General features: G+C 40.7%; 7 protein-coding genes across 12 annotated transcripts; 1 reads left to right on the top strand and 6 right to left on the bottom strand.

The window, feature by feature from the left end:
• Nucleotides 1–1,803: 1,803 nt before the first annotated feature.
• Yip1d1 (Yip1 domain-containing 1) lies at nt 1,804–11,594 on the bottom strand. Its single transcript, XM_030386576.2, has 6 exons — nt 11,401–11,594; nt 11,109–11,323; nt 11,018–11,052; nt 7,817–7,927; nt 7,573–7,757; nt 1,804–2,314 (listed from the first exon to the last, which is right to left on the bottom strand). The coding sequence occupies exons 1-6, from the start codon at nt 11,493–11,495 to the stop codon at nt 2,152–2,154; spliced, it is 804 nt and encodes a 267-aa protein (XP_030242436.1). The 5' UTR covers nt 11,496–11,594; the 3' UTR covers nt 1,804–2,151.
• Nucleotides 11,595–12,195: 601 nt separating this feature from the next.
• Nucleotides 12,196–15,175, bottom strand: LOC115563504 (V-type proton ATPase catalytic subunit A). 2 transcript variants are annotated; one of them, XM_030386575.2, is made up of 5 exons: nt 15,055–15,175; nt 14,536–14,633; nt 13,755–14,452; nt 12,717–13,694; nt 12,196–12,647 (listed from the first exon to the last, which is right to left on the bottom strand). In XM_030386575.2, the coding sequence occupies exons 2-5, from the start codon at nt 14,609–14,611 to the stop codon at nt 12,555–12,557; spliced, it is 1,845 nt and encodes a 614-aa protein (XP_030242435.1). In that variant the 5' UTR covers nt 14,612–14,633; nt 15,055–15,175; the 3' UTR covers nt 12,196–12,554. The 2 variants fall into 2 exon arrangements, with proteins under 2 accessions (XP_030242435.1, XP_030242434.1); XM_030386574.2 differs by having other exon boundaries at nt 14,536–14,656; nt 15,055–15,174.
• A 411-nt stretch (nt 15,176–15,586) lies between these two features.
• Nucleotides 15,587–23,831, top strand: mTor (serine/threonine-protein kinase Tor). Its single transcript, XM_030386579.2, has 5 exons — nt 15,587–16,140; nt 16,213–16,430; nt 16,502–17,068; nt 17,208–17,944; nt 18,002–23,831. The coding sequence occupies exons 1-5, from the start codon at nt 15,915–15,917 to the stop codon at nt 23,643–23,645; spliced, it is 7,392 nt and encodes a 2,463-aa protein (XP_030242439.1). The 5' UTR covers nt 15,587–15,914; the 3' UTR covers nt 23,646–23,831.
• Nucleotides 23,782–30,203, bottom strand: Ube4B (Ubiquitination factor E4B). The gene is made up of 9 exons (XM_030386591.2): nt 29,774–30,203; nt 28,413–28,638; nt 26,867–28,342; nt 26,222–26,793; nt 25,739–26,135; nt 25,567–25,679; nt 25,179–25,503; nt 24,778–25,120; nt 23,782–24,701 (listed from the first exon to the last, which is right to left on the bottom strand). Exons 2-9 carry the CDS (start codon nt 28,566–28,568, stop codon nt 24,433–24,435), a joined length of 3,651 nt encoding a protein of 1,216 aa, XP_030242451.1. The 5' UTR covers nt 28,569–28,638; nt 29,774–30,203; the 3' UTR covers nt 23,782–24,432.
• Nucleotides 30,204–30,452: 249 nt separating this feature from the next.
• On the bottom strand, nt 30,453–31,867 carry LOC108658688 (uncharacterized). The gene is made up of 3 exons (XM_030386592.2): nt 30,862–31,867; nt 30,673–30,801; nt 30,453–30,607 (listed from the first exon to the last, which is right to left on the bottom strand). Exons 1-3 carry the CDS (start codon nt 31,717–31,719, stop codon nt 30,554–30,556), a joined length of 1,041 nt encoding a protein of 346 aa, XP_030242452.1. The 5' UTR covers nt 31,720–31,867; the 3' UTR covers nt 30,453–30,553.
• Nucleotides 31,868–32,105: 238 nt separating this feature from the next.
• Nucleotides 32,106–32,774, bottom strand: LOC115563508 (uncharacterized). Its single transcript, XM_030386593.2, has 2 exons — nt 32,623–32,774; nt 32,106–32,559 (listed from the first exon to the last, which is right to left on the bottom strand). Exon 2 carries the CDS (start codon nt 32,434–32,436, stop codon nt 32,263–32,265), a length of 174 nt encoding a protein of 57 aa, XP_030242453.1. The 5' UTR covers nt 32,437–32,559; nt 32,623–32,774; the 3' UTR covers nt 32,106–32,262.
• A 1,353-nt stretch (nt 32,775–34,127) lies between these two features.
• On the bottom strand, nt 34,128–82,918 carry LOC108658003 (uncharacterized). Of its 5 annotated transcripts, none has more exons than XM_030386585.2 (7): nt 81,274–82,918; nt 67,245–67,290; nt 41,640–43,429; nt 40,549–41,314; nt 39,642–40,405; nt 38,220–39,555; nt 34,128–36,656 (listed from the first exon to the last, which is right to left on the bottom strand). In XM_030386585.2, exons 3-7 carry the CDS (start codon nt 43,316–43,318, stop codon nt 34,563–34,565), a joined length of 6,639 nt encoding a protein of 2,212 aa, XP_030242445.2. In that variant the 5' UTR covers nt 43,319–43,429; nt 67,245–67,290; nt 81,274–82,918; the 3' UTR covers nt 34,128–34,562. The 5 variants fall into 5 exon arrangements, with proteins under 5 accessions (XP_030242445.2, XP_030242444.2, XP_089113652.1 ...); XM_030386584.2 differs by having other exon boundaries at nt 81,962–82,918; XM_089257526.1 differs by having other exon boundaries at nt 38,802–39,555; nt 81,962–82,918.
• Nucleotides 82,919–121,896: the final 38,978 nt, after the last annotated feature.

Here is a 121,896-nt window from a genome sequence, read left to right as displayed (position 1 = left end):
GGCGTGCCGTGGGTACGGAACGGAACGGAACGAACGGACGGAAATCAAAAAGCGCAAAGCACAAAGTGTGCTACGCATTTTGCAATTTATTCATGCAGAGACGGCCAAGGCGACTGCCATAAGGAGCAAAGCAAGTGCCGCAGCCGAAGATGAAGCAGAAGCAGAAGCAGAAGCAAAAGCAGAAGCAAAAGCAAAAGCGAAAGCAAAAGCGAAGCCAACCCAAATGCCGCTAATTATGTAATATGAAAATGTGACGACAACAGCAACAACAATGGCAGCAACAGCGTAGAAGGACATGAATCCGGGAAAGCGAATAAGGCCGATTTATTTGCATATGGTAAACAGGCAAAGCGGGCGCATAGCTAAATCGGACCCTTTTTTCCAAAAATATACCCTATGCCCGCACATCTAACGAGCTGAGGTGGATTACAGCTGTATATTACTATATATAACAAATATAAAAGAATATGTAAAACTGTTTGTAATCCAGTCTGACTTACCATTTGAGCCAATTGAATGCATTTTGATTCCATTTGTAAGTGAAGACAAACAACATTTTTTTGCCTATACTTATATTAACTCTTACATACCCAATTTTAAACATCTTGTCTTCGAGCAGGGTATTTACTAGTCGCGCATACATGGCTAATTCTTTTTCATCGCTTGCTACTTGCTGCGCCCATTAACAAATTCAATTAACACTTTGCATTATTCAAGCGCATTCACATCTGTCCAAAATTATACCGATTATAATCGGAAAATTCAACAATCCAAAAAAAAGAAGTGAAAAAATCCCCGTATCTTAATTAAGGCAATATGAAGTTTCTTCTACCCTTAGCAGTGAATATTTGTTTGATATAAAAAAGTGTTTCGAGTATTTGAAATATGAAGTGCGTATACGATAATTTTTCCATAAAAATTGAAGCATTCTAGCAAATAGAACTATTAAAATCCATCAGTATAAAATACTTTCCGAGTTATATATAATTCGTAAAAGTCCTGTGACATCTGACACAATTATAATTATAGCAAACATTTTCAGTAAACGTTAATTAGAATCTTAGGTTCCTCATTCACTGCCAATTATAATATAGTGAATATCTACAAGAATTCATAACCTCAATTCTAAATTCCCTTAAGCATGTTATCTGCCTTTATATATGTATATCTATCTGCCTTTCATAATAAACCTAGTTTTTCAACCCAAAACAAAGAAATCTTTTTTAAGTAGTAACAGAAATTTAATATAAATAAAATATATATAATTGCAATTAATCTTATAATAGGCAGGGCATTACTTTTGAAATTATTTCAGCTGCATTTGCAATTGAAACGCAGCTTAAAGTTGATTAAAATAAATAAAAAATGTTGAAAAGAATTCGGAAAAGTGAAAAGCGAATTATTAAAATCCATTTCGCATATTTATGGTAAGACTTTATTTAAAATAAATATACAGTGGCCATACACTGTGTATATATAAATATGTATATATGTATGTATGTTTATAATGTGTATATGCATATATAATATTCATACCCGAATTGTGAAACTGGATTTGTGATATAATTTTTTTATTGTTTCACATTTAATGTGGATTTATCAAAACCTTTACTTTTGTTTTATTTCATTTTTAATTATTTAATTTTTTTATTTTATCGTATTTTGCTGTACACTTTTGAAACTTCATTGACCAGTCCTTTTGAGTGTCCTTTTGCCAGGATGTCAGCAAATTAAAATTTTAATATGTATAAAAGATGCCCTGCCGATCCGATAGCCCCGTCAATAATAAAAGGAAAAAACCAATTACAATTTGTTAACAATTTTTCTTTTTTACTATATCTTTCTCTGTCTCTCCTTCTCTCTTCTTGCTCTTTCTCTTTCAATCAAATTTATTACCAGAGTCCATGCACATTGCAAAAAATTGAAACGAGATGAAAAGCATATGGAAAAACAAATCTGCAATCGGCGCTTATATTCTTAAAATATTATCATGTCTATAGGCTGAGTGTGAGTGTGAGTATGTGTGCGTATGGGTGTGTGTCTGTGTGGGACAATTAAAACCATGCCACAATATTGCAATACACACACACAGAGACAAGAGCTGGCACACAGACACACACACACAGCTATACACGGTTGCCTTGGGGCGGCCTAGTAAATGGTAATCAACGCAAATCCTCCATAGAGCATCGCACACGGATAGGCAATCAGCAGCTGTTGATGGTCCATGGAGAATGCCGTGGCGAATAGTTTCGAGGCCGATATGGCGCACCAGAATATGGCGATGCCGCTCACAATTAGGCCGAGTGTGCCCCTGCAAAGCGCAAAGAGATTTAGATAGAGTGAGTGAGCAAGTCAGCATGTGTGAGTGAGAGAGAGAGAGAGTGCATAAAACAGGGCAAGGCAAGAGGAGCTGGAAAATTGAGAGAAATGCAAAGAGAAACATTGGCGGTAAAATCAATAAACAATGCATATGCATGAGCAGCGGGATAGAGTATACGGCTGACTGAGTGTTTGCCATACAAAAAAGGAAGAAGAAAAAAAAAATTATTCACTGCCTACGAGCGAGTGTGTGTGTATTATGTGAATGAATGAGCAGGGCAAACAAAGACAGCAGGCGCTGTGCAAAGGATGTGCAAACACAGTCCAACTACAAAGTCCTCTACGTGAAGAAAGAGAGAATGCAAATTTATATACACTTTACATCCGAGTTAAGCCCACAAGAGCTTCGAGCAGGCGACTTAGAGCATTCAACTGGCCTAATCACAGTTAAAGGAGATCAGATTGAGGCATTGGTAAACATATTACGTGCATAATGTCCTCAAATTGAATACTATGATCATGTTGATTGAATGATTAGCGATAGATTATGGTAAATCTATCTAACGGAAGATGGTTTAAAGTTTTGAATACCTTTACTAAAGAAAATGTTGTTTGTGATCAAGAAAAAGTTGTTCAATGATTGTAATATTATGAAATAAAACAGTAGAATCCGGTTATAGCGACTCAGCTTAAAACGTTCGTGTACAGCGACGGTCTCTTGATTATTATTATTATTGTATAGATAATTTGAAAACCATTCCATAAAAATGAAATGATTACAAATCTACCTCCTAGCATCCCATTTTCAATGACTTCACTTTATAAAAACATATTATAGCAAGCTCAATAAATTTATAAATAAAAAAGTATATATATTTGTTTACTATTTCTAATCGTTAAATACAAAGTATTGACCTCCTGTTGCTTTCAATATTAGACCTCGCTGTTGATAACTAATTCCTAATCATTTTAATACCCTTATCAACTTGATACAGTTCTAATATTACATTTCAGAGATAGTAATTACTGAATCTAGAGATTAACAAAACTAAAAATCGTTTCAGGCTATTTAAGCTGCATCACAGTACGAAAAATTTAATATGGTATACGAGGTCTGTTCCACAAGTATATTATATAACGATTTTTTGCTTATTAACTTTTTTACAAGAGGCCAATTCTCGATTCTCGATACTCTTTTTAGCAGATCTAATGACGTCGGTTCCTGATAAAAGTTCGACTTTAAGTCTATAGACAGCCCACAGCCCAAGCTGAGCAATAAAAATCCTCAGCAGAGATGGCAGGAATGGGCTGCAGACTTTCTACAATGCTTGCACAAATCAGCAGTAAATACAATTCCATTCCATGAAGACGTCATTGAAAGCTTTCAATTGATTGCTTTTCATTAACAACATTTATTTATACATACATACATATATGTTTGAGCTGAATGCAATTTCTAGGAATAAACTGAATTAATTCATCACTTTGAATACTTTTCTGTTGGCTTGACATTTAACTAAGTTAAAATTGATTTAGCTTTCAACAGCAAAAAACTTTTTCTTTTTTTTTTTTTTTTTTTGTATTTCATTTTTTAGCATAATCTGGCCAACAAACTGTACAATCCGCATAACAATCTATAAATAATTGTCATGCGTTCAAAAGGCTGAGCCTGACTGTGTGTGTGTGTGTGTGGGTGTGGGCTAGTGTGTGTGGGAAAGGTCTGACTGTTCCATTTAATGGATTGCCTTTTTTTTCGCTTCATTTTCAGCTTTTTTTTTTTTTTTTTTTGTATACTCTTTTTATTTTTTGCGGTCGCCTTGTCGCCTGGGGTCACCTGGTCCCAAAAAAACTGTCGCAATTCGCTTTCATCTGACCATGTGTATATACATACATAACCTTAGTCACCTTAAACCCCGACCTATATATTGTTCTGTTTAAGTTTCTCTCTATATCTCTCCCCTTTGCTCTCTCTCTCTCTTTCTTTGTAGTTCTCTGGACAATTCTCGTTGTTGTCGATTGTGCCAAGTGATTTTTGGCTTAGCTTAAATGGATAGCACGCAGGGCCTGGCAACTAAAACCAATCAAACCAATGCGCGCTGTAAGAGCAGCTACACACACATACACCCTCACACACACACACACCCTCACCCTTGGCAAACACGCCCAACTGCTGTCTGTGTAATTTTTGTGCACTTTTGCATCACCAAACAAACTCAATTAAAAAGTCTGTCTAAAAAAATCGCAAAAATATTTACTGTAAACTTGCCGGACGTTGCGCGCGAGTAGAAGTATATGAACATCAACAAGCACGCACACACCCACGCACACACCCAAGCCCACTCACACACACACATGCACACAAAGTGCAGGCGTTTAAAACCAACAAATAAAAAATGCAAGCAAACGGCCAACCAAATGGCAATTGGGCAGCTACAGCAAAAAGCTCACAAAAAAAAAAAAAAAAACAAAACAAAAAAGAAGCCAAAAGAGAGAAAAAATTAAAGCCCACTTCGTAAGTGGGCGGGGGCGAGAGGAGCAGCTGGGACTGGAGCTGGCAGACAAAACGCTGCTGGTGTCGAGTAAGCTTGGGCAATAGTTGTTTTTCGTGCGAACGCCAATTGAAATTATGACGTGCCAGAGTTCTGGCCAAAGGCTCGATAGGATTGTTGGCTGCTGGTTTGGCTGGGGGCGTGGCAGAGGGGCTGGAGTTGGGTTGGGGCACCGAGGGTTGCGCTGCTGCATACGGGCTTTGGCACAGCACACGCAACATTTGCGTGATGCTCTTCACAGGGCCAAAAAAAGGGAGAAAAAAGAAAGCAGACTACTGGAGTTTGTCTGGAAAGTGACTAACTAGCAAATACCCTGTATATAGTAAGAGAATGCAATGAGAATCAGCGGAATTTTATTATCTTACTAATAAAAGTCTCAGCTCTCCTAGAAATATTGAGACAAAAAGAGTCTGCTAAGGTCTTATCCTACACAAATCAAATAATATTTATGCTAGAAGTTTGTTAATTTTTAATAGAATGATTGATTTGATTTTTTTACTGAAAAAAAAACTCACCATGCAAATTTCAAGGTTATAATTTAGAGGGTTATACAACAGGTTAAAGAGATATACAACAATGTGATAGATAACTCTTAAAAATGATATAGTGCTTAGGTTTATGCTAGCTAACTTATAGGACTAATCGGACAATCAAATAAACTGAGTTAAGAGGCGGCGATAACAAATAACAAAAGTGAGAAATATTTTTACGAAACTAATGACAGATCGTACTATAAAAATTGTGTAAAAAATTTTAAAATGCTGTTATAATCGACTTTGAAAATAACTAAAATTAGATAATCAAATAATATTTTATAAACCAAACTTTTTGTTCTATCTTAGCTTACAAACTTTCAAGTCCAAGTCATGTCTGAATTCTCATGCAGTTGATCAAAATCATAATAATATAACATCATATCTATTCTGCATCTTAATTTCGTTTACCTCCTTTTTGAAACGCACTTACCACCCATATTCTTCATTAAGTACAGGGTATCAAAAGGCAAACTAGCGACTACACACACACCAAGTGCTGAACACATATTTGAAAAGGAAAATACGTGGCCAGCTCTGGATATCCGGACACGGCACATCACCCGCTTACTGTGTCTTTCACGCACACACACACGCACGCACACACATACAGCTCTCTCAGCTCTCTTCGCTTCTCTTTCACGTTTTTTGTGGCCTTCTCCAGTTGCAAAAGTGGCGCGAAAATTAAACGGCGCATAGCTGGGCGCTTGGTAGCAATTTTTTCATTCCATTTTTTTTTTCGGCCCCCAAAGTGCACTAAAAGCGCAAATTAAGTTGCCTAGTTTTTTTTTTCATTTTTTCATGCAGCTACAGAATTAAAAACCTGTGTTCTACATACGCCACGACATGCGGATAATTAAGAAAAGTCAAGGAATGTAACAATGCATGTAACTGAAGGCCATAAAATTGTGAAGTTTATTAACATGTGTAATGCAAAATTATCCATTTGATAACTAAAATGGAGGGGGTAGGTGGACGACGGACTACGGACGGCGGCCGATAGCCGGTGGGTGAATGCATAAAAAACTATGATGTAATTACATGTACATATGTACATAAGTGTGAGTATGCATGTTGTACATGTACATATTTGCAGGTGTATGCATGGTGTGTGTGTGTGTGTGTGTGTGTGTATGCATGTGTTTGTAGGGATGTGCGTGTTTGCACGCAACTTTAGTTAACTATCTGCATGCACATGCATGCGTATACATGAGTAAATATGTGAGAGTGAGTGAGTCTTTGTGTCTGTGAGTATGTATTTGTGCATCAATTTATATACATATATGCATTTATTTAAGCATGTATAGATGTATGTATGTAAGTCTGAATGTACATACATGTCTAAATATATGCGTATGCATATACATATGTATATCAGTAACATATAAGCATACATAAGCATGTACGTATGCATGCATGTATGTAAGTCGATACCTATTTAAGCATGCATGCAATTATATATGTATTTATGTACACACATATGTAACTATCTAATGCTCGCTGACCTTAAATGTAAAGCAAACGGACGCTAGCTTGAATGCCCTACTCTGCGATTCTCATGCATTCAAGGTAAGGTCAACTTAAACTACTTTACTTATTCAAAAGTTGTGTGGCAATTAAATTAACTTTATCTCTGCTAAAAACTATTACACTAATTAACTTTTTTTCCCTCCCTTTCTGTCCCTCTCATTTTCAGTCCTGTGCAGTGGCTTTAACTAGCTTTATTTTCCATCTGCTTTCATATATGTGACTCTTGCTGGACCCATATATATATGCTAAAAGGAAAAGCTTGTCTCTAATCCTCAGTATTAAATGGCATGATGAAATCTGTTCGATTCAGTGGGCAAACAATCGTTAAAGTAATCGCAATCAAACTAGGAATATTTCAAGTTTCAATAATCAAACAAGGCTAAGTAGTTGAACGTGCTGCAGTCGCAGCTGGGCTGACTTAACCAAAGTTTGTAATTACGGCCGGGCACACAATGCATTGGCAACTTTTCAATTAAAAACATAAATACAAATCGAGAAGGACCAAATGGGGGCGGAGCTGCTCGATATGGCTGAATGGGCCGATGGATGGTTGGCTGATTGGTTGGGGTTGGAGTTGGGGTATGCGTGTGGATGGTCGTATGGCTGAAAGCCAGCCAGTTGTGTCAACAATTACTTACTGAATGGTGATTAAAATGTTGATGCCCGACAGCACGACCATGGGCAGCAGACAATAGCCCAGCACGGAGGCAACCGCCCCGAAGGTCACTTGCGACCGTGTGACCATCAGCGAGAGCAGACAGTAGAAGAATATGCAGCCCATGACGCCGATGCCATATATATAGGAGAAGGTAACCTTTCCGCTCTGAAACGAAAGGGAAACATTGCAGCTATGCAATTAGAGAACTTTTGCGCTTTACACACCAGCAGCAGAATGCCTCCGAGTGTCAAACAGAATACCAATGGCCCGGCCATGTCCGTGTCCTGGAGTATTTGTTGATCTGTGCCGCGCAGCGGATTCAAAACGGCGAGCGTCTGAAACGAAATAAGAAGAGCGGATTATTGTGTGATTCCGAAGCAATGTTATTGAAATTAAAGCAAGTGAAGGATTTCTCCACTGAACAGTGCCATCATCATTCACAAACTGCGGCAGGACACGACACAATTCATTTGTTCGCACACTCACACACACAACAGCCATAAAATGGAGCCTAAGTTCCGCTTTTTGAACAGTTGCGCTGTGTACATGGATGTATGTATGTATGTATGTATGTATTTGTATATGGGTGTGTGCACTCGCACAGTGAAATTTGAAAAATGGAAATTGATGATAAATGATATTGCTGACCAGTCACCGAACCAGAGCACCGAACGACCCTGTCAACATGTTTGACGCACGAGAATTTAGACCACGAGCCCAGAAATAAATGAAACAACAGCAAACCAAAAACAAGTAAGAACGTTGCAGTCGGGCGCTACCGACTGCGGGATACTCATTCACATCCCGCGGAAAACTCTTTTTTGTAAATTGCAAATTTTGTTATTTTAGCTTATTTTATATTTTTTAAATATTTAAATTTTATTTTTATATTTTATAAAAATCTTTCCTTCCGTGTTATCAATGCCTATTAAGCCTATTTGTATATACATATACATACATACATATGTATGTAGGTAGCTCAAGCATATAAATGTCGCAATTTGATAATACAAATGCCGATTGCCACGCCCCTAGTGGCCGTAGACACCTCATTTTTGGCCAGTTCTTAGAAAGAGCTAACGGTAACGTAAATGCGAAATTTGAATGCTTGCGCTCAAAAAATGTGAAAATTACAGGGTATTTTTCGATATGCCACGCCCCCAAAGAGGCGTGACAATTATTTTTGGGGCATCGATAGAGGACGTTACCAGTAACTCAACTATCCAAATTTGAAGCTTCTAGCTCTTAAACTGTCGGAGATATAAAGTTTTGCGGTTTGCCACGCCCCCTTCGGACGGACATATATCCACTATAGCTTGTTGGACTTGGGAGGTCAACTCGCGTATATATACCAAATTTCAAGTCTGTAGCATCAATAGTGCCTAGAATATAGCCAAATTTGAAAAATCACTATATCTTCAGGTTCGATTTGCCACGCCCCTAGTAGGCGTAGACATAAAAATTTTTCATCAGTCATTATAGAATTATAGCATTAGCTTACGTGCGAAATTTCAACGTTCTAGCTATAGAACTTTAGGAGATACAGTTTTATCTGATTTGCCACGCCCCCAATAGGCGTAGATATATCCATCATAGCTTTTTGGACTTGGGGGGTCAACGCGGACCTACATACCAAATTTCAACTTTCTAGCTCTTCAACTAACATGATTTCTGGTATATCGGAAAATGCATTTTCCGATTTGCCACGCCCCTAGTGGGCGTATCGGGAAAATTTTAACACTTTATAAATCGGAGTTATACACGAATATGTGTTCCAAATTTCAAGTCTCTAGCTTCAATAGCGGCGAAATGAACTGCGTTCATACGGACAGACGGACAGACGGACAGACGGACAGACGGACAGACGGACAGACGGACGGACGGACGGACAGCAAGACGGACATTGCACAAAACCAATATACTAATTCACTTCGTGAATGAGTATAACAATCGTTCGCGACTAGAGACAAAAAAGCACAGAGAGTGAAGAGAGAGAGAGAGAGAGAGACACACATGTGACCCTGTGGTAGGTCAGTTGACTTTAACATGAAATCCTTTAACCAATCCTTTTTCATAGCCTTTTTTTTTTAGCTAAAAGCTAATTTATAGACGATAATTTAGATTTTCCAATTTATATACATATAGTTCTATACACATATATATATTTTGTTTATATATCTATACAAACCAAAAGATTGTTGTTTTATATAATCTGATATTCTTTGCTGAAAATCTGTTTCCTTATTTATTGGACTACGTGATAAGGCCAACTGGATTTATTAACCAAGAATATGACGAACTTTGATTATAGTTTCCCATTGAGATATCTCACCTCACATATTTCAACGTTTTACTCTCACAAAAGGTTTTATTTATAAAAAAAAAAAGCTAGTAGAAGCATTCATAAAAAAAAAACTCGCATATTTAATTACATTGAAATTTAAACGCCGCTTCAACCATTAGAAATAAATCTAATTTAATATCAAAATGATTGCTTTAAATTCTGTTTTAATTTGTTGTTTGGCCTCCTTCTGTGCTTATTTGTTGTCGCTATTTAATGCTGCTTTTTTCATGCAATTTAATTAGTATTTCACTTAATTTTTATGATGGCAACGGACTCATTAACATTTTCATTTTTCAATTAACACAAACGTAATAAATTCCAAACAAAATTACAAAAAAACGAAAAAAAAAAACTACAGCAACGCAAATTTCCACAAAAGGCAAAATTGTGGAGAAAAGTTACATAGAGCAAAACGAAGGAAAAAGTTTAATTAAAAACACAAAAGTTGTTTTATTTATTTAAAACACACAACAAAACAAAACAGCAACAGAGCAATGAAAAAATATGTCTTCATTAACGACAAAACAAAAATAAAATCACAAAAAAAAAAATTGCCAACAAGTGCAGGGCAACAACAATGCAAACGACCAAAGCGCAAAAAACGGCATCATGCAAAAGCAGCGTGCAATAAATAAATACAAAAGCGAAATGCAAAAACATTTAAATTTCAATTAAAACTGAGCGCGGGACAGCGCGAAGTTGGCGGCGGCAGTAAAGCTGGGCCTAAAGTGGACACACACACACACACACACACCCACACTCTATCACTCTCTTGCTAACTCTCCTCCTTTCAGCCACTTACTCTCTTCAACTATCTCAAGCGCCGTTCCTCTGGGCGCTCTCACTCTCGCTCTGTCTGGCGCACACAATTTCAACTGCACAAATTAGAAAACTGAAAACAAAAGCGGAGTGCGTAAAAGCAAAAAGAAGAATAAAGCAGTAGGTGAAGTAATTGCGCATGCAAATAAAATGAGGCAATCTGCAGCAGCACCACCAAAGGAACGAAGCTCATTAAATATGCAATTTACCAAGATCTGAAATTATTCTCCAATAGCTCATAATTGTAAAAGCCCAAACCTACCTTTTGAAATATATGATTCGGATTGATGCCCAGTTCTGAAATATAGAATAACTTTAGATTACATGTAATACTATGTGTTGACGGAGCTTACCTTCTAGGAGTGGCGGCTCATCCTCGAATGCGTTGCCAGAAGCCGCACCGCTGGTTGCGCTGGTCTGCTTGAAGGATTTATCCTGCGCAAAGCTGGTGTCCGTGTAAGCAGTTGGATCATAAAAGCCGCCAAGACCTTGAGTAGGTGAATTGTTGTAGGTGGCATCATAGTTTGGCGGCACCGTCGGCTGTGTGTTGTCGAAAGTCTGAAAATTGCTGTAACAAACCGAAAGAGGCATCAGAAACACTTCTTGGGCAAATTTAAATGCGGTGGCGTGTCACATGAAACTTACAGTTCTTGGCCAAATTCTGGCATATCAAAATTGTAGCTGGCATCTGCTGATGGCCCGGAGGCGTAAAAATCATTCGGTCCACCAAACTGTGCCATGGTATAAACACTAAACAATATTTAAAGTTATAGTTAATTTGGAAATACAGTGCAACACGTCACTGGGAACGGCTGATTGCCATTCACCGGTAACGTTAACATATATGTTAACGATACGCCAATGCTGTTAATGTTAAACGTAGAGCAGTGCTGGAAATCGATCGAGTGGCGCGAAAATATTGAGATTTAAATGCAAGAATTGTAAATGGTTTATTTAAAGAAAACTCTGACTCTTAATAAAAAGACCTTGTATAATTTTAACATTCATAATACATTTTTATTTGCATAGCTCCATTTGTAACATGCACATAAGTTATTCCTCAATTGGGGCTACGTAATTATTGCATTTGTAAAGGTCTATAATTTAGATAGTATTATAATTTCGTATTGTATTTAACTTGTTGTAACACGCAATGGCAAAAACATTAAATAAATTGTTAGTAGTTTGTAGTTACAGTTACGTAGAGAACACAGTTAGATAACTTTACGAATTTGTTTTTACTAACAATAAATAGCAGTGAATTATAATTATGTAGGTATACATATATCAACATAGATAATTTAATAAATATATATATTATATTTTTAAATATATATATGTATATGTGTGTATATGTATATGTATGTTATTTATATGGCTGGTTTAAGTGGACAACATGCTTTCCGTTTTCCGTTTTCCTTTTTATAGTTTTATATATTATTTTGCGCTATCGGCTAATTATTGTTCGTCTTTCCTAACTCTTTCTTTCTTGTCATCTTCGTCGTCGTGTACATTGTTCATTGTTTCTTGGGTGTGCGAATCAAGTGAAACTCTACTCCTACCTGACGCAACCTTTTCTAAACTGTTTAACTTAATAATTAAATTGAATTCAAATATCTTATTACGCATTATGTATATATGACTAGCTTGATGGGGGAATTCGAATAATAAACCTAAACTTTGGTTGCTTATTTCGTTTGGTTTTTCTTTCGGCATTTTTCCTTTTTGGTATTTTGCTTTTCTTTTTGGTTTTGTTTGCCTTGTTTATGCTGCGCAAGTACACAGTCGCCTTAGAGCGATTAGTCCTCCAAATTCCTGAAGGCCTGCTGCAGATCCTCATACAGCTGATCGTAGTCTGCCTTAATCTTTTGCTCACCATCCTTCACAGGATCCTTGAGATAGTGAAAGAGAGAAATTTCTTAGTTTAGACTCCTATCTCTCAATCAATTTGAAATGCTCACCTTGAATTTCATTGAAGACAACTGATACATAATGCCACCCATTGACTCCCTGATCGTGTTCCATGTAATCTTATTGTCCGATTGGGCGGTCGACTCAACTGCATGACGCGCCGTCTCGTAAAATGCCAGAATATTTCTCAACATGCCGACAGTTTTATAGAAGGGACACACTCGATCGTACGGCGAGTAAGAGTTCTGTTGCAAGAAATCGTCCTTCAGCAGCTTGGCCACCTCCAGAGTAACCTTATCGGTCTCGGCCAGCGATGCTTTGCCCACCAACTGCACGATCTCAGACAGATCTTCCTCCTCCTGCAGAATCTCCTTGACCTTAGTACGCAACGGCACGAATTCGGGGAAGTTTTTGTCGTAGTACTCGTCCAGAGCTCGCATATATTTGGAATAGGAAATGAGCCAGTTGATGGAAGGGAAATGTTTGCGTTGAGCCAGCTTCTTGTCGAGACCCCAGAACACCTGTACAATACCCAAAGTAGCTGAAGTCACGGGATCGGAGAAATCACCACCAGGGGGTGAGACAGCGCCGACAATGGACACGGAGCCCTCACGTTCGGGATTACCCAAGCACTTGACGCGTCCAGCGCGTTCATAGAACGTGGCCAAGCGAGCGCCCAAATACGCCGGATAGCCCGAGTCGGCAGGCATCTCAGCTAGACGGCCAGATATTTCTCGCAAGGCCTCGGCCCAACGGGAGGTGGAGTCGGCCATCATGGCCACATTGTAGCCCATATCACGGAAATATTCGGAAAGCGTGATGCCAGTGTAGATGGAAGCCTCACGAGCAGCCACGGGCATGTTGGAGGTGTTGGCCACCAGAGCTGTGCGCTTCATGATGGACTCTGTGACGCCGTCAATTTCGCAAGTCAGTTCCGGGAAGTCGCGCAATACCTCAGACATCTCATTGCCTCGCTCGCCGCAGCCGACGTAGATGATGACATCGGAGTTGGAGTACTTGGACAAGGCCTGTGAATTCCATAAATGTGATTGGGGAATCTAAACTCTGGTCAATCTCTTTTAACATACCTGTGAGATGACAGTCTTGCCGCAGCCGAAGGCACCAGGGATGGCTGTGGTGCCGCCCTGGACGCAGGGGAACAGCGAATCGAGTACACGCTGGCCAGTGAATAGGGGATGATTGGCCGGCAGCTTCTCGGTGCAGGGGCGCGGCTGGCGCACAGGCCACACCTGCAACATTGTATGTTTTGTGATCTCACCATCGAATTCCGTCTCCAGCACAACGTCCTCCAGATTGTAGTTGCCCGCTGGTGCAATATAGCGTACTGTACCCTTGGCACGCGGCGCCACTATCATGCGCTGCTTGACCAATGTGTTCTCGTGCACGACGCCGTACAAGTCTCCGCCCGTGATGTGGGAGCCAACGCGTACATTCAAGGGATTGAACTCCCACATTTCGCTACGCGACAAGGCGGGCGTGTTCACACCCTTGGGTATATATATGGAGCTGGTCATGATTCCAATGTCCCGCAGCGGACGCTGAATACCATCAAAGATGCTGCCCATGATGCCAGGGCCCAGCTCCACGGACAAGGGCTTACCCGTTCGCAGCACCGGATCACCGACAGTGACACCTGAGGTTTCCTCGTACACCTGAATGGTGGCCATGTCGCCCTCCAGGCGAATGATTTCGCCAACCAGCTCATAGTAGCCTACACGTACCAACTCGTACATAGCAGAGCCCGACATACATTCTGCCGTAACGACTAAAGGAGTGGGTGGGGAGTAGAAAATAATATAGATGTAGATAGGGCGGGTCAGCAGGTGAAGGACAAAGGTGACGTCTTACCCGGACCAGAGACAGCGTACACGCGACCGTATTCGGACTCGCGGTCCTCGTCTTTGAATTTCCTCAGGTTAGACATGTTTGAGGTGAGTTCGGTTCAACTGCAACGGTCGAAATTCGTTCGCTAATCGTCCATACAAAAAAACAATAGCAAAAGTATTTTTTTATTTTATTTTCTTTTTTCATTATAAACAAACACACATTTTGCACGCTTGTTTTTGTGACAGAAATGATGAGAGGAAAAAAAAACTAGATGGCGCTGCTGTGGGCAGTTGCCAAGCAGCCCCCAGTGAAAGCTTCAAACCCCCGCAGCAGCAGCAGTAGCCAACGATCGATTTTTCCACACAAAATTTCACATTTGCCACCCACAGTTAACATGAGCAGTTTTCATTTTGTAATTTAACTGTAATTATTATCACTACGTAAAGCCTTGCATATTTCTAGGCTCTTTAAAGTATTCATTACTCCCTTTTTTAACGGCAGTTCATAAATTTAGTTAGTTGGAAAATCGCTTTTACTCACATTTGTTTTAGCTCTTATGAAAATTCTCAGCAGACTGAGTTTCTATTTTAATCTAGATTGGCAGCGCCTCAAGTTTTCCAATACATTAGGAAAATTCTGATCGACTATATCATATAAATGTTAATCGATAGTCGATACTTATGGTCAGCACTGGCACAGAATGCTAGAATAATTCAAAATCAAAATTTATGCATCTAAAATTGATTTATATTACCTTAATTTGTATATAATTAAATTAAGTACTTGAAGAGCAACACTATATGTATATTTTAGCTAATTGAATTATTTAGCTGTATTGAACAAATTGTTCAAATTCAATTGTAATTTTGAGGTAAATGAACCGTTTTTATATATACAATCAAGGACTTTATGAACTTTAAGCTATTATAGGCTAAATACGTTTATAATATAGTTTAATATTTTTATAAATGAATCGCGCGACGTAACGCATTTTTCATACGTGTAGAAACACCCTAAATATGAACTGCTATCGAAGCTGCGAACTATCGATATATAGATATATATCGGACATTTGGAGCTAGTTAAACAGTCATTCACATCTCTACTACCTTCTCGGCTGCAAAACAAACTTCTCGCGAAAACAGGGGGTCAAGTGGATTTCAGAACGAGATATATGTTTAAAAGTACATCCATAAAGATTGTCGCACTACAACGCATAACACAAACATGTGAAAGTGTCGAACGCAAACTATACAATATTGCGTGACGTGCCCAGACAGATTCAGACTCCGGGCAAACAAATTATAACCTCAAAGTCTCGACTGGACGTGGGTGCACCTGCTTGAGTATTGCAGGCGCTTGGGGAATTCCCCAGACCCTAGAAACTATTGAACGTAAACATGTCAACATCTTCGATTGTGCAGCAGTTCGTCAACGGGCTGAAGTCCCGCAACCGCAATGTTCAAAACAAGGCGGCGCAGGATCTATTCCTGTATGTCAAAACCGAACTGCGCGAAATGTCGCAGGAGGAGTTGGTGCAGTTCTTCGATGACTTCGACCATCATATTTTTAACATGGTCAATGCAGCGGATATCAATGAAAAAAAGGGTGGTGCCCTGGCCATGAGTGAGTAAATAAATCCTGTGAAATATTATGAGCTATGGCCTCAGTTCATGCTCTCTTCTTTTTTTTTTTCAGAGTGCCTCATAAGTGGTGATGCTTTGATAACTCGCAAAGGCATCTCACCTTACCTCAATCGTTTACGCGATCTGCTGCTTATCAACGATGTCTCAGTGATGGAAATTGCGGCTCGCTCGCTGGTGAAGCTGGCCAATATGCCAGGGTCAAAGGGCGCCGAATCATTCGATTTTGATATAAAGAAGGCATTTGAAATGCTTAGTGGCGATCGACAGGAGGTGCGTAGCGATTAACATATATATAATTATTGTAATAATAATTTAATTGAATATTCCTTTGTTTTTTACAGTATCGCCGTCACGCGGCTGTTTTCATTTTACGTGAGCTGGCTATTGCGTTGCCCACGTATTTTTATCAGCAAATTCTAACGTTTTTCGATCACATTTTCAATGCCATCTTTGACCCGAAGCCAGCGATACGTGAATCTGCAGGTGAGGCTCTGCGCGCCGCACTCATCGTAACTGTACAACGTGAGAGTACAAAGCAATCGAGTGAGCCGCAATGGTATAAGATCTGCTACGAAGAGGCCAGCAGCAGCTTTAACACCGATGTCCTGCCGGGCAAGGAGCAAAAGGGCATGACTCGCGACGATCGCATACACGGCGGTCTCATTGTCTTCAATGAGCTATTTCGCTGCGCTAATGCGAACTGGGAACGTCGATATACAACACTCAAGAAGCTGTTTCCCAAGACGCATCACAATAAGTTCCTGGACACGAGCAGCTCCTCATCAGTTGGCAGCCAACTGACCACCATTGTGCCACGCCTCAAGGTGCCTTTCGTCGACAAGCTGGGTAGCACCCAGATGCAAATGGATAGCGAGCAGCACAATGGTATTGGCAACAAATTGACCAGTGTAAGAAGAAGAATCCTTTCATATTAATCAAGTTGCAAGTAATCGATTGAAGAGGTGTTTTTTCGTTATAAATCAATTTTTATTTAAAGTTTAAACCCATTGTGCGCCAGATAGTTAATTATTAATTTTACGCTTGCAGCACAACGTCTTGGACTCGGCCTACGCCAGTGAGATTCTTAAGAAACACTTTAAAACCATCTGCGACAATGTGTTGGAGCAGCGTTCATCAAAGTCGCCATATGTGCAACAGGGACTGCTTCAGATCCTGCCTCGTTTGGCTGCTTTTAATCGTGAGGTGTTCGTGGCACAATACTTGGAGACCTGCGTTGCTCACTTGATGGCCATATTGCGCGGCAAGGAAAAGGACCGCAATGTGGCCTACATAACCATTGGGTACATCGCCGTCGCTGTCGAGAGCGACATTGAGAAGCATCTGAAGAGCATTATGGCTAGCATTAAACAGGCGCTGCCAGCAAAGGATTTGGCCAGCAAACGCAAGTCGCCTGTGGATGCGGCGGTGTTCGCTTGCATCACGCTGCTGGCCCATGCAGTGAAATCGCAGATCGCAGACGATGTACGCGAAATCCTCGAGCAAATGTTTCACACGGGTCTCTCGCCAGCGCTGACCGTTTGTCTGCGCGAGTTGGCCGAAAATGTGCCCCAGCTGAAGGCGGCCATCACGAATGGCCTGATCGTTGTGCTCTTCCAGGTGCTGATGAACAAGTCGGCGACCATACCATATGCCACAATGCCGCCGATTACAATTGATGCCTCGCTGATGCTGCAGACTGTCGATACAGCCACAATTGTGCTGGCGCTCCGTACACTGGGCACCTTCAATTTCGAGGAGCAGAATATGCTGGACTTTGTGCAACGGTGAGTGGCTCATTGAGTGCTTGATGGTGTGTATTAATTGAGATCATTCTGTTTTAGCTGCGCTGACTACTTCATAGTGCATGAGCAGCAGGAAATTCGCCTGGAAGCGGTGCAAACGTGCACGCGCCTGCTCAAGCTCGCCGTACAGTCATCGGAGAGTATGGAGAACTCGAAGACGTTAAGTGACACAGTTTCGCATGTGATTGAGCGGCTGCTGTCTGTGGCCATCACTGACATGGATTACAATGTACGCATACGCATTCTTCGCTCGCTGGATGAGACTTTCGATGCTAAGCTGGCCCAGCCGGAATCGTTGAATGCGCTGTTCATAACACTGCACGATGAAATCTTTGAGATACGTGAACTTGCCATGGTAACCATTGGGCGGCTGTCCTCCATGAATCCGGCTTATGTGATGCCCAAGCTGCGCACCACCATGATTGAGCTGCTCACGGACTTGAAGTACTCGGGCATGAGTCGCAATAAGGAGCAAAGCGCACGTATGCTGGATCATCTAGTCATTAGCACGCCGCGTCTTATATCAACCTATATGAATCCGATTCTGAAGGCGCTAGTGCCCAAGCTGCATGAGCCGGAATCGAATCCTGGTGTGGTGCTCAATGTACTGCGTACCATCGGAGATCTGGCCGAGGTCAATGGCGGCTCCAATGAAATGGAGCTGTGGGCAGATGATCTGCTTTCCATACTGCTCGAGATGCTGGGCGATGCGGGCAGTCCGGACAAGCGTGGCGTTGCGCTTTGGACGCTGGGGCAACTGATAAGCGCCACAGGCCGTGTGGTCACCCCCTATCACAAATATCCGGTGTTGATTGATATCCTGATCAACTTCCTGAAGACCGAGCAGCGTCGCTCCATACGCCGCGAAACGATACGTGTGCTGGGCTTGCTTGGAGCCATGGATCCGTACAAGCACAAGATGAACAAGGGCCTGATCGATAGCCAAAAGGATAACGTGCTGATTGCCTACTCGGACGGCAAGACGGACGAGAGCCAGGACATTTCCACGGCCGAGCTGCTTGTGAACATGGGCAATGCTCTTGATGAATATTATCCGGCGGTGGCTATTGCCGCACTAATGCGCATTCTGCGCGATCCCACGCTGAGCACACGCCACACCAGCGTCGTCCAGGCCGTCACCTTCATCTTCCACACGCTGGGCATCAAGTGTGTGCCGTATTTGGCACAGGTGCTGCCCAATCTGCTGGACAATGTGCGCACCGCGGACAACAATCTGCGCGAGTTCCTCTTCCAGCAGCTGGCGATTCTGGTGGCCTTTGTCAAGCTGCACATCATTAGCTACATGGACGACATCTTTAAGCTGATCAAGGAGTTCTGGACAATCAACACGCCGCTGCACTCCACGCTCATCAACCTAATCGAACAGATTGCCGTTGCGCTGGGCTGTGAGTTCCGTGACTACTTGGCGCAGCTCATACCGCAAATTTTGCGTGTGCTGCAGCACGACAACTCCAAGGATCGAATGGTGACGCGGCGACTGCTGCAGGCGCTGCAGAAATTCGGCAGCACGCTGGGCTACTACTTGCCGCTGATTGTGCCGCCGATTGTCAAATTCTTTGACTCGCCGTATGTGCCTCAGCAGGTGTCCGTGGTGGCGATGGAGACGATTAATAGTTTGGCCGGCCAGCTGGACTTCACGGACTTCTCCTCGCGCATCATACATCCGTTGGTGCGTGTGCTGGACACGGAGCCGGAGCTGCGCGATGCGGCAATGACAACGCTGCGGTCCCTGGTCAAGCAGCTGGGCAAGAAGTATCTGGTGTTTGTGCCCATGGTGCAGCGCACCATAGATAAGCATCGCATCGACGATCCCGAGTACAGAAAGCTGCTCGACCTCATTAAATCCAATAGCACCTTGGTGGACGCCTCGGGCATCGGCGGCGATTTCGGCCAGCGCCAGGCGAAGCCCAAATACAACGAGCCCTTTGTGCTGGACAGCAACAGCAGCAGCAAGAATCTGAAGGTCTCGACGAATGCGCTGCGCACCGCCTGGCAGGTGACGCGTCGCGTCTCCAAGGACGACTGGATGGAGTGGCTCAAGCGATTGTCCATAGGTCTGCTCAAGGAGTCGCCCTCGCATGCGTTGCGCGCCTGCTGTGTGCTGGCCCAGGATTATGATACGCTGCTGCGGGATTTGTTTAATGCGGCTTTCATTTCCTGCTGGACGGAACTGTCGTCCGAGCATCGGAACGAGCTCACCCAGTCGCTCATACAGGCGCTGCAGGTCACGGACATGCCAGAGATCACCCAGACCATACTCAACCTGGCCGAGTTTATGGAGCACTGTGATCGTGCTCCCATTCCCATAGAGACGCAATTGCTGGGCACGCATGCCATGGCCTGTCGGGCGTACGCGAAGGCCTTGCGCTACAAGGAGGAAGAGTTTGTGCCGCGGCAGGAGCCGCATGTGTTCGAGTCGCTCATCCATATCAACAACAAGCTGCAGCAGCGCGAGGCAGCCGAAGGCCTCCTGACCACCTATCGCAACTCGGGCAACGAGGCCAGCGTCCATGGTCGCTGGTATGAGAAGCTGCACAACTGGGAGCAGGCATTGCATCATTACCAACTCAATCTGCGAGCGGATACCAACGATCTGGAGGCACGTCTTGGTCACATGCGCTGCCTGGAGGCCCTGGGCGACTGGTCGCAGTTGAGCAATCGCTGCAAAGAGGAATGGCCCAACTTCAGTGCGGAGGCCAAGGCACGCGCGAGTCCCTTGGCCGCCGTTGCCGCCTGGGGCCTGAAGGACTGGGAAGGCATGCAGGAATATGTGCGCTGCATACCCGTGGACACGCAAGACGGCAGCTTCTATCGTGCTGTGCTTGCGGTGCATCATGATGACTTCGAGACGGCACAGCGTCTGATTGATGAGACGCGCGATCTGCTGGACACCGAGCTGACCTCCATGGCTGGGGAGTCCTATGAGCGGGCCTACGGTGCGATGGTCTGCGTGCAAATGCTGGCCGAGCTGGAGGAGGTGATACAATACAAACTGATACCGGAACGACGGGAACCGCTCAAGGCCATGTGGTGGAAACGTCTGCAGGGCGGGCAGCGTCTGGTCGAGGACTGGCGCCGCATCATCCAGGTGCACTCGCTGGTTGTGAAGCCCCACGAGGATATACACACCTGGCTCAAGTATGCCAGCCTGTGTCGCAAGAGCGGCTCCTTGAATTTGTCGCACAAAACGCTAGTGATGCTGCTGGGCACAGATCCAGAGCTCTCGCCCGATGACCCGCTGCCGTGCAACCAGCCGCAGGTTACCTATGCCTATACCAAATATCTGGCCGCCTCCTCCAAAGAGCTGGCGTACAAGAAGCTGCACGAATTCGTCAACACGTACAGCGCCCAGTTGAACTGTGTGCCGCCGGAGGCACAGAAGCCGCAGGATCAGCGTCTGATGGCGCGCTGCTATCTGCGCCTCGCCACCTGGCAGAACAAGCTGCACGAGAACCGACCCAATCCAGAGGCAGTGCAAGGTGCCTTGGAGTGCTTCGAGAAGGCGACAGACTACGATCCCAATTGGTACAAGGCCTGGCACCTGTGGGCCTACATGAACTTCAAGGTGGTGCAGTCCCAGAAGCAGGCGCTGGAAAATCCACGCCAGCAATCGTCGGCGACCATGGGCCTGGGCCTGGACAGCGAACGTCTGATCATTCAGCAGTATGCGGTGCCGGCGGTGCAGGGCTTCTTCCGCTCCATCAGCCTCATCCGCGGGAATTCGCTGCAGGACACGCTGCGTCTGCTGACGCTGTGGTTCGATTATGGCAATCATGCCGAGGTCTATGAGGCTCTCTTCTCCGGCATGAAACTGATCGAGATCAACACCTGGCTGCAGGTGATCCCACAGCTAATTGCACGCATCGACACGCATCGCAAGCTGGTGGGTCAGCTCATCCATCAGCTGCTCATGGACATTGGCAAGAACCATCCGCAGGCGCTTGTCTATCCACTGACCGTGGCCTCCAAGTCCGCCTCGCTGGCACGCAAGACGGCCGCCTTCAAGATACTCGACTCGATGCGGAAGCATTCGCCGACGCTCGTCGAGCAGGCGGTGATGTGCAGCGAGGAGCTGATACGGGTGGCCATCCTCTGGCACGAGCAGTGGCACGAAGGCTTGGAGGAAGCCAGTCGCCTCTACTTCGGGGACCGCAATGTGAAGGGCATGTTTGAGATTCTGGAGCCATTGCATGCGATGCTGGATCGCGGACCACAGACACTCAAGGAGACCTCCTTCTCGCAGGCCTACGGCCGTGAGCTGACCGAGGCGTACGAGTGGACGCAACGCTATAAGACCTCGGCCGTGCTCATGGATTTGGATCGTGCCTGGGATATCTATTATCATGTGTTCCAGAAGATTTCGCGCCAGCTGCCGCAGCTGACATCGCTAGAACTGCCTTACGTGTCGCCCAAGCTGATGACCTGCAAGAACCTGGAGCTGGCCGTGCCTGGGTCCTATAATCCCGGCCAGGAGCTGATACGCATCAATCACATCAAGACCAATCTGCAGGTGATCACGTCCAAGCAGCGGCCGCGCAAACTCTGCATACGTGGCTCCAACGGCAAGGACTACATGTATCTGCTGAAGGGCCACGAGGATCTGAGGCAGGACGAGCGTGTGATGCAGCTCTTTTCGCTAGTCAATACGCTCCTACTCGACGATCCCGACACTTTCCGTCGTAATCTGGCCATCCAGCGCTACGCCGTTATCCCGCTAAGCACAAACTCTGGATTGATCGGCTGGGTGCCGCACTGTGATACGCTACATACGCTGATCCGCGACTATCGCGACAAGAAGAAGGTGCCGCTCAACCAGGAGCATCGCACCATGCTGAACTACGCGCCCGACTACGACCATCTGACGCTCATGCAAAAGGTCGAGGTGTTCGAGTACGCCCTGAGTCAGACCCAGGGCGATGATCTCGCCAAGCTGCTGTGGCTGAAGTCGCCCTCGTCGGAGCTGTGGTTCGAGCGGCGCAACAATTACACACGCTCATTGGCCGTCATGTCCATGGTGGGCTATATACTGGGTCTGGGTGATCGCCATCCCTCCAATTTGATGTTGGATCGCATGAGTGGTAAAATACTGCATATTGATTTTGGTGATTGCTTCGAGGTGGCCATGACACGTGAGAAGTTCCCCGAGAAGATACCCTTCCGACTGACGCGCATGCTCATAAAGGCGATGGAAGTGACGGGCATCGAGGGCACCTATCGCCGCACCTGCGAGAGTGTCATGTTGGTGCTGCGCCGCAATAAGGACTCGCTGATGGCTGTGCTGGAGGCGTTCGTCTACGATCCGCTGCTCAATTGGCGTCTGCTCGATGTGGACAAGAAGGGCAACGATACCACAACCGCCGGCGGTGCCAGCGGCGGCAGTCCCAGTAACTCCATAGAGCAGGAGTCGCTGCTGCAGGGCAACCCAGTGGCCAAATCGAAGACGTACGAAGCACAGCAGCTGCACGGCGGATACACTAACGTGGCCGATGTGACCAACAGCAAGGCCAGCATGGTCATACAGCGAGTCCACCGCAAGCTGACCGGCACAGATTTCCAAATGTCCGAAATGACCGAGCAGCAACAGGTGGAGCTGCTCATACAGCAAGCGACGAACAATGAGAACCTCTGTCAGTGCTATATTGGCTGGTGTCCCTTCTGGTAATTGACCATGTGTCCCATCCAATCAATCTCCAGGCCATGCACCCATCTGAGACTGAGCGAATAAAACAAATACATGCAGTTACGAACACAAACACACACACACACACACACAAAATGAACATAAAACTATGTATATGTATAATTTATATTAGAAATACGCTTCATTAAAACTTTATTGTAAATTCCAGTTGCAATTAAATTCCAAATTCTGTTAAGCACGAGCCAAGCTGTGGCACCTAATCAACATTTGGAGTAGTCGCAGCTCGTACCGTAGGAAAAGATTAAGAAAACAAATAACAAGCCCAATTCGATGTTCGATTGTGAAGCATCCACCAATTTTGGATTGAAATTATAAGGTTTATATATATATATTTATTATTATAATAACTGAAGTATTTGTGAACGTGAATTTTTTACAGAAACAATATTCTTTCCTAAATGAAATTATACAAAAACAATCAATTAAGCAATATACAGTATGTACTTTAAAAAAATTAAAATTATTGAATTTTTCAACATTTAAATTAATTTTGAGAAATCTTAAAATCAACAAAATAATACACCGTTTTTTTTCTAACTTGGTGGACTTTGAGAATCTTTAGAAACGACTGCGACTACCCCAAATGGAAACTGAAAATAAGTGGAAATTCTAGCTGCTGATAAATCGCGTACACATATAATAATAATAATTATAAGATAATATAAATTTGTATAGAGTTATAGGTAGACACTAAAACTGAACATTATGCTACGTATGATTGTAGATTATCGTTTAAGATCTAGTTGCCTTAGCTATTGTTTCGCTTGCCCCGCTGTTCCTTGCGCCAGGCATCGATGCGCTGTTTCAGTTCAATATTCGGAACCAGCATATCCTCAGTGAGATGCTGCCTATTGAACGGATCCGTGCAACTGTTGAGCAGATGACGTGTGATAATTGCACGATCCATAACCGTGCCAGAGGGCAGCACAACTGGATCCGACATTAATGTGTCCATCAGTGGGTCCTTAAACTCATCGGGCGCATCGGCGCACTCATCTTCAGTCTGTTGGTTGGAAACTGTAAATGGACATGGACCCAGATAATTCAAAATTCATAAAATTTAGATAAGGCTAGCGCATTTCAAAGCACTTACCATATATTTCGTGAGCCCGCTGGGTGAGCGCTTTGAACCGTTCTATCTCCACGACGGAACGAATACCAAGGCGTTTGATGCGTGAGGCTGCCTCATTGCAAATTTGCAGATCGAATGAGCGTTCGTCGGCGGCCAATGCCTGCGCGAATCTATCACAGTCCAAGTGGAGATATATATCAAAGATTTGGGCCAGCATATTGCGCGGCTCCCAGCCATATTTGGTTGGGTTCTTCACTTTCAGATCGTTGCACTTTGGCCCAGCCAATTGTTTCAAGTTAAAGTTTAGCATGGAGCTCAGGCGATCAACAAGCTCTGCGCGCATGAACGGCTCCTTGATATCGCTCTATAATAACAAACAAAATTAATATCGATTTGCTATAGTAACATCCCAAGCAACTCACGGTCAAATAATGAAATAGATCAACAGTCTCGCGAGCTAACGTTAAATAGGAACGGCATTGGCGCTCATCCGATGACAGCTGAGTGAGGCGACTCTGCTGCTGCTCGGCACTCATTCCGCCCCAGTTCTTCGTATCAGACATTAGCTGCTGTGTTAGATGTATGCGTTTAAGATTCTCGAGGCATTCGTCCAGCAAGAATGTCGTATCGTTCATCAGCATGTTGACAAACTTCACAAACTGATTGCCCTGTCGCGACTCACAGATGACAGCCTGACGATGTATGGGATTCTCCCACATGGATTTAAATAGATGGCTAATGTGGTATCTGAAAGAATGAAAGGAGGGCGCATTTTCAGTAAAGTTCTGCTATAGATCTATTCCAGCTTACCTTATAGTAAACTTATCGTAAAACTCAGTGCTTTGGCCAGTGGTCTCCACATCCACATAAAATCGCATTAGCGAGCTGACTAGCGCATTCTGTGCCAGCTCGTGGTTCCACATCTGTGAGAAAATGACCTTATTATGCATCTACTTTGAACATCTCTCTCTCATTTACTTACCGCTGTATTAACTGAATTGGCTGGCTTTAAGGAGAACACAAACATCACCTCAACCAATTTGGCAGTTACATAGGGATTCTTGATGAGATGCGAGGCGCAGACGCAGGTCAACAGCCATGTGATGATCGAATGATCGATGCCCTGCCTGATGTCCACATTGGCATGCTGCATGGCAAACAATATGAACTCGGCGATGTCATCGATGTACCACTCGGGCAGTGCGGAAAATGCGTCAGTCGGTTTTAGTTGCTGCACCGGCAGCTTCGAGATGAACGGACCCTCAATGGGACGTCCCTCGAATTGGTAAAGCATAAACTCGCACACAGTCGAATAGAACTCAGTGCAGCGCTGCAGGAGTGCGGGATCAAGGAGCGTTATCTCACTGCATGTCTTGGAGCTGTAAAAGAAAATGTGATTCAAACATAACGTTCATTAGATGGATATGAAATGGGTTTTATATATTATAATATTTGCATTCCTTACCGGTTAAGTTTGCGCAGTTGCTTTTCCCATCGATCCTTGAACTGAATGTTGCGATTGGCATAACGTGTGTTCACCCAGTGGGGCTTGGTGCGATCCAACTCGTCAATTAGTTTCTGTAGTTCCTTGATGGCGCGCACCTTTTGGCGATATCGTTGAATTGCTGGCAGATAGCCAAGATGATGAGATTGCAGGGTAAGGAACCAGCATTGCGTCTGGAAGTTCACATTCTCCGCTGGGGTTGGGAAATTCTTCGACAAAAAGTTCTTATACTCCTCCTCGCTGTAACGGATTTTCGTATCCTGCTCGATGTTAACCAACGAATTGTTGTAGTAATGGAAATTCGGATCAATGCGATCCAATTTGATCTTGACCGACAGCTGCTGCAGCACGCTCATCAGATTGATGACGAAACCATCGCGAGCGAGCAACTTTTCATCGCTGGCGAATTGCACGCGACGATCGTTGTGACGTAGAATTTGAGAAATGTACTCCAGAGTCTTGGGACGGCTGCTGGCATTGACGCACAGCGAGTGGAAAACCGTATGCATTTGAGTGCGCGTTGAGTGCAGTTCCTGCACGGAGAGAAATTCAGATAGAGAAATGATTGAATATTGGGAGGGGGAAAGGTAACATTTCAAGACATACCCAGCGTAGGCGCGCTATGGTGGTTTCCTCAAGCTTGTTTTTGGTGGTGTATTCAGCAAATTTTACGTTCTCCTCGGCAAAGAGGGAGACGGACAGAAAAGGGCCCAGGTAGCTGCACTTGACAATTTCACGTCCCGGTATCTTTGTGCATATGGGCGGTATATAGTTTGGTTGGCGGGCAACCAAATCGGCAATGGGGCGAACATTGCCCACCTTAATGACCACCAACTTGGAAAGCCAATCGATCTGCTGCGTGCTGATCTTCGAGCTGCAAATGTTGCGTTGCATGCCACTAAACAGACCACGTAGCAATTGACCGAATATTTCGTCGAAAATCTCGCGTTGCTGATACGTTTCGGCCACCAGGTCAATGAGGAAGGACTCGCTGACACGATCCATGTACATGAGCTCCAGCAAGGTTGATTGGTCCAGCTGATAGTTGAGGTTCTGCTGGATGCGATCCGTTAGAACTAGCACTGATACTCGCATAATATGTGTAAATGCCATTGTCAAGGCCTTGTGCGTGCTATCGTCCACTGCTTGGCCTACATCGTTGGCTCGGAGCCGAGCTAGCTCGGTTTGATAGTTCTGATAGCAACGCAGCAGATGTAGCATGGCATTGTGCTTGGAGGTAGTCACTATATTAAGGGGAGGAGGCACCACGCAAGTGACGCCAGCATCACTGGACGTTATCTCAGATTGGCTGGACGTCGCAGTGGCACTTGCGCCCTGATCCTCTTCGGCGGCGCTGCTGGAAGCCACGGCATTGGCCAGTATTTCCTGGACTTCGGTGTCGTCGCTTTTGATCTTTTTGGCTGAGGAGAACTCCTTATCGTCGCCATTGGCGTCGTTCACACCGGAGGCAAGCGGTGTATCACTATCCATCTTCATGCTGTCATCCACCTCATCGTTGTAGAACTTAAATGCAGTCTCAAGCAGCACACCCGATATAATCGGCTCAAATTCGAAACGTAGCTCAGGATATAGCTCCAGAAAGCTGGCAGTTTGCACACAAATGATGGAGCCACTGCCATATTCATTCCATGTGGCATTCAACAGTCTCGACAGCATCTGTTCGTTGCGCTCATCGGCGCTCTTAAGTAGTGACGAATCATTTTTGGGCACTTTTTTCTGCGGCTTGGGCTCCGAGTTATGTAGCACGGCGTTGGGCGCGCAGATGGAGTTTGCACTTGTCATCTCAACGTCATGTATGGGTGTCGATGCAACCGATTTCATTTCCACATCCGTGTCCGGCTTGTTGCCCAGGTCGGACCATGTTATGGTATCTTTGTCGCCAAATGCATTTGTTGTATCCATGCTGCTCGAGCCGGCAGACACCTCGCGCACCAAACGCGATTCACTCGGAACGTTTGCTTGAATCCGAGATGGTTTCTCGGCTGCCAGCGGAGCGACAACATTAGCAGCGCTCAGGACGCTACTACGTGCCGCCAAAGTGCGCAGCCGTCGAGCACGCATCTGCAAAGGGAAAATAGGGCAAACGTTAAGCAAGACACAAACAAAATGATACGAGCTTAAATCGACTTGCCTCTTCGGCGGATAGCTCCGTTACAACGTAATCTGTGGACGATTCATTTTGAGTCATCGGCATCTGCTCCTCCACATTTCCATCGCTGGCGCCGGGTGGCTGTGGTTGATTTTGCTGCTCATCCATTGGTTTCTGTGGTGGCTCCTCTTCCGGCATGTTGCTTGTTCAGTTGAGCACTTTGGTTGTGTGACCTGGCAGTTCCCGTATGTTTGCTTGTTGCGTAGTTCTTTTGGGTTAACGAACCAAACAATGAAACGAGCCAGAAAGAGAGACAGATAGTGAATGTGTGAGAGAGAGAGAGAGAATTATGGTGAGAGAGTGACTGGCGATTGAGTGAACTGCCACGCGCATTTAACAAATAAACAAAAGTCCAGCGGTCAACGTCAAGTTCACGAAAAGACAATGATTCGTTGTCGTTCGTCTGCGCAGCATCCAATTGCCAACGAGCAGAATTCTTTGTGATATTAAGATTAACTACGCACTAGTCCAACTCTGACCTATGGCAAAAGCCCCAAAGGAAGACAACTATATTGAATATGCAGCGGCTATTTATAGAGTCACAGAGCTAAGTCGAACGTTATCTGATTGTCGGGCAGCGCAGCAACAACGGCTGCTGCTGGTACTGCAGGTGCAGTGCACGATATCAAAACAAGTGACAGGGGTATATCGATAACAGATTGTTGCAGCAGCATATAGATTTTTGCTATTTCTTTTTAATACCCGAACGTAATTGAAATTGGTTAAATATCGGGCATATTGCGCAATTATTATTTAAAAAGGCCAAGCAACTGAATATATATGTATGTATGTATGTGTTTAGATTTTTTGACAAGGGCTTTGTTGACAAAATGACATGACAAAAGTCTATAGTATATGCAATTATTAAAATGCCTAATTAAAAAATACCTTTAAACAAAATGGTTAGTTATTATTGTGATGAGCTTGCGGTCTCAATTTGAATACAAATATATAAGAGTAGAACCATTAAAAACAGCTAACGCATACCATAACCTAACATAGTGTTTATAAATGTCATCGAATGTCTATCAGAACTCCATAAACAGGATGACAAATAATTTTTGGTGTCAAAAATCAAATTGAAGCATAAACAGTTACTAGTTTCATCAGATATATTGTACCGTTATCGATAACTATGATGAATTGTATATATGAATGCGCACATATCCCACGAATCCCACGCAGCCCACAGATTTCTGGCAAATTGTTTGTTTTCAATTCCTGGTACGACTATTTTATTTTGGGCAATAAGTGCTATCTGCGCATTTTTGGCCAGCTCGCTGAGCAACACAAAAGATATATGTACATATGTACGCCGAATATACGTACTAGCTTATGCTTACCTGTAATGGCACTTTCACCTGCCGTCACAATGAGATATTCATGAAAATTGCAAAATGCGGGCAAAGTCTATTGCATTTCGTTGGGCCACTGGCAACGTTTACCGTTTGTGCCCGTTGCTGATCGCAACGCTGCTAGGCCTTTGAGAGGGGGTGGAGGATGACGGACAGTGACACGCACAAAAATTTCTCTTTTGTTCTCGCACAATACTTTTTTGGCCCCGCGATGCCAATTCTTACAGGTTTCTATCGAATTTATCCTATTTATGGCTTAACAATCACAATGCTGTATTAGATGCCCGTGTGCTGAGATTTGAACACGTTTGCACACGGTTTTTCTTTGATTAATTCTACTTTTAATTTTTAGACACTGCGTCCGTCAAACTAGAACTAGGATTGTTGATATTGTATCGCCAACCTTAATTATCGATGCCACACAGTAGCTATCGATAGTTAATCGATATTGCCTACGTTAACAGCCGAATGGCAACGGCCCAAGACGTGATATTATTTTTCCACAATTCAAAGCCATACATGACAAAACAATATAAAATTTTGATATTCACTGTCTCATCATCCAAGTGAATTAAAGGCTTAGAATCAGCTGTGCTTAAACGAACTCGATAGCTCATGCCAGCGTCTATCGATATTCACACAATCACGATGGCAATTAACTCGAAAGTTTCGTTCAACAAAAGAAAATCATTTACTCCATATTACAAAAATGTTACAGTTACTTGCGGAACCTAATTCGAATCCTAAAAGCTATATGAATTTATGTTACTAGAAATCCGTATATCGCTGACGCAGGCTTTGACGCTTGGCAACATGATGCATCTGAAATATTCAAATTATTATTTATTTAGCTTGCTAAATATACTTTAATTAGGCTAGACACTTACTAAACGTTGTTGCCTTCGTTCACGGTTCTTCTCATAGGCCTTTAATAGATTTGGACACATGCGTCGTATAAAGTCCTCTGATTCCCAAAACAGACCTCCATGATTCTCATATCGCAACAGATACTCAACCTATAAATGTATTTAACAATTAAAGACCGAAAATTTGTGCTGTTTACTAAGGGAACTTGCCTTGCCCGCCTTTGTCTCCTTGCCTAATACTCGCTCTATGCCGTTCTCCGGCTTGTATTTCTTATAGAAATCATCTTCGTTGCGCCTTTCCGCTCTGACCTCGCGTTCCACAAGCTGTGGCATATCCTCAATGTTCAGTAGGCCGTCGCGGAGTCGCTCGCCATTTTGTTCGACGCGCCGTACAAACGTCAGCGGATGCTGCTTTAAGTAGTCATCCGCCTCGGCAATTGTCTTGGCCAAATTAAATTCCTCCTCTTCTTCCGCGTCGTCGCCGCACTCCTTGCCATCGTCCTCCACATTTATGCCATCACAGCTCAGACTCGCCTTATTGGCCGAGCGTCTTTTCTTTTTGACACGATTGCCGCCATCGTTTTCCTTGACGTCTGGATGGAATCGGACTTTTTTGACGCGCTGCTCGCAGCTGTCTGTATTACTATGTTGGTCCCCCACTTCATCTATCAGCGAATCATCAGCGACGTCGTTCGACGTATTCGTTGTTGGGGCAGGGGCCTCTGATTCCGCCAGCGTTGTCTCTTTGAGGTTTTGAGAAATGAGTTTTACTTTCGTCTCAAATGCAGCACTTGCTGCCGTTGTATTAATATTGCTGCTGCTGCTGCTGCTGCTGCTGCTTTTAAAGGCCGTCGAATTTTCACCAATGGTCGATTCAGCGCTTGACACATCAGTCTTTGGTTCGCCAGGTGGCGACTCTCTTAGTGCAGCGGAATCCCTACTGCAGTTGTCTGTCTCCGCTGCGGGCTCCGTTGTTGTGGCGCTTGTCTCAACCATTACACACTTCCTTTGCATTGATTTGTCCAGGGAATCACTGCCACCAGAGTCATCGTTGGACTTCGTATCCATGTGTGGCAGGTGTAACGCGTCCTAACAAAATACTTTATTGCAAACAAATCTGTTGTGGAGCAAATCTGACATTACCATTCCGATATATATAAATATATCGATTAATTGTTTTATAAAGCAAATAAATATAAGGCTCTGCCAACTTACTCAAATTTTGTTGGGATATTATTTTAAAAAAAGCAGTTGGTAAACTTAAAGTTTGTTTAAATAATGTGAAATAGTATAGTATATGGGTTTATTTTATAAAAATGTAGTATTTTCTGATATTTATTTTGTACAGTTTTTATGCTTGTTTGTGTAACTTAAGATTTTGACGGCTTTTAACTTATATGCTCTGAATTATTTTTGGACTGCATACATATACTAAGTAAAAATCATATTGATCCGAATTTGTTCTTTGTATTATATATTCTTAAAATAAAGTTATAAACATCAAATTGTGGATATTTTTACTAGAGTAACAGACGACTTGATTTTGAAGAAATGTTTCTTGTTGATGTTTCTCCATGGCGCTCCAGACCTGATTTCCTTCTAAGCCTGTTGCTAACAAGAGCCGCAACGCGGACCACCGCAGCAACCACGATACGGCGGACAGGGAGGCACGCAGCTGGTGCGACAGCAGGGCGTCGTCGGGCAACCTGTCCAATAGTTAAAACAAAAGTTTGTGCACTGAATGCCAGCGGGTATGCCACAACAGCCGCCCGGATGCCAGCACATGTTAAAAGCTTACGGAAATAGGTGTGAAAATTGGCCGATGAGTTTCTTATTGATGTTTCCAACTTTGTGACCCGAAGTGTTGCACCAGCGCCAGAGTTGGTAACCAAAATTTTTTATTATTATCTGTTTCAAATTGAAAAAAAGAGAATTATATTATACATTTATAGACAAATATGTTATATTTACTTGAATCTCAACCCAACATTGAACGAGATCCAAAAAGGTGAAAAAATATTTTTGCTGTGCACACAACGGAGTACAAAACTGGAATGAAGAAATTTCCCATTGGTTCTGGCAGCAAGAATTTCAAAATTTCGTTGAGCTTTTCAGAGCCAACTGGGATTGGCATGATTTATATGTAATAATAATAATACTTTATTATTATATTTATACTAATTTCAACAGGCTGTTTCCATTAATAGCATACCAGTGCTGCCCATTTCTTTAAATTGCAAAATTGAGCTCAGTAAAAATCCTTTGATGTATTCGAAAACAAATACGTTTATTATTAAAATGAATATAAATCATTTAATTATTGTACTTAATTGAAAATATATTTGATCAATGCGCAAGTACAGTTACTTTGAATACAGTTCATTTTGTATGGAAATTGGTAACAGTTCAAAGTTTTTCTTGGAAATAAAACTAAATAAAAGCTGTAGAATTTGTTGTAAATGCAACTTGTGTATTTTTTTTATTTTTTTATTTTTTGATTTATTAACAATTGTTTTTCTTTTTTTTGTACATTTTCTTTGTTTAAATTTATGCCATAAATGTGTGTGTGTGTGTGTGTGTCTGTGCATAGTAAACAAAAACTAAGTTATTTACACTAAACTAATTAGAAGTATTTTATTGTTAAAGACTATTTCATATATATGTATATACACATACATACATACGTATGTATGTATGCATATCAAAGGCGGTTGCGTTTATTAATTCAATTAAGTTTCTGTATAATCTGCATATTCTGTTTTGCTTTTTCTTATATTTTCTTCTTTTCTTTATTTTGTTTTGTCTAAGTGTTTTGTTTTTGTTTTTTTTGTTTTGTTTTTTTTTTTTTTACCTATTTAAATATGGCCCCGCTATTCCACATGTGTACATTTCCTTAGATTTTATGATAACTGCTGCTGTTTTTTTTTAGTGTAGTTTTCTTTTTGTTTTTTTTTTTTTTTAACATTGTTTGTATATAGTTAAACAAAACCATTTGAAACTTTAAATTTTAACTATAAATTAATAACTATAGTACTTATCGAATATGTATATATATGTATGTGTGTGTGTGTGTTTGCTGCAAAAAAATAAATTGTAAATTGCAAATATTGCAAATTATTTAAAGTTTATCAATTTGAATATTTTCTTCTCATTTCCCTTAGCAGCTGTTGTAAATATTTTTATATGTATAAATTTTTATATATACTTTTTATATAGTACCATATTCATTGAATGATATTTTGTATTTTTTACAATTAAATTTCTCCTTTCTTTGTTGTTGTTGTTTTTAATTTACAATATTCAATAATCACAGTTCCCATTCAAAATCAAATTGTTTGCAAGACGAATTTTGAATTTGTTTTTAGTTTTTGTTTTAGTTCTAGATTTATGTTTTTCTTAATTTTTGATTTTGTCATGAACCAGTTTGGATTTCTTTGAAACGCTTTTGGATCTTGCCTTACAGCTAGGTTTATTTCTATACATAATTTTTGATCATATATGAAATGGAAATCTGAATAAAATTTTGGAAGAAAATACAATAAATAGCTAATATATTTAGCCACTGGTTAAATTAATTTTTCCCTTGAAATTAATTGTTTTCTCTTTAGCAACTTACAGTTAGACCTAAAAGTGCAGGAACATGTCCATCTGTGTGTGTGTGTGATTTTCCTTTGTTAGTAACAATTAAACAATAATTGGTGCTTAAAACAAAACTCGACAACTAATTACCCAGTTAAAAACAAACAAAAAACATTAACAAGCCCCAAAAAACTGAAATCAAATAATTAAAATAATAATAATAATCATAATAATAATAATAATGATAATGATAATAATAATAATAATAATAATAACATAAACATTTATGCAATACGTCAAATACAATAATAATAGTTTGGTCCCGGCCACGCCTACTTGCGGTACAGGACTTTGCCCGTCTTGGCATTGACCAGTATCATTTTATCCGCTCCCTCCGCGCACGGCTCTGACGCCGTTGTGGGCGTGGCATTTGCTGCATTGCCACGTAAGCTGCGTCGCCTCAGGCGATCGCTGATATTCTCCACGCGCTGCTTATCCTCCTCCAAATTGGGTGGCTTCACGCTCAGCTCGCCATCGTTCTTGTAGAGAATGAGCTTAGTGCTGGGCTTTGTCTCCGGCTCGAGCTGCTGCTGCTCAGGCTGCTCGGCATCTGTCTCCTGCTGCTGCACATTGGCATTGAGTACATTGTCCTGGTTGTTGTTATGCTCCGTCTGCTCTTTGTCTGCCTCCTGGGACTGGGCGTCCTGCTCCACACTGATCTCCAGCTTGTCGTAGCACGTGAAAAAGTCCACGGACTTCAGCTTCTCGCTGGCATTGAAGTGCACCGCCGTGTGCTCGTCCAGCTCCGCCTCCTCCACGGCATTGTAGTCACAGTGAGCGCACTGCATGGCCTCCGCGCTGGGCTCATTGATGCAGGCATGCTTCTGCAGATGCTGCTGCAGTTCCTCGTGCTGCAGCGTCTCGAAGGGACAGTGCTGGCAGCGCAGCGGCGTCGGCGCCGACTGCGGCATGTCCAGGGAGCCAGCATCGCTGCTGGCATCGGCGGCCAGGTCACTGGTGGCCACCGAGGCGCTCGTCGAGGGCGTCGAGCTGCTGTGCCGCTCCTCATCGGCATCCTCTTCGGCCTCCTTGATCTTGGGTGGCGGCGTCAGCTCACGCCCCACTGCACCGCCGCCACTGCCCGACTCCAGTTGCTTCTTCAGCAGCGAGTTTTGGCCGTCGAAGCTGCTGCTCACGGGGCTGGACGAGCCGAAGGCACTCTGACGCAACAGCTGGGCGCCCAGGTCGTTGTCCACCACCCAAATGGTCTCGGGTCCGCTGATTTGCAGCAGCTTGGGTGCCGGATAGGCGAAATCCTCCTTGCAATTCCTGTAGAGCTGCTGACACTTCTCCTGGTAGTGCGACATGTGCACCGCCCGATGCAGCTGCAGCAGAGTCTCGGCGCCAGCACGATACTCACAGTACGTGCAGACGAACAACTCATCCGCCTCCTGCTCGCTGGGCGCATGCGCAGCCAAATGCTGCTCCAGCTCCAGCTTGGCGTTGTGCTCGTCGTTGTGCTTCTGGGCGAAGCGAGCTGGACAGCGTGGACAGTAGCTGATGAGCTTGTATTGATATTCCGGCGGCAGCTGCTGCGCCTGCATCTCCCCGGCAGAGCTCTCCTCCAGCTGCATTTGGCTCAGATCGATGGCCAGCGGCGCTGTGGCCGGCAGCTGCTGCGCCTGCTTGGCGGCCGCCAGCTGCAGCGCCACACTGAAGTCCAGGCCAGCGCCGGTAGCGGCAGCGGCGGCAACTGCGGCGGCGCCCAGCTGCTGCTGGTGCACGCTGCGCATGTGGCTGCTGAGATGCTGCTTCTTGGCGCACACAAAGGTACACAGCTGGCACTCGTATTGCGTGGGCTTGTGCAGCGAGACGTGGTAGTTCATCTGGGACTTGCTCTCCGAGATGTACGGACAGACGGGACACTTTTGTTGCTTGCTCTTCGTGTTGTTGTTGTTGTTGCTGTTGTTGGGCAACAAATCCTGTGCACTGTTGATGGCAGCAGCTGAGGGCAGCCGAGTGATCTCGATTTGATCGTTCTGCTGCAACTGGACGAGCTCCTCGGCGCTGCCGGCGCTGGCCATGGCATTGGCCGCCTTATAGGCAGCGGCCCAGCAGGCGGCCGCCACCTCCAGATCCTGCTGTGTGTTGGCTGCATTCACCACGGCTGCGGTGCTGGCGGAGAGGGGCGAGTGGAGCAGCTGCTCCAGCTGTTTGCTGCTCAGCAGGCTGCTAATGTTGTTGTTATTGTTGTTGTTGTTCTGGCTAGGCTTGTTGTTGTTGTTGCTGTTGTAGTTGAGTGCTTGAGACTCGTTGCTGGCGCCGGCGCCCTGCGGACGGTAAATGGGCGCAGCGCCGCCGCCGTTGCTGCTGCGCTCAAGGGTCTCGATCCGAATATCCCCGGAATGCTTTAAGCGACAATGCCGCTGTAAATGAGAAGAAGCAGAATGCGCAAACATTGCACAAATTAGCAAATTGTTTATGTATTGAAATTAATTGTTGCCAGCGTATTTCTATGTATGTGTGTGAGAGTATGTGTATGTGTGTGTGTGTGAGAGTATTTAGCGGTTAAAGCAACAGGTATCACAGCTCAAGTTGGCAGCCCCTTACAGTTGTTATTCCATTTTACTGGCAATATTTTAAGGAATTTTTAAATTCCCGAAATTAATTAGGCTCCATTGAGGGAATTTAATTTGCAAGTCCTCTGTGTTCAACAGAGTTCTTAAAATACTGGGAATATTATATTTGCCTGTGATAAATTTCCAGCTTTATATTATTAGTGCTGCATAGCGGCAACTGGGGAAATTATTTTGAAGGCTTTGCATTGGAGCAGAATAATTCGAAATAATGGGATTTTTATTACATTTTTTACAAAAAGAATTGGAAATATTGGAAATATGCGGACGGTTTTGTGCAATTTTCAGTAAAAATATATATAAAAAAAAAAAATAAAAGTTGCTTCACTTCCAAATACTCTCTTTTAATATGTCTTTAAATATGTAATTTATGTAAATAAATATATATATAATTGTGTGTGTGTGTTTAATGTATGTATGTGTATTTTGGATGGGGAAACCCAAACGAAACACGCGCACCGTATGATTTCTTAACTAGGCCCCCTGCATTTTGGGGGGAGTTAGCTTGTTGCATGATATTGGTATTTTATTTTTTAGGAGATGGTTTGAATTGAATTGGTAAATGTAATTTACATTAGTTTCGAGAGCAAGCAAAACTATCACCAATGAGTTCTTATAAATAAACGTAAATGTATATATAAAAACATACAAAAAGTTAACCAAACAGAAATTATTGAAAAAAATATAATAGAAGCAAAACCCAGACACCACACATTTAACATTTAGCATTAAAGTTTTTTTTTTCGGTTTTAAATTTGTTTGTTCGTATAAAGGAAAATAAAAACAAAATGAAATTTTGTTTGCATATTTACCAGCGTTACTTAGGGACTACAGACAAAGATGATTTGCTGAGCAGGGGGCAGGGAACAGATGTACAGATGTTGCTAGCTAAATCTTAAATGCGGCTGCTTAAGTGACGGACAAGTTTTGACTGCTTTTCTTGAATTTCTTGTTATATTTGTACGACTTAAAAAAAAATAAATAAAATAAAATAAAAAACCGCCTAATATAAACTAGAATTTTTTCTTGTCATTTTTTTGATTGTCTGATAAATACATATTTTTTATTTTTCTTGAATATCAGTCAGACTAGTGCTGCCCATTTTTCTGAACGATAAAGTACCAAATAGTGGTTTTTAAATGGTCTGCTGTCTAGCGATTAAGAAAATCCGAAATAATTCGACTATTGGCGGAAAATTCTCTCCCTGTCTCTATCTCTGTTTTTATTTCTCTCTTTCTCTTTCTGTTGGCGAATAGCGTTTGTTTATTGGGTTTTTTTGTTCGATTCGGTTGGGAACTCGTTTCGTTTTGAATGGGACAAAACACAAACTGTAAAATGCATTTAAACAAATACCTGGATCACATGCTTCCAATTCGACACCTGATGGCAGTGGCCACAACGATATGGCGACGGATCGCGTCGATCCGTATCGTTCATCGTTAACAGACTGGGACTACCTGGACTATGGCTATGGAAACGTGTCCCCTGGCCGGATATGCTCTGCGGCAAGTACGCCGATGCTGAGGATGGCGGCGGCGACGAGTGCGGCGATGACGCAACAGACGCCGGCGATGCTGATGAGGACGATGCCGATGCCGATGCCGATGCCGATAGCGAGGACGAGGGCGACGACGACATTGACATGGCTGGGTTGGACTTGAGATTAGTAGCGTGTGTGTGATGGCCATGTTGGCCATGGGTTAGACCCGTTGCCTGTGTTGTGTAGTAACCGTCACCAGCGATGAGTGGTTGATTATGGGCATGAGGTTGATCAATGAGATTGGATGTGGTGCTATTATTGTGGTTAGTACTACTCAGCATATGAACCAGGGACTTGGCACCAGTTGGAAATGCAGTTGAAGTTGAGGTTGATGTAGAAGTAGCAGTAGAATTAGAAGTAGAAGAAGAAGACATAGGAGTAGGAGTGGTAGTTACTGGCATAGGCGATGCATTGTTCGTGGTGGTTGAGTTGGTTGTGGTGGTGGTGGGTGTATTGGATGATGCAACGTCGCTCGATGATTTCTTGTGGCCAGCCGCATCCAATCGGAATCCGATGCTGCCATTACCCATAACCAGAATTGAGTTACTGTTAGCTGAATTAGGATTAGTGGCCGTAGCAGCTGGCGAAGCACCCGCACCATAGTGTAGACCGTGTCGGGTGCGTGGTGATGTGAGCAGATCCTGCAGCGATCTCGCTGTGCTACTGCTACTGGTGATTGTGGGCGACGTCAGACTGTCGGCACTTGCCTCATTTTGACTCGCTTTCTGCTCACCGTGCTCTAATATGGAGGCGGCATTGGCTTTGGGTGTGCTTGTCTTGCCACTGGCTAGCGCCAGGGCCAGACCACTGAGCGCGTTCGCATTGGGCGTGGGCGAATGCTGTGCCTTCTGTATGGCACGCTGCAGCAGTCCAGCTGAAATGAGGGAATGTTGCTGCTGCTGTTGCTGCTGCTGCTGCTGCTGCTGCGACTGCGACTGCGGACCGCTGCCGGCTGAGCCGTTGCCCGTCGTGGGCGACGTCTGCGATAGGCACATGGCGGCAAATACTTTGTTCATGTAGAGCTGCTGATTGGAGCTGACGGACACCTGCAGCGGCGAGGTGCTGCTCACAGCGGCGTTGGACTTGGGGTAGCTGGACTCCTGATAGTGGATCTTCACATGGGCCAGCACAGCGTCCCGATTGTGATGTCTGCAATGGTAGCAACGAGGAAGGGAGGGAAGGAAGGAACTTGCATTAGCTTAGGCTCCATTTCAAACCAATTGAAGGGATCTCACCTAAAGTTGCACTTGCGACACCTGTAGAAGGTCTTCTTCTCGCTGCCCTCTTGATGCACCTCGGTGATGAGATCATCGGTGGGCTTGCCGGGCGGCGTTTGATGTGTGCGCTTCACTGGCGATATGGTCACCGAGGGCGTTATCATGGCCGAGTGATGTTGCTGCTCCTGCTGCTGCTGCTGCTGCTCGAGCTGCTGGTGCTGATGGTGCTGCTGCGTGGCCATCGCTGCATTCATCATGGTCGCCAGCAGGGGCAGGCGTATTAGATTGTCAGCCAGGGCTGCATCGTCCAGGGCATTCGATTTATTGGCCGTCACTGGCTCCAGGGTGATGTCATGGCCAGTGCCCACGCCCACCTTCTGGTAGTCCTTGAGGAAGGCCAGCGAGGCCACCTGGTTGGGCGTCATTTCGCCCGACTTCATCAGCTTGGGATCGCCATCCTCCTCGGTGACCTTCATCAGGGTGATGTACTTGTTGTACTTGGTGTAGTTGCGCCGGCCCGTCTCATCGTTCATCAGCACCTTGGCCGTCTTGTGCGAGGGATCGCGGATGGTCTTCAGCCGAATGTGCTTGGTGATGTCCCAGCGCCAGTTGGAGCGATACGAGCAGAGCGAGCACTCGAACGGCTTCTTATTCAAATGCCCAACGATGTGGACATGGAAGCGGGACGCTGTCGATGCCCAGAAGCTGCAGTGCGGACACTTGTAGACCTTCTTCAGTGACGAGTTGGCTGCCTCCTCCTCGGGCGTCATCTTTTTGGTTACCTGCAGTGCATGAGAGAGTCAAATTTCATTTTGACGCATTTGTCGTGCGTGGGTTTGCAAAGTCTCTCTCTCTGTATGTGTGTGGGTGTGGGTGTGGGTATTTGGCTGTGTGTGTGTGTGTGTGTGAGTAGGAGAATACTTACCTCGCCATAACCGGGCGCTGTTTCTACACCATAATAGCTGTTCTCCTCATTGCTGGCCACCTGGCTGCCCGGCGACTTGGTCAACAGATTCGCCTTGTCCTGCTGCACCACCGCGGCGGCTATTTCCTTGGCCGCCTTGTTCCAAATGCAGACGCGCTGCTGCTGCACAGCCGCCTGCTGCTGCAGGACGTGCGGATCGTTGCGACGCTCGCAGCTCTCGCCGGAATTCGAGTCGTACATCTCGTTCGCACAGCGTATGACCTCGGCGCATTGGGTCATGTGGTGCAGCAGATCGGTGGAGGACTTGCAGCGGTGCCGACAGTGCTGGCAGCGAGTCGAGCCCGAGACGCTCAAGTTGAGCGCCGAGTGCGACTGGCGATCATCATCATCTTCGTCGATCTCCAAGCGATCGTCGGCATCGTCCTCGTGCAGCGCCACATCGTCCTCGTCTATGACCACAGCCGAGGACTGGCAGCTTTTGCCGTGGATGATCGATTCGGACAGGCACTTGGCCACATGGCCACACTGGCAGATCAGATTGTCGTGCTGAGCACCCGTCTTCAGCTTGTCGAAGAAGGAGCCGCCGCCCTTCTTGGCCAGCAGACTGCGCGACGAGCCCATCGAGCCGATGGTCGTGGCGGGCGACAGCTGCGGCACATCCGACTTGTCCAGCATCTCGGAGATCTCCTTCTCGTTGAAGAACTTTGAGGCGATCTCGGTGAGCGAGCTGCGCGAGGCATTCGTATCCTTGGAAAGGTTAAGCACGCTGCAAGGTGGGAGTGTAGAGAGGGTTTCATGGGTTAGTTCAAGGCTATTGGGTAAAGTTTTTGTGCAATTCCAATCCTTCCTTAAGATCTAGAGTATTTTTATATCTATCTCAAGCTTAATTTTCCTGTATATCAAAAAGAAATGTGTATAGAATGGATAAAGTAAGATCTAAGGTCATCAGGTAAACTCTTCCACCAGAGAGTATATTCAAAATCCTAAACAAGTCCAAGATCTAAGGTCTAAACATCTACTCATCATTTGGGAATCCAACTCAAGCCATCTCTGAGATCAAATAGGTTTTAGATGTATGTATATGTACTTACTCCTTGGGACTCTTTGTGATGGGTATTAGATTGGGCACCGGCCGGAGGGCACGCGGCGTGGCTGTGCCGACGCTGGACGTGTCCGAGGAGCAGCCACCCTTCTGGGAGAGATCGGTGGGCTCCTCGTCGTCATCGTATTTGCTGCGCTTGCCGTAGTGCTCCTCGCCGCTCAGGGCGCCGCCGTCGACATCCTCCAGATCATCGTCCAGATTGTTGTTATTGTATTGATCCTCCAGCTCGGTGGAGTCGCTGAGAAAATAGTCGCACATCTCGCTGGCGCCCACCTTGTTCTGGCGTCGCGGCCAAATGGAGCCCGCATTGCCCACGGGCGGCACATGGTGATTCATCTCGTGGACGGTCAGCGACTGCTTGATGTCGGCCGTGAAATCGCAGGCGGCGCACTTGAAGGCGCCAGCGCCGCCATGGTTCTTCATGTGCCTGTCCAGGTTCCACTTGTACGGCGTGCGGAAGTCGCACGTGACGCACTTGATCATCGGCATCGAATGGTATTTGACGTGCTTGCTGAAGCGCGCCTTGATGTGCGTCACATAGCTGCACTTGTCGCAGCGGAAGAACTTGGTCTTGCCGTGCTCGGCCAGCTCGTGGGCGCGCAGCTGGGTGCGATAGAGCGTGGTGAATTCGCAGGCGCTGCACTTGAGCAGACGATTCTGTGGCTCCTCGCCGCCGGAGGATAGCGCCGGCGGTGGGGTGGCCGAGCCGCTGGGCGAGGGCGTTGGCGGCTCCGCCGGCGACGATTGACGATCGTAGGACTCGTGCAAGTCCAGGTCGCGCAGCGTCGCCTGCAGCTGTCGCCCATAGTTGGACACCAGCTCCAGCTGCTGCTCGCGCTGCTGCTGCTCCTCGCGCTGTCGCTGCTTGTAGGCCTCGATGTCGCGCTGCAGCTTCTGCTCCTGCAGCTGCAGCTCGCGCTTCACCTGCTCCAGCGTGGGCATGTCCGGCACCGACATGGCCATCGACTGGCCGCCCATCACGCCGACGCTCTCCTCCAGCCGGCGCTTGCGCGCCTCCCGGCTCATGCCGCGCTTGCCGCGCGCCTGCCCATGGCCGCTGGGTATGCCGTCGGTGCAGCCGTGCACCATCTTCATGTGGCGCACCAGCTTCTGGAAGTGGCGGGAGGCATACAGGCAGAGCTTGCACTTGTTTATCACAATCTTCTCGCCGTGCACGTCGCGCAGATGCGTCAGATGGTAGCGCGGATTCTGCGTGAAGTAGGCGCAATGGTTGCAGCTGTAGTTGCGCTTGATCTTGCACTGGGGCAGACCCTCCTCCTTGGCATCCATAGCGAGCACGACGTGCTGCTGCTGCTGCTGTTGCTGGTGCTGCTGCTGCACGCTGTTAACAACAGCTGCCGCTGCCGCTGCTGCCTGTTGCTGCTGCTGCTGCTGTTGCTGTTGTTGCTGCTGCTGCTGCTGTTGCTGCTGCTGCTGCAATAGTTGCTGCAAGCGATATCTGTCCAGCTGCTGCTCCAGCGCACTCGCCTCTGCGGACGCTGTGCTCGTCGCTGTGTCCAGCGGCGGCGTTGCATTGCTGCTGCTGTGCGAGTTGGCGCTGTTGCCGCTGCCCTTGTGGCCCTGCTCCATGTACAACTGATTGCCGCTGACGACGCTGCGCACGATTAGCGTATCGCCAGAGCGCTGCACCATCGACGGCAGATCCATGCTGCTGCACTCTGTCTGAGCGGGTGTGCGCGTATGTGTGTAGTATATACGTGTGTGTGTATTGGTGTTTGTTTGTAGGTCTCTTAGCCTGGCCAATTAACTAATGTTTAACTGCAAGAGAAGAACAAGTGAAAAGGTTTATTAGTTATTGCGGCGATTACGGGGGCAGATGTTAAGTTAAATTACGATTATTCGTTCTTTTAAATTGAAAAATATTCGCCGTATGTCATAAAAAAAAAACAGGTGAAAATTAAAGCTAAATAGCCGATAAAAAATATATAAATTAAAAATAATATTAATACAAATTTAATTTTTTAGCAAAGAAACGAATATTCATTAAATTAAAAATTCTAGCAACATTTTTAATGAAGCAAATTAAATAAATTAAGTAAAAATAAATAATCGTATAAATTATATTTAATTAATAAAGTTATTATACTTAAATGCATGATGCATTTTAATTAATTTAATATATAATAATTTAGTTATCAAAGGCAATTAATTTAATAATTAATTATAATTATACTATCTATTTTTTGTATATTTTTTTATTTCTTTATTATTAAATTTTAGTTCACACTTTCAATTTGAAAATTATCAAACATTTGAATGTAAGTATTTTCAACATGTGATAAAAATACTATATATATAAATCAGATACTAAACAAATATTATTTCTGATGCTTGATTAACTCTTCTATTAGGTATATTTATACAATTCGGCTTCAACAGCTGTGTTTAATGCTCAGACAGCCCACGCACAAGGAGCTTACTTATCGTTAAATATGTTGAGCACGCACCTGAAAAGTATGCTATAAAAAATGTGAGAACGTATTCCACACTAAATGGTGTCTGTGCCGAGTGCATTTGAAATGTGCCATTAAGACTTAAAGCCGTCTTAAATGCAGATTTTCGGTACGCTGCAAACACTCATTAAGGACACGCACACACACATAGAGAGTTGGCTGTGCGTAAGTGTGTGTGTGTGTGTGTGTGTGTGTGTGCACAGCTCATAAATATTTCAACGCTTAATGTTCCGGCACATTGGAATAACAGAAGCAACAACAGAAACAGCGACCCGCCCGAATGATCATCGCTTGGCGACGCACTGGAGCAGCAGGAGTGGGCTCTGCTGTTTGTCTCTCTCTCTCACACACACACTCTCTCTCTCTCTCTCTCTCTCTGTCTATATGTGTGTCGCTTTCGTTTCGTACGAATAAAGGATATTAAAATGAAATGTATGTGCCGCTGGCGGCCTGTGAGGCCAGCGACAACGCGACAATGGGCCGAAAACCCGCAGCTGAAGCTAAAGCTGAATCTACTGCTGCTGAAGCTGTAACCGAATGGAATGTGGGCACAATGAATTCAGAAAGCGATGTAAATTTGAGAGCCAGCGAAACGGGCGCCGTAAGAAGGTCCTGTTACAGCCACAAATCTCCAGGGCGAATGTATTGTAGTTGGGTTCGGGGTCCCAAATGTGTTACACAAATCCATTTAAGGGCTAATTGGAGCTGCTTGGCTGACAGCCGGAAATGCCGATGTCTACATACAAAAAAAAAAAAAAAAAAAGAGACACCAACAAAACAGAATAAAATTCGGATTGGGCCATTGATGTTGTGGCCTTTTAAAGTTTATGCTGAAGAAGGTCAGCGCGCCGGTTCATTCTGCATGAGCGCACAGCTAGGCAAAATGTGCTGACAATCAGCCGGGCAGCAAGCCACAAGCCACTCGCATGTCAAGTGCGCATTATCCCTTTTGAACATCCTTTCACATAATATTTATATTATTTTCTGTCTTTATTTTCCGTATTCATATGCATATTCAATATGACATTTACTTAGACGCTTAAGTGCTTTTTATTGAGTCAATGGTAGAGCGAAATGTGTGTTTCGTTTTAGACTCGAAACTCAATTAGTATTTCTCTTGGCTCTGATTATGTTCATGCTCAAGATGAGAAGTTCCCCCCAAGAAGAGTGCTTGCATCAGGGATGCTAAGAAAGTCACGGGTAAATCATAATTTTCATTTTAATCTTATACTGGCTTAAGTTTTTTTATGACAACTTATTACTATACAAAATTAATTAAATAAATAATAATGACCAAATATGTTTAAAATATAATATTACAAAATTTATTAAATAAATAAAAATAAAAACAGAATAAAAAACAAAAACAAAAAACCAAATTAATAAAAATAAAAAAAAAAATAAATAATAAAATTGAATGATTCAAATTTATTCAATTTATGGGAACAGATTGAAGACTTTTAGACTTTACTTAATCATAAAATTTCAACTAATATATTCCAATTAATATATAATTAGAAAGAGCGAGAGGGAGGGAGAGAAAGAAAGAAAAATATTGACATATAGAAATGTTGCGACCTTAGTTGAAAGACTCAATCGAGTCACATGTTACCTAACAACAGGTTGACAGATTACATACCAGATATATATTATGAAATATTATAAGCAATCAAACAGTTCAATAACTAAGGCACGATAATTATATCGTAAATATATCAAATTAAAATATATTATACCGAATTTCATCGAATGCTCAACAATGACAATTAAAATTCACGCAAGCCGTGATCACAGTCACACTTTAGCATTACGGCAATGTGCCGGGCTTGAGGCGGTGGTGGGGGCGATGCAGGGGTGTCGTATCCCTTAGCATTGTTGACGCCTTGCGTTAGGCTCATTTAAAATATGCTTATTACACGAGTAGGCAACGACAAGGCTTCCTGCTTATTTGCCTTTGTTTATGTTTTGTTTGTTGTTGCTGCTTTTTGTATTTCTTGCCCGAGTAAACACTTAACACACACACACACACACGCACACAGACACAAATGTGCACGCACACGTGCTGCTGTTGCCGCCGCAGTTTCTGTGGCGCTTTGAAATTTTAATTTTTTCACGCGACGCCTAAAAGTATGCAAGGCAAAGAGTACGAAACATTAACACGCACTTGGACGCGGACGCGGACGTCGCAACGCGTCGCAGCATCCGCTGCCACAGCGACTGTTTGTTTGTTTGTTTGCTTGCTTGTTCCGTGTACCCTTTACATATTAGAAATGCATTAAATGAGTGAGGGTATATTGCGTGTGTGTGGTGGCAATTGTCGCTGAGTCTATAAGAAATGCGTGCTCGGCTCATTTGTCTGCATAAACGATTTGATCGCCGTGTCAGAGGAAGGACCTTAAAAAGTATGTATAATGTAAATGGAGTACATGTGTGTTTATATAATTGGGGTATGCTCCTTGTGCACGATATATAATCAATTAATAATTAAAGAATCAATATATAATTCGCAGCTCACGTTTCTGAGATTCAACTACTCAAGAGACTGGATGGTCTTCATGGATAACTATAAGGAATGTCAATTATGTATTTGCTGGGACTTCTAAGAAAAAGTATTGAGTAGAGAAAAAAATGTAAGTCTTGGCATAATAATAGTAAAAAAATATTCAGCATTGTCTTCAGTTGCAATTTCTATTTTCACAGGGTATTTCACAGTCAGTCACTCCTACTAGCATTGCTGTCCTGCTGTTGCTTCTGACGACTTTTTTCTGCCTGCACAGACTTAATTAATCTTGCCGTGGGCTTAGCACGTCGCCCTGGTTGTCCTGTTCCGTTTCGTGTTACTTTCACATCTTTTTCTCCATCTTTTGCTGAAGTTCGTCTTTTTTAACGTCCCGTTTATCCCTTTTTTTTAGATTCTTATTTCTCTTTTGCCGTGTTGCCGTGTTGACTGTTGCCTGCTGGCTTTTAATGAGTGAGAAAACGTTTCGTCTCGCTGTTAGTGTTAGCAAAACGCCCGTTTGATTGATGGGCGTAACAGCCTTTCTCCTTGTGACTTTTGCATTTAATTAAAATTCAATTTATGCCCTGGCGCTGCATTCAAGCGCCAAATATATAAATATGAAATTTATGCTAATTTATGTTGAAAAAAAAGAAGGAAAATGCTGGCCTTTAAGCCAAATTGGGCAAGCAGGATGCAGACGGACAAACTGCTGTCATGTGTCCTGTGCGCCATTTGCGTGCATCCTCAATTGTTTTTTGTTTGCTCTGCGTGGCTCTGTGGCTTTGCATCCTGTTGGCCCGTTGGCCCGTTGGCACCAAATTAAAAATGTGTGGACTACAAATTAACAGCAATGGCTACGGCAAACAGCAATGGCCATGGCAGTGGCAATGGCAGTGGCACTGGAAAAATCTTTTCGATTCAGTTGTCGACCCTCGGCGAAATGCTGTTTGAGCAGCGCCAATGCTGCTACTACAAAATGTTTTTATTCATCATCAATTTGTTTGTTGCTCTTTGTGCCGTAAGTAGTTAGTGCGCAAAAGTTGTTAAATAACTTTGCCAAACAGCCAACGGCAGCAGCCAACAGCAGGAGCTGCACCAACAGCAGTTGTTAATTGGAAAATTTAATGCGCTGCAACAAAGCAAATTGCATTTTATACTTTACTCGCGGAGCCGGATAGCATTTGAAACTTTATTAGGTTTGCTTAATTTCGAATATTTTAAAAGCATATATATTCTATAGAAAACTCTTTTGGGAATGAGTAAGGTGAGTACTTTGCGAGAGATAGCATAGGATGGATATAATTGTATAAATAAATAATTATTTTATAAGTATACTAAACACACTTCATCCGGGCGTAATTAGGCTACTGCAGGTCAGACTTTATATTAGATGAAGCCCAATAGATAAAAAGTATTCTGATTAAAGTTTTACTTTTACGTTTTATATTGTATTTGTAATTTTTTAATTTTATTTACTCTTCTTAATAAAGAACATTTTTTTTTTATTTTAAAAGTTGGTTTCCCTATCTATATATTATAAATAGATTTTTATATAAAAACATTATCTCACGAATTTTAATTATTTATTTATTTTTTTATTTCATAGCAAAGAATGTGTGAAAATAAACAAAAGCTTAAAATCAATTCACTTTGACTCGAAAGGAGCAGCTTTTGCTTTGCTATGCCTTTCAAACGAGAGAGGTTTGAGTTAAAGGTTGCCCGAAGGTAATTCAGCTGCGGCGTATATTTTATTGAAATTTCATAAATATTTCATATATACCTGCATACATTTTCAGCATTTTTGGTTTCAATAACAAGTTCGTTTAAGCACAAGCAATAAAGTGAAGTTACAGAATCACTTAGTAATCTTGCTTAAACCTAAAGCTCATAAATAAATGTAATTATATATTTATAAATATTATATATTTTGCTATGATTTAGCCGAAATTCGTATCTTATGTGCGCCTGTATCAAATAAACCTTAAGAGAAACTTTAATAGAAATCCATATGGCCGTCAATTTAGGTGAAATTCTGAGCAAAATTACCCACAGTAAATAAATGAAATGAAAACGAAAAACTCAGAGAGAGATACGCCCTCACATACGTATACCTAATATGCTTCAGTGCATTTTACATTCAAGTGTCTGCTGCCACAAAGATTCCATAGACGTTGTAGTTGCTGTGGCCCGGTAGCATAAATTTTTGTGACTCAAGCCATTCAGAGGATGCCTAATTTTGGAGAATTTTATGCTCAGACTGTGGCATAAATTAGTCAAAGATTTACAAAACTAAATCGCTTGGCAGTCAAAACTTTTCGTTTGGCCATAGTCGTAAAACAATACAAATTCATGAAATTTTAGTTGCCCTCTTTTGCACTTTTTCAACTTTTCGACACTTGGGCAAAACTTGAGCGTTGCCAGAGTTTATCAAATTATGTGGAAGGCAAAAGTCTGGAGGAGGCGTAAGACGGAACTGCGCTCGACTATTGCCTGCACATAAATCGCAACAAATGTCAAAGTTTATTTCCCATTTTAGGGATATTAAATAAAGATTTGTCACGTACCCATCGAAGAGGCAAACGTAAAACTTTAAGTGTTTTTTTTTTTCTTCTCTTATTGCTTTCAACCATATGATAACTGTATTTTCCTGAGCGTCAACACCAACCTTGACACCAACCTATTTTTAAGAAATTCATGAATGGTTTTGGCCTACTTTGATTTTCATTCCTTCTCGTAGGCGTTTCTCTCCCCATTCGCAGCATACCAGAGAAATTGACATTTTTGCGTTGAGCTGAAAAACATTTTGGCATTTGGTTTCTAATCTACGCCTCGCACCCTCAAACTGAATGGCATCACGTCTGTGCTAAATAGAATTTTCCGAGTTGTTCTTGTTGCTGTTGGCATGTCTTAAAACTTGGCCGGAAGTTGTGAACGCAACTTCCGCTTTTGAATTTTAAATTTAGCTTGGCCGAAAAAAAAAAAAAAAAACAAAAACGAAAAATTACTAAAAATAACGGCAGACTTTCTACCCGCACATTGCAATTAGGAGAATACAGTTGCAAAATCTCCGTTACCAGCGTTTTGTCTCCCTTCTGTCCCGCACACGCAGGGCGGGCTGTCAACATTAACATATGTTGGCATATGTTTGGCCAGGAGCTGCCAACGCAGCTCCATCCACCTGCTGTGCCATGTCCATGAATAACAATTCAAAGCCTGCCAGCCCCCAATTGTATATGTATGTGTGTATGTGTGTGTATGTCAGCCGCCAATGTTGTCGTGGCCATTACTCATACGCCATGTTGGCAGGAGCTAAAAAAAAGCGAGACGAGCTCACACACACACACACACATACTTAATTACCACACATACACACACGCACACTCTCACATACATGCGAACATGCTGCGAGCATGTCAGCATACGTTGTCTGTAGTCTGGGCAGTTCGACAGTCTAGAAGCTGTTAAAAAACGTTTTGACTAACGGTTAAATCATAATAAAAAAAAAGGGGGAGAAGAAGCAGCAGAGGTAGAAAACCAACATAGAACCGCCAACAACAGCTCGGCAACAACAATGTCTGCACATGTCCGGCGGCAGCAGCAATTGTTGTTGCTGGCGGCCACAAGGTGCAGTCAACAACGATAACAACAACAATAACAGCAGCAGCAACATTCTGCGCCCGCATGCACATTAACAGACTGCCCATGGGCAGAGCTACTGATGCACCGCTCATGCATTGTCTGCACTCACACACGCAAGTGCATATGGCAGCTAACAAAGCTTGCGGCAGTTCACTCACACACAAACACACACATGCGCGCACTCGTGCTGACTGTCGTCGCTTTTAACATCCACGAGATTTGCTTTGTTTAAATTAAAAAAAAAAATGAACTCATGCTAACGCTTGCCTGCTCTAGCCGCAGCTATGCACTCCGTACAGCACTGTCTCTCTTTAACACACGCTCTCTTTGCTCTCGCTTTCGGTTCTGTTTCGGTTTTCTGTTCTATTGCTGATAGCTTTCGCCGACAAATGCTTACTGCCGCCACACAACGAAACGCTCTTGCGGTCCAACAACAACTGAGCGCAGCTGGCGCTAAGAAGTGGCCGCCATGGTGATTCTGCTGTTTGTTTATCGTGCTGCTGTTAGTTGGACCTCTTTGCCAGCCGCTGCTGTTGTGTTCGATTGCAGATGGTGCCTGTTATGTTAACACTGCAGGCTCTCTTAAGAGAGTGACCGACCGAAAGCCATGCAACAGTCTGTTGCTGCGGCTGCTGCGATTGGTGATGCTGTTAACTAGCGCTGTTAATTTACATTGGATGCTCAGAACAGCTGTTAAGGCTGTTAATAAGCAAATTTGTAGACTCTTAGCTATGAGTAATGTAATAAAAAATGTATAATTAAAAAAAATATATATATAAAAAAAAAAACAATAATACATAAAAAAATATAAGCAATTTAATCAATTTTGCTTACAGTTTTTTTTTTTTAGCATTTTTTGTAAATCTTTTCCCTAAGCCAACAGCTTGTATTTAACTGAATATACATTTTTAATATGATGCCATTTAGGTCTAAATGGTTTTTCTGCTACTTTTATTTATTTTCAATAATTCTTTACAAATCCCGCAGTTAAGTTGCTAACCAAGCTGCAAAAACAGAAAATCCACTTGATAAATGTTAAATTCAAGAACCCTTAAAAAAAGCCGCACCGAAGAGTGCGGCAAGCAAGCGGGCATAAAGTTAAATTCGTGTCCTCTTTCAACGCAATCAACACAAATGCTACTTAAAAATTTATTTGCGACACGCACGAGACCAGCACGCCGTACGGTGTGGGCGGGGAAGGTCCTCAGAGTGTCAGAGATACCCGTATATCCGAGTATATCCGAGACTGAGGCGTTGCAAAGCACAAACACTTAGCCAGCCTACACACGCACACACACACGCACACATGGGGCACTGTCATAGAGGCACATTCATATAGAGGCAAAAAAAGGACAATCAACATTTTAACACTTTAGAGGCAGAGCTGTGAAATAAGCAAGTGTGTGCGCGTGTGTGTGTGCACATACATATATACACGCGCATGTGTATCAGTGTGCGCTGATGGAAGGGTTTACTGAATGGCCAGCTGAAAAATGTGTTGCGGTCATGCATTTTTATACGTTTTAGTCTGGAGCATGGAGCTAAGCGTGTGCGGGCAAGGATGCCGGGGCCACAGGGTCCGGGGCCATGGCCCAGGACCACGGACATGCCACAGGAAGCAGGCAGAAGCAGCACAGCGAGTGGCAGACAGAAGCAGACGTTGGCCTCCCATGCAGACGCTTGACATGCTTCGACTCGAGAATTTTCACAAAATTGTCACACAGAGATGGCGAGAAAGCTCAGACTGTGTGTGTGTGTGTGTGTGTTTAGCTATATGATATATTTACTTGCCTCGCAAATGTATATAGATATATACAAATCGAAAATCAACAGGCAAATAAATGCAGACAATTTAAATGCGTGCGAAAACGTGTCATTGATATAGATATATGTATACATATATGTATATGTATTTACAGTAGTTAGTCTGGTTGGATTTTAATAGCAATTAGGCGGCACACGTGAGAGTTGGCCGGACACGTAGCTTGTACAAATATTTAGCTATGAAAGCAAGACAAGTTTTTAGCCAAATCTTGGCTGGAACTTTTGGCGTAAATCCGAGCACCAAAAACTTTTCTAATCAAACACTTGCCCAGTTGATGGCGCTGAAAACTATGCTACACTCAAGTGCGGTGGCTGTATGTGTGTGTGTGTGTGGCTGCATGTGTGTGTGTGTGTGATTTTGTGTGGGTGCGGTGTGCATGTCCAACTACTGCCAAAGCTCAACTTGTTTGTTTGCTTGTTGCTTGTTCCCTCTCTTTCTCTCTTTATCCATATCTCTCTCACTCGGCCTCTCTGGGGTAAATAAAGCCGCTCGATTTGGCCACAGCAAAGTTGCTCGAGTGCAACATGTGAGGCAACTGAGCCGAGCCACTCACACACACACACACACACAGCAACAGGAGCTGGCCTATACTGTGCAGGAAATGCTGTTAGCCGGCGCATGTAAATGATTGCAGCGTAATGAAGCTGCACAAATGCACACTAAAATTCGTTGCACTTGCACCGGATGTGATTGCCACAACCCGAGCTGGGCTGGCCAGTGGCCATATATGTAGTCAGACGTATTGGTTTCATAGTCAAGTGCCAAGTGGCAATTGCTTCATTGCGCGATGCATAAGATTATTATTAATTTAAGAGCAATTAATTGGCTATCGAGCGCAGCGTGCCTGCAGAGATGCATCAATTTATGATTACAAATATACATACATACATGGGTTGGTGTGTGTGTGTGTGACCTACTTTATTGATATGCGCGTCATCTGTGTGCGTGTGTGTGTGCGCTGCACTTTATTTATGCTAAAACAATTTCAAATCAACATATGCTGCGCTGCCTCCGCTCTTATGCCCCGCAAAATATGCTACGCAAACATAAACAACTCGGAAATGTTTGATATATGCTGTTCACATTAAGTTTTAGGCAGAATGTCAACAGCGACTGCGAGAGAGAGAGAGAGAGAGAGGCTGATATGAAAATTAAATTAAGTTTGATATGCGAGCTTAATTGAGATGGCTGCGTGGGCGCTGGCGCTGGCTTTAGCGACAGATATATGTATTACACATAAATTACTTTATTTATGCTTTGCTTTCATTTTTATTTACTTTTTTATTATATTTTCTTTGCTGATGAATTATTTACAGATTGCTGTCCTGCTAACATTTAGGCAACATAATCTAAACAGAAAGTAATTAACATACATTCTTAGAACTGTGGGCGGCATGCCAGATGGAGATATATAATGTAATAGCAGAGACATTTTAATGTGGCATATGATTTATTTTAAAGTAATGTCTAATAAGATAGCTCTAGAGAGTGGAAATAGTTTAGAATAGAATAGATTCTGGCAAAGCTAAAATACATTAGAAGACTCCATATTATGCACACGTAAATAATAATGGGCTGTGAATGGTAAGTCTATCGAGATATTTGGCTCCAAGAGAGATATTTAGTCCAATATTTTCAGCCTTCAATTATCTCTCAAAATTTACACAACTCTTTCTTTTCGTTCTTTTTATATTTTAAAAGCCCTACAATAATTCTATAAAAATTATGCGCATAAATTAAATGGATTTGCACAAATAAATCAAATTTAATAAATAGCTCTTTTGTCTTCAGTTGGCAGCAGGAGCAGAACAGCCTCGACTAGATAAATTTGATTAATTTGCTGGCTGTTATTTCTTCTTCTTCTTCTTCTTGTACCTCCACTTTATTTGGGCATGCAAGCAGTCAGGTAATCAACGTTCGAAATACGTCGCAGGCAAAGCCACAAAAGCCCTAAAAGACACTTCATCAGGCAAGCGAGTGAACAAGTTGCTGCTGCTAGGTAACCCCTAGCTGTACACCTGCACACACGCACACGAGTGTAGCTACAGGTAAATATATACATATATTGGTTTCAGCTTTGGTTGCTTCAAACATTGCAAAGGGGGCGTCGACGGCGGCCTTGTAAACACGTTCACAGTTATAAAAGCATATAAAATTTCCTATTTAACTTCCGGCATGTTTCACACAGACACACACACACACACATGTAGAGTGAAAGAGAGAGAGAGAGTGAGAGTCTAACACACACTTAGAGAGCCCATGTCATGTGCGGCCGCTGACATGGAAAGTCTAAAGAAAACATATCCGTGACAAAGTAAAGTAAACCAGCTGCAGGTGCAAGCAACAACAATAATGCCCCTAGCAGTTGTTGCTCCCTCTCTAACACAGTCGCCCTCTCTCTCTCACTCTCCATCTCCCTCTCTCTCTATCGCTGTCATTCGCTCTTTCAGTCGCCTTGTCTATCTTGCACTTTCGCTCTGCTGCTCGCTGCTCGTCGTCCTTCGCCTGGCTTGATTCCATTTGCGGCGCGCACAAAGCTAAAGCAAAGTTGGTAAGTAAGTTGCAAGCAGCACAAAAATTGAATTCAGCTGCAGGTGGCAGCAGTAGCAGCAGCAGCAGCAGCCGCACCTTGAGCAGCTGAGCTGGGCTGACAGGATGTGTGACAGTCTATTGAATTGAGTTTGCTGCGTGCCTTGACAGCCACAGGATTTAACGCTCCCCAGTCATATAGTGCTTTAATATTTAATAAGCTGACTCTGACTACCGTCAGCGACATTCAACTTGGCTAGAAACGGCATAATATACTATGTATATGTATGGACGTGTGCTGTATGTGTTTATTTGCCGAGTCCTGCTGAGGCAGCAGCAGCAGCCGCAACAGCTTGCGCATACCAAAGAGCCAACTTGTTTTATTATTCATACTTTTTATAAACTGCAAATTTATCCAATTAGCAAAAAGAAAGAAGAAGAAACAAAAACAAATCAAGGTCTAACGAAAGGAACAGCTCTTAATCACGGAGAGAAATGCTTTTTGTCCATCAAATCTGTGCTGTTTGTGGCTCTTTCTTGGGGGGTTTTCATTGAAGATGCGGCTGCAAAAGGTGAAACGGAAACTGAGACACAGACAAGGACGACGACTGCGACGGTTACTGCGGCCATTGCTTGTGGCTTTCCATCAAAAGAGTTACTGAAGCGCTGTGATTTCTCAGTTCTGACCTAAAAACTCTGCTCTTTGAAATGCTCAATTATGATGAATACATTTATGATGAATGACTACTCAGCTGAGGGGCTGTGATAAAATTACGGTATCTAACATAGACTAAAAATGTATGATGGATCTGTAAGATAGGGATTTCAGTGTAAAAATGTGTTTTTTTTTAAGATAGTTAAAATGACAACCTTCCTAATCTAAAGAGAATGTAAAGAATCTAATTTTAATTAATTTAAGCAATAAATTGAGTTCAATGCTGAAAGGTTTTACTCTATGCGAATATACATATAAACATAATCTATGTCTATACACATAATCTATTCAACAAGCTGTTATAGAGGTATATAAGAAAATATTATTGTATATGTATATGAAAAAAAAAAAGACTGTAACTTTCTTTCTTTTTATCTCAAGAGTTTCGTATATTTTAACTAACTTTATTTATTTATTTTTTTTTTTATATTATATTATGCAGTAGTAGTAGCTAATTTAAATAAAATAAAATAATGAAATAAAAAAATTTATGCTGCGTTTATCTGCTTCTTTTGTATTTCTAATTTTATTTTAATTTTATCATACATTTTTAATTTAATTTAAGTGCATTTAAAAGGCAATTTTCAAAGGAGAAAAATGTTTAAATATAAAAATTTACCTTATTAAATACTTAATAATTTTTTAAAATTCTATATATATATATATATATATATATATATAATTTTTTTTTTTTTTGCACAGGCATAAATAAACTTTTACATATATGTATGTTTGGGCAAAATAGTGTAGCACTTGGTATTAGCTGAAGGACTCTGCAGCATTTAAGGGTGCAGAAATGGGCGTCTCACAACAATTCAACATTTTAGGCAATGCTCGAGTACAGGCGGAGAGCTCTAGGCCTTAAGAGCGCACAAATATTTTACTCATCTCAAAATTCATCAATATACACATGCATATACACATACACATATCTATGTGTGCAGAAATATCAAATATGTATTCATATATGCTCAGCACTTTTTTGTTTTGTGCAATTCATCTCGAACTATTTGGCAAGATTCATTGTCAGAATACGCCCAATGCCTGAACTCGAAGAAGATGTGAGCATGTTGCAAGGACTCGAGTGCTCAGCCTCAATCAGCCTCAGCTGTTGTCTGCAGCCAAAGCAACAACAGCAACAAAAACTCGATGCCGACATTTGTCCGGGGCACGTTCGTTGCTCGTTTCTTTTTGCTGTTGTTGTTGTTGTTGTTTTGCCTTTGTCGACTGGCTGCCAAAATTGTCGGCACATTAATCATAATTTAATGATTAGCGCAAGTTTTGTTTATTAAATATTCCAGCGGCTGAATCTGGCTGCTGTTTTTGTTGTTGTTATTGTTATTTACGAGTGCTGATGCCACGCGTCGATAGCTGGCTTCAGCCTCAACGTCATAAATTGCAATTATTTCAGCAACGCAATAAACCAAATATTCAACCAATTTTTTTATGGCCAACGCCTTTGGCCAGACTCCAATTTATGGCGAAAATGCAACAACTGCAAACAGCTGTCGGCAAAAATCTGTCAGACGACAGTCTTCTAAGAAGCTACCAGAAAAAATATAATAGTATAAAAAATGTATATATATTTATATATATGTATGTATATATGTATGTTAAAGAATTTCTTGGGTGGCACGTGCCTGCCACTGATTGTGTGTCCTTTGAGCAGTGACTCCTTTGAATATTTATTTTCCCGGTCGCACAGATAGAGCAATATGAAAAGAAGGAAGCTGCACTTTGAACCAGGTTTTGAGATATATATTTATATATATAAATGTATATATGTGTATACATACATGCAAATACTGCAGTTTCCCTGCGAAGAAATTGAATTTCTGTTATTTTTCTAGAGCTGTTTAAGACTTTCTTTAATATTCTTATGAAGCATGTCTGCTTTCTAAAAATGCGTATTAATTTAGCTAATCTTAAAAAAAAAAAAAAAAACGTTTAAAAATCTAATTTTAAATAAAAGAAGCATTCGGTTATATTAAAGTAATATTTTTTATATAATTTTCAGTTAGTTGGCATCATCTTAGCTCTGATGAAATAAAGATTATCAAAGCAAAGTCTGAGTCTGAAATATTTGAATACGTCATCGCTTGGATGCATCTCAGATTTTTCACAGTGAGCTAATGAATCATCAAGAGGGAACAAATCGAATTTATTTAATGCAAGTTTGTGTAATAAGATCATATATATGACATAAAAAAGGGCTAAGCATAACAAACGAAGCTAATTAAAGCAAAAGGAATGGTATAGGGAAGAATAAAAATTTATAATATTATATGTATATATGCAAGAACTGATTTATCACAGTTGAGCCTATAATATATATAAATAAATAAAATATATAATAAAATAAAATAAATATATAATAATAATAAATAAAATATATTCTTATTCTTATTGATTTTAATTTCGCTTTCAAGCAATCCCTTTATCCCTTTCTAAATATTTAATCATTTAACTATAATTAAATATGCACACAAATCCAATAAAACCCAAATGAGATTAATTTACCAATTAATGTATTATTATTAAAAATATGCCTGCTGTGCAGAAATATACAAATATATGTATTTATTATTTGTATACGTTATATCACTAAGCGCTGCCCATAAAACAACTATATATAGAGTAAATGTAGTACTATATATACTATATGCTACATATAGAGCATATTGTAGGTATGTATGTGTGTGTGTGCGATCGTTCGGCACGCAACTTGCCGCTGCAAGCAGAGCGATAAAAATCCACACAAAAGAGAACAACAGAGGTAAAGAGAGACAGCGAGTAAGTGAGAAAGAGAGAGAACGAAAGAGCATACAAAAAAGAGAACAAGAATTTGCTGGTTGCTCAACAGATGCAAAACTCACGAATGTCGCATGACATAAAGCCAGTGTGTGTGTGTGTGTGTGACATTGGCTTGATTTGTCGCAATCCGGGCGTACAATGTGTGTGTGTGTGTGTGTGTGATAGCAGCGAGGGGCAGCAGTGTGGGGCAAGTGAGAACGCGCATCATTCGCGATATTTTGTCAGCGGGCAGTTAGCTAATTGATAATCAAACAGTAAGCCGAGAAGTCGACTGTACTTGAGCGAACCGACGGACAGAGGGACGGATGGACGGACGTACAGACTGGCCAGGTCTAATTAGACGCGCTTGTAAGGTCAGCGTGCAACGTTGCGTATGCGCAATGTGCAAATAAGGTAAAGTGTGAACGCAATATTGCGCATACGCCGCATGGCCAGCGACTGCAAGCGACAAATGCAGCTGCGAGGCACAAGTTCAAGTGCATTACGCACACACACACACGCACACATTCAACATTAATTGAGGGCAAATGTTGATCAGATCAATGTCATGGCATGGCATGGATACAGCCTATCTATATAAACTATATATCTATATATATCTTTGGCTGGCTGCTGCTGCGACCCTGGCAGCATTTAACAAATTGCAATTGGTTCAAGATCAGCGACGCAACGTTTTGGCTTTTGGCTTTGCGATTGGCCTGCGATATTTCTCTCAGTGTCCATTGCTAACCTTGCGACAATTGATTTTTTCTGCTCGCCAAGTATCGAAGTAACATTGTGTGTGGTGTGCGTGTGTGCGTGTGTGTGTGAATTGCTGAGCGTCTTAGTCATACGCTGTTCTTGCAAGTCGTTCGGCTTATCAGGGCTGCGTAATCCGCGACTGTTGCCACTGCCCCGCATCTAAGTCATTCGAGTCGCTGCTTGGCATTGTTTTTGGAAATGTGGTTGCACTTGGCTGTTAATGTGCCGCGCAGTCACAGTCACAGTCACACTCACAGTCAGAGCCACGGCCCGTGGACAAGACGACAACAACAATAGTGAGCTGTCGATGCGCAGCGAGGCTGTCAAGCTGTGCTCTCTCACCCACACACCCCCTCTCACTCTCTCTCTCTCTCTCTCTCTCTCTGTCTCTCTCATTCACTCAAAGTTTATAGCCAGCTCTTTCATTCATTGCATTTTCAGGGTCGTCACAGCGGCAAATCGCTGTGTGTTGCATCTAAATCAACAGATGTGTGCTAGACAGCTTGTGCTATACTAGAAAAACCAGACTGCTGTGCGTATAGGGTATACACACATACATATAGTTTATAGACTATAGCGTATACATGGCCAAATGGGGTGCTCTGCTGACTTTGAAAAACGCTTTGAGTGACAGCCGCTTTGTTTGCCTGCTATAAATATATGAGTAATAACATTTTTAACTGCCTAAACTAAGAACTTTAACTTGAAATGTATAAAAAAAATAATATATATAAAAAATTTATTTTGCCAATATATATATATATATATATATATATATATATATATATATATATATATATATATATATATATATTTTAAATATATATATTGGCAAAATAAATTGGCATGAAAATAACCAAAGGCCATTTATTTACAAGTTAATTAAACCTATTGATTTAATATGACAAAAGAAATGAATCAAAAAAATTGACTATTAAATAAACTTTTCATTTATATTAATTTTTTGTTAAAAATTTATCGGAAAAACAATTTTTTAACTATTTTAAATTTAAGTAAAAAAATATTATTCCATTATTCTTTGTTATTTCATTCACTTTTTGTGCTTTAACTCCATTATTCTTTGTTATTTCATTCACTTTTTGTGCTTTAACATTTTTACTCCCTCTGCTTTGATTTAGTTGTGCAATTTTATGCTTGAATAATAAATGTAATATATGTAATTTTATAATATTCCACGCACCTGCTGGACTCAATCGAATGACAAATTGCACCGCATGAATGTCAGAGAAAAAAAGAGTAAAAATAAAAAATTTCAATTGAATGAAAATTGTTTTTTGATGCAGCTCTCAGGGCTTTGGCATGTTGCACATGCAAATTAATAGCACAGCATAATAAATGTATATAAATAGCATTATTTATATATATAGATGATATATGTATGTGTGTGTGTGCGTGTGTGTAGATATTGCAGCCATCAGTGATAATCGAGTTGAACTTTTATTTAATTTTCTGGCACTTGATTAATGACTGAGCCGAGCAGCTCTGCCAGCAGAGACAGCAAGAGACAACAGATCCATGGGTTGTATATAAGCCATATACAGCTCTTCAAATGATCCCCAAATGATCTTCTGGTCAAACATGTTGCCTGCCTATCGAACATGTTGGCTGGCCCAGCAGTCAACAGTTGTCCAGGCTGCCGCCAAGAGCTGTGCCAGCCTCAATCTGCATCATGTCCAATGCCAATCAAACATGTGCACGAACTTGACTTTCAATGTAAAGCGAACAAGGCGAAAGCGACGTCGACGTCGGCGTCGACATCGACTTCGACTTTGCCGCTAGCTCTGATCGCTGCAGCAACCTTGACCCGGTTCTTGAAACTGCAATGGCAACAGCAACAGCTGCCGTCACTTGTGCAACATTGAGAGGGAGAGGGAGAGAGTGCGAGAGAGAGAGAGAGGCTGCCAAACGGGTTTGCCGTGGCCGGCAAAGAGAGTGAGGACCGGCAGAGAGCGCGACAGATCGTACGACACGATGCGACGCGACTCGTCGCTGCGCATGCGCAAAATCTACAATTCGCTGTGACGATTCATGACCGCACACCCGCCCTCCTGCCCGCCTGCCCCACTGCACCTGCATGGCCAATTGGTCGCTTTAGTGAATTGGCAATTAGCGCAGCGCAGCGCGCAGTCATTTTTTATGCTCATATTTACATTGCACGCACACGCATTATTAACTATCTGTTGTTGTTGTTGTTTGTTTTTTATGATTATTATTGATGTCTTAATGTGGCTGTGCGGCAATGATGGTCAGCCAGTGCTGACCAGGCCCGGACGGGCAGCCACGGCTCACGGCATTGAACGTGGCTTGTTTGGCAAAACGCTGACGCTGACGCTGACGCTGACGCTGACGGTGACGGTGACGGTGACGGGGTCTGACGTCAGCGCTTATGGCCAGCGCCTGGCCGCCTGGCTGCCTGGCCGCGAAGGTCGAGGTTAATTAAGTTGTCTTTGGCCGTGCATGGCGACCTTGTCTCGTTTGCTTTGCGCTGCAGTCGCCGCTGCTGCTGCTGCAATCTTGACATTTAGGCTCAAGTCGCTCCTGTCACACACACACACATGCACACACACTCTCTCTCTCTCTCTCTCTCCGCCTTAATGCATTATTAATTGTTGCAAATGAATGCAAAACTCTGCTGCAGCAGGCAAGACAGGCGCTCGCACTCACAAGTTAATTGGTTTACAATTTTATTAAAATTCAATTACGCTGCGGCTCTCGGCCTCTGCGGAGCCAGCGAGGGGTGGGAGGAGTAACTGTAGCCAGGCAGCCTGCACTCGACCGTGGCATTTGGTTAAGCTGAAATGCCTGTACGTGGGAAGCGTTTGCCGTGTGGCGTTGTTACTCCTTGCGGCCGCTGCTACCACTGCTTCCACGGCTCGCGCGGTTTGTCCTTCTCCGGCAGCTCTTCAATTCTCGCCAATTCTCAATTCCCAGTTGTCACGTCGCACCGTAGCATATTCCGTATTAAATTGTTGCTGGCAACGTGAGTCAGTTTATTTGCAGCAGTTGTTGTTGTTGTTGTTGTTGTTGGTTGCACGAATGACAGCTTTGCAATTTAGTTGCAAATTGGCAGTGAGTGCTGTGCCGTGCCGTATGGCAAGGCGACAGACGGCAGGCGACAAGTTGCCGAAGGTAGCGCCAAAAGAAAAGAAATCAATGTGCAACAGCGAATGTGCATAAGGGGTTGTCAGCTGCACAAGTGTGTCCCTGTGTGTGTGTGTGTGTGTGGGGCATGCAACTAAGTGGAAGTCTGCAGACTTTGTGTCTGTGTGTTGTTTTTGAAATGGAACTGGGAAATTGTCAAGCAAACAATATCAAAACTCTCTTGGGCCAAATACGTAGGGACCCAAGCGGCTCGAACAAGGCTAAGCTGTTTAGAAAACATATTGATTACAAGAACAAGAAGAGGAAAAATAAAAGAGTCTATGCTTAAAGACAACTTGTGTGTGCAGACCAAATTGAAGTTGGCTTCGTTCTTTAAATGCATTTTTATGCGCTTCATTTGCACTGGAGAAATGTGAAATATAAGTGAGAAATGAGAGAGAGTGAATATAATCAAATTAATTAAAGTTCAATTAAAAAAAAAAAATAGCTAGGCTAGGCTAAAATATATCTAAAAATTATAAGTAAAGAGAAAAATATTAAGAGATATGCCTGAGTGAGTCTGTAATACTTAGACAAAAATATTTGCGCATTTAAAATTCAAATTCCCATAGACTTCAAATAGTTTTTCATTTAACTGATCTTTCGCTTGGCGCGCGAACAAAATTATTTCATCAAAGCGAAATACGAAGCGAGCCCAAAATCGCCACAAAAATATGCCACAAAATGGGCAACGAAATGGGGCAACAAGTGCGAAACCCCAAAGAATAGGCATCAAAGAGCCAGCGCGTAAAGAAGTCAAACAGAAAAAGTAAAAAAAATAAAATAAAATAAAATAAAATAAAATGAAAATGAAATGAAAAATAAGTGAAGCAGGCAAAAGCAAAAGAAAAGTGAAAGAAAATGCCGAGCTCAGCCGCTGCTGCTGCTGCTATTTGCTTAATTAAATGCGCAATAAGTGGGCGTGGCATGGTAGGCGTAATGAAAATAATACAAAAAAAAGGAAGAAAATTCAACGGTCAAATAGCGTGCGCTAAGCAGCAAAAGACAAAACAGAAAAAAAAGAACGAAGCGAAGAAAAATTAAAATAAAAGTTTTTGCTGCGCGTATTTGATTACAAAGCATTTATAAGCGGCGAGGATAGCGGACGGCGGACGGCGGACGGCGGCAAGGATAGCAGGCGAACCAACACACTCAGCGCAATGAAATCAAGAAATAATAAAACGCAAAAACTTGCAACACCAACAACAACTACAACAACAACAACAACAACATCTGCAGGTAAATCATTAGGGCACCGACTTAGCTATAATTAATGAGCAACTGGAACAACATCGCTGAGCAAATTAACCTGAACTGCTTAGGGTCGAGCAGGGAGCTCCCTCGGTCTATGGCCAGGGCGGGCTGTTTGTCCAACTCCGGGCGGAGTTCAAGTGCAATTAAAACAGCGCAACATTTTGCTTGTAATCCTCTCGCTATGCGCCACATCCGCCAGCTATTGCGTATCCCAACCTCATTCATTCATTTAGGTAACTTTATTTTGTGGCCAGCTGTCATGAGGACCTTCGAATGTGGATCTCTTTATGACGTCTTTAAGTTTGTATCGTGTCAACGCGAACTCAATGAGCCTGAGTTTTTATACATTTTGTTCCATATTTATTCTTTGTTCTTTTAATATGTCTAACATTAAATCGTCTTTTAAGCATAAAGACTCTTTCGACTTGGCCAACTCTTTCCACGCCCCCCATGACTATGCTCATATTTAATTCAACCTCTGAGGTGTCATCTCTTCTTCATCAGCTGTCATCTCTACTTCAGCTTTTGTCATCTCTGTTTTTACATTAAAATTTCTTATGCAAATGTTTTTATATAATTATGAACTGATTTTTGTTTAGCTTTAACATCAAGATATTGTTATTGTTTTGACAAGCCATCGATAAAAATCGATACCGATTTTTTCAATTTTTCCTTCAATCTTTTTCCTAAAACATCTCTGAGAACTAACATTTTATAAGATACTTGCAATTCTTTTATGCCATAGATCTTTTAACCTTCCTATAATGTTACTCCAATGCAACGTTAAACTACATACCGATAACTCAGCTGCTATCAATATCGATATTTAATTGACTTTAGCCATGAGCTATTGGTGTGACTTATTCAAGTATTCTTATAATGTTTGCATGGGCTATCGATGTCTATGATCGAAGACTGTCTTCTGTCTTCTCTCTTTGGCAACCGATTAATTAAACAATCTGTTATCGATTACCCAACCTAATGCCATCACAGTCACTCATTAAAAGTTGTTCTTCAATAATGCTCATTTCAGATCTCTGCCTGCACGATAACTGAACTATTGTGAATATGTTTATCACGTCAAGGAATCCCCCTTTGTGCGTAAATGTGCTAGGCCCTGACACTGGCTGCTGTCTGGGCTCATATTGTTATATGGCTGCCTATGGGCCCTTTTGTTGTGGTGCCAGAAACTTTTGCCAGTTAATTATTAAGTAGATACACGAATTTATTGCGACTTCAGCCGCAGGCACGCCCGCACGCCCCGTTCGCCCGGCTGCCCCTTTCGTTGCCCTTGCGTTGCGGACTCTGTGTGTGTGCGTTGAGGTGTAAACGTGCGGATTAAGTGTCTTGCTGTCAGACCACAGTGAGAGAGGGAGAAGGGGAGAAAGAGCGAGAGAGAGAGAGAGAGAGAGATATGTATATCAATGTATTTTGGAGGCTGGATGAAATTTACGCTTCGCTTGGAACTTGGCCAGAAAACTTGGCTAATTTTGTTGCCGTTGCTGCTGCGGCTGCGGCTGCGGCTGTTGTTTGGCTCTAGCGCTCTCAGGTGAGCATTGAAAAATTGATGAGATTTTGTGAGCTTTGGTTTTTTGTTTTCATAGAACTTTGCGCCCCAAACACTCGAACTTTAAAGCCAAACGAGTTGAGTGAGCCAAAGCAGACAGATATAAAACATTATTTCCGTCAAGAGTTTGCCAACTGCCAGAGCAAAATGAAAAAAGAAATGAAAAAAGAAAGACACCAAATGAATAGAAAATGCCAAACAGCTGGCGCAACAAAAACTTACAGCCAAGAAGAAGCACAGGAAGAAGAAGAAGACGAAGAAGAGGCGCATATAGAAAGTGCACACAGCCAGTGCATATGCCAGGCAAAAAAATAGAAACGAAGGCATAAATGGATTCCGGGTACACACAAAAAAAAAGAAGAAGAGAGAATGAAAGTATTGATGCCGGACATGAATCTATAACGAATCTGTTGGCCATATTGATTGTGTGGCCAGAGGAAGCGCTGCAAAGCGCAGCAAAGTATGCAATAAAAAGCATGCAAAGGAGTGCGAGCACGGCAGAGGAAATCAAACTTGTGATTGACTTTGCCAGCTGCTGGCACTTGAGCACATTTGCCAGCTATTGCTATGGTACGGAGGACACAGTGAACGTAAGCCGATTTGTGGGCACACACACATTCACTCACACACACACATATAGAGTCTCATATAGATGCATTGGTAGACCTCTCTGTGTCATTTGCGATTTTTAATTGAATTTCCTGGCAGGCACACTTTTGTTGTCTAGCAAACGCATTGAAGGCAATTTAAGCGGCAGTCAAGTGAGGCACAAAAGGGTTAAACACACTCACACACTCACACACACACACACACACACACACGTATTCGAATGAATATCAATGAACTGTCATAAAACAGGCGCCAGCATATGGCATTGGGGCGTGTGGACAACAAGAGGCAACTGCCACTGACAGCCGCCTGACACGTAGGCAAACATTTAAGCGCCCAACGAACAAACAAGCACACAAACAACAATAACAACAATAGTTCACACTTGGAACAAAGCGCTTGACATATATGTACATATATATACACACACATACGTACACCCATACACTAATGTGTACACACACATATGTAAACATTTATATGCAGAGCAGCAGACAGTCAAAGAATCTCTCGTTAGATGTGGAACATAGAAGTATTGCTGAAAGTTAATTGAGTGTTGAAAGCGACATGATTTGTTGAACTTTCAAGTGCATTTTATATATAATATTAATGAAAATATTTTAAGCAAACTGGTGAAGTCTCAAACTATAATATTTAATTTAATTATAAATTATATATATATAAATTAATTCGGTTTTTGTTTACAACTTTAACTATACAAACGTTAAATGAAATTTTTATATTAATTAAATGTGAATAAAAAAAATAAATAAATAAACTTTAGTTAAATTTCATACAACAAAAAATATATGTATATGTATATATATTTTTTTTTTCATTATTTGAATATTTAATAAAAATATTTAAATAAAGTTTGCATTTAAATTAATTGAATTTTTTGTATTTAAACATCATTGAATTCATCTTAATTTAATTTTTAAGTGAAAAAATATATTGTGTTAAAAAATGTCGAATGAGTTCAACTTTTTGCAACTCCTAATTGAATTAACAATTTTCGTTATTCGACCATAGCTTTTTCTCTCTGTGTATGCATACCTTTCGACGCCCATATGCACTCGCACACATATTTCCATATACCCTTCGTATAGAGTCATATAGAGCCTGTTTGAGTTTCGGGTCATTTGGAACTGTCAATGACATGCGATTTGAACCAATGACAGTTTAGGCGTAGGTCTCTGCTCTTAACAAGATCAACAACAGCAGCTGGCTTAAAGTTCTTCAAAAAGGTCGCAAATTTAATGAAATTTCCATGTGGAGTGAACTTTATTTTATACACATATATATTAATATACATATACATATGTGTATGTGAGCTTGTGTGTTGGCTGACATGGCGTATGATTAATTTAAGAGCTTGGCTTACGCTCGGTTTCCATGTCTAATAAACTTTATCTAATAAATATACAGACACACATACACATACATATATATGTATTTAGCTGCTAAAGCGTTTGCCAAATTGTATTTGCTTTGACAGCGGCAAAACCTTTTGAGCTCTTTTATGAATTTTCCTCATTTCCCTGACATGGTGTCTGTGTATGTATTTTTGATTAGCTATTTAAGAGTTTGTAACTGCCTGTGTATATACACACACATGTGTGTGTGTGTGTGAGAGCCGCAAACATTTACGAGCGCCCGCCCGGTGGAGTCGCGTCTTTTGGCTGCCGCAAAAGTTTAAATTGTCTGGGCACATTTCACTTATAACGATTATTTATTTATTTATTCAATATCTATCCGCACTTACCGAAAACATAAAATGCTCGACTCTGCGCTGGCCTTGAACATGTCAGCTGTAAAGATAGTAAACAGATACAAAATTTTACTTGCTGAAAAGTTTACTGAAAAAGCCAAATTCATTTTGTGCAAATTTTCGATAAGAATTTCTGGCAAATTTTTATTAATAAATTTCCATATTAATATTGATTAGCAATGAGAGTGAAAAATGGTGAAAGGATATTTAATTATTTTATGTCTTTTTATTATTATTATTTATTGTTAATTGAGATTTGAAATTGATGAAGAGCAAATATTAATATTAAAATGATTTCTGCTATCGCATAGCAAATAGCAAAGCCCTTTTTATATTTTCTTTTATTTAATTAGTTTATTAAATAATAAAGTGAATTTTTAAGTCTTCAGCTAAGAAATGTATTTAATTTTGTTTTATTTTTTTATTGAAAAATTAAGAAAATTTTTTATCTAGCGATATTTTAAGAAATGTAACTGAATAAAGATTTTTATAATTCTCAAAACAGATCCTTTTTGGAATCAAGCTTATATTTATTTGTATTTACACTGCTTCAAGTAATATATTTTTCACATATTTTTAATAAAAAGCTCTTGACTTTATTCATTCGAATTTCTATTGATTCTTTATCCCAACGTTTATATGCAGACCATTGCACATACAGCATAGGCATTCGAAGTGTAATTACTTTTTACTTTATTGATAGTTCTGATCGTTTATAAAAGCATAAAGGAATGAAAACATTCCAGCAAATTAAACAAAAAGTAAATTTAAATAATATTTTTATATAATATATATAATTACAGCCAGCCACTATAATATTTCAAATGTCCAGCCGCACGTATATATTAACTGGCGTTTATCTTCCAGTCCATAACACTGCGATAGTCAAGCATAGTCAAGCCTTTTTATATGCATCTTTTGAATAATCAACAAAAAAAAAGAGTGTCAAATCAATGCAAATTGACAAGCACTTAATGCCAATGGCCCAGATATGCATGTTGTCATGTATTCGTATCCTTGCTTATTGCCGCATTAAGTGCTCTGCACAGATACACAAGCGCACACAGAGCGAGATATACATATAGAGAGAGAAAGAGAGAAAGAGAGAGAGAGAGAGAAATGTATAGACAGTGAATGCAGCGTCGCTCGTTTGACAAACTCTTTTGACCCGAATCCAGCGACGGCGCAATCGTTGTATTGATTGATGATGAATAGCATCATCCAGTGGAGTCCATTAAACAGGACACAAACAGACACACACACATGCACACATGTGCGCCTAGTGTTTGATGGCACTTTAAATGTGACTGCGAAAACTAATTGGTTGGGCAAGCGATTTGCATGTGACCCAACAATAACAACAAACATCGCAATAATCGTGTTCAGGTTGGTTTTTCTTTTGGCAGTGCTTTCGCAGCCAAGAAGTCAAGGCGAACGGCAGTGCCACGCCTTTTGTCTGACTGTAACGATAATGGATCCTGTCTTGGCAGACAATTGTCATTGGCTTTTGTTATGGTACGGCAGAGCAGCAGCGGATGCAGAGCTCTCAGCCGTGAGCTCGGTTCCAATTAGCTGGCGGCCACAAAACTCACTCTCTCTCTCTCTGTGTGTGTGTGCAAATGTCTAAACATGCCGCATTAGGGATAAAGCGAAACCGACTTGAATTTATCACGCATACGACGCGTTGCCAAAAAGCCGCTTAGATTGCCCAACAAAATGTTAAGCAGCAGCATGCCAAATGGCAGCCGCAAGACACCCACATAAAGGCGGAAACAAGCCTCAACACACAAACAAGCAGAAGAGCAGAAAGAAAGAGAGAGTGAGAGAGGGAGAGAGAGAGGGGGAGCGGGGGAGAGCCACAGCCAAGAACGATAACTAAAAATGTAATTTGGGCATTAAGAGCGCGCTTGGCAGGCATAAAATAACCTTGATTAGAAACTCAAATGTGCGCCTGCCAAAATAACAAGGTGGCTAACAGCGCTGGCTGTGGTGCCGGTCTGTGGTGCCGGTCTGTGGTGCCGGTCCGTGGTGCTGGCAGTGTGTGGTCTGCCCTGTGATGGTATCGCGCCTGTAGCACGGCCTGCCACGTGGCCAACATATATCAGAGGACCCCACCTCGAAACGACTTTGGCCCCTGCCATATATCAGTGTGCACCTGTGCCAAAAAAGGTGCCCAAACGGCTAAGGGCAGCCAAGAACGAAGGTTGCGATGCTGCCAGTATACAAATAAATACACATATATATGTCTATATATATGTATTCCTGTGTGTGTGCACATTAAGGTCTGTTTAGTAATCATAAAACCCAGCAGCCAGCCAAACATACACACACACATACACACACACACACACGCGCGCTCAGCATACAGTCAAAAATATGCGAAATTTGAATGCGCTTTAACTTTGATGACTTGCTCAAAAAAGTTATGAACTTTACTTTTATATAAATACAAAATCAAGATATAAAAGTATTCTAATTTTCATTTTAAGAGCGAATGAAAAAGAAAAAATGTGCACAAAAGTTGGAGCTGCATATGCAAAAATATTAATTTAACTTTTGGCAATGACAAAAACAAAATTACATATATTTTGCATATGCGTATATTTATTTCTATAAATATTTGCTCATATTTAAAATACATCTATTTATTTTATGCTGCGTGCTACAATCAACTAATCCCCCAGCTCTTGCCGCATCTCACGCCTCTTTTAGCTGCCTTAACACTTGTTATGCATTTCAAAGCTATACATATCAATATACAATGTTTGATTGATTGCTAAAGAACAGGCTGTCTCTAGACAGGCTCAGTTTCAGTTTCAGACCTAACAAACGTGAATTTTAATAAATTGTTAGCGTAGTCCGCACACAAAGCGATTTGCGGCCTTTTAGTTAATCGCTTTTAAATGTTTTTTCAATATGCATGTCGAATTAGTTTTTAGGCCATTTTGTTTACTTTTATAGATTTTTCATTGATGCACTCAAATGAATTTGGTATAAAATGTTTAAAATTAAATGTGATAAATTGAAGAAAATATTTTAATGCCAATATATACCAAATATATATATATATATATAAAACAAAATTTTGAATAGAAGAAGAAAACGTGGCTAAAGCTTAAAATAAGCTTAGGCATTTTTTCCAGTGTATAAAAAAAGGCATTTGCAAAGCGAGAAAATCTTCCTAAGCGTCGTTTGCTCTAACTGTGACATGAGTCTGTGTGTGTGTATGTGTATATGTGTATGTGTGTGTGTGTCTGTGTATCAATTATGTGTATGAGTGTGCGCGAGTGTGTGTAGGGCGTTTAGTTTTTATGTGTGGCAATAGCCGACAGCAACACAGCGTGAGGGAGAGAGAGAGAGTGAGAGAGAGGGCGAGGGTGGCTGAGAGGTGAGCAGCCAGAGGAGTTTGGCAAGAAACGTAACGAAACGAAGCGAAATTCCCGCAGACACCGGACTAATCAACGAAATTGCTGCAGCCTTTTAGGCGCACGGTGTACATATGGCGGCAATAGCCTCAGATTGGGCTGTCCTTTTTGCATATGTTGTTGTTCGACACATTTGCTGTTTTGATTGGAACATCGTAGCGAGTGGGCGGTGGTGGGTGGTGGGCGTGCAGCATGTTGGCCAGATGATTGATGGCAGCAACTGAATAGCGTTCGAGAGCTGATAAAACTCTCGCTCTTTCTCACTCTCTCTACTCGCTGTGCCTTTTGAATACGCAACAAATGAAGCGTGTTTTTTCTTTTTTCAGAGAAAAAATAAGAAAATTCTGTGGAAAGCAAGCGTGGAGCATTGAATGCCCATTCATTGAGGGCAATACGAATATTAATAATGTACGAATGAAATGCAAACTTTAAGCTTAAAGAGCTAAAGTTAAAGCAATGCCTGAACTATTTAAACAGCTTCAGCTAATCTTAGTGCAGTTCACACGCCGTAAAAGTTGTAAGAAGTTCTGTGACAATTGTTGCTTTTGCCTCAAGGCATGAGCCTCATTTGTATCTCCCTCTTTCCCTTATTTTTTTTTTTAACTGAAATGACACTTGGCGCTGACAAATAACCCCGCCAAGTATTACATTATATCACATCATAATCAAGCCCCAACTTGAGAAGTTCAGCCGCACTGTCATTAGAAGGGCGTGCTCCATACAAGCCTTGTCTGACAATCTGAGTGCCTTTGTGTGTGTGCGTGTGTGTGTGTGTGTGTGTGTGTGTATGAGTGTGTAAGTGGGCTCAAGTACGCTAGTCCTATATTCAAAACACGCAACACTTGTCATCAGCAGGCGCCGACAATCATTTACGCAGTAACACATACACACACACACACACACACGCACACAACAATAAACAGCTGTCTACGAGTTTGCACTGTGCTCTGCCGCCCCCCTGAGATATATGTTTGCCGCTTTTATTAAATTATACCACAGTTGTTGTTGTTGTTAACGTGAAATACCCTGTAATCAGCGGGAGTAAGGATGGGCAGCGTTTGCTTAGGCGATCTGCGGCTGATTTGGCTGTGAAGTGAAGTGGGTATTGCCCTTTGCCTAGAAATGCATTTCTGCTTCTTAGATCTGCTTTAGCATAGAAGTAAAGCCTGGTTTTTGAATTGAGCCTTGCTTATGCTTGAAATATATATTCCTAGGTATATATTTTATGTATTGCTTAAATTTGTTAATACTGTCCATATTATCAACTTAATACTTTCATTGCATATATACATATTTTTTATTCTTTTATATATTTATTTATCTATTTATATTTGACTTCATTTTTAGTATTAAAGTTTTTTTTTTTTTAATTATTTGTTATTATTTATTTTCTTTATGTTTATATATTTATATTAAAAATTTCATAGTCAAATTTACTTAATTTTCTTTTTTAATATTAAAGGTTTTATTTATTGTCATTTTACTTATTATTTTTCGTATTTTTTTTTATATTTATTTAAAATTTAGTTTATATATTTATTAATTGTCATTTTACTTATTATTTTTGATATTTATTTTTTGTATATTGTCATTTTACTTATTATTTTTGGTATTTTTTTTATATTTATTTAAAATTTAGTTTATATATTTATTTATTGTCATTTTACCTATTATTTTTGATATTTATTTTTTGTATATTGTAATTTTACTTATTATCTTTGGTATTTATTTTTTGTATTTTTTTATATTTATTTAAAATTTCGTTTATATATTTTTTAATATTTAAGATTTTGTTTAATATTTTTTATAAACTTTTGTATAATTGTTTTTATGTTTCAGGTTTCATAGTCATTTTATTTTATTTTTATTTATTTATTTTTTTTTTTTTGCATACTCTTTATTATTTATTTATTTATTTTATTAGTTATTATTCAATTGATTTCAATCCATGCTCAATTATTCATATTTTATATTTTTTGTTTTCAAATTTAGTATTTTCTAGGATATCTCTGGGTCGTGCCTTGGCAACTTGAGCACTTTTAATTGTTGTTTTACATTGTTTGTTGTTGACATTTATTTTGTGACAGATTTTGATTTTCTGTTGCTGTTGCCGTTGATATTGCTGTTGCCCACTTGGCTGGCATTTTGGCACGTCTTTGGCACGCCCGACTTTTTATCGTCCTGGCGTGTCCTTGCGGCATTGCGTGCTCTGGTCTGTGCCGCAGGACAGGTGCTGCAAATGAAAGCTGAGGCAGCAAATGATTTCTCAACTCACATTAAATGTGGCGCGCGTGTATGCTGCACTTGACTTAATTGAATCACTGATTGACTTGTCATTGTTTATTATTTATTTATTTTCCTTTTTTCTTTTGGCTGATCTCTGAGCATTTGTCATGCAAATAAACAAATGTCCAAAGCGAAACTCGAATACGGCTGTGAAATGTGGAGTCCTCTTTGTTATACGCATGTATATGTGCTATGTGTGTGTGTGTGTGTGTGTGTGTGAGTGCGCATGCAGCACTCACAACATTCATCAATTATCAAGTGAAAAGAGCCCCGAGAATAAAACGAAAAAGCAATAAATCTAAACAAGGCCCCAAGGGACTCCAGCCAGATCTACAAACAAACATTGGGACTGAGAGACGCCTAGATGCATAAAGAGAAATGCGGCAGAGAGCGAGATGGAGAGGTGGAGAGAAAGAGAAAGAGAACGAGAATGAGATGAAGCTATAGATTATGCGTATATGCATGAGCATCAGCATCAAGATTCATTTCACATGGATGTTGCATAAGCAAAGCTTTGGATGCCGCAGCTATACAACGTCCTTAGAAGGGTACATATGTATGTACGCATGTATGTATGTACGTATATATAGTCGAAGAAGTGGAAAAATAGCTCGTGAACAAGTTCGGGCAACTTGTTAAGGCCAACACAACGAAACTAAGAAATAACTAGACTTTTAACGGGCTGGCAGGCTGGCTAAGTAAGTTGGGCTTATAAAATTCTACAAAATAAAGAGCGATGGGCTGTCACCGGCGGAGTGGGGGGGGCTTGCAGGCGAGTTGCCTGCAACACGTACGTGGCAAATACAAATTTAAGTAAAACAAGCTGGCAACAAAGTTTGCACAGTGAACAATTTTCTTTGCACTTTTAGCCAGGATGCAGGCAGCACATGTATGTGTGCGTGCGCGTGTGTGTGTGTGTGTGAGTGACGTCTGTGGCAGAGACAAAGGCAACGTTGTGGCTGAATAGACGCGGGGCAAGGAGAAGCCATTGATTTCCCAGCAAATGTAAGAGAATCGAGTGTAAAGCAGACCCAAAGGACTAAGAGGACTAGAGGATATGCAGCAAAGGCAACAACACAAATAAAACTGAGGGCGGGGTGGGCGGAAGAGGAGGAGGAATCGAAGCTGAAAGGCGTTCAGCTGGCAAACATAAGTCGCACACTCAAATCAATGGCATTGACAGTCGGCTGGCGGGGTGCGGAACAATGGCAGGGTGGGTGGTGGGCGTGGCAGAACAAATGGCATAAAGCTGTGTGAGGACAGGCAAAATGGAAGAGCGGGTGAGCGGGGTGAGGGTGTACGTGAAGCTGGCCCCATCTCTAGCATGGCAATTGTATTCATTTGACTTGGCAACCAATTGTTGCAAGTGGCAATTGTTGTAATGGAAATTCGCAGCAGGCGTCTTCAAATAAAACCAGAGCAAGCGCCATCAAAAATTTAAATGGGCAACATTTTCAATTTTCAATTGGAAAATTGTCTGGCATGCTTCAAACGCAATTGAAATTCAATGTGTAAATATTTTAAATGCATATCTGGACATCAAAGGCTAGCTAATAGTCTGGCAGGAGATGCGGCTAAAATCCGTACTCATATAATATTTATTGCAGAAAATGGACAGCTAACAAAGACCTTTGGCTTTATTTTATTTGCTAAAATAATAATTGTACTTGCAGTAAAAAGTGCATGCAATTAAACTATTGCACAAAAAAAAAAAGAAAAAAAACAAATAAATAAATAAATAAAATAACAGCTAACAAACCCCTTTGGCTTTATTTTTATATTTTCTAAAATTTTAATTGTAGTAGCAGTAAAAAGTGCATGCAATATTTTAATGCACAAAACAACAAAACAAGTAAAAAAAAAATAAAATAATGTTTACATCAAAGCTCAACAGCTGTAAAATTTAGAATTTTTAATAAGTTTTTTGAGCTTGCATATTTTATTTACATTTTAAATATTTAGATATTTTTCATATTTATTTATTATTATTTTTATTTTTTTTTATTTATTTTTGGTCAAAGTTTTTACTATTATTATTATTATATTATAATTTATTACTATATATTAAAATGTAAATTTTTAATATTTTAATTTATTATTTATTATTATAATTTTTTTTATTTTTTTTTTATTTTTTATATTATTATTATTATTATTATTATTATTATTATTATTATTTTTATATTATTAATTAATATATATTTATTATTGCAATTTTTATTATTTTAATTTTAATTTATTATTATAAAGTTTAATAGAATTATGATTATGATAATAACTTATTTTTGATTTATAATTTTTTTTAATAGACTTACATATAATTTAAACAATATCAGTGTTTATTAGCAACTCATATCGTAGGCTTGTTTAGGCATACTCATACATCACTATCTACATCTGTATACACATACATACGTGTATGCATGTGTATCTAATATCATACAACAGTGAGCACTAACTACAAACAGTTGTGCATGATATCATATGTGCTGTAAAGTACACATCTTATTAGTAGATATGGTTGAGCCCACAGAAGATTGCACAAAAATACATGCATACATGTACAATCTGTGTGTGTGTGTGTGTGTATGTGTGTGCACATTACATATACTATATACCAGTTGTATACACATCCCATTTGTGATTTTTTTTTTTTTTTCGTAAACAGAAAGCGCCGAAAAAAAATGTGACTAATAGAGAAGAAACGTGCAGATAAAAGCAAAAAATAACAAATAAAAACGAAAACGAAAATTAAATAAATAAATGTGAAAAAGAGCAACAGCAACAACAAAATAAAAGTTGCGAGTGCTTGAGGCAATGAAGGCAAGTCAGACAAGCAGGAGAGCAAGGGAGGCAGGGATACAAGGTTCTCCCTCTCTCTGTCTCTCTCTATCTCGTTCTCTCTTAGTGCGTGTGTGTTGCAGGCGGATGAAGACGTGACAGCATAAATAGCGGTCAAAAATGTGCCCATTGCCATATTTGCGTTTGTAATTGCGTGCATGTGTGTGGGTATATGTGTGAAAACACAATTTCAAGGATTGCAATTACAACAATAACAAATAAGTAAGCAAACAAGACAGCAGCAGCAGCAACAACAACAACAACAACGAGCAGCGAAAAGAGTAGAAAGATAAAAACTACCTTGGCCCAGAATTGAGGCGCATAAATACAACGCACCTACATTGTCTGTCTGTGTGTGTGTGTGTGTGTGGGTGTGTCCATCTGTCTGTGTGTGTGTGTGTATTGGCAGCAGATATCGAGCGCATTGAGCTCACTGCAATAACAACAACAACAACAGCAGCAGCGGCGGCAGCAATGAGAGCCGTAATAACAAGCAACAATAAATGCCGACGACGCTGTAACTGCAGAGGAGAGAGTGAGAGAGAGAGAGAGAGAGAGAGAGAGAGAGGGAGAGAGTAGAGCGAGCAAAGGCAAGGGAGAGAGATGACATTGTGCGTTGCAAGGGCAAGAGAAAAGCGCCTTCAAGTGCCCCACAGCACGAACTCTGGTACAAAAATGCATTTTGCAAACACATGTTTTTCTTTCATTTCGTATATACGAAAATGTACTAACATTATGATGAAATTAAGTACATAACATAAGTTACTAAATATAAAATGACTTAATTTTAATGCTAAAGAATTCTGTTTTTTATTTGGTGATCACGATTTAAGTGCTTTGTTAATTCAATTATTGTTTATCTAAAAATACATCGATTTTTATTGACAAACTAAATATAAGGTTTCTATTTCAGACTCATTTTTAAATAGGTTTTGAGTGCTGTAGATATATATATATGTTTTTATATATAAAAGTACACAACGTAATTTTTTTATTTTTTCTAACTACGAAATTGATTAACATTTAAATTTCTGCAACAATAAATCCATATATTTAAAAAATCTGCATTATTTATTTGTTACTATTTGTATGTTATTTATTTCACAATCCAATTCAATTTATTATGTAATCTGGCTGCACTTTGAGCTCGAGCTGAACCTGAAAAATATATTGACTAATATAGAATTTCCAGGTACTTCGTAAAGAAGATACATAGTATATACATTATGTTCAAGCTTGTCTGGCACATTTGAAATCGGAGCGGCGCTCTTAGTGAATAGTTTCGCTTAGTTTTAGTCTCCGATTCGCACGTCCCAATGCAGTGTGCAGCAGCAGAGGCAGAGGCAGCGACAGAGACAGAGGCAGCGCCAGCGGCAGTAGCAATAGCTGAGGCAGCAGCTAATGGGGGGGAGCGAATGCAGGCACAAAGTGCATGCTCAAGACGTGACCAAGACAGCAGAAAGCAGAAGTGAAGGCGACGTTTAACGAGGCGTATGCGCAATATGCTAGCAATTGGTCAGCAACAGCGACAGTTCATATCTCTCTATGACAGCATAACAGGCACACGAGCAGAGTCTGACTGAGGCGCGGACTTTATATGCAAGACGTGTTCGATGACTCAAGCCACCTGTCGGACAAAGCGACAGACATAGGACTGAAGACTCATCATAGCTGGCTTATCAGCGCACCGAAAAGTTTGCCCTGTAAACATGACCATAACTGCAGAGGCAGAGGCGGATTCGGAGGCAAAAGCAAAAGCCAAGAGAAACCGAAACTGAAACTGAAACTGAGACCCCAAATGGCAATTGCCAATTGGCAACTGGAGGGCTTGAGCCACGTCAGAGACCGATAACACACACAGACACACACATTGCTTGGGGTCCAATTGGTCGTTGAACACGTTTTTCAATTTGCAGCTAAAATAAGTATGTGTGTGTGTGTGTGTGTGTGCTTGTGTTAAAGTAAAACAATGAGAATTTGTTGAAATTGTTGTTGCTGGCAGTATCTTTGGCATATTCTTGACCGCCTTTTGTGCAATAAAGTGGAGCAGCAGCAACAACAACAGCAACAAATGTGTACACAATTAAGATTATTTATTAGTGCGGCTGCTGCTGCTTCTCGAGGATCCCATCTTCAAGTACAGCGGCAGCGCAATTGGCCTCAACAGTAGCCAAGACTGAAAACATATTCAAAGATGGCAACAGCAGCAGAGGCAGCAGCAGCAGCGGCAGCAGCAGCAGCAGCGGCACATTTGGCCATGCCTTTTTGGCCATTTGCCAGCTACTTTTGGTGGCTGCCACCCAACAGCACTAGAAGAACAAGCAGCCGCAGCAGCAACGGCAACGGCAACGGCAGCGGCAGCAAAAGAATAACAACATCACGTTGTATCCATCTACAACAACCTCGGCCAAGTTGGCTTTGGACTAAAGCTTATTTATGTGCGTTGGCTGCGAAATATGGCGCACAATTTTTGGTTTTTGCTTATTTACTGCAGTCCACAAAAAGAGCAGCCAAAAAGCTAATTGGGTGGGCGGCACAAGTGCCGGCAGCAGCAACAACAACAACAACAACAACAGCAGCAACAAATTCAGTCGAAGCAGCCAAAAGATGCAATATTTTTTTTTTTTTTCTTGCATATTTCAGATAAAAATATTTCTTTATGCTAACAAGCAATATTTACTCTCTCACTCTGACTCCTACACACGCTCTCTCTTTCGCTTCCTCATTCCTTTGTGCCAGCAATTTGGGCCACATTAAAGGCCAAATTATATGGAAGTGCAGTTATATAAGTATGTGACTTAACATATGTTATGGCATTCTGCACTGTTGAGCTTAACAACATTCTGTTATTTGCATATTGAATATCGATAAATATCGACAGCCATGTAATTAGAGTGAGAGCTTAAATTAAATTTAAATATATAACATAATTGTATTGATATTTTTCTACAATAACTTTATAGAGCTTATAACACTGACCAAATGCATTCGTATTCCACTTCTTATAACATCTCTGATCTGTGAGTGCAACTGCACTGGAATAATTTCTTATTTTCAGCGCCCGACAACCACCTGCAACTGAATTGCTCTGAATATTTACTTAGCCCGATTGACGGCAGACAAAATGGAGAGGGAAACAAATAAAAACCGAACGGTAGTACCAGAAAGAGAAAGAGAATGAAAGGGAGAGGGAGACAGAGAGGGAGACAGTCTTCACATTCACATTGCTGTGGCTCAACCTAACTGCCATAATAAAGATTGCAAATGTCTCTGATTTGTAAGAGGTTTTCTTTCTTATTTTCGTCTTGCGCTTATCAAAAGCTCAGCGAAGAGCGCAGCCTGAAAAGGCGAAAGAATGTTGAGCCAAATGTTTGAACACTCAGTAGAGCGCAATGATAAAGGTAAAGTCAGTGAACTCTCCACACAAACACAAACACACACACACACACGCACACACACTCAGAGAGAGATGCTTATCAGTATATTTTGGTAGCTTCAGCTGATAATTGTCAAAATATTTTAGCTAATTTGCCGTGGGAAAATAGCTAAATAATATATATTACATATATTTATAGGTATATATGTATGTCTAGGCAGGGGAATGCCCCAATGTATGAATGTGAATAAACTGCCATAAAATTCACTTTGATGTATTACCCTTAAGAGCGAGAGAATTTTCGTACAGCTGTTGATCTGCTTATTAAATGCGTTCGGAGCGCATCTTTCCTACCGAAATTAATTAAGGAATTGTCACATCAATCAGGCGCCCACTTGCCGACTGCCATTGTGCTTGTTTCACAGTTGTTGTTGTTTTCAAATAAACAAATAAAATGCAGAAAATAGATTTACGAGTGTCGCGCAATTTATGACAGATGTAAAAATTGTCAGCGCTTTTTATGGCCCACGTTTTTGACGCTTGACTGAAGTCTGAAGAGCCGCCCGTCCCGTTGACTGACCACCAGCTGGCCATATCCATGGCCCTGACTGACTGTCTGAATGACAGCCCAGTCAGTTAGCGTGAGAGAGAGAGAGAGAGAGAGAGAGATGGAGAGAGCTAGCGAGAGGGAGAAGGAGAGTGAGCTCATCCATTCCCACCCACTGCTGTGCCGTCTATCCATTCTCAAGGCAACAAAGTTTAAAACACTTGCTTCTTGATAATGAGAAAAAGTTCTTTTTATATTTTTCTTCTCATTTCGTTCATTTTGCGTTCTTCTTCTTCTTTCTGCTTTGTGCTGCATTCGAGACAAAAGTCTTGATGATGATTACAATGATCCTTGGGCTTGTAATGAGATATGGCCAAGGCACTTTCCTAAGCAGCATTATATTTAAACACACACACAGTTACACGCACACTGGCACATGCATGCATATACGTGTTTCTTGCAGTTTTCTTTGTTACATGCACAGGTCTGCCTTTGCCTCGTCTCTTCTATTCTTTACTTTGCTTTCAGCTTTACAAGCTTTTGTTGTTATAAGTTCTTCGCTGGAAAGGCTACTTCTCGGAAATACTTCTAATAATATTAATTGGTCTTGAATGCTTTCTTACAGCGCTTAATCGAATTGGTGCAAAAACCATATAAAAATACATACATACATGTATACAGTCATGCATATATAAATATAAATACAATTAGTTTTATCATTTGATAAATTTCATCTCTTAACGTTGCGTATACATAATATTTCGATTGCATAAGCTCTATGAGTGTGTAAGTTTCCTGTATACATATATGCCAAAAAACTAAGCTTGGTTTGTTTCCAAGAAAGATCAGCTACATTCAATTAAGTTTTCGACAAAATATAGTCTTTATAGAAAAAAATAAACAAAACTTTTACTAAGAAAACAAAAGAAAAGTTATAAAAAATCTTTAAAATTTATAAAATAATAATAATGTAAACGACGAAAAAAAAAAAAACATTTTAAGCCAAAGTTTAAAGCTTAAATCAATATTTAATAAACTTTCAAAATTTTTACATATGTATAACCAGTCTCAATAAAATTTAAATTATCATTTTACTTATTTTACTACAATAAATATCGGGAAATTTGTAATAATGATAACTATTCTTAGTTATAATTATAGGGAACTTTTAATATTTATTTTTTAAATAATGGAAAAATCCCTAAATAATGAATTCATTTAATAACAAGAAGAACAATCTTGTAATAATAATAATGTGAATTCTAATAAAAAATTTCAAAGAAAACAACTTTATTTTTTATTTATTGAAACATTCCAAAAGATAATATGAGATCGTAATAAAGAGAATACAAATAAAGCAGTTTGTAGATAAACTTTTCTACTTTGCAAATTACAATCGAGCCAACAATCCAGAATTTTTGCCATTGATCAAATTGCGTATACGTAATGTATTCGTGTTCTGCCACGCAGAACTTAAAATTTAAATAAATGGCACTGAGAGCCATAAATTACGTGCGTTCTTAAGCAGCTCTAACAAAAGGTTCTTACCCTTCTTGAACTGCCACGGCAAATGTATCCAAAATATTCCGCATTACAACAAAAAGCAATAGAGGAGGAGCAAGAAGAAGAAACGCAGAAACAAAAAAGTTTTTCTTTTTTTTATGTTCGTTCGTTCGTCTATGCAAAAGAATCCCAGAAGTTGTCACACGCTGCAGTTTAATGTGAAACTAATGCAGAAAACTGTCAGCAATTGGATATACATATATATGTATATATCTGGCAATGTGTGTGTGTGTGTGTTATCCAAGAGTTGCCGTAAGACGAAAGGTTGCACGAAAGTAGAAGATGCAAAGAAATAGAATTTTTTCGCTTTGCAGCAGACAAATTTTCAATTGCAATTTTTTGCTTTGTTTTTTTTTTTTTTTAACTTAATTTGCAATTTGAAATTTGCATTTGTTTTGTTTATGTTTCTTTTATTTGTGTTAGTAAAAATTTGTATATTTCTTTTATTTATGCCAAATTTTGTATTGTTGATCAATTTGCATTTTGCACTTCACTTGGACACATTCAGAAATTTATCTTGTTGATTATTTTTAATTTTGGTGTAAAATATTTGATTTATTTTCATTTATTTACTTTTTCTTTTTTGTCGAGTCTTTTAAAAAATTCTAGCAAAAATGTTTGCTGTGTTATTTTTAGCGTCGGGCAATGAAACTAACAAAAAATTTTCACTCACATGTGGAAAATGCCGCTGCACGCACTTTTCATTTTATTTTCCGATATGTTGTTGTTGTGGTTGTTGCAGTTGTTGTTGTTTGTCACTTTCGAGTTTTTACCCTTTGCATTTGTGGGTATTTTTGTAGGGCGAGCGAGAGAGAGAGCGAGTGCCCAAAGGAAAACTCGACGCGTTACAATATTATTTCTATTATTTGTTTGCTTTTATTTTTACAATTTTATTTTTCTATTTATTTTTTGTTAGGTCTGTTTTATTTTTAGCGTGAAATTTTCTGCGGTCAGCAATTTAAAAATAACAACAGCAGCTCCGCATGGATTGCACTTTACTTGGACATGGACTTTAAAGCTGATGCTGATGCTGATGCTGATTCTGTTGATAATTCTTGAAAACTCGCGCCACAAATTTTTGAATCGTATTTTATGGATTTCTGATTTATTTTGGAACTTGGAACTTGGTTCTGATTTAGCATGTGCTTGGAATTCGCATTATTTTATTTGGATTCTTTTATCAGCGTTCACTTTTTTGCTTCTTGTTTCAGTCTGAAATTGTATTTCAGTTTTCAGTTACAGTTCAACCACATGCGATATCTTTGACGGCGGTTGACTTTGTTATTTTTGTTTTCTGGTTTCTTGTCCAATTCACCGCTCCGGCGTTCTGCTCACTTCGATGAACATCTTGTAACTATTTTCAAAAAGCGCACGAACGCAGCTGCAGAGCAACAATGACGCCGACGGCAGCGACGACAACGACGACGCTGCGGAGCACACAAAAATCAAACCAGCAGCAGCAGGCAGACAAACGAAACCGAAACCGAAACAGAGACCGAGACCGAGACCACCGCACAACAACGACAATAACAGCAACGACAATAACAGCGCCAACTCAAGAACACACAACAGCAGCAGAAGCAGCCAACAGCAGCAGTCGTCGTCAATGTGCTTACGTGCGACTGTGTGTGTGTGTGTGCGAGTGTTCTGTGAGAGCGTCAGAGAGTGTAATTTAAAGTTAAAGAGCCAACAGCCAAAGAGAGCGCACTGCTGCTGTCTCTGCTTGTGCTTTTGTAAACGCAAGCCACAAGAAAAAAACGAAGCGTAGCATCCGTGTGCTGCGCTGTTGGCTACTGAAGAACTGAAGCACTGGCTGGCCGACCAGTCGAACCAGCCGAACCACAGCAACAGCAGCCGAAGCCGAAGTCAAGTGGCGGCTCGTGTGCGACAGCGACGTCGAGACAGCTTCGTGCGCTGCCAAAGAGCGAAATGATGATTACTTAAGCAGTGACTAACTAAACCAGCGTTAACAGTGTGCGGAGCGCACGAGCCAAACGAAGCGGCGTAGCAAAGCCAGAGGCTAAACCGGCGTCGCTGTCACCGTCGCCGTCGCCGTCGCCGTCGCTAAAGCCCAGTTTCATATAACAACTAACTACACTGTATGTTTAGCTGATTCGGCTGCTGTGCGTCTGTTAGATAGCGCGTCGCTGTTAACAGCTCCTCTGTTGCTTTGCCCTAACCTTATGTTATGACCATATGAAGCGTTCATGCATTTGATTAGCTACATCGATTTTAATGTCTCATTTAATTAGCTGGAATTGTCACAGCTAATGGCCTGGCAGTTATAATTAGTTGCACTTTGTGACAACTTTATCACTGGCTTTGACGGCCGCAAGCGAATTTGCTCATTAAAGCCAGACGCTAGACGCCAGACGCGAGACGCGAGAGATGAGAAATGAGAGAGCGGCAACTATTGCAGCAGAGGAATGAGCACACAACAGAAAGCCAGCCGAAGCCAGTGACAGGCAACAATGGCAGATGAAGTACAGTAAGCGCTTATTAAATGCGCTGAATGCAAATAAAACTTTTAAGCTAAATAGAAAATGGCGACGGAGGACCATAAGGACGAGCATCTGGGAGCATCGAGAAACAATGGCCGGAAATTCGCGCTGCGGAAGCCAAAAACAACAATAACAGCTAAAGCAGCAGCAGCAACGGCAGCAGCAACGCCACTTGGGAGCCCGTCAGTCGGCCACAAAAAGCAGCTGGGTCCCGTCCTTGCCCCACTCAAAGGATTTCGCCTGGCGCGGCACAAAACAAAGCGAGCGTATAATGTTGCGCTATAGAGCAGAATTTGGGGCAAGGGTGGCATAGTGAACGGGGCGGACGACAGGGCTGATTGGTTATTTCTCCCCAGCCTTCAACCGGCTGCAAGTTTTACTCGCCACCCCCCACCACCCCAAAGAGAAAAGTTATGAATTGTTCAAGCTGATTTTCATATCAAATATTTTATATTTTTTTCTCTGCCAATGCTGGAAAAGTTGGAGTGCATAAATCAAAAGCTCTGCATGTCCATCTACTTCAGAAACACTTGCCGTCCCTTTCATGCGGTGTCACTTGGCATATTGATTAATGAGCCATGAGCAACTGCACATAGCTTGGCACTTAGCACGTGCTGGCCGGGTCCAAAGTCAGGTACAAGGACATCAGCAACGGCAACAGCGGCTACAAATGTTATTTATGGGCGCCTCAGAATGCAATTTGTTGTGGTCAACAAATCGCCATACAAATCGCGAACGGGAGATCATTAGAGAATCAGAGACAGACAATCTGAGAGCACGAGAGAGCCAGAGAGAGAGAGTGGGAGACAGGGGGGGGAGTGACAAAGATGGGCGAGTATTTTGCCCAAAAAATAAGCAGCACGGTAAGCAAGTTGATTAGTCACGTCCAAGGAATGCCGAAAATAAAAGATGCTCAGCACCCAAAAGGTGAGGTTCCATCCAGAAATCAAATGCGCTAAAAGCGGCCAAGAAATCAGCTTAAGCCAAATGGCGTTAATCCATGAATTATTGCCTAAAAGCATGCCAAAGCGCATTAAGTTTTTGACTCTTCGCTCTTGCCCGAGCAGGTAAACAGACAAACTGAGGGATGGACGGACGGACGGACAGACGAACGGATGGACGGGCAAACAGAGACAGACAGCCGCAGGACAACAGCGACAACAACACCTACAACAACAACAACAACAACAACAACAGGTAGTTGTTGCTAGCTCGTTTTGGAGGCGAACGAACATTTGATACCCTTGCAAGGATCTGGGAAATAGTTAGCGCGCCATACAGAAGCAGAAAAAAGAGAGAGAGAGAGAGAGAGAGAGAGAGAGAGGGAGAGAAATAGCCAACGGGATAATTAGAAACACAAAAACATAGAGGGGGCAATAGAGTAAGAAAAAAAGATAGAGAAGGAGTGACAAGGAAGGAGAGACAGAGACATATACAGAGCATGATGATATATAGAGATAGATGCAATAAAGATAGAAAGGGAGAGGGATATTGCGAATGGATGAGCCTGCGAGAGAGTACAGAAAGAGAGACATATCAAAAATATCGAAAGAGATAGAGAAAACGAGAGAGAGAGAAAGAGAATGAAAATCAGAGAGGAAGCTTGAGAAAAATAAATCGATTACAAATATGCTCATATATGCCGTATAAAATACATAAACTAAATACATGAACTGGGATTTTTTCTAACCAACAATTGCTTATCTCAAAGAAATAGGAAAACCCCTCCGCAATACTAAAAATTCCCATCGATTGAAAAACAAATCATAAAGACAAAGCGAAAGATTGCTCTCGAGAGCCGAAGAAATGTATTATAAATTGAAAGTCGTTGAGGCATTGCTAGATTCAATGCGATGCCTCATACACGACTTGGCTGCCTTATCAGCATGCCCCAAATCAATATACCCTTTGTTAGGGCAACAGCAAGCACGCCAAAATAGCGACAAGCAACAACAAGAACAACAACAATAAAGTGAAGCAAAGAAAACATTAGTAATGTCCATGAAAGTGCCAATGAATAACATGGAACATACATTTGCTTTGCATTTGTATCTGTATCTCAAACGAACCAAAAAAACGGAAAAAAACGGACAGAAAAAAAAAACTGAAAATAAAATAAAATAAAAGCGCAAGCAAGCAAAACAAAATAAGCCCAATTTTGACCGCACCCAAGAGCCGAGAGAGATCCAGCTCTATAAGGCAGATATTTTTGCCTGTCAGTCTTACAGTGTGTGTGTGTGTGTGTGAGTGTCGCGAACTGCTTCTTTTTTTTTTACTTTTATTTTTTTATGAGTATTGACATTATAATCAACGCCGTTTTCAATTTCAACAAACCTCCTCCGAGCAACAACAACAACAACAAACAAAAAAAAAGGTGCATCCCAAAACAAAAGCCAAAAAAAGTTCTGTTTGCTTTTTTGTTGTTCAATTTTTTTTTTTATCTTTCTTTTTTTGTCGCTCGTTGTTCAGGCTACTTTTCAGGTCGTTGGGCAAAAAATATGTAAATTATGACTGCAAAAAAAAAAAAAAAATACACACATAACTATGTGTCTCTGTGTATGTGTGTGTGCGTGTGTGGCATGCGTCAGTCACCTGCGGTATTTCAATTTTGGTCACCCGGTCTCGTTTTTATTGCCTCGATCGGGTCTCTGCGGCCCCGTTTTTGCCCATTCAATAAGCTGCATAGTTTTTGAGCTCCAGCTGCAGCTCCCCAAAGGATTGTGGCGCCCGTTAAAAGTTATTACACGCTTTAGTTCGTCTGCCCTTTGCCAATTGGACAGCATATTGAAGTTGCAAAGCTGCTGTGGGCCGCTTGCCTTTGGGCCTGTTGCAACTGCCACTTGTGGCATATTTACATACTCTGCTCAAGTGCATTATGTAAATGGAAAATTTTAATATTAAAATTTACAAAAATTAGAATAAATATAGGAAAACTTTGTCAATTTACAATGCTCGAGTTTCTCTTCCAAATGTCTCTAGTAAAATTAGTTTAAAAATGTTTTAATACAAATTTTCACAATTTAAAGAATATTTTATTATTTTTTAATTATTAATTTTTAATTATTTTTTTTTTATTTTTAATTATTATTACTTTGTTTTTATTTTTAATTTTTTTTTATTTATAATGGAGAATAAAATAAAATAATAAAATAATATATATGAAAATTTCTTAAAGTACACGTTTTTATAATTTTTCATATTTTTTATATCTCAAAATATTTCTATATATATTTTTTTGTTATTCTAGAAGAATATAGAATATTTGTATTATAATATTAATATTGTATATGTATATATATTTTTATTTATCTATTATTTATTTTGTGCAGTGCAGCCTCAACATATTTCAATAAATTAACTTGAAATATATGTATATATGTTTTTTATTTTTATCATAAACTTTTTATATAACTCATCTTTCAGCTCATATATACAGAGTCTAACTTCTAGATTTCATTAAGCTTTATTCACAATCATTTTTGTCTGTACTTGCCATATGTTGAGATTTGATATACGATTAAATCTGGCAAACAGAAAGATATCAATATACCTGGACACTCTGGTCTCGCCACACCTTTTGCAGTTTCCACTTATTGATAGCCATACCTAGCTTCTATCATATATGATATCTATTTAGGCATTTGATATAGCAGTCAGATGTTTATGAACATGTTTTCTTATTATGAGTAAAGCCTTACGGATTTAGAGCAAGGTACAATTTTAGTGGAAGAGTACTAGAGTTTTAGTGTAGGGTACAAATATTTGTATACACGAACACTCATCTATTACCAGAGTTTCAGTACTGTAAACGTAAGTTTTAAAATGACAGTTTGAGTACAGAGAAGCAGAATTTTTAAGACCATTCTACTTTAATTATACTAGAAGACCTTTACTTCAAGACTTTTAGCACCAGAGTTGGACAAGATCTAGAACATACGTTTAAGATTACAAGTTTTAGCACAAGAATCATAGTAAATGAATTTTATCGGGAGCTTTTTGCATTATAATAATTTTGGTTCAAAGAGATTTAGTACAAAATGTCTAGTGCACGAACTTTACCGCAAGAGTTTTTGTGAGGAACTAAAGATATGATGGAACGGACTTCCCCTTACTGTACACTACTTTTGACTGATGATAGAAATTTGAGATAAAGTCCGACATATCTCTTAAAATAGATGCAAGATGAATCTATGACAAGTTTCAAGAGAAAGACCATGGCCACAGTGAGTAATGTATCACCCACTAGTCAAGCAGCTATACTGACTATTCTATACTGTACTATTGTACTATGAAAATGAAGAGTCAATTAACAATGTTTTAATGTCATTAGCTATTCTTGCCGCTCAAAGTTCAACACGACGAAACGAAATAGACATTCCATGCAAATAAATGTTGCTGCATTTATTGCACACGCTTGAAGAATTTCTCGAATTGATAGTTCGTCCAGTCTTCGGTTGCCTTAATTGAATACCGCTGCCAGCTGCCTGCAGTCGACAAGCCCCGACGAGCTCGAGTCTCTTCTGTCATTCGACGGCACTCAAATGCAGCTGAGAAAGAGTTGAATTACAGCAGCAGTCGTCTACCAATACGTAAACGAATACAATTACCTGTAGATAGCACACACACACACATACACGCATGTCAGGTGTCGTATGTATGAGTATGGGTGTATGTGTGCTCCCCTCTAGCAAAGCCAAACCCAACCCAACCCAGCCCCTTCGGTCAGCGCTCATCTGTCAGCGGCAACGTCCCAGTTCGAGTCTGAAGCGTCCGATTCGGATTCGGATTCCAAATATGATTCTAAGCTCGAGCCAATATGTGCATTAAATGTCAATAACCATAACTTAATTCATTTGGATTTGGTTTGTCTTTCACATGGCTGAACGTTCATCGCCCCACTATCGCACTCGAGCTGTTTGCATTGGCCGCAAAGGTCAATTCGCTCTCTCTCTCTCTCTCTCTCTCTCTATGTGTGTGCTCACTCGCCTCGGTTCCCCTCCCCAGCCATACCACATCAGATAGAGGTATCGTTGGCTGGCTGCTCTCCAGGCACATTGAAATTGAATAAGCACACTGCAGTGGACTAAAATATTGACTCGACTGCAGTTTTGGGGTGAACCATAAATCACACTGATTGTCAGCACGACTGGGTTGGGGGCTGCCTTTGATGAGTGTCCGGGAGGGGGGTGGGTCATCAGCCGGAACCCACTATCATAATACTCGACTCGAGCTATTTGATAGCATTTTAGGCTAATTGTGCGTTTGCCAAAAGCCAAGGATTATAAAGCGATAGAGCAAGTTCGGAACTAATTTGTGCACAATTAAAATGCATTTTGTATTGACAGAATGTTTTCAAAGTTTCAATAAACTGCGGAGGGAAAGAGTGCAGAGATGATAAAGTGTAGTTAGATATGGGAATATTAAAGTAGAATAGGCTTGATGTTGAGCTGGCTGAGGTCAAAGATGAGCAGCCTAACTGAATTGAATTGTGCTTTCCTTTTGAGTTCTTTACAGAGCCTTTCTATGTGCTTCTCAAAGAATGTACGAATGGTGTAAGATTCATCCAAGAAGTAATTTATGACAATTAAAGTTACTTGTTAAAAAATCTCATATTTTAAGGAGTGTCTTCTTCCCGGGTAGTACTAACTACTGCACTATATGTATGAAATTCTTCATATGTACATATATAAAATATTTCTAGCTGTTCGCCTTATGATTCTTGTTCTGCCCCTACAGTTACTCTAATAACTGGTTGTCTGAAATTATAAATTTAGAATTATAAACTTAGAAGTATTCTTAGTCTGATATTTGTTATTTGCATAGATATCAAAATGATTTGTTTGATGGGAACCTTTTCAAATAATAATACAATGAACACGGAAGTTATGCAAGAATGAACTTGGCATAGACTGAAGATTGTAGAAACATAGAAAAGAACAGAGCAGTACATGTGTGTGTGTATGTGTGAAGAGTTATATGTGTGTGTGCATATGAGTATGCAAGTAGCTAAAAGTTCGGCCGGTGACTGGGTTATATAATATGTGTATCGCTTAATAAATTTAAGAAAATTATAATCTGAAACTAAGTTTATAAATTTACTTTATATGTAAATGAATTATATAAATAAAAATATATTTAGTTTGAAAATGTTGCCTAATTATAACAAATAACAATTAATGCATAATAATATTATAAATGAGAGTTTGGCTTTCATTTGCATTCTGAAAGAATATTAATGAAAATGTTTGTATAATTTAAAAATTTATCTTAAATGCAACAACTTGTTGCTGATTGTTTGTTTAGCTGCGTTATTTAACAATAATCGTTTGGCATTTATCAACAATTCTCTCTCTCTCTCTCTCTCTCTCTCTTTCTCTCTATCTCTCTCCGGCTGTGGCCATCAAAGTACTTATTTAATTAGGCACGATTTGGCTGGGATAGCCATGGACAGAGTCCATTGTTTCAGGTCTGTCCGCCCACCAATTGTCCAGGTTCCCATTGTTAGAATTGCTGTTGCTATGTTTGTTGTTGTTGTTGTTGTTATTGTTGTTTTGGCGTCTTCTGCTGTCGTTGCGGTCGCTCGTTCAGCAATTAGTCTGCGCGCATGCGTCGCTGGCTTCATTGTCAACTTCAGCTTTGTCGTCGTCATTGCTGTGGTTGTTGTTGTTGTTATTGTTGCTGTTGTTGCTGTTGTTGTCGTTGTCGCTTTCCCATATTCAAAGTATCGGGCGTAGTAAAAAGTTAATTAAATTCAATTAAAATGCGTCGCGAGTCTTCGATAAAATGTTATTCGCATTTCAAGGCTAATTCGACAGACGCTTTGACGCTTTGAAGAAGTGCCAACTTGTTCAAGGTTTTCTCAATGGAAATAGTGGACAAGAGGGCGTTGGCGGGGTATGGGCTGGGCAGACGTTACTCTGTCGATTTTTATGCGCTGCAAAGTTCATTTGTTCCGCAACATTAATGCCACATCTAAGCCTTAGTCGGCCACAAGGTGAAGTACACAGCGAGCCGAAGACATTGAGGCTTAGGCTCAGCAGCATTTGTAGCAGCAGCAGCAGCAGCTGTCCCATTTTGGTTGCATGTTGCATAAATACGAAATTAATACTAGACCCGAAAAATAATAATCATAAAAGCCGCTGGCAATGTAATAAAAATTATGTTGCTGCCACACAAAATGTCCAGACAGCTGGCACTTCATTGTGTGAGGCGACACCCACTCTGACTTCTTGCCACGCGAGTGGAGCTCGTGCGGCGTCAGCTGCGATGGCTGCCGCTTAATGAGTGAATAAATGAATGGCCAGCACGTTGCACGCTCCCCAACGACAAGGTGTCCCTCTGTGTGTGTGTGTGTGTGTGTTTGTGTGTTTGTGTGTGGCATGGGGCCATGCGGCCATGAAGCCACTAACAAAGCATTTAATGCTTTTATTTGCGGGTGGCAGGCCTGAAACTGACGACGTGGTTAAGGCCCTCCGCCCTCGACGTCGCCCTTCGCCCTCGCCTTGCCTGTGCAACATGTTGTTGCTCCAATTATGGTTTGACGCAGGCTCGCAAAGCTGCTGGCATGTCAAAAAAAAAAAAAAAGAAAACAGAGAGCGAAGGAATGGAAAACTGAAAACATCAACAACAAAATGGCAAAGAATTTAATTAAATTAAAGTTTCTCTGATTGAAAAGCTTTTACATATTAAATGGCTTCGGATTGTGTGGGCAGACCCTGTATAAAGTAATATGCTGAAGAAAATAATTAAAAATAAATATAAGAAAAATATAGGAAAAATGGAGAGAAATATAAAAATAAAATTGATATGCATGGAAAATATATGGAAAAGGAAAATGTAAAAAAGTAATCAATTTCATTTGCTGAAATTAAATTGAACTTAAAACACGTGCATTTTATGCAAAATGTATAGACCCTAGAGAAGATATAATTTTCTACTAATTTTAAACAGAGCTACAATCTATAAGAGTCAAACAAAAATACTTATTGATTTATTGATACCGAATGAGGAAACACTTACTATAAAGACGTTGATGATCTTTTTATATTTTTTTATATTTGTATTATATGTTATCAATTTTTGGAAAATCACACAATCTACGCGTGGAATATACAGACTCACAGACAACAAATTCAGTCTCTAGTTCTTATATCTTTGGAGATTGCTACGTTCAAACTCACGAATAAATATACAGACAGTCTCTACTCGTCACTCGGATGAGGAATATATATACGTTATGGGATCTACCACGTCTCCTTATGATACATACCATTATACCCCATTATACCACTGGATTCAGGGTATACAAAATTTCAATAATCTGAAAGTACTTCCCTACGGCATTAAGTCATCTAATAACATTTCACAGCTTGAATTTGTTTTTGACCGTGAGAATTAGCTGATCCAAAAAGCTTATAATTGGTCGTTTGATGTAACTATATTTCATATACATACATATATATTGAAATATATATGGAAATCGTTCTAACACACGTGTTGAATGGCTCACAGTTTGAATATAAATTAGACAATAACTCAATAAACGAGTCTTGCAATGCTTCAGATATACATAGGTACACTTATGCTATATGCTCTAAATATATGTATGTATATATCTTTGTCACATATCGGGCGACTTTCAGTTCTCAGCACGCTGATCGCAGGTCGCCTGGCCACACTCAATTGTGTGTTCATTACGAGCGAGTGCATCAGCTTTATTAGTTGGCCTGCTTTCGGTACGCTGCAAGTGGCACGAATGGGAGGCAACAGGCGGGCGCCGCAGCAATGGGCAATAAGAAGATGCCTCTCAAGAAACTACAGAAGAGCACCAGATGATGATGATGATGATGAGGATGGTGATGATGATGCCACAGAAATAGAAGTTGCGACTATGGCCAGCGATGTGGGCAGCAGGGATTGAAGCACTTCAAGGCGCTGTCTGACTTGTTGGCTTTGTTTAATGTCTGCCCAACGTTTGTTTAATTTGTCTACTTTGGCTCGTTTTCTTTTTGGGTCATGCAAAAAGGCATTCTTCAGCATACACTCGGCATACTCTGCATACATATACATATATATGTACAAGATTTTCTAGACAGTTTCATAAACGGCCGAGGCGCTACAATTTGATACAATATTTGCATTGTGTATCTATGAGGCTGTTCTGCGATAAGAAACGCTACCAGACCAGGCCAGAGCAGAGCAGAGCAGACCAACAGCTTATCAAAGCCTCTGGTGCCGGCTGCAAATCTAAGGCCCGAAAACGAAAACAAAAGACGACGAAGCGATGACGATAAAGAGGAAGAGTAAGAGTAAGAAGAAGATGAGAAAACAAATGTAGATAGTACCAGCCAGTTGGCACTCTTACGCGTAGCTCTCGCAGGTCCATAGGCAAAAGGGCCGTCTGCTATTGGCCATAAATTTGCTTTGTGGTCCAAATATAGTCAAGAGGCCTTGCCTCAAACACAGCCCAGAACCTTGTCTATCACGAGCAGCTGAAGTGCAGATAAGCAGGCAGGCAGTTGGGGCAGCTAATCAGCTAGTTGGCGTAGTGGTAAAAACTAGATCATTTATGAAGATCATTTCTAAGATATACGAAAAGAGAGAAATCATATAAACTTGAAAATGTACCAATATTTTTAATAAATCGAATGTAATGTAGTTAAAAAGTCTAATAGGTACAGTTCATGTTATATAGTATAAAATGCGTTTATAATATTTATTTTATTTGAAGTAAATAATTTACAAATTGAAGAAAGTCTATAAGAAATAGTCAATTAGCGATATTTAAGTTTAGGAATTATTAAAGATCTAGGAATATTTATTTATTATAGAACTGCTTTCTTCATACACATATATTTTTTTATATTATATATACATTATTATAGGCATATAATAAGATATTATCGACTTTTGTTCATTATTTTTGCTTTTGGTTGACTTGAATTTTTTTAAAACTTCAAAAGGGATTTGATTTTCTCGTTATCTACTTTCTATCTCTACCTTATATATGTATATGTTTTATCCCACATTCCAACAATTGCTTGTTATTCCAAGCCACTGCCCACTCAATGATTGGCTCGCCCTTTAGCAACTCATCGAATCAACATTACAAACTATTATTGTAGACAATTACAATTATTATTAACATTTGCCAAATGAAGCTTGCTTGCCTTAAGAACTGCAGTGCGCACAGACACACAGACAGACAGACAGACACACTCAACTGGACTACATAATAAAAATGGCTTTATGGCCATTGCTATTGATTCCAGCTGCTGGAGCTGTTGGCGCCCCCAGCAACAGTGGCTGGGAGCAGTTAGTTAGCTGCCTAATGTCGCTTGAGTGCTTATGTTGCGTCGTCCCGCTTAAATGTCTGCCGCATGCTCGTGCTCAGTCGTGGCGATGGTGCAACTTCCTTTTGGCCACACAAATCGTTGGCTATTTACAATGGCGTCCACCACTTGATGGTTACAGTTACACAATTCCTGTGCGCGCTGCTTGCCACGCCTCAGCCAGCAGAGGCTGGGACAGAGGCAGAGGCAGCAGCAGAGTTACATATGTATGCCAACTAAATAAATAGTAACGAGTACGTTCTCTGTGAGCATGTGTATATGTGTGTGTATGTAAGCACTCTCTACAGTGGCTGTCGGCGGCTACTTCATGTCGCGCACAATTGCCACTAATTTAACGCTGGTTTTTTCTTGCGCCTCTTTGCGCTGAGCTGCTTTCTTAAATCTCAAAGCTGACACTTTTATGCTGCTACTTACACACACATTACAGTCCACACACACACACACACACAGAGACAGAGAGCGGGAGAGAGAGACACTAATGCACACACTTAGATGGGGACTCTTGAGGGCATTACTAATCTGCGTCTTTTATAAAGCCCAAGTCAAAGCGAGGTCAGGCCATCATTGCGACTCGGGCGCGGACGCGGACTCGGACTCTGGAGTCGAACCGGCTTGACACTAAAGTATCTCTAATGAGACTTAAGCACTGTGCACTTCACACTCTACCCTCTGTAGTTGGACTTCTTTTCATTTCATTGCGTTTGTTTGGTTTTGTTTTTGTTTTTTGTTTTTGCACGATTTATGTGGCCAAATCTAATGCGCCCCCTGGCGGCACGCAGCTCAGACAGAACTGTTCTTGAAAAACAATCATCGAAGCAACAGCAGCAGCAGCAACAACAACAACAACAACAACAACAACAACAACAACAACATCAGCAAAGACTCTAAAAGTTAAATGCCTTCTCAACTATTATGATAGAAAGAGCAAGTGTCATATATACGTATGTATGCTTGTACATGTACTTGCTCTCGCTCTCTCCCATTTCCATTCCCATTCACATTCACTGTTTCGTCTATCGCACTCTCTGTTTGCATAATGCATTGTAAAGATCAAAATCAACTTGGGCCAGCCAACGATAAGAATCTCAAGTGCAAAGCAGCTAGCGAAGCGTTCGACAAAAACCAACACAAATGTATCTGTGAAATTGTTATTATTATTGTTGTTGTTGTTGTTGTTGCTGCTGTTGTATCTGCTGCTTGTGTTGGCTCGTTTACAGCCTTCTTTGCTGCCTCAGTAGTCGCTGCTGCCATTTGAATAAGTATTTTTCATTGAATTTCGTTGGCTTGTGGAAATTTTCAGCAGTCGCAAACACACAAACAGCATGAAAGAGTAGGAGAGAGGGAGAGAGCGGGCGGAGAGCGCGTGAGAGCAGTAGTAGTGAGAGCAACAGAGGAAAGACGAACAAGAAGAAGAAGTAGCAGAAAAAACAAAAGTAATTAAGATGCACGAGGCAAACGGCGGAAGCAAAAAGATGGCGGACTTAAATGTGGGCGGCTTGGTGCCGACTAGCCATTGAGGCGGGACAATAGTTATAGGCACGGCGTGTGGGCGGGGGGCTAGTTGTTGCGGTGCGCAGAGCCATATTGTCTCATACAGTTGTTATTGTCAGATCTACCCCTGGACGCTCGCTGGAAAAGCTCGCCATGTTGTTGCTGCTGCTGCTGCTGCTGCTGCTGCTGCCGTTTCACATGAACAATTCGTGGCGATAATTTATAAAATAAATGAAATGCACTTCATGGCGACTTGGCTGGCGACCTCCCCGGCAGATTCAAGTCGCTCCCAAAGCTGTTGCCGTAATTAATCTGTGTGCGCTGTGCGGTTTTGACGTGCTTTGAATAGTCATAGAACCAGCAGCAGCAGCCATTGAGTGAGAGAGCGCGGGAGATAGAAGGAGAGAGGGATATAGAGAACCGCCAACAATAATGGCTGGATGATCATCATCATCATCAGCATCAGCGGCAGCAGCAGCCACGTCTTTGTGTGGGCTGAGAATTGTGTGTGCCCCCCGACACAAAAGGCCAAACACACAAGTCCTACCCCCCTCCTCTCTTATACAAATGATTAGCAATAACTGATGCTACCTTCTCTTATACATATTTGCTTCTTATTCTTCTTTTATTATTCTTTTTTTTTTTGACAGACAGCATAGAATGAGTGGCTCGCAGAATGCACAGTGACAAGTCAAACAAAAGTGAAGAAAATAACAAATGAGCCACAACAACAACAGCAACAGCAAGAGGAACAGCAATAAAAGCAAAAGCGAAACGAACAACTTCAAATGAAATCAAAAGTGCAAATGACAACAAAAGCCAAAGCTGCGCTCAGGTTTGCCGAATACCAAAGACCAGCTGAAGACAGACAGAGAGAGAGAGAGGCCGAACAAGAAGTTCATGAAGAGGCGAAGACAAGAAGCGGTATAACAAGAACAGCTATGTGAAGCACGAAATGTAAATCATTTGCACAAAAGCACCAACAGCAAAAACCAACGGCGGACAATAATCAATTGAAGTGTCTGTCTCTCTATACGCTCTGCACTAACAATTGAAGCGGGTAGCATAGCAAGGGCGTGCTGTTCGTAACAGTCGATGGAGAGTTAAATAGGAGAAGAGCTGATAAATACGCTGGAAATGTTATATAATTTAAAGTGCTAAAATCAGAAAGTAACAAAATATATTTATTTATAGAAATTTGTATGCAATTATTTATTACTTAAGTATGAGTGGGTGAAAGAGAGGGAGAGAGAGTTAATTTTTCGGTGTGTTAATGAAAAATTAAACACTTTTTGCCTTTTTTCGGTCTGTTCGTTCGTTGATGAAGGGAGTGTGACTGAGGTGTTTGGTTAGTTACCAGTCAATGAGGGCGGCGCCAGCGGCGTGGCAGCGGCAGCGGCAGAGGCAGCGTCAGCAGCAGCAGCAGCAGCAACGTCAACCACATAAAGTGGAAGACAAGTGGCAGCATGGACAAGTGCCATAGAAATTACGTTTGTATATCTCGCTGTGTGTTTGTATATCTATACATGTATGTGTTTGTATGTATGGCTTGATATATATGTGAGGGTGTGTGCGAGTATTGCACAAGCAAAAACGAAAGAACGTAACGCAAAATGCACGAGACCAAAGCAAATCGGCAGCCAAAGAAGCCAACGAAGACAGCAGAGACATTGGCAGCGCAAAACGAAGACGAGGAAGAAGCAGAAGCAAAAGTATGAGCATGCCAAAGCGCAAAGGCAAAAAACCAAACTCAAGCACGCACTTCAGACGAAGAAGAGTCGGGACGGACTGATAGACAAATGGACAAACCATTTTGTTGTTGCTGCCGACGCCGTTGATTTTGCCATTGCTGTTGCTTCTGAATCTGCTGCCGCTGCGCTGCTGCCGTTGCTGCTGGCTGTCGTCGGCCATTGGGGGGACGTCAGGTGCGGAAATGCCATAACCATTGAGCTGATGACGTCCATTTTTTAGTTGTTGTGCACGTTCCGGCAGCGAGAATAACAACGGCGGCAACTGTCCAAAGTGGAGCGGCCCAAGAAGAAATCGTCGTAGTCCGTTCGTCTATCTGTCTGTCCAGCTGTCCGTCAGTTAGTAGTTGGCGTTGACAGTTCAAGTGTTTACCAGCAGCAGCAGCAGCCGCAGCTGCGAGTCAATTTTAATGCAATAATAAACTACGTAATTGGGATTTTAGTTATTTTAAATGTTTGTCTAGCTCATAAGCGCAAGAACTCAATTAAAATGGAATTTTCAATCAAACTTGAATATGATTATAGTGTATTATATTAAAGCAATAGCAATAAGTTAATGGAATTCATTTTGACTGGGATAAGAGTTTTCAATGGGCTAAAATATATTGTATATATTTATCAGTATATCACTAAGCTAAACGGTATTAATATAAGATGAAAGATGAACATGTTAAGATATATGTTCGTTAATATTTGTTGTTATTTTAGTTCAAGTTTCTTTTCTATTATTGTGTGAAGCCCTGAAAACTTAGAGAATATGAGCTAAGAATTCCGGATGCCTTTATATCGCTTAAGCATTATTATTCGAAAAAAATAAACAGTTTATAGAAATAGAAAGAGAGATTAAAGGCCTATCAAACTCTGCTATAAATTGAATGCAGTTTCGACTTATTTATTATGATAATCGTTGATCAAGCAAAAGCCGCTAAGCAACCTCATACCCTATTTAAGCACTGATTAACCAACACTTAATGCATTCACAACACTGACCACAACACTAAAATCGCCCACTAATCAACAATTGAAACTCATCTGAATGCTTCAAATGCATTCAAATATCATTTGAATAAGCAATTTAATTAAAAGCATAAATATAATAGATTTGCGAATCTAGTATATTCGCATCGCATTTACAACTGGCCACGCTAATGAAGTGGCTATAATGGCGTTAATTGTGCGAGGGTATTACAAAATTGGTTATTAAGCTGCCACTCAGATGGCAAATAAATAGCATTTGAAAAATGAACAATAAAACAATTAGCAATTGTAGTTTTTGAATATCAATAAAACATAACAGCAATTAAAATGTCACTGGCGAAAAATCACTAGACAGACACACACACACATGTAGAGTGAGAGAGAGAGAGAGAGAGGGGGGCACACACAGATACATTTGCTTGCACACTTCAAGATACGCATAGTAGTTGGAGATACTTATGAAGCGCACAGCGCTTGACATTGTAAAATCTATCTCTGTGTGCATGTGTGTGTTGTGTGTGTGTGAGAGCTTCTGTGTGCTTGTTTGTTTGCTTGTTTGTATTTGTGGCTGTGTATATGTTTAATTTAATTGCCAATGATACGCGTCATTCAAAGCGCAAAGCGATACATTACGATGCTATCTATGACGGAGTCAAAGGCAGGGTAAATACACATACATATGTATGTATACATATATACTACTTGAAGTACTTTTTTTAATACTCTATGGCTGCGACAAAGATCTTTATCACATAGTTTGAGCAGCGCTTAAAATAACTGAGTTAAATTATGTTAACTTTTTTCTTTGGAAATTTCCTATAAACTTTTTCAAGAAAAATCTTAAGATTTTCAAAGACTTGTTTTAAAAATCTATATACTACGTAAATATATATTTATATATGTGATAATATATTAGAAGCTTTTTCAGTGCATTTGCAGCTCGTCTTCATTTATTTATTTTTCCTCTTTAGATTTCTTTATGTATTTATATATTTGTTATTTTTAACGCGTTTAGCGCAAAACGATATTTCGATTGGGGGGCACATTTGATGGACTTTCCTTGAGCGTAGAACAACGCCATGCGCTGACTGACTGGCTGAGGGACAGAGAGGTGATGAGATAGATGGACAGACAGACGGAATGATTGGCTGACAGAATGACTGAGTGACAGCGCAAGACTAACTACTTCCCCGACTGGCTACTGGCTTTGAGTAGCCGCTAATTGTTAATTTACAATGATTTCAAACAGAAGATAAATTGTGAAATAATTCAAGAAATTTATAGAAAAATGTAGAGTGATGTATATTATGCATTATATATAGTATGTGCAAAAAAGTTATATCAAATTTATTCATAATGAGATATTTCATTATATTCACTAATAGTCAATTAATTGACAATACATTTTAAGTTTTAGATTAACAAGTTTTTAATGCGTTTAACTGATATTAAATAAATAAATAAATAAATAAATTAGATAAATCTTCCATAAAATAATATAATATAATATATATATTTAATGTAAAAAAATGTTGTGTATTTTTTGTATGCATACATATATATTTAATTAATATTAAATATATAAATAAATAAAAAAATTAGATAAATCTTCCATATAATAATATAATATAATTTATATTTAATGGTAATAATTTTTTTGTATTCTTTGTATACATATATATTTATCTAAAATAAATAAGAATAATCACAAATGAAATAAAAGAACGACTAGGAAGCAACACTACACTATATTCAGGGTATCTTATAGTCGTGCACATCCCTTGAGTTCACTTACATCACTTTTACTTCTATTCTCAATACTTTTACCGTTGCGCATTGCTTTTCACCTTGCGAAGTGAACAAATGAATCATTGTCTGCAGCAGAGATTGCGAAATAAGCTTTTAATGTGCGCATCTGTAGAGCCGAGCAACATTTAATTAAAGCTGCCAGCATTGGATTGGATTTGGGATTGGGATGGGGATGGGGATTGGGATGCGGATTTGATAGGTGGGTAGCTAGATGGGTAGATAGATTGGTTGGCTGACTGGCTGGCTGGTTGCAGTGAAGCGTTAAGTTTCGCATTGTTGATTGCTGTTTTGTGTGAGCTTCACTTGCCATTAGAAATGTGTCGCCATGGAGAGGAAGCGCTGCGCTGCTCTGCTCTGCTCTGCTCTGTTCTGCTGCTATCGTTGCCAGCCGATCTGGTGTTAAATTTAATTTATGGCAACGCTGCATGCTCTACATATTTTGCCATCGGTCTAGCTACATGTGTGTGTGTCGTCAATAGTCGAAGGTGTGCCCCCTGTTGAACGTTTGGGTCAAACTGTTGGCGTAGCTCCCAATCGCTAATTGTCATCGACACGGGCCTTTGTTGTTAACTGGAATATGGGAATGGCACTTGGAATTGTTGACTATATCTATGAGTGAGTCAAACGGGCAGCTGTTGCTGTTGTTGCTGCTGCTGCTGCTGAGTTGCTGCTGCTTCTGATCTCCAGTTGTCTGAGCTGCGTGTCTCATGCTATCTGACCAAAATTATCAGCGGCAACGGCGACGACCTCGTTTTTCACAGCTTCTTCAGCGTATTCAACTAGTCTCATCTTTGCTGCTGCTGTTGCCGTTGCTGCTGCTGCTGCTGTGCAGCGCGCATTTATTCAATTTATTTCTATTGCCTGGACGGTCTTCGTCTTTGGGCTTTGGCCAATTGTCATTGTACTAATTCCATTAAATGATGGCAGCGCCGACGCTTGCGTGCTTGTGTAATTGAAGAGCTCATCACAGAAAAGCAGCAACAGCAACAGCAGCAACAACAACTCGATGGATTGCTCGTTCCATGCTTCATTGAATGTACTACATAAGTACTAAGCACACACATACATACACAAATACACATATGTATGTATGTATGTATCGCCTGCTTTGCGTGCTCGAGTGTCAGTTTGTCTATTGAGACATTTGACGCCTTCGCTCGCTGTTATCAGAGTATTTGAAATTCTTTCAAATTGCTACGCCTGCTGCTGCTGCTGCGCTTTGCTGCCTGCCCAGCGATTGCCATACGCCGCCTAGCCCACACACACATATAAATATATACATATATATATACTTTTCCAGTGCTTATCGTGGCGAGGGCAACTGCGAAGCAGCCGAAACGAGGTCGTCGTCGTCGTCGTTGCCGTCGTCGAATGCAATTTTCTAATAATTTTTTGCCATTGTATAAGTGTGTGTGTGTGCTTGTCTGTGTGCGTGTATGTATGTGTGTGTGGCACTTGTAATCACCATTAAAAACGCTTCAGAGTTCAGCTGCTTGCAGCTTCCTTTGAGTTGCACTGCTGCCCCTTGGCACCATGTTCACATTTGCCACCCTTGGCAGCCCCTTCTTGGCCCGCCCCCTGCCATCGACTTTTAATGTTTAGACACACACATACATATATACGCGTATATGTATATGTTAAATCTGACCTAATTTGCGTGCACAAAACTTTGCGCTTAAATGAATTCGCATAATTAGATGCAGCAGCAACATCAGCAGCAGCAGCAGCAGCAGCAGCAGCAGCAACAGCAGCAGGAGATGCAACAGCAGCTGCATCGAGCTCTGTTATGTAATTGCAAGTGCGTACGAAGCAGACATGAAACTTGCTTTCAAACTGTTTTCCATATGAAAATCGTTAATTACAACACTTTGTTTGCTATTTTTCTCATTATGATACGAATTTTATTGGCGTTTTCTTATGAGGATATTAGATCTTTCTTTAGATAGTCTTTAAAGAGTTTACAGAAATTTTTACATTTTTATATATTTCATGTTCCAAATTAAATATTCTATATATATACACATATTTTTAAGATAGGTTAATATTTATGGAGTTTTTTTTACAGAAGTTCTTCCACCTCGTGCTTGTGGTACATACAAATTAATTTAATTTAATTACTTTGCAATGATAGCACAATTTTCATGCATATAGAGACTTTCTTTGAGTTGTTCGTACCCAGAGCCAAGTTGCATCTGGCTACTACAAGTAATTCACAGTTTACTGGACACACATCCTTCTCCCCTTTAGGTAGTGCTCAATCTATCCGTAAATACAGTCAGTTTGTATGGCTCCTCAAATATCAACCAATGCGAATGACACTTCTCTCAGCCAAATTACAATACACCAAGTTCAAATACAATTTGCAATATTTGTATAGAAGCCAAAGTCGGTTCAGCTGCTGCTCCTCAAATAGCTGCGAATGCCTAGCCCAGGTGGGGGTAAGTGATTTGACCAGAGATTAATTTGGGCTATATTAAGAATTCATGAATTTGGCTTGCAGCTATTAGCCAGAAGCAGGAAATGTATAAAGGGAGGAGCGGAGAGTAAGATGGAGAATGAAAGAGAGAGAGAGAGAGTGAGATAACTAAAACGTCAGTGAGGGAGATAGAAAAAGAAGTAAAGAGAGAGAGAGAGAGAGAGGAAAAAGATACAGCATGATAAAACGGGAGAGAGAGGGATATAGGGAAGGTGATTAAAGAAGAACAGAGAGAGAGAGAGAGAGAGAGAGAGAGAGAGAGAGAGAGAGAAAACAATGGAGACGTGCAGAGACAGGGACAGAAACTGATGAATAAAGGGAGAGAGAGGGAGAGCAATACACACAGAGAGGATTAGAAGGAGAGATGGTAGGAAGTTGAGAATGATGGAGAGAGAGGGCGAGAGAGGGGAAGAAGAAAACAAGCAGAGCAAAAGTAAAGAGAGAAACAAAGACAGATAAAGAGAAACCGAGGGATATCATAAAATATCATAAATGAGTGCGAATGGAAATGGAATCAACTGATTTAAGACTGGAATACTAATATAGAATCAATATAGCAGACTCGTCAATCTGCTTGCCTCTACTACATAAACCAAAAGCAGCAACTCCTCCTCCCCTCCCCATCCGTTCCTTCACATAGACAACTTAAATCTATAATAAGTGAATCCATTTACAGCTTAATGCCGAGCTCCACCTGCCGCCAATACCAGGGCCCGATGTGTGTCCACTTGGAGCATAGCATAAATTCCACAGATGGAATGTAATACAGATAACTCGCATGCGGCATATTTGAGCAGACACCACAAAAATGGATGCCGCCAACGTGGCCGCCACAGAAATTCGAGTGGCAAATGGCTTTTGGCTGACACAAATGTCAACCGCAGTGGAGCAAGGCGGCCGGGCGGGGGAGGCTGGCGGGAGGGGTTCGTTTGTCGTGGGGCGGTAGGGTTTTGGGTCAGAGTGACCACAAACGCGTTGACCACTTTTGTGCATTTGTGCGGCTCATTGGAGTTGGCTTTTAGGGGCCCGCTACGCGGCCGGTGGCCATGGCCCCGGCTCGTTAACAGTTCTTAAAAAAAACTGGGCAAAACTTTGTGAAAATTGCCTGTCATGCGTTTTATTTTCACTAAGCACAAAAGTTTGCCCCCGAGCAACAAGAAAAATTAAGACACTTAACGCTTTTTTCATTACGCTATTGTCAATGGGCGTGCCCCCTTCTGCCGATCTCTCTCTCCCTCTCCCACCCGCTCTCCCATTTTTGGCACAACTGTGGCCAAGACACGGCTTGTGGCAAGTACAGCTTTGTTTGTCCAGACGCTGGCGACACACGTTTCAACAAATCTTCGCTAGATGTTGTTGTTGTTGGCATTGTTGCTGTTTTGTGGGTTTTCCGAAAGACTTGGCAACTCCGCCCGCACTCAATTGGCCCGGCCTATGTGCGTGGAAATTTGATAAACTGCTTTTCGACTTTATTGCTGCTCTGGCAGAATTCTAAAGAAATGCGTCTTTTTTATTTGCTATTGCCAATTGGGGGTATTCCTTATTCGTATATATATATATTTTTATTTACTTTTATGTGTTTATTATTTGACGCTGGCTTTGCTGCTATCCCAAGCGCAAAATTGAGACATTTTCTGTTGCGAAAAGGTTTTCGATTGGGTGGTGTGCGTGAGGGAGGGGGTGGGACTGGGAGGAAGCGGCTGCTGTTAGCCTTGGGGCTTTCCATTCTCGCTTTTTTTTTTCTTCAGTTTAATTTCTTGATGTGAGTTTTTGCGGTTTTCTATTTACTTATTTGTGTGTGTTTTCTTTTAAGTAAATCATAGTGACCATAGTAGCCCTGGGGCTGGGGGAATAGCCCAGCGACGGAAATAATTTTCAGGGGAATTACGAGTGGACACGTGGATTACTCCAGCTGCTATAATATAAATATTAGCACATATACATATAAGAGAGCAGCCTTGAAATAGTAATGTGAAATGTTTTTTTTAGAAGGAATGACAGGAAATTTGTGTGGAATCTGATTTAAATGCGATTATATGCTTGGCTTTCTTCTAGGAATTTCACTTGAGGTTCGATGTGGTTCAGTTTTTCTGAAATCAGAGGGCAAAGTATGGATACGTTTGAGGCCTGCGGAAGGTATATTGATTATTCCATTATAAACAATTGATTTTGCTGATTAATTTGATAGTTTAAGCCCTAACTGCATAAAGCATGATTACATCAAAACATTATGATACTATTTGTTGGGTCTGAAAACGAGATCAATCTGGTATCCATTATGATTTTAATGCTTATAATGTTTTTTAATATTTACCTATTATTTTTCAAATTTACAGATATATTTAAAAATCAGTAATATTTATTTTAAAGTTGACTTAATGTCTTACATATAAATAAAGAACTAATTTTTTGTAGGTGTTTCATTATTATTCACTTTTTGCATACATAAGTGCTATAGCTAAGTGAGTTATATTTGGCATCAATTATAATTGAAAGCCTTTAAAAATATTCAGTTTTTGTTCTTCAATTATTTCGATAAGCTAATCTTAATTAAATAAGTAAAGAAGCGCTAAATTGAAAATTTTAACTAGGGTTCTCTGCAGGGATTCATTCATTGATTGATTGATGTCAAGCATTCTTGCGAATTAATTTATTTACTTTAATATAGTTTTATTTAAATATATTTTAATATCTATCTTTTCATATTAGCTTGTAAATAAATTAATTTAAATATAATTAAGATAAATTATCATAATTACGCTTGATTAAATTATATTAGCTTTGTTTAATTTTTAATATTATTTATTTTTTAATAATTAAATTCCTTAGCTTAGATAAAAGTTGCATCAGTCGTTCACTCCGATCTGCATTGCTTTAGAACAGCATTAAGGGCACTCCCAATCTCTATCAGCTAAAATATTTATGAATATTTGTGTAATTATTTTAATGACATACTCAAATAAGCTCAAGCAAGCCCAAACTCAAATTATTTTATGGGCTCAGCGCGAATCTGTGGCAGGTACTTGGAGTGCGGCCTCAGTGCACAGCAAATGACTTCATTCACTTGTTTTGTATATATTTTTGTTTATGTATTTGTATTTTATTTTATTTTTTTTTTTAGGCTCTTCTGCAAGTACTTGGCTAACTTTCTGTTGCTGTTGCTGAGGCAGTTGCTGTAACAGTTACTGCCAATATTGTTGCTGTTGCTGTTGTTGCTGTTGATGTTTCGGCTTGAGACGCGCCCAGTTGTTAACAATTGTTGTGAGGGGGAGGGGGGGGGGGGGAGGGAGGGGACTGGAGTTTGTTATGCCAACAGCTGCAGTTGCAGCGAGCCACAATAATAAATAAACAGAGCCAGGCCACTTGAAATTGGATCGCCAAAAAAAGAAAAATAAACAAAAAGCAGGCGACGCGTCGCAACGCGACGCCAGCAGCCACAATAAACACACAGTTTTCACTTTTCTGACACTTGACTTGGCTGCCGGCAGGGTCCAGAAGTCAGCTACCGGACCTCAAATGGCAGGCGCAATGCTGCTGCTGCTGCTGCTGCTGATGATGATGATGTCACACTCACACACACACACACACACACACACTCACCCAGACAGACTTGGACAATAAGTCATAAATGAAAAGTGAAAAGTAGAAAGTTGCGCAAATTCTCTTTGGCCCTACGACATAACGGATTGCGAGGCATCCGAGAGTTCGCCCAATCTCGAGATACACTTAAATATTTGCTCAAGTGTCACGCTTCTTACATCATCATCGTCATCATCATCATCTCATATTATATTATCAGTCATTATCATTGGCAGCGACCGTGGCGCGCGCATCCTGCGTACGTTTTTGAGGACAACTGGGTGAAATCGCAAGTATCTATTGGATGCGCGGCGCTCGTTCATTGGATCTACGTGCTGTTCACGCCCAGTCGCCCAGTTGCCTGTTGCAGCGCAGCTCTTAATTTGCGTGCCGCGACAATTACAAGCATCGCCTCAGATGGACCAAGACCGAGGCGATGACGACTGCAGTTGACATTGATAAAATCATTGGGCGCGTGCTGCGGCCCAGACGCTGCCAGCCGAGCAGACAGATCGCCCAGATACTTGTATCTGACAGATACGCAACGGCATGCCACACACACACATAAATACAAATATATACATGCACATATATGGATGTGGGTACATGTGTATGTATAGGGTAGCTATGTTAAGGCATGCCTTTAAACTTTTGACTTTTTCTGTTGCTTTTGCTGTTGCGGCTTCTGCTTTTGCTTTCAATTTGATTTTGATACTTCTTCGCATACCCCTTACCCATTGGCAGTGGACATGACATATTGAGGCAAATTTTTTGAGCTGTATAAATATGTCTTGCTGATCATCAGTAGGATAGATTTTATAGATAAAATATGCTCTGTATGTATGCGTAGTTAGCTGTATTGCGTGCCGTATGTCTGCCTCTTTCTTACTATCTCCCTCTCTGTCTCACTCTCTTAAATTTTATCTTTATTTCTCCATCTCTTTATCGTATTTTTTTAAAGTAATCTCTAGTGATATGTTTGCGTCTTTCTTATTCTCTATATCTGTTTCCTTCTCCTTCTTTCTTCTTCATCCGCTAATCAATCTCTCTATTTCTCTCTCTCTCTCTCTTCTCTTCCTAAATCTTTCTTCTTTCTCTTTCTCTCTCTATCTCCCTTACTAGCTCTATATTTCTCTCAATCTGACTATCTTTTTCTTTTCCTCACTCTCTTTATTTCCCTCTCTCTTTCTTTCTCTCTCTCAATTTGTCACTTCTCTCTCTATTCTCTCTCTGTCCCTCTTTCTCTCTCTTTCAACTAAACTCTCTCTTTTTTTCTGCTTATTCTTATTATTATTTCACATTCCCACTCGCCCTCTGTTTTCTTTCACTCCTTCTTTCAGTTTCTCACTCTCTTTCTATATTTGCATTTGCTTTTCTTTCTCCATCTAAGTCTATGTATATCCTTCTCTCCCCTCTGTCTCTTTAAATTACAATTATTAACCATATCGATGCTACTATATATACTTAACCAAGTTCAAACAGCTCACACATGATTTAATTACATGCACAGCCCACTCCCAGGGTATTCCCTTCGTCGCATCACACTTGACATCACGCTTGTTGCTGTTGTCGTTTCTTTTATCTTCAGTGTCGGTCGCCCCGGTAAGTTCTTGGAAAATTGTATCCACGCCTCGCCTCGCCGCGCCTCATCCGTCCGTCCCCCCGTCCGTCCATCCGTCTATCTATCGGCGTTTACGTTTGCGTTTGCGACGCCTTGACGGCACAACTTGTGGGCCGATTGCATTTGCTTAGCATAAATTTAGAGCCGTTTCAGTTGCTGCTGCTGCTGCTGCTGTTACCGCTGATGTTGTCGCCGTCGCAGTAGATGGCATTCACTTTCAGTTCTTTGTAATTTATGCTGCCAGCTCTGCTGAGGTCAAAACCCAAGCAGAACGAACGCCGAGCCGAAGAATGCCACAGCAGGCAGAGCTGAGAGTTGAAATAATTGAGACAGCTTTGCCTTCAGAGCTAAAGAGCAACCGCGGCGCGACTTCTCTGTCATGCGCCAGCGTCCGGCCAGAAGTGGAGCAAATATTTCGTGAATGCGGAAGATCAAAGTGAGCAGAGGCACACTGACTATAGCCAAGTCTAATTGCTTTCTGCCCATATAAAAGGCCCACTAAAGATGCCAGAGATCAAAATCAATAGATTGAGACTCATTTCTGCATTTGCTTGTTTGAAAGTTTGTTAAATTGTTGATATAATTGCTGTGATAGCTGAATGATTCGGAATCAAAGTTGAAATCTTTTGTGTGTATATATAAATTTTTAAATGTTGATTAATTGTTTAAATGTTTACATTTTTAGTTTTACTTACTTGGTTAAATTTTAATAATTTTTTTTTTTATTTATTTATTTTTTTTTAAATCGATTTTGTTTAAATTTGGAGCTTAACTTCTTTAATAGATTTTTTTTTAAATAAATATATTTTGTTGTATAACTTTTAAGTAAGTTATATATATATATTGAGCACGTCTTTAATATCAACATCATTTAGTTGAGTAATATATAAAGAATTTAATGTACTTTTAAATGTCTTTATTCCCCAAATTCTATTAGCTTGGATTTATATCATAATAATATATATCATGATTAGGCAGTAAGAAATGATGGCAATATATCTCAAGCTTGCTGTGTCTGATAGTATGCTTATCTATTATTATATTATTTATTATTATACTTACTTTTAGTTATATACGTATGTATGTATACATAAAATATACTTAAATAAAATACAAATCGGTAAAAATTCAAGTAAAAATTGAACTAAAACAAAAAACACTTCGAGGTGTCAGTACTATTTATAGCTAGCTACCCCATTTACAAGGATAAGCAAATATTTCTTAAAAATGCTTTAAATAACTTCAATGCCAAATATATTTAACTCCGTGGTGGCACAGTACAACTATAAAATATTTACTTGGACCGGAATTGAAGGTACAAGAAGTGTTCCACAACTGCTCCTCCTCCTGCTGCTCCTCCTGCTGCTGTCATGTGAAGATATTTGAGCATTCGGGTTGGCTTTATATTTGCACCCGTTGCAGTAGGTCCAATGGCCTACATGAATTTATGGCCAGTTTCATGATAAATTTACTATGCCTACTTCCTCAAGGACTATAAACCAACGCACCCGAGCACAGGCGAGGCTGTCTCCGTCTCTTCGGCTGCTACGGCAGAGTTTTTGGGAGTTTTACGTGCTGCGGGTGGCATTTAAATAAACCATGTGCAGAGCTTTAAATTTATGCGCATATCAAGCTGACAAGGTTATGAAAATGCTAAAGCAGCCCCAGGACTGTAGTCCTTCCTATTTGTATTTGTTGCTGCTGCTGCTTTTTCTCCTACTTTGGGCCACCTCGCACCAGTTAAGACACAGCTGGCTAGACGTTACGCTTATTTTGCTTCTGTTGAAATTTTCCGACTCACACACACACACACACGCAGTTTGTCGTCTGTGAACTAGGCATGTGTTTGTCTTGGGCTCTAAGTTGTATATATTTTGGTAAGCATAATTGAAATGTAAATTTTGCTACGGTTTATGTAGACAAAAGGTGACGTAGCTTGAAATTAATATTTAACCATTTCTGGCTGACAAAGTAAGCAAAGAGAAATTAGATAGACCAAATTGAAGACTTGCAAATATACATCGTTGTTGTTTTATGTACAGTAGGTACATATAGATTGCCGTCTAGCCGGCAGACAGTTTATTTTCCTAAAAAGTCGCATTAAAGATTCTATAAAAATAAATGCTAATTTATTTTTGCTATGATTTGACAAAGATAAATCACAAAAGATTTTGCTACCGAGCAGAAAGTAATGGAAAATTGCTCTGGCATTTGTTTCAGCTTTAACGCCGACTTTAAAGAGTTTAATAATAATAAAAAAAAATCTAGACGATAAAGAAATGGAAATGTGGAATTGATTTTTGCTTTAGCTCTGACTTTCAAGAGTTCAACAATAATAAAAAAAATTGTATTATATATTTTTATACGTTTCAATTACATTAACACATATTTTCCACTTTTGAATATATTTTATTGTTATTTTCATTATATTACATAAATCATAGTAGAGATCGAACTTTAATATCGATATATGGATTGCTATATGGAAACATAATCAAAGTAATATCAAGACCAGATCAAAGCTCTTGAATATATTTGGTTTTTTTCAATTTAGACTTTAGACTTTATCGTAAATATGCTTCCTTAGCCCTAGGGTAAGCCAAGCTAGGGCAAAAACTCTAAGCTCCTCCGACTTTCCACTTCCCTTCGGCAACTTCGCCCAAGCACCTCATTGACTTCAACCAGTCAAGGCTCATACGTATACGTACCGCTCATGTATATTTAGAACAGCTCACACTTACAGCTGCCCATTATCTCAGCTAATCTACAGCTTAATTATGCTCTTAAATGTGCCATTTGGTGCGCTGCATGCTAAACAGCTAAAAAGAAAACAAAAACACAGCAAAAACAAAAACAAAAGCAAAATTAAAAGGTATTCATATTTACAAATGGCAACAGCTTTATAGCCAACATTTGGCTACACATACACACACACACACGCTCCCACACACACACACACACATGTGCGTGTGTTTGCAACTGCAACTGTGAAACGTGACATTTGCTGCATTTTTTTGCAACGCTCTGCAGACTGAGACGAAGCGGAGGAGGGAGGGGGCAGAGCGACTCTTGTATAAGAGCTCCCCCTCATTTGGATTTCATAATTCGCAGCAAACAAAAAAAAAAATAGAAAAATAAAAATAAAAGTCTCTTGGCCATTTTGTGGCTAGAAAATGGCCAACTAGTCGCGCATACACTGAACGAAATGAAAAGCTCTCGGCTGCATAAAGCGACGCTTATTAAATTCCGCTCAATTTTAATAAGCAACATTTAGGCAAGAAGCACAGTGCGCTTTTCACAATTTTCTTTACATGTTCACACCCAACAAAAAAAAAAAATACACAAAAAAGATGAAATGAAATTAAAAACACAAAAAAATGAAAAGAAAAACATTTAAAGGGGGTCGCACTTGCGCGAACGGCGGCTTTTTAATGAATTTTTCACGCGCGCCTTTGCAAATGAAACTCATTTCGCATAGGCACGTTTTTCCAGCGTCTCGCGCGTTCCGTTGATTCCACGGACTCCCCATTTGCAGCTGTTGTTGTTGTTGTTGTTGTTGTTGCTGCTGCTGTTAGGCTGATTTGCGCGCTTGAAAGCGAAAACTAGCGAAACTAAAATGTTATTACGCATACGCTCAGTTAGCCCGCCCTAAGAAATTTGGGTCAATTCAGGCAGCACTTTATGCCCTGGAGAGTATGTCAATTTTATGATAGAGTTTGTCATTGCTTAATGGAGGATGTGTAAGGACTCTATGGGGTTTGTTTCATGCAGTTCTTAAAGTTCATAAAATACTTCTCTATGTATTTACTGTTTTATATATTAATAAAATTAAATTTAATATATCTCTCTTATATTTATGAATACTTTTACTTGCTTATAACACAATGGATCTTCGCAGTTAATAAACTTAAGCAATAGGATAAAAAAAGAGACAAAATTATTTCTACTCTGGGGATAGGGTTTGTAACTGCTAAATGGGAGATGCGTTTTATTTTTATTATTTTTGAAATTTCTTTTATATTTTCTATGTGTCTTATATAAGATAGACCAAAATATATTTAATAAATATATATGTATATTTTTTTATAAGTTACCGTTAACACATATACTCCATGTTAATGTCAAAATAGATGATAATAAATGAAAACTACAATATTAAAAAATGTATTATATAAATGTATATATATGTATATATGTATATGTATATAAGACTGAAATTATACAAATATATAATCAATATACATATGTAGCTAATAGAAGAACACTTAGCCAGATCAGACTTAAATATAAAGTATATACATATATAATATATATATATAATTCTTAGGGTTCAAATAATATAATAATGCTTATGGCTAATATAGATAATACCTGCTTTGCTTAATCACCTCAGCTGTCTCAGATATATAGTAAATATAGGTAACTGTTACTCTAGGGCATCTGACCACCGTCACTTCCATCACTTTTCAATTTCCCTACTACTTTGGTGAAAATCTGAAGTGTTTAGCTCTTGCCTTATGCATATCTTACTTTGCTGCACATATGAAAGGTTCAACGACATAAAATATGCAAAATAAAAAAAAAAAATTAAATTTTATTTAGCAAGAGAAGAAGAAGCAGCTGTTGGCCGGTTGTAAAATGTAGCTGACTTTTTTTTTTTTTTGGGCAACCTGTTTCTTTTTGCGCCTAGGCCTGAGCTTGTTTGCGAAAATGAGTTCAGCAGCCTGTTCTTCTTTTAATTGTTGTACATTGTTGTTGTCGTTGTTGCTGTTGCTACTGTCGCTTTTTTTTTTTCTTTTTTTGCTTTGTTGTTTAACAAATAAAACAGAAATGAGCTGGGTTTTGTGGCCTAATTAGTTTCACCTGTGTCAATGTGCAAACAAAGCCACAGACCCAGACTGCGGCCAAGAGCATTGTTAATGAAGAAGACAAAGGTACGTATGTGTGAGTGTATTTGTATCTGCAACTGTTTATGCATTTCTATATCTCTCTCTCACTCTCTCTCTCTCTCTATATGTCTCTATTTTTCTGTGTATATTAAAAACGCATAAACAAGGCATAGAGCATGCAAGGCATTTTTTTTACTATATAGAAAACAAAGAGTTGAGCGAAATGTATATAAATGAAACATTTAGATAGCTAGGCAAAAATTGAAGAGTTGCATGTGTGTGCGTGTGTGTGAGCTATGTGGAAACGGGAAGTGATTCATGCATATCCAAGACTTTGCCTCACTGTTTTGTGTGTGGGCTGCGCAGTTGCATAGATGATAAGAGAGGGGCCACGCTGCATAGTCCACTGATGATGAGTCCCACACTAGGGGAAAATATGCGAGGCAGCAAATCAGTTGCAATTTCTCAGAATACCAAAGTGTACTAGTAATATAACTAGAAACTTATATAAAGCAAAGATAGGCTTAGGGAAGCATAAGCTGTGCTTGGAATTAATATAGATTTTCGTATAGAGAAATAATAGGACTAGAATAAACATACGCTCGGTTAGTATGTGAGTGGAGTGTATTAAAATAAAAGGTACTTCGATTTTCAAATATTTAATATTTTATTTAGCTAAACAATATTTATGTAAAGATCATATATTGTTGTTAAGAAAGCAGATTTTAAATATGGCGGGCTCTGGCTATTTTTATTAGCTGCCAAAAATCTTCAAACAAAAACTCACAGCCGAAAATATAATAAGCAAATCTAACTGGCAAAAGCTTTAGCCTAAGCGCTGACCAATAGCAGCCGAAACGAAGCCGAAGCTGAAGCGAAGCCCTGGCGCAGCTAAGCGCAGCCGTTTCGCAGCCCAAACGCAGCAAAAGCGCTGCCCAACTACTGCTTCAACTCTGCATAAGCGCAGCCCAACCACAGCCAAAACGCAGCCTCAGCTCTGTCCAAGTGCAGCGAAGACGCATCCTGCTCAAGCGCAACCGAAGCTCAGCTCAAGCTCAAGCTGAACTCTGCCCAAACGCAGCTCAACCTCTGCTCAAGCGCAGTCTGAACACTGCCTAAACGCTGCCCAGGCTCTGTTCATTTTCAGGCTGAGCTCTGCCCAAGCTCAGCCCAAGTTCTCCTCAAGCGTAGCCCAACCTCTGCCAAAGCGCAGTCTAAACACTGCCCAAACGTTGCCCAGGCTCTGCTCAATTTCAGGCTGAACTCTGCCCAAACGCTGCCCAGGCTCTGCTCAAGCGTAGCCCAACCTCTGCCTAAGCGCAGGCTGAACTCTGCCCAAACGCAGCCCAACCTCTGCCTAAGCGCAGTCTGAGCTGTGTCCATCCGCAGCCCTGGCTCTGCTAAAGCGCAGGCTGAATTCTGCCTAAGCGCTGCCTGAACTCTGCCCAAGCTCTGCTCAAGCTTGCACTGTTAAACTCAGCAACTCAGCGCTGTAAACAAGAGCATCTGTCTATGTGTGTGTGCATGTTTTATACATATGTTAGGTATGTAGAAAAGAAGAGAGGAATTATAGAAATAACAGCTCTGAGCCGGACGAAGAGTATATTCTAGGAGAGCTAACTAGAGCAGTCTTAACTTGACTAACCGAAAAATAGTCAAGGAAAAGACTAATTAAGTTAATAAATGCTGTTAATTGGCTGAGTTCTATTCTAAATTCAATTCGAAAATATGCAAATACAGCAGACTCTAAGCCAACCGACTCCAATTGAGTTCTATATCAAATATTTATTAACAAAATGCAAACAACTCTCAGCAGCAGCAGAAGCTCAGCTCTCAGCTGTAATATATGTATGTATGTATGTCCTTGCATATTGATTTCAAATCCAATATTGTGAATTCGCTTTCTTTGCGGTCCATAAATAATGCGTGTATTGTATCGGTGTGGCTTATCGGGAGCGCGATTTGAAAGGTTAATGCTCATCAAAATGCACTTCGCTGGCTTGCGCAGGATATATTTGCCAAAGAATACATACATATATCATGTGGTGCTGGCACGCCCCAGGCTCCGCTGACACCGACTCCCAGCCCCCAATAGTCCACGCCCACCCATCGGAGCACATTCATCAATTTTAAAGCCAAGGAAAGAAAGCGCCGTCTGGGCATAAATAAGCCGCACAGTATCGAGACGAAATTAAATCGCGGCAACGTCGGATCGTAAATGTAAATTTCGAGTGGGGCACGTAAAGGGAACGTTAAGTATTCGAAGCTCATGACCGAACGATGGTATTGTGTTTTATTGAAAATTCTCACATACTATTTTATTAAGCTTTTGCCATATTTGTTACGTAACAAAGTCAGCTGAAGCATGTGTGTCTGAGCGAGTGTCTGTGTGTGTGCGTGCACGGGGGTGGACAATGGGGTTGGTGCGACTGGCTGCGACTGCGATACCACGACGTAAAATTGTATGCGACAGCGGCAAGTAATTCTTATGATTATCATAATTTATATGGCCTTGGGGTACGACAGCTTAGCAGCAACTTTGGAATTCGTACTTGCCTGGGCTGAGCCCAAAAAGAAAATGAACTCTTGTGATGCCGAATATGTAATACACTAGTGGTAAGTGGATGCAGATGTGGGAGTGTGGGTTGAAGAAGAAACTGAGGTAAGTCAAGAATTAGCAGAATTTCTGATTTGTTTGTATCTATCTATTCATTCTTTATTGCAGCATCAGTTCAACAAGACAAAGATCTTATGCTCTCTCTAAAGTAGAACTATCTCTCTCTCTGTCTCTCTAAAAATAACTGGGCTGTATTTAGCTTTAGAATGCTAGAATTTCTTTACTGCACTTTACTGAGTGCCGTCTGGGCTTAATAATCTAGATGAAGCCTTTGATAATATTGGGCTGCGATGCCTTTCAATGTTAAAAGTCATTTTTATAAAAACAGAATATTTAAACAGAAAAAGACTAAAAGAAAAGTTAATAATAAAATATACAAATTTACTTATTTTCTTTTATATATACCTAAAACAGAAACGTGCATTAAAATTTTAATGTTTGGGTCAGTAGAAAAAATGTTTTGCTAAACTGAACTCAATTTTAAGAAGTGTACCTATTATTTTCATCATGAGTGTATATAATTTATAACCCCTGCCCTCGCTGCTGTTCAAAGAATTCAACAAGAAGAACATCTTCCCCATTTAGACATCATTGCAAATTCATAATACCCCTCGTCCAACGCAGGGTATCATAAAACGAAACCAAATGAGCTTCAGAACCAGAACGCACCAAACAAAGATACAGATACAAATACAAAGCCAGAATCTAAACTTCTTTGTGCTGTTGCTGCTGTTGCTGTTGCTGTTGCTGGTACTCTCGTTGTTGTTGCTGTTACTGTTTCTATTGCTGGTGACGTCTTCCGTGCCGCTTCGTGCTTTTCAAATGCACAACGGAGCAGTCGGAGAGCCATCTAACTAATGCTAAATACTTTGACCTTGGTACAGCGCACGCCTCAGGGTCTTGAAAATTATACATACATATATACATACACGATATGTGCTATGTATGAGTGTGTGTGTGTGTGTGTGTGTTTGTGGCTAGCACCTAGAGAGAGAGAAGAAAACAAACACACACACACACATACAGAGAACTCACACACAGAGACAGATAGACAGCTGAAAAAGCGTTCAACAAAAACAATTTCCACTCAGTGAATAGAAAAATTGCGCACAATTGTTTGGCGTTTGGAGTATTTTGTTATTGTTGTTGTTGTTGTCGTTTTGTGGCCACTTTTTGATGATGTTAACTAAATAATTAGCTGACATAATTTGGCTGGCTAAGAGCGGCAATCGACTTGGAACCCGGCCCGACCATTCGACACGAGTCACTCCCCTCACACGGACCCAACGCGGCCAAAAGTCAGGCCAAAAGTGTCAAATTAAATGCGCATTAGAGCGTCATTTGAAAGACGGCAGGCAGCCAGCGTACTCGAGGCATCAAACAAAATGTGGCAACAAAAGCTCTTCTTTTTTTCATATATACATACATACACATACATACATATATATATTAAACAATTAAATGACCAACAACATTTAATTGCATAATTAATAAACATTAAAAGCACTTAGGTATGGCAGCAACGTTTTAATACTATACAATTTGCAGTTGGCGTTTTCTTTCTAGTCTCTTTTATTTCTTATAGACACACACACACATTTATAATTTTAATTTTTTTATATGAATCTTCATAACAAAAGACACGCATAGCAACATCAAAGACAAACTGAAATACATATGTTTGAGAAATACATATACATATTTATTATGGGGAGCAAGAGATTGCTCAATACTAGAGACAGTTGATGGGTTTATATGAAAATGTTGTTTATTGTGATATACATATACATCCATATAGAATAGAATATTGTTTGTTTTACTGTATACTATCATCTTTTACTAGTATGTCTTGGCTTCATCAAACACACCTCAATAATTTGAGTGGAGCTATACCACGTTGCTGGCATTATTGATAAGGGATGCTCTGTTAATAGCTTATCCTAAAATTAATAAATCACTAAAAGAAATCAATTTAAATCACAATTTTTCATCTTAAATTCTTATTTTTAATTTCATTCCCTTTTTTTTAGAAAAATATATTATTTTTGTATATTTATTTTATATATTTTGTACATTTTTAATTTAACGAGTTTCTGCTACCTTTATTATAGTTGAGTGGATGCAAGATCAAAGATAATATATGCGTACCTAAAATATGTATATACGTATGTACATATGTATATTATATAAGCATAAATTAATATAAGATAAATAAAATACTACTAAGGAATTACAATAATTCAAATATCATCCCTTTTCTCCTTTGCTTCATTAAAAATATAATATCCAAAGATTACCTGTGGCCAGTCCATCTGCTTCTCAGCTATTTCAATTTCGTATTTTCTCCAACTCTGTTCGCCTGAATTCATGCTCTGAGGCTGAAAAAAAAAAATAACATTTCAAAAGCAAACAGAACAAAAACATTGTTGCGACCTTCACCTACAACCGGCCAGATCTGTTGCCCCACAGACCGCCAAAGGGGCGGCGGTGCAGGGCAAGCTCCCCACTGCTACCAGCCGCCCCTCGCTCTGTCTTCTCTCTGACTACTTGGTCATGCCGGGCAGCGCCTACGCAATTAGCAATGCCCTGAAGCTATAAAAATAGCAACAATTGTCGGCTTGCGTAGCACAGGTCTATCATAGACGCATAGAAAGTGAATGTTTTTTTTTTTTTTTTTTAAATACCCTGTAGTTAGTGAGAGAGAGAGTATGTTGAGGAGTGTGTGTGTCTGCAAATATTTATGATATTGCATATTAAGTTTAATGTTGCCTTGATTTAATCATTTCTATAAATATCGATATCTGATATATTTTAATATATCATAAGTCGAAAAGACAAGAGTTTCCATAACATCAACACTTATTTATTAATATGAATAAATGCCACTTTGTGAATTTGATATTTTTGCCCAGCATTAGAATTACTTTCATATCATCTAATTGATAAATATCGATATTCTTTTGCCAACATATCTGAAAGCTTATAATAGTCATAAATACAAAATCTGCAATATAGGCTGAAGAAATACTAAATAATATATATATATACATATATATATGATATATGTATGTACATGTACATATTGGCCTTAGAATAAAAATAATATAAAAATGTTTATGATATACCAAAGTATATAGCCGATATCAGCTCCTCATTAATATCTTCTAGCCCTATTGCATATGCCTATGGTCGCATATCAAGTGCCTCAAACTGCTTCTACTTGCCGTTTACAGGGCATTTGCGAGTCGATCACGCCTCAATCTAATCACAGTTGGTTTTTTTTTTCACTTTTTTTCATGCTCGAAATCAAAATCAGTTTCGCTGTCGCTGAAATGAAATCAAAAGTTGACGTTTCATTCCCCGGTTTCGCCCCACCGCATTTTTGACAATTTGTTTACGTTGTTGTTGTTATTGTTGCTGTTGTTGTTATTGTTGTTGTTGCTTATTCTATGCGTTGTTTACGTTCGCCTGTTTCACACATAAAACGTGCGACTTGAACTTTGAATTAATACGTTCGATAATTTACATATTTCTTTCCATTCACGCCCCTCGCCGCTGCCCTCACTTAGACCCAGCGCTGTCAGCTTGCAGCTAGTTCTTGGCTTTTGCCTTCGCTGTTATTTATTTATTTATGGCAGGTTTCAATGTAGACTCAAGTTCTAAGAAACGTTTCTTGTTATGGGCTCGCTGACCAAGAACCGGTGACGATTTCCCTCAATGATGCGATGGCTCGAGTATTTTTTTTTTTTTTTTTGTTTCTAGGAAGCAGCAATGAAATCGAATGTTTGTGTAGTTCCCGGTTATGTGTTTGGCATTACTTATTATTGTTTTCGGGTTTCTTTCTGTTTTCTGTCTTTTTTTTTTTGTCAGCACAGACTCGCTGTACACCTCTCCCTCTCCCTCGCTCACGCCTCTTCTCTTTCTGCCTATCTGTTGACCTCATGGGGGCAATAAATGGTTTACTAATCGCTTCTCAATCGCAGAGAATTTTAATTTTGTTTTCTATTTACATTCAGCGCGCTGGAAATGTTAATATTGGTGAATCATATCTAGTTTTTATGTCACTTGATCAAAGCTAACGATAAAACACGTAGGAGCGCTCTAGACGAGACTGCTCGACTGGATAGTATGGAAAATACCCTTAAGATACTCGCGTTACTTCATAAGCATGTAAATCATATCATGCTAATGTGAATTTGAATTTAATGTGCTTTATCAAGGCAATTAAATTATAACCATTTATCAATTGAAAATAGTCTCCTTGGAGTTGCCTCTGCGCCTGTCTATAAGTCCGTCCGATCGCTTATCTGTCTATTTATCGGCTCCTTCACTTCATATCTGTCTTGCTCCTCGTCTATTCGTTTAGAACTAGAAACTTGAAATTTGTAATATTTATTTGCATTTACCCTTGTCTTATAGAATGTTAAAAAATTCTTGAAGACGTCTACTACAATCAGAATAATTTGAAGGCGAGTATATAACATACATATTTGTAATAATATTCAAACTCAAGCCGTGAAATATGTATCCGAGTAAATCATTAAACTAAGTCGAGTTGAGAGCATTCAAAATAATATACAGTATATTGGATATTCTGATAACGATAGATCTCTACCATAGGTGCATTTAAAAAAATATATTCGAAATAGATATATTTATTTTTCATTGGAACATATTTACATATGCATATTTGAATTTCGCATAAATTAGCTTGCCTTAGAGCTAAACTCTGACAAAAGAGAGCTGCAATAAAAAATCGCTTCTTTGCCGCATTTGATTGATTTGACCATAATTTATGGCCACAATCAAATATATATGTAACACATTTGAGAGCTAATACACACACATATATCATATTTATATATATGCACATACATATATCTATATCTACATATTTAGATAGCATATCGAAAACAATTGTCGCTTGTCAAATTGCTGTTGCTGCTGGCAGCGAGAATTTGACAAACCATTTGATTGGAATCGTTTAAATCGCTTAACATTCAATGCATCTGCAAGTGCCACGCCCTGTAGTGTGAATCGCGCGATACGTTTTTGTTTTCTTTTTGTTCTTGCTGTTGCTGTTGTTGTTGCTGTTGTTGGATCAATCAAATCGTTTGCAAATCGTTTGCTTTATATAAGTACTCGCATTTTTTATTCAAAGCCCATCGGCGAACTGCAGCTTTGTGTCATGTTCAACATCGATAGCGGATGCCGATGCCGATGATGATGATGGGGACGATGATGATTATAATTCCAATGATGTTTGCTTCTCTGTTCTTTTTTGGCGCTTTAAATTATTAAATTCAGAAGCGCTGACAGTTGACAAAACAAACGGATTGTTGGCCAAAAAAATATACATATATATAAAAATATAAAAAAAAATGAATACTATATAAATCGATATCAACGTCTGCTCTAAAATAAAATATTGCATTTCTGAAGCCGAATTTTCAGACTTTCAGCAGGTTTTCTGCTGTCAGACCAGAAGCCGCCACAACGGCGAGGCCGGCGGCCGGGCAGAGGAGCGCAGCACTTTGGGATGAGGGACCACACGCTCGGCATATGAAATGATTTGTGCCCATTGTTCGATTGGCTGGACGAGTCTGCAATCGAATGTCGATGGCGCGTATTGATAATTGAAATCAGGCATGAAATCGCTGCGGCCACTTGAATTATGGCGTTTGCTGGCGCTTTTGTTCTCGCCAACGTGTGCAGGCGACTGATTGGCTTATCCCGCACCCGGCCCGCCCCTCGCCCGCACACAGAGTGAAGCCACAGGCTACATTCGCTACTGCGGACAGAAGCTGGCGACAGGCAGTGCAGGTGGAATTTGCATAACAATTTAAAATTCTTGTGCAGTAACGAACCAGACTCCGACTGGGACTTTGCCAATTGCCAGCTGAACATTAGCTGGCCAACAGAACACAGCTGGCCTCACCACCCTCCGCTGCCTGCGTGCCGTCTGATTGATTGCACACACGCGCAGCGCTTTGATTGCTAACAAATTCTTGGTTTGGCCAACGGGTTAATTAACATTCACCTTTGTCGCTGTCCAAAACAAGAGAAGTGCCTGCAATTAAAATCAGTTGAACGCCTCGCACAAGGATCATAACAATTTATCACCTTGCCCAGCCACTGAGAATCTGCACGGAAACCAGCTGCCGCAGCACCCCACTCAATCTGGAGTGCAGCGAGTGGAGCTCTGCAGCCATAAGTTTTTAATATATATTTTTTGCAAGTAGCTTACACAGTTTTTGCGGAAGCACACGCCATTCCTCTCAGACGAGCTGTAAAAAACTTGGCAAGCCACAGACCAACAAATAGCGCAACTTGGCCACAAAGTTTCAAAGTGGCAAAATGAAAAATGAACCCAGGCAAGGCAAAGCGGAAATACTCTGCATGAAAAGTTTATGAGAGGGATTCCTAAACAGGCAAAGATGAAACTGGAGACAGAGATAGAGATAGATAGAGTGATAGAGACAGAGATAGAGATAGAATAGAGATAGATGTAGATTTAGAGATACAGATACAGATACAGATACAGATA

The sequence above is a fragment of the Drosophila navojoa genome, chromosome 3, assembly GCF_054131105.1.
Source record: "Drosophila navojoa isolate 15081-1374.11 chromosome 3, UAZ_NAV_1.0, whole genome shotgun sequence".
Classification (NCBI taxonomy): Eukaryota; Metazoa; Arthropoda; class Insecta; order Diptera; family Drosophilidae; genus Drosophila; species Drosophila navojoa.
The sequence above is the reverse complement of the archived record's forward strand: the minus strand, read 5'-3'. Positions and strand labels throughout refer to the sequence as shown.

What these genes read in the sequence shown, in the direction of transcription:
- Yip1d1 (XM_030386576.2), bottom strand. Translation starts at nt 11,495, where the DNA reads ATGGCACAGTTTGGTGGACCGAATGATTTTTACGCCTCCGGGCCATCA. An exon ending in TCGGAGGCATTCTGCTGCTG is followed by an intron (nt 7,758 to 7,816) that starts GTGTGTAAAGCG and finishes CTTTCGTTTCAG; the next exon opens with AGCGGAAAGGTTACCTTCTC. An exon ending in AACATTTTAATCACCATTCA is followed by an intron (nt 2,315 to 7,572) that starts GTAAGTAATTGT and finishes TGCGCTTTGCAG; the next exon opens with GGGCACACTCGGCCTAATTG.
- LOC115563504 (XM_030386575.2), bottom strand. Translation starts at nt 14,611, where the DNA reads ATGTCTAACCTGAGGAAATTCAAAGACGAGGACCGCGAGTCCGAATAC. An exon ending in GTACGCTGTCTCTGGTCCGG is followed by an intron (nt 14,453 to 14,535) that starts GTAAGACGTCAC and finishes CCACTCCTTTAG; the next exon opens with TCGTTACGGCAGAATGTATG. An exon ending in GCAAGACTGTCATCTCACAG is followed by an intron (nt 13,695 to 13,754) that starts GTATGTTAAAAG and finishes TGGAATTCACAG; the next exon opens with GCCTTGTCCAAGTACTCCAA.
- mTor (XM_030386579.2), top strand. Translation starts at nt 15,915, where the DNA reads ATGTCAACATCTTCGATTGTGCAGCAGTTCGTCAACGGGCTGAAGTCC. An exon ending in TTGGCAACAAATTGACCAGT is followed by an intron (nt 17,069 to 17,207) that starts GTAAGAAGAAGA and finishes TTACGCTTGCAG; the next exon opens with CACAACGTCTTGGACTCGGC. An exon ending in ATGCTGGACTTTGTGCAACG is followed by an intron (nt 17,945 to 18,001) that starts GTGAGTGGCTCA and finishes ATTCTGTTTTAG; the next exon opens with CTGCGCTGACTACTTCATAG.
- Ube4B (XM_030386591.2), bottom strand. Translation starts at nt 28,568, where the DNA reads ATGCCGGAAGAGGAGCCACCACAGAAACCAATGGATGAGCAGCAAAAT. An exon ending in CAACTGCGCAAACTTAACCG is followed by an intron (nt 26,136 to 26,221) that starts GTAAGGAATGCA and finishes TTTCTTTTACAG; the next exon opens with CTCCAAGACATGCAGTGAGA. An exon ending in CCAATTCAGTTAATACAGCG is followed by an intron (nt 25,680 to 25,738) that starts GTAAGTAAATGA and finishes ATTTTCTCACAG; the next exon opens with ATGTGGAACCACGAGCTGGC.
- LOC108658688 (XM_030386592.2), bottom strand. Translation starts at nt 31,719, where the DNA reads ATGGATACGAAGTCCAACGATGACTCTGGTGGCAGTGATTCCCTGGAC. An exon ending in AGGAGACAAAGGCGGGCAAG is followed by an intron (nt 30,802 to 30,861) that starts GCAAGTTCCCTT and finishes ATACATTTATAG; the next exon opens with GTTGAGTATCTGTTGCGATA. An exon ending in AACGAAGGCAACAACGTTTA is followed by an intron (nt 30,608 to 30,672) that starts GTAAGTGTCTAG and finishes TGAATATTTCAG; the next exon opens with ATGCATCATGTTGCCAAGCG.
- LOC115563508 (XM_030386593.2), bottom strand. Translation starts at nt 32,436, where the DNA reads ATGTGCTGGCATCCGGGCGGCTGTTGTGGCATACCCGCTGGCATTCAG.
- LOC108658003 (XM_030386585.2), bottom strand. Translation starts at nt 43,318, where the DNA reads ATGGATCTGCCGTCGATGGTGCAGCGCTCTGGCGATACGCTAATCGTG. An exon ending in TGTCGCAAGTGCAACTTTAG is followed by an intron (nt 39,556 to 39,641) that starts GTGAGATCCCTT and finishes CTACCATTGCAG; the next exon opens with ACATCACAATCGGGACGCTG. An exon ending in ATTGGAAGCATGTGATCCAG is followed by an intron (nt 36,657 to 38,219) that starts GTATTTGTTTAA and finishes TCTCATTTACAG; the next exon opens with CGGCATTGTCGCTTAAAGCA.